The sequence below is a fragment of the Antechinus flavipes genome, chromosome 3, assembly GCF_016432865.1.
Source record: "Antechinus flavipes isolate AdamAnt ecotype Samford, QLD, Australia chromosome 3, AdamAnt_v2, whole genome shotgun sequence".
Classification (NCBI taxonomy): domain Eukaryota; kingdom Metazoa; phylum Chordata; class Mammalia; order Dasyuromorphia; family Dasyuridae; genus Antechinus; species Antechinus flavipes.
This window is the reverse complement of record NC_067400.1, coordinates 566,925,053-567,061,170: the sequence shown is the minus strand read 5'-3', so window position 1 is coordinate 567,061,170 and position 136,118 is coordinate 566,925,053. Positions and strand designations below refer to the sequence as shown.

Below are 136,118 nucleotides of genomic sequence, written 5' to 3'. Positions count from 1 at the left end.
CCATTAAGAAAGCACATGTGAAGTTATGCAAAACATTTCCATAATAGTCATGTTGTAAAAGAAAACATAGATGATCTACTTCCCCCTTAAAAACCCTCAAGAAAAATAAAGTAGGAAAAAAAAGTATGCTTCAATCGTATTCAGACACAATTTTTTCTCTGGGTATAGATGGGATTTTTCATCATAAGTGTTTCAGAGTAGTTGTGGATCATTGTATTACCGAAAATAGAAAAGTCATTCACATCTGATCATCCCAAAACATTGCTATTAAAAAAAATAGCAGTGTCCATTTCACTTTGAGTTCATGGAGGACTTTTCAGGTTTTTCTGAGAGCATCCTGCTCATTGTTTCTCACAGAATAATAATATTTCATCATAATCATAAACCATGATTTATTCAGTCATTCCCCAATTGATGGGCATGTCCTCAGTTTTCACTTTTTTGCCTTGAGAAGAGAGCTGGATTAGCATATCCCTTCTTCTAATTCTTCTGGTCTCACTGTGGATGTCTGGAGTTTATCTGAGATTTATGGGTGGTTAGCAGGACAGAAGCCTTACAGTAAGGTCTACCTGCTTGTCCTAATTTAGCACATAACCTTAGGATGCAGCTTTAGTGGATCTGTAAAACAATTTCCAGTGGCTCCTTGCTCTCTTAATTTATAGGACAGTCTTTAAATGACTTCTGGGTTTCCTTTACAGTCTTATTTCCTTTATGCCCAAAAGGCTATAAAACTTTGATACAAGAGTGTCTCTACTGGGTCTATATCCCAAAGAGATCATTTAAAAAGGGAAACATTATGCATAAATGTTTGTAGCAGCAAGAAATTGGAAATTGAGGAATAGCTGAATAAGTTATAGTATAGAAGGTATGGAATATTATTGTTCTAGAAGAAATGATGAGAGGGCAGCTAGGTGGTGCAGTGAATAGAGCACTGGCCCTGCAGTCAGGAGGACCTGAGTTCAAATCTAGCATGATATACTTAACACTTCCTAACTGTGTGACCCTGGGCAAGTCATTGAACCCCAATTGCTTTAGCAAAAGAAAAAAAGAAAAGAAATGATGAGGCTGATTTCAGAAAAGCCTGTAAAGATTTACATGAACTAATGCTGAGTGAAGTGAGCAGAACCGAGAATGTTGTACATAACAATAACAAAAAAAGATTATGTGATGATCAACTGTGATGGACTTGGCTCTTTTCAACAATGAGATGATTCGAGGCAATTTCAATAGATTTGGGATGGAAAGAGTCATTCTCATCCAGAAAGAGAAATATGGAAACTGAGTGTGAATTGAAATATAGTATTTTCACCTTGTTGTTTTGTTTGTTTTTTCTTGTGGGTTTTTTTCCCCTTTTGATCTGATTTTTCTTGTGTAGTGTGACAAATCTGGAAATATATTTAAAAGAATTGCATGTATTTAATCTATAGTAGATTGCCTGCTATCTAAGGGAGGGGAGAGAGCATGGGAGGGAAAAAAATGCTTCGCATGTTATTTGGTTTTTTCCAATTTTACTTCCTACCATTGTTACTTTATATTAGTTATAAATTTACTTACTATACTAACTAGAAGAGGAAGGAGTGTTCAGGGGGACAGGATCAAGATAGAATTTTAACTTATTCCCCAAACTTTCTGCTCACCTCCAATTCTGCATTTCCAACTGATTTCTTGAACTGGATGTCCAGAAGACAAAATGGAACTTCTCACCTTTCCTCCCTCACTCCAACCTTATGGTAGAGTTTTTATAGATCCTCCCAGTCTCCCAGGTTCACAACCTAGGAGTCATCCCTGATTGCTCACTAGCTCTCATTCCTCATATCCAATCTTTCCTCTTGATAATACCTTTGCAATATCTCATCAAATACATACCCTTTAATACACTCCCTTCTCTTCTCTGGATTTGCCACCATTCTGGTGTAGTCCTCAAAACTTTACACTTGGATGACTGCAGTAGTTGCTGGTAAGTCTGCCTGTCTTGCCTCTCCCCATTCCTGCCCATCGCCATTCAGCCACCAAAGCATATATCCAACTGTCACCTCTGCCTATTCAATAAGCTCCAGTGGCTCCCTGTCACCTTCAGATCAAACACAAAATCCTCTTTTTGGCATTCAAAGCCCTTCATAATCCAGCCCTCGCCCTTCACTTTCCAATCCTCTTATACTTATATCCTCCACATATCCTACCATCCAGGGAGGCTGGCACCCTTGCTGACTCACAAACAGGACACTCTTATTTTTTGGCTCTGGGCATTTTTTCTGGCTATCTCCCACACTTCGAATGCTTTCTTTCCTTATCTCTACCTACTGCCTTCCCTGTCTCCCTTTTAAGTACCAATTAAAATCCTCTTTTGCATAAGAAATACTTCCCAACCCTTCAGTTCTCTCACTTACTTCCTATTTGTTGTATATTGTTTGCACCCATTTGTTTGTTTCTTGTTTTTCCTTATTAGACTATATTAGACTATAAGCTCCATGAGGGCAGAAACTGTCTTTTGTCTTTCACATGGCATACTACTTACCACATAATAGGAGCTTAATAAAATTTTATTGACTGAATAACTGTGTTATTTCATCTTGAAAACCTCTGGGTAGTACTGTCTCTGTGTGTATATATGTGTCCATGGATGTGGATGTTTTTGTATGTTCATATATTTATTTTTGCTATATGTATATACATGTATGTTTGCATATCTAATTATCTCTGTGGTATATATATGTGTGTGTGTGTGTGTGTGTGTGTGTGTGTGTATGTATTTGTATACTGGCATCTGTGTAGGAAGTATAGTGTGAAAACAAACAAAAACCGTTGAATTCAGAATCAAAAGATGTGAATTCAAATGTTCCATTTCTCCATTTCTATGTGACCTTTGACAAATCCCAGTTCTGCTCTTGATGGGTCAAGTCCATACATATTGGCCCTCAGTTTCCTCAGTTGTAAAGTAAATGACTTGAACTAGATGGTTCCTAAGATCTGTTTCAGGTCTAAAGCCTCTGTGACCTTGTGCACATTGTGTGTGTGTGTGTGTGTGTGTGTGTGTGTGTGTGTGTGTGTGTGTGTGTTAACCAGAACTAAGGAGTCGAGGGGGGGGAGGGGAAGGAAGAGGAGGGCAGTCTGAGCTTCATTTGCTCGTGGAGTACCCATCTCCCACTATCCAAGGTCTGTTCTCTCTGACCCAGTGCTGTTACTATCCCCTCTCCCTCCACCTGTACACACAGACAGGACATCCCTCTTGTCTGCTTCCAGTTTGTCTCATCCCCTCTGATCTCACTACTTGCCTCCCCAGTATACATCTTTTTAAAATCTATGTTAGAAAGTAAAATGTTCATCGATCAGGAAATGGCTAAACCAAGTGTGGTACATGAATATAATGGAGTATTACTGAGCCATAAAAAATGATGAATATGAGCAACACAGAGGCAAGCTGGCATAGCCGCTAAAGAGCTGGCCTGAGGAACAGACAGACCTTGTCCTGCAAGTACCTACAAGTACCTCAACTTCTCAATGTCCCAGGTGACTCTCCAGGATTCTTCAGATGCAGGAAGGGAGGAGAAAGAGTCAAAAAGAACAAAGAAAAGAGGAGAGGCAGAGAGAGAACAGAGAGGAGAAAGAGAAAGGAGAGAAATAGATAGAGACACACACAAAAACAGAATAGAAACACATACACACAGAAAGAGACAGAGACAGAGAAACACAAAGAGACAGAAACAGAAACAGGGAGAACCACAGACAGAGAAACAGAAACATACACAGAGACAGAGAGAAACACAGAGAAAGAGACAGAGAGAGAAACAGAGACAGAAGCACACACAGACAGAAAGAGACAGTGACAGAGAAACAGAAACATACACAAAGACAGAGAGAAACACACAAACAGAGAAACACAGAGAGAGAAACAGAGACAGAAGCACACACAGACAGAGACAGTGACAGAGAAACAGAAACATACACAGAGACAGAGAGAAACACACAAACAGAAAGAGACAGAAACAGAGAAACACAGAGAAAGAGACAGAGAGAAACAGAGACAGAGACAGTGACAGAGAAACAGAAACATACACAGAGACAGAGAGAACACACAAACAGAAAGAGACAGAAACAGAGAAACACAGAGAAAGAGACAGAAACAGAGAGAGAACCACAGAGAAACAGAACATACACAGAGACAGAGAGAAACACACAAACAGAGAAACACAGAAAGAGAAACAGAGACAGAAGCACACACAGACAGAGACAGTGACAGAGAAACAGAAACATACACAGAGAGAGAGAAACACACAAACAGAAAGAGACAGAAACAGAGAAACACAGAGAAAGAGACAGAGAGAGAAACAGAGACAGAGACAGTGACAGAGAAACAGAAACATACACAGAGACAGAGAGAAACACACAAGCAGAAAGAGACAGAAACAGAAAAACACAGAGAAAGAGACAGAAACAGAGACAGAAGCACACACAGACAGAAAGAGACAGAAACAGAGAGAGAACACAGAGAAACAGAAACATACACAGAGACAGAGAGAAACAGACAAACAGAAAGAGACAGAAACAGAGAAACACAGAGAAAGAGACAGAAAGAGAAACAGAGACAGAGAGAAGCACACACAGACAGAAAGAGACAGAGACAGAGAAACAGAAACAAAGACAGAGAGAAAGAGACAGACAATACAGGCGGAGGCAGAAACACAGAAATAGACAGACACACATAAAGAAGGCATACAAGGTGGGGGGGGGAGGAGGAGGAAGGGGGCAGGAGAGAGAGATTCATCCCAGGTCAGGCTCAGAGATCTGGGTGGGAGCAGCCCTGCCGTGGAAGCCTAGGCCTGGGTCAAGTCCTGGGCAAGCAGGGAAAGGCTGGGTGTGTGTGGAGGGCAGGTCCCATGTGGAGTCCTCCATCTCCTTCCCCTCCCTCCTCCCACCTCTCCACCTCCCCCACCCTGCAGGCAAGCCTAGCCCAGGCCACTTTGAATTTAGGCTGAACCTCCCTCCTTTTCCCTCCTTTCTCCTCCACTTCCCACTGCGGCTCCTGCCTCTCTCTGGAAGGAGGTTTTTGGGGTCGAGACAAAAGATGAAATGTGCAGACTGAGCCACCAGGTGTCACTGCCGCTCCATTAACCTCTGCTCCTCCTCCCTCCCCGGGCCAGAGGACTCCTTGCATAGAGCCAAGTCTCTCCACGGCTTCCCTGACCCTTGTAGGGTAGGGACTGAGGGAATGGAAAGGGATGCTCCTAAAGGCCCCTGCCCAGACCTGCAGAGGGAAGAGGAAGCAAGGGGTTGTCCTTTGGACCCTGCGGTGGAAACAGCATCTGATCTGGGTTCGAATGCCGCCTGCTGTCTGCTTCTGTACTGCTCTGATCTTGGGCAGGTCCCCTACCCCTTAGAAGCTCTTGGCTCGCTGTTCCAATCCCACAGGCACCTGCAGGTCATGCAGCTAAATCTCCTCTTTACGGAGAATGAAAAGAGCAGGTTAGGGATTTGTAGTTGGATTGATTTATCTGAACTCTATCAAAAAAGGTGAATACAATGAAATCATTGTTATAGCTAGTGTTTATATGGCACCTACTAGGTGTCAAGCACTGCACTGTTTCACAAATGATCTTATTATTAACAATCACATAAACCGGCATGCATGCAGCTCTTTAAAGTTTGCAAAGTGTTTGACAAAGATCGGCTCTTTCAATCCTTACCCCAACTCAGACCTGTGCTGTAATTTATTCTCCTCGTTTTCCATATGGACAAACGAAGGTCAGGAGAGGTTAGGTGAGTTGGCCAGGATCACAGATGAAAGGCTAGTATGTGAAGCTGCCTTCCAAGCCAGATCTTCCTGACTGAAAAGAGCAAGATAGGCACTGAAATATGACATAAGAATATACAGCAAAAGGAGGAAAAAGGAAGGAGGAAAAGGAGAAGAAGAAGAAGAAAGAGGAGAAGAAAAAGAAAATAGATCTTCACAAAAAACCCCACCCCCACCCCCTTGAAAATCAACAGAGATTGAACAAGTGAGTAAACAAGAAAATCTCAACATAATGAAGAAATACTATAGGGTCAAAGCATGACCCACATTTCGAAACTGCCTATGTTACATCCCCTGCAATTTCCTGAATTTCTGAAGTCTTGAGAGAAGTAAAAATGCAGAGCCTGGGAGTAAATTGCCTGAGTCTTTTATCATGAACGCATTAGGGAAAGGTCACATAATGCCGTACTGTGGCAGACCATTTAAAACAAAGAGGAGACTTTTTTATAGCAGGCGTGCCAGACATACCAGAAAGACACAGCGTGGACAACAAGCCTGTTTTGTAGGGTGGGACATGGGGGGGGGGGCTCTCTGCTTTTCTGGGCATCCATAGATTAGAGATAGAAGCTTTTGAATCTCTGGAGAGCTGCAAGGATGGCAAACACACCACGAAAAGCCCAGCAAGAGAACATAGAGAACTCAAGAGCACTGTGCTAAGAAGAGATTGGGGAGGGGATTATTAGGTGTCCCCTTGAGAAGACCAATACAGCTCCTGACCTTGGTGCTGGTGCTTGTGTACTGAAGCACCAAGAGCCGGAGAATTTATTGATATGATAATCCTTGACCTTGGAGTCCCAGGACCTGAGGTCAAATCCTGATTCTGTTACAACCTCTGTAACCTTGGACAAGATATTGAAACTCTGAGCCTCAGTTTGCTTCTCTGCAAAATGAAGCAGGGGGACTAAATGATTTTTAAAGTCCCTTTAAGTGCTTCCTAGGATTCCTTTCCTCTTTCAAAGATTGAAAACAGAATTGGAAATGCTTCCCATAAAAAAAAAAAAAAACTTCATTACAGTGCACAGAAGATTCAAAGAAGAGATATTGAGATTTCAGACCTTTAGTGGAAGAGTGGATGGCCAGCTGCTCAAGCATTTTAATGTTGTCTTTTTATTTCTGTCTGTTCAGTAAATATACTATAACCTATAATAAGAGTGTATGTTCTTTTTGGATCACATGAAAGTTGGCAAAGAGAGATAAGGCTATTAATAGGATGGGGGATGAAGACATTTTGATAAAGTTATGAAATATAGTATTCTAATCTGTATGTTTTAAACCTTGGACTAAACAAGGCAAGATAGAACCTGGGTGGGTATTAGGAGGTTGGAGATTGGGTTCCAAGTCCCTGACACCCAGAGGAGGGTCCTACCCATAGATCCAGGCAGAGTCCATGTTGATTCATTTTTTTTTTATTTTTATTTAATAATTACTTTATATTGACAGAATCCATGCCAGGGTAATTTTTTTTACAACATTATCCCTTGCACTCGTTTCTGTTCCGATTTTTTTCCCCTCCCTCCCTCCCTCCACCCCCTCCCCTAGATGGCAAGCAGTCCTATATATGTTAGATATGTTGCAGTATATCCTAGATACAATATATGTTTGCAGAACCGAACAGTTCTCTTGTTGCATAGGGAGAATTGGATTCAGAAGGTATAAATAACCCGGGAAGAAAATCAAAAATGCAGATAGTTCACATTCGTTTCCCAGTGTTCTTTCTTTGGGTGTAGCTGCTTTTGTCCATCATCTATCAATTGAAACTCAGTTAGGTCTCTTTGTCAAAGAAATCTACTTCCATCAAAATATGTCCTCATACAATATCATTGTCAAAGTGTATAATGATCTCCTGATTCTGCTCATTTCACTTAGCATCAGTCCATGTAGGTCTCTCCAAGCCTCTCTGTATTCACCCTGCTGGTCATTTCTTACAGAACAATAATATTCCATAACGTTCATATACCACAATTTACCCAGCCATTCTCCAATTGATGGGCATCCATTCATTTTCCAGTTTCTAGCCACTACAAACAGGGCTGCTACAAACATTTTGGCACATACAGGTCCCTTTCCCTTCTTTAGTATTTCTTTGGGATATAAGCCCAATAGAAACACTGCTGGATCAAAGGGTATGCACAATTTGATAATTTTTTGGGCATAATTCCAGATTGCTCTCCAGAATGGTTGGATTCGTTCACAACTCCACCAACAATGCATCAGTGTCCTAGTTTTCCCGCATCCCCTCCAACATTCATCATTATTTTTTCCTGTCATCTTAGCCAATCTGACAGGTGTGTAGTGGTATCTCAGAGTTGTCTTAATTTGCATTTCTCTGATCAATAATGATTTGGAACACTCTTTCATATGAGTGGTAATAGTTTCAATTTCATCCTCTGAAAATTGTCTGTTCAGTTGATTCATTTTTAAAGGGGGAATGGAGGGGAAATGGAGCTCAGAGCAGCATCTGGTGATATGAAATAAATAAGTCACCTGCAATTGTTACTTGCTAACTGCTAAATATGCAATTTTTAAAAAATTCTCTGAAAATTTCAAGGAGTTTACATTCAATAGGGGAGGATACTTGTAAATAAATAAGGAATATATGAGATACATATAGATACAATGTAGCCATAGAGGGAAAAGCACTTGGTCTGGAAAAGGCTTCTTGCAGAAGGTAGGATTTGATATGAAAGTCAAAGGAAGCCAGAAATCCAAAGAGACAAGCAGACGTGAAGAAGGGAGAATATTTCAGGCTTGGTGGGCAACGAGTGCAAAGACAGCAAATAGATCAGTATAACTTGGCTTAGAGTATGTGGAAGGGAAAGGGAAGGAAGGGACTGATTAAGGACCCTCTGTACCTAGCATTGTGCTAAGTGCCTGACAACATCTGATTCTTACAACAATCCTAGCAGGTGGGTGCTATGGTCATCCCTGCAGAGTATAAGAAGATTGGAAAGAAAGGACTGAACCTGATGATAAATCCAACCTGTTATCAAGACTTAATTGATTTCACGTTTGCAACATCTCCAGTACACCTCCTTCTGGCCTCTGATACTGCCTTTCTGAAGGCTAGTTAAGAAATCCCTCATCTGGGAGGGATTACTATAGCCCACTCCTGGATTAGTCTTTCCCCACTCCAACTTATCCTTCATTCAGCCCCCTAATAGGGATTTTCCGAAAGCACAAGTCTGCCCATGTCATCCCCTCCACCTTCATTTAATAATAATAACAGTAAAAATAATGATGATGTAATATTTCCCCTTTTGATTGTTTCTTTGTTTTTTTTCTTTCTCATGTTTTTTTTTCCTTTTGATTTGATTTTTCTTGCACAATATGACAAAAATGGAAATATATTTAAAAGGATTGCACATATTTAACCTATGTCAGATTGCTATCTGGGGAGGAGGGAGGTAAGAGAGGAAGGGAGAAAAATTTAGGACCACAGAGTCTTACAAAAATTAATGTTAAAAACTATCTTTGCATGTATTTAGAAAAATAAAATACTATTAGGAAAAATATAAATAATTATGATTCTGATGATGATGATAGGATAGCATTTATATAGCACCTACTTTGTGTCAGTCAACTATGCTAAGCACTTTACAGATATCATCAATGATCCTCATGGGATCAGTAGGGGAACTGCTATTTATTAACTTCATTTTGCAGTTGAGGAAACTGAGTCAAACAGATATTAAGTGGCCTATTCAAGGTTCACACAGTTAGCAAGTTTTTGACATTAGATTTAAATTCAGGTTTTTCTGGCTCTATCCACTACATCACCTAGGTAACTTAACAATAATAATAGCTAGGATTTCTATAGCCCCTAGTATATAGTGCCAGATACTATGTATTCATTAATTTCAGGATCATTTCTAAAACCTTCTTTTTGGCTTTTCACAACTTTTATTTCCTGGCTTCCTACTGCTTCTCTGGGCCTCTTACACTTAAAGCTAAATAAAATAATTAAAGGATGGTTTCCATTACTACTCCTCCTTCCCTCCATCCTTCAGTACTGTTCCAGGCAGCAGTGGATAGAATTCTAGTCCTGGAGGAACAAATACCTGAGTTTAAATCCAGCCCCTACACACTTCATAGCTGTCTGATCCTGGGCAAGTCAATTAACCCTGTTTGCCTCAGTTTCCTCATCTGTCAAATGAACTAGATAAGGAACTGGCAAACCACTCCAGTATCTCTGCCAAGAAAACCTCAAACAGGGTCACAAAGAGTTGGACACAACCAAAAAACTGAACAATCCCCACAACAACAAATGAAAATTGCCAAGATCTGGGAACTCTTTGGATATAGGAGATGAGAGAGAGTAGTCAGGGGTAGCACTGAAATTGAGACTCACCAAGATTGGAAGGAGGATGGTAACCTCAATAGTAATAGGGGAATTTGAGAGAAAAGGAAAATGAGGGGGGAGGGGATAGTTAATGAGCTCTGTTTTGGACATGTTGAGTTCAGGATGCCTGTGGGAAATCCAGCTCAATATATCTAATGGGTGGTTTTCACTTAAAGATTAGCACTCAGGAGAGACTGGGGTCTGATATATAGATCTGAGAATCATGGAATAGAGATGATAAATGTACCCATGAGAGCTGATGAGATATCTCCAAGAGAGAAAACAAAGAGAAAAAAGAAGAAGAGGATCCAGGACAGAGTCTTGGAGGAGACATTCACAGTTAAATTGATAAAGCCCTGAACCTAAGATCAGGAAAACCAGAACCCGAATCCTGCTTCCCACCCTAGACAGCTAGCAAGCTGTATGGCCCTGGGCAAATCAATTAACTACTATTTGCCTCAGATGCAAAATGAGGATAATAATAAAAAATATTACTCCCAGGGTGACTGACAGTATATAATGTTATATATATATATATACATCACACATACATACATATATGTGTATATATAAATATATATGTATATATGTATATTTGTATGCTTTGTAAGGTACAGCATAAAACTTCAAGTATCATTTAAATCCTAGCTATTATTTGTGGTAGATGTGACCCAGATGAAAAACCAGCAAGGAGACTGAGAAGGGGCAAGCAGAGAAGTAAGAGGTGAGCCCAGACAGAGCTATGTTCAGAAAACCCAGAATATCCAGGGGGAAAGATGATTGCCGGTGACAAATGTCGTGGAGGCCAAGAAGGATCAGGACTCAGAAAAGACTTAAATTTGGTAATGAAGCAATCCGAAGTAAGTCTGGAGAAAGTAGTTTCAAGTGAATGCTGAGGTTAGAAGTCTGATTACAGAGGGCTTAGTGGAGAGTGAGAGCAGAGGAAATGGAGACAGATAATTCAAGGAGTTTGACCAACAACAGGAAGAGATATGGGACGATGGTTGGGGAGAAAGAAATGTGGTAGAATTACTGCATGATGTGATGCTGTTCCTGTCCCTGTCTCTTTAGGAGTGGAGGACAGAGATAGAGCTGTGGGCAGCTTCAAAGGAGCGGTACCCAGGGAGAGATTGAAAATTAGAATGAGAGAGGGGAACAGGAGAGCTGGTGTGGGAGAGCAATGGGGTTGGAATGCAAACACCGAAGCAGACAAAAGGAGACAGAACCAAAGTGTACATGAAGATTAGTTGGCCTTGATACCTCTTCATCAGTCTGTGCTCTCAGAGATTTCGCTTGAATGGCATTGTAGCCTATTCTAGCAGGCACTTCTGTAAAGGGGAAGTACCTGATCCCATGCAAAGAAAGAAAGCGAGAGGAGGGGAGGGAAAGGGTGAGAGGGAGAGAGAAAAAGGAAGGAAGGAAGGAAGAAAGGAAGGAAGGAAGGAAGGAAGGAAGGAAGGAAGGAAGGAAGGAAGGAAGAAGGAAGGAAGGAAGGAAGGAAGGAAGGAAGGAAGGAAGGAAGGAAGGAAGGAAGGAGGAAGGAAGGAAGGAAGGAAGGAAGGAAGGAAGGAAGGAAGGGAGGGAGGGAGGGAGGGAGGGAGGGAGGGAGGGAGGGAGGGAGGGAGGGAGGAAGGAATTGTCCCAAAAGAAGGGAATAATGCTGTAGTAATTACAACCCAGGAGGCAGTTTGGTGGCAAAGTGGATAAAGTTCTGGATTTGGAGACAGGAAAACTGAGCTTCAAATCTGGCTTCAGATTCTTACTGACCATGTGATCCTGGGCAAGTCATTTAATCTGTTTGCCTTAATCCACCAGAGAGGGAAATGTCAAATCACTCCAGCATTTCTGCCAAGAAAAGCTCATGGATATTATCGATGTGCTTTGGTCGATACGGTTATGAAGAATTGGACAGAACAGAACAAGAATATAGCCAAAAAGAGCCCCAGAAATAAGTTGGGAACAACTGCAAAGTGACAAAGAATCATTATGAAGCTTAATAAAAGATTTAAAGGATGATTCTAGAAACAAAATTAGAGCCCTTAAGCATCCCCAAGAGAATCAGTGACTTAGAGTAGAGTGTGGAGGACTTGTAAATTAGCAGACATTTTAAAAAAGAGAATGTCAGTGACAGAACATAACGATGCTATGCATCAGGAAATATTGGAGGGAAGTCAAAAGACAACTCAATCTGAAAACCATTTACAGTTTCCACAAACCTCTCTTTTGCTCCAACTTTGACCCTGACTCTCATCCTACACTTTTTTCAGCCTTTGTCTCCCCCCCCATTTCTGTCTCTGTTCTCATCTGTTTCTGTCCCCGTTTCCTTCTGTTCCTATCTCTTTTTCTCTATATCTTTTACTCCCTCTGCCCCTGTCTGTGTCTCTTTGACTCTACCCCACCTCTGACCCCATTACTGTCTCTTTCATTGTCTCTTACTTCCTCTCTCCCTGCGCCTCTCTCTCTCTTCTGTCCCTATTACAATCCTCATCTTTCCTTACCCAAGAGACACCATATCAGAGAGTGTATATGACTCAGGCCCTGACTATTCCCAGCACTAAAGATACATCCCCCAGGATAGGTTCTGCTAATTTAATAGACCCCACTCCACTTACCAGGATATTCCCTTGAATGACTGTCCTTGGTGCAGAGATCTCTGGCATCATGGATTTGTGGTGCAGGGACCTTATGTCTTTGGGGAAATGTTGAGGTGAGATGAAGACTTTTACCTGGTCCCATGTGGAACTCTATAATCTGTGCTTTGTAAAAATATAGTAAAAGAAGGGTTAACAGGTACAATGTTTTTCTGTCCTGTTCAAACCCCATCTGAAATGCTGTGACCAAGTCGGGGGGCATGTTTTAAAATGAAGCTGAAAAGCATCTAGGGGACAGGGACCAAGGTGACAAGATGACTGGAGACTGAGTTACAGAAGATCTGTGAGGAAACTGGTGGTATTTAACCTAAGGAAGGTGGTCCTGGAAGGTAGGTCATGGGAAAGAGACACCAGACTTAGGTCTACCCCTGAGGATAGAACCAGGAGAGAGAAGTGCAAAGTATAGAGAAACATATTTCAACTTGACATAAAGAACTTTATAAGCTAATCAAAGCTACCCCCAAGTGAATGGACTGCCTCTGGAGGTTCTGAGTTCCCTCTCAATGGAAGTATCCAAGCTGGATATTCACTGGCATCATGTGGGAAAGAGTATTCCTATTCATATAGGGGCTGGACTAGTTATCCCCTGATGTTCCTTTCAGTTTCTGTGATTTTACAGTATTGAATTGCCAAATATTACCAAGAGGTACATTGTGTTCCTCGGCGGTGACAGTGTTGCTATTATACACGAGCGAGCAAGCATGTCTCCCCAGAGAGGGGAGGGCACCCAAAGGACCCACCCTCCTTCCTGTGGCCTCCCTAAGCCAGGGAGAACCTTGGCTCCTGCCCACTCCGGGAGTTTTCCAGGCTCAGGACGTCCCCGAAAACAGGAAGTCAGACAATGGCCACCCCTTATCGGCCCCACATTCCTTTCAGGTGATGCCCAAGGGGGAGGGGCAGGTATATGTCCCTGCCTGGATCCCTTGACCATGACCAGGGTATGGGGGTGGGGCCTCCTTGGCTGGATCCTACTGGGGCCCCAGCACTCACACTGGCCATCTTCTTGACCTTCTAAGGCGAGGAACTCCCTCGCTTCCGAATTGGAAAAAACCCACTCACCTTCCACCCCTGTCAGGGCTGTCTTCCTGTTGTCTGCCATCGATTCCTCTGGCCCTCTCTTCCTTCTTCACTTGCCTGGGACAGGAACAGGGAAGCTGGAATCATAGAACAGCAGGAACTAAAGGTGACCTCAGAGGTGGCAGCAGGATTGCTCACCTATATGGTGTGTTAAAAGTTTGCAAAGCGCTTTACAAATAAAATCTCATTTTATCCTGACACAATCTCGAGTATTGTTTTTATACCCATTTTATAGATGAGGACACTAGGGGTCAGAGGCTTAATGACTTTCCAGGGTCATACAGCCAGTAAATCAAACCTTTCAGGCTTCAGAAGTACTCCCTCCACTATACCAGTGTTAGAACTAATTTTTTTTTTTTTTTTAAGGAAGGACCTTAAAAAAACAGAATATTAGATCCTAGAACATCAGGACAGGAAGCAATCTTAGAGCCCATCTGGTTGAAGCCTCCCTTTGTATGGATGAGGAAAGTGAGGTAAACAGAAGTTAAGTGACTTTCTGGGAGACTGTGTTAATCTAATGACAAAGCTGGATTGGGAGACTTGGAAAGATTTTGAGACCCAAAGATCCTCTTTCACTCAAGCAGCTACAGTTGCAGGAAATAGAACAATGGGCCTGGTGTTAGGAAGACCAGGATTCAAAGCTGAAATCAGACATTTATTGGATGTGTGATCCTGGATAAATCACTTAATGCTGTTTGCCTCAGTTTCCTCAACTGTAAAATAGGGATAATAACAACAGCTACTTCCCAGAGTTGTTGTGAAAGCAGATAATAGGAGCTTTATAAATGATTGTTTCCTTCCTCTGTGTCTAGCTCCTCACCCAGCTGAGTCTGCACTGACTGATACTGGGTATGTGATGATTCTAATAGTTCTCCAAAGGCCACGAATGAGGGGCAGCATAGAAAGCCTGGGAAAGCTGGCGTTGCCCCCACTTCCAGGAGGGCAGGGAGACATCTCTCAGCTCATCAGCCCTAAGAGATTGATCCATAGGGACAGCAGCTCAGACGTCACTGCTCATCACCCCTCCCCACCAACATTTGTGTTAACTCAGCAGATTCCTGGTGGAGTGTAGGAGGGGGACAAAGGTGAGGATCCCACCATTCCTCTCTGATCTCCCAGGCCCAGCTCCATGTCTAGCCCCCTCCTACTCCTAGATCTAATCCAGGGTCCTACACTTTTCTCCTCAGTCACAGTAGAAAGAACTCTGGGCTAGGAGCAAGGACACTTGAATTTATGGTTTAGTTCAGCCACTGACTCAAATTTTAGCAAATCACTTCACCTCTCTGGACCTAAATTTCTCCATTTGTAAAATAAGTACTTTGGATGAAAACAAGGTTCTTAATCTAGAATTGTAAATTTAAAAAAAAGTTGATTATTGTATTTCAGTATAATTATTTTTCTTTGTACCTTATTTTATACATTTTAAAACATGGTTCTGAGTAGAGGATCATTGGCTTTATCAGGCTGATTACCAAAGGGGCTATGACATAAAAAATGTTGATTCCCTGGGCTAGAGGATCTCTGAGTAACAATAGGATTCTAGAAGGTCATGGGCCTGGAGACAGGGGGAAGAAACCTGAACAGGCCAGAGGCAGGGTAGTAAAGTGGATAGATAAGATGACAAACCCCAAACTCACAAAATCCCGAAGGGCCAGCCTTGGAAAGGGGTCATCTGGTCCAGCGATATCAGCAAGCCCCAAGCAGCCCATAACATTCTTGTGTGTAGCTTTAACTGGATTAAGCCCAGATCAACTGCATCTCTGGGTCTCGGTTTTTCCATCTATAAAATTGGTTCATTAGACTAATTCAAGAGCTATTAACTTGAAATTATGAATTTGTTGTTTGTTTTAACATTTTAATAGCTGAATTCCATGAATATGAAAATATGCTTAAAAGAATTTCACATGTTTAACCTATATCAAATTGTTTACTGTCTTGGGGAAGGAGGAGTGGGGAAGAGAGGGAAAAATTTTCAAACACAATGAATCACAAAGGCGAATATTAAAAACTATCTTTGCATGTATTTAGAAGAATAAAATACTAACAACAAAATAACAAAAAATTTTGATAGATGAAATGTAATTGGAAAACAATTCTTGATATAACTGGGGAAAATATTTGGCAAAATAAAAATTCAATAGAACATGAATAATAATATATATAAATGATGTATAATTAATAATAACATTAATTTATGTGTTTTTAAGTCAAGATGGCGCACTAGATAGAGCATGGCACTTAAGTCAGAATGACTTCTCTTTCTGAGTTTAAATCTGGCCTCAGACACTTACTAGCTGTGTGACTCTGGGCAAGCCACTTAACCCCATTTGCCTCAGTTTCCTTATCTGTGAGCTGGAAAAAGAAATGGCAAGCTATACTAGGATCTTTGCCAAGAAAGTCCCAAATGGGGTCATGAAGAGTTGGACATGACTGAAAATGACTGAACAAACTAAAAGTCAATATGTAGCCTGCAGGGATTCTTCTTCCCTGGTTAAATGGGCCCCATTTCTATTGAATTTTAAGTCCCTGACCTAGTCCAACCTTTCCTAGCACAGAGACATTTCAACAGACATGCACACAGTCACACAGTGAATTAGTATCAGTGAGCATCTCTGCTTTCCTGAGTTGTGCCTCTGGACAGGTCATGACTGAAAGGAATCGGATCACCTCTGGTCATGGGATCATGAATCCAGATGTGGAAGGGCCCTAAAAGACCATCTGGCCCAAATACTTGTTCTAGGTGAAGGGTTTGAAGATCCTACAAGTAATTAAATTTGCACTCAAGCTTCCATACTCTGAAGAAATTGGTGGGACTAATGCTATGAAGTTCTCACCTCACCCTCCCAGATCAATATTTACTATTTCTTCCCTTTAAGTTTCTAGAGTTATCCTTCAGGGACTGGGGGAGGGGAAGATTTGTCTCTTTTCTAATGTTATTGAATTTTCCACACTGTTAATTGTTAGTAGTCAGTACATTTAACCATTTAAAGTTTCTTTGACTTTTCAGAACTTTACTTCTGAATACTTTCTTTGAGATTTCTTTGACTTCTCAGGAAGGGAGGTGAAAGCACTAAAAAGGAGATGATCAAGCCCTCCCTGACATCTCAGGAAGAGAGGTGAAAAGGACGAAAGGGAAATGGGGATTGCTAGCAAGTTTCTGGGCTGAAGGGTCTTATTAGAAACAGGTATGCACAAACCCATCAGCATGGGAGGTATTACACAAGCACATAGCAATAATGTATAGGCTACTTGTGATGACTCTCCCCACAGCTGGTGCAGGCTCAATGTGGTGTAACAAACATGAATTATACATGTAAGTAGTGATATAACAAACAATATAAATCAATATGGTATTGTAAAAGATTTCCAGAAGTCCTAGAAGGAGGGTATGTAAATAACAGTCACACATATGCTTTCTTCAGCAGCCAAAAGATAGTCCAAAACCAATCTGTTGTCCATTACTTTATGTGTCAGGGAATCCAATGATCCCTGGAAGTTTTTGAAGTCCTGCAAGAGTCTTTTTATATTAGGGAATCCAATGATTCCTGCCGATTTTTAAGTCTTGCAACAGTCTTTTCAATTCTCAGAAAATCCAATGATTCCTGAGAGTTTTCAAGTTCTACAGCAGTCTTATCATGTCTCAGAGAATCCAATGATTCCTGAGGGTTTTGAAGTCCAACAATTTTTGACATTCATGAGTCAAATACCATAACTGCCATGCTCATTCGGTGTTGGGCACAGTCAGTGACGGAACCACCTGATGTTTCTTGGGTCTTCTTCAATTCAAGGGTCTGCTCCGTCTCTCTCCAATGGACAAGGCAAATATGGTTCATTGGCACCCATCTGATTCCTTTTCCATCTGTGGAAATACAAGCAAATCCTCTCCCCCAAGCAGTTATCCTATCTGGTCCCTTCCATTCACCACTTTCTGGGTCTCTCCACATCACTTGGCGATTATCTAAAGATAGTGGAGCTGCTCACACTGGACACTGCCCTTCTGGTGGGTTATAAAACCTGTCTGCTGGAGCCAGTGCATCTTTGTCAAAAATCAAGAAATTAATAATATAAAGCGCTAGATTTAGAAGTTCTCTAGGGTTACCTGTGGCTCCCCCTTTTTCTTGTTTTTGGAGGAGCATCTTAATGTCTCTGTTTCTCCTCTCTACTATTGCCTGTCCTTGAGGATTGAAAGGTGTGCCAGTGGTGTATAAAATCTGATACTGTGCACAAAAGTGTGCAAAATGTTTAGAAGTATATGCACATCCAATATCTGTTTTTATTGCTTGTGGCACACCCATAATGGCAAATGCTTGTATGAGGAATTCAGTGACCACTCGGGCTGTCTCTTTTGCTGCTGGTATTGCAAAAGTGAACCCTGGAAATGTATCTACCACAACATGGATAAAAGACAGAGGACCAAAAGATTTATAATGGGTCACATCCAAAAATTTCATTGGGTCTCAAACTACGAAGGTTTTTCCCTGGAGGCAGTGTAAGAGCATGGAAAGGAAGGCAAGCTGTACATAGGCTTTTACTATGCTCCTAGTTTCCTCTCTTGTTATTCCAAATTGTAAATGTAAAGCTTGAGCAGCCTGATGATATTTAGAATGAGATTCTTGGGCTTCCTGAAATAAAGAAGTATTGGCCAACATGGTTAGAAGGCTATCTGCCTTTGAATTCCAGGTCAAAAATAGGACCTGGAAGTCCACTATAAGAGTGGACATGCAAGATATAAATCTTACCTGGGTGCTTTCTCATTTGCTCTTGAAGTTCCTTAAAGAGCTGATAGATATTAGAGGCTTCAAATTTTATTTGGGCTGTGGCAATTCTTTGTACCACACCTACTGAATAGACCGAATCAGATATTATATTTATATTTGCTGGATAATAAGTAAGAGCTAGAATGATTGCATACAATTCATTCTGCTGAGGGATTGAAAAGGAATTCTGACTACTCTCTTTATAGTTAAGCCACGAGAGTATATAGTGCAAATATTATGTTTGGATGCATCTGGTCCTTTAAGAGGAACTTTAGAAACATTTTCTTCAAGAATCCATCACCAATTATGTAATAGTCTGGTTATATTTAATGGAGACCCGAGTGTAAAATTTGGAGCCATGGCTAATAAAATTTGCCACTCTGGGATGGTTTCACAGCAGACATTAATTTGTGCATTAGTTTAAAAGGTGTATATCTTGTCAGGTCTTTTCCCAGATAACTGGACTGCTCACTTAATGGTCTTTAATAAAATTCTAGCCACAAGCACTGGGTAAGGAGTAAGGCTTTGTCCTGGTTGTGCTGGGAGGTTCACCCTCTCTATCACACTGTCTCTTTGATGAAGGACTGCTATGGGTGCCTCTTGTGTAGCAAAAACTATTATTTCCAAGGGTTTTTGAATGACTCTTTCAACCACATTGGATAAAGCCAGTTCAACTTCTCTCAAAGCCTCTTGAGCTTCTTTTGTAAGCTGGCATGGTGAGTTTAAAGCACTGTCTCCCCTTAAAATGTCATTTAATGGTTGTAATTGATAGGTAGTCAAGCCTAACACTAGATGCATCCATTGGATATCTCCTATCAATTTCTGAAAGTCATTTAAGGTGTTTAGCTTCTCTGTTCTTAAGGAAAGTTTTTGTACTGTTAGCACCTTAGGGTATATTTCATATCCTAAATATTGAAAAGGAGCATGTCTTTGAATTTTTTCTGGAGCTATGTGCAATTTGTAGTTCCTTAGTGTTTCTATGGTCTTTTGTAGACATGCTTCTAACATTTGTTCCTCAGGTGCACATCCCAATATATCATCCATGTAATGTAATAACATTACTTTTGGAAATGCTTTTCTTACTGGAGTAAGGGCAATAGCAACATACATTTGACACATAGTAGGGTTTTTTTTTTATTCCATGGCAAAACTGTCCATTCATATCTTTTATAAGGCTCAGCCAAGTTGAAAAAAGGCACTGAAAAGGCAACTCTTTTCATATACTCCTTATCTAGAGGAATAGAATAGAAACAATCCTTAATATCTATAACCCAAAGAGGCCATTCTCTAGGCAATTGAGTAGGAGATGGAAGTCCAGGCTGAAGAGTTCCCATAGTTTCCATCTGTTCATTTACCTTTCTTAAATCAGTCAACATCCTCCATTTTCCAGATTTCTTTCTTACAACAAATACTGGGGAATTCCAAGGACTTAGAAAAGGTTGTAAGTGTCCTTAGTCAAGTTGCTCCTGTACTATATCTAATAAGGCCTGAATTCTATCACTAGCTAAGAGCCACTGTTTTATCCCCACTGGTGTATCATTTTCCATTGGATAGGATCAGGTGAGAGTGTTGGCAGGCCTTCAATAGCAGCCCTGCCCAAAAAAACTGAAGTACTCATTTTTAATCCTAATTGTTATAAAATGTCTCTTCCCCACAGATTGATGGGGATTTTTTTCAGCTATAAAAGGAGTAAAAACTCCTGTTTCACCTTCAAATATCCATTTCAAAGGGGTAGCACTAACTTCAGCTGCTATTGATCCTCCTATGCCAGACATGTAGGTGTCTGCCTTAATCTTTGGCCAGTGACTGGACCAGTTGGCATCTCTAATGACTGTATGATCTGCACCAGTGTCTACCAATCCTTCTAATGGTATGCCATTTATATAGCTAGTGAGCATAGGTCGATCAGCTGTCATAGTTGCTGTCCAGTATATTCCTGGATATTGTTGCTTGGAGTCAGAATCTGGGCGACTATTGCCAGATTGCTTCTTGGAGTCTGTATCAATAAACCTGATGCTACTACTTCTCCTGGTTGATAAGTCACACATTGTCTACATATATTAATGACTGGTATATTATCTACACATTCCCCAGTTTCCCATATTAGTGTATGAATGAACACTGTTTTGTAAGTACTCTCAGCAGGTGAAATGGTCAAGCCTTACTGTGCCTGGAGGCAAGGGATCCATAGGCTAGAGAGGAACAGATTTCACCTCTCCAGGGGATATCTCAATTGCCCTAGCTGAATATAACTCTATTCTCCCCAATTGTAATCCCTTTCTCCTATCAGGTTGCTTCCTGGCTGATTGATTATGTAATCCCTTCTCTCATCATATGGCTTCCTGGCTGATTGGTCATGTCTGGGTACTGGACTTCTAGGCACTCTCTGGGTGTAGCATTGGCTGCCATCATGCCCCAAGTATTTTTTGTTTTGGACCCTGGGGCTGGGCCCCTCATCCCACTTCCCTGAATCAGCCTACATTCTGATGTCCAATGGAAGCCTCTGTTGCATTTTGGACATGGAGTATTGGGTCTTGTTCTCCCATCCTGTTTTCTCACTCTATCTCTATGCCAACATTGAGCTTTCAGATGCCCTACTTTACCATACTAAAAGCATTGACGAGTCTCTCTGGAAGTCCTTTGCCAAAAGGGACCTTGTCTTCCCATTTTCGGATCTTGGGAAGTCTGCATCATAGCCTGGGTATAAAAGGTATTTGTGCCCACTGAGGCACAGTGTCTTATGATCTCCTCTAAAGGAGCATCCTTGCGTAGTCCTAGTATAATTCTTCTACAAACCTCATTAGCATTTTCATTAGCAAGTTGCTTTATCATAAATTCTGTTACTACATTTTCACCAGTAATTCATATGACAGCTGTCTGCAAATGTCCCATAAAATTAGCAGAGGGTTAATTTGGCTCTTGTGCTATTTTTGTGAAGGCTTCTCCCTTGTCATGTTTATTGGGGAGAAAAGCCCATGCTTTGATAGCAGCAGAAACAATTTGCTCATATGCTGCTATGGGGTAATTAATCTGTACTGAAATGTCTGCATAAGAACCTACACCTTTTAGTTGGTCATAGGTGATTGGAGTGTTAACTCCACTTTGACTATTTTGTTGGGCTTGTATCCTACAGAGCTCACTATATTCAGAAAGCCACAACATGTTTTGTCCAAGTTCTGAGCATGTTGTTGCTATAGATTTCCAGTCCCTAGGGGTTAAGACTTCATAAACCAAATTCTGTAATAACATCTTAACATAAGCTGATGTAGCCCCATAAAGAGTGCATGCCTTTTTCAGGTCTTTGAGGATTTCTATATCAAAAGGAGTGCATCTTCTACTTTCTTGACCTGAAAAGTTAAACTGTTGAATCACAGGATACATTCCTATTTTCAAATCAACTAAATCCTTCCCTTCTTCTGTGGCTTTAAGTACTGCCTTTTGCAATCTAGTCACAGGAGGGGGTAATTGCTGGGGGGGAGGTGCTGATGGTGTCACTGTCCCTTCCACTACTCCTCCTCCCTCCATCTAAGAAGGTGGAGTTGATGGGGGTGTGTCAATAATCTGTTCCGGTTTAGACAGGATTGAAGCTGCCTTGAGAGATCGAGAATCACCACGCCCTCCACCACACCCTTCATCCTCACTTAAATCCTCATGCCCTCTGGTGATATTGCCATTAATCTGTTATTTCTCTTCCTCTTTTTCCTCACACTTCCTCATCTGGCTGTTCTTAAAACTTTTCTTTTTTCAGGATTCTTTCAGGATTCAGGATTTTGCAGGTTCTTTAAGGCCAATTGTATTATGTTGTATATATAGAATATTTCCTTGGAAATTGAACCAGGACCTTTATCATTATAGTATTCACATAGTTGATCTCCTACTAGTTTCCAATTATCTGTCCCTATATCATCTTCCTTTAAGAACCAAGAGGACATGCATTCTAATGTATCCAAGAGTCTAGTGATCTGCAACCAACTTACAATTAAGCCTTGTCCCTTGATCAAATAAAGTATGCTTTATACAGCACCCCCGTGGGGCAGGAGTGGAGGTGAGGCTGGGGCTGGGGGAGAATCTTTTCCCAATATCTGCCCCATTTCAGCTAGAAAAGTTTAAGTCCTTAACAAAGTAAGTTCCCTGTTTGTCTATTAAAATACTCATCCTATTTCCTGGTCACTGGGGACTTCTTCAGTGAAATTAGGGTCCTTGGTCCACACATTGGGCACTAAATGTGAAGACCGAGTTAGCACCCTGGATACTTTAAAATCAGCCAGAGTCAGCAAAAAGTCCTTGGTCTTTATTGTTGGTCTTTAGAGATAGGAATGAATTGGATGGACACAGGATCTTCATGACCTCTCCTCTTTGTCTCCTGCCAAAAAAAGTGACTCTGGCTAGTCTTACTCCACCCTCTAGTCCCTACTACAATTCTCTGTATACATTAATTAACAAGCCAGCACAGAATAGTGGGAAGGGCCATTTTCCAAGCATATGCTAATAGAGCATTTTCTAATCAGTAATTAGCCTTAAGTGCTAGGATGTCTGATTCCAGTGCATATATTCAGAGTTTCAGCCCTTTGCAGATATCCTTATACTTCTTATTCTGGTCTCAGGTCTCCATTGAGTGGGTAAGTCTGTCTGGAAGGATTCCTTTTCCTCTCTCCAACTAAATCCTCTGGGCCCAAGATTTCTGGATGTGGTGATTCCTGTCCCAAGATGCCATTATCAGGGGAGATTGGCAAGAAGAGAAACATTTCCTCTCCTTCCCTGCACACTGAAAGATTCACAAAGGAAGAGGCAACAAACAATTCCTTCTCAACACCTGGTTTCTATCTCCATGTCTGGGTCTTTCCTTGTCTACCTGAGTGATTTCTTAGAGTTTGATTGTACATTTTAAGACCACCAGGGATGTGATTGATCCTTTGATTAGCCAATGGCTAGTACTGTCCCCATAATAATAGCTAGTGAGTGCTGAGTTTAGTGAATGCTAGTGAGTTTATGGTTTACAATTTTTTTAAATTTAGCATTTTTAACAGCTATATATAAAAACAATTTTAACATTTGTCTTTAAAACTTTGAGTTCCAAATTCTTCCTCCTCCTCCTCTCCCACCTCACTCCCATTAAGAATGTAAGCAATTTGGCATAAGTTATATGTTTAAAAAACACTTTGCAAATATTACCTCATTCCATCCTCAATACAACTTGGGAGGGATTACTTTTATTATGCCCATTTTATAGTCAAGGTAACTGAAGCAGACAACAGCTTAGTGACTTATCAGGGAGCACATAGTTAATATGTCAGAGGATGAATTAGAACTCAGGACCTGGCATTCTATGTTATGTACTATCTAACAATCAAGGAATGACTAAAGTAAAATAAAAATATATATATTGTTCTTCCTTTACACAGATATATTAAAATTTGAAAGGGGCTGAAACCAATGAACTGCTCCCAACTTCACATCCTTTCTGGGCTGAGAAATGATCATTGAGGGTGTGAGCCTCTCAAGGGCTATTATAGGGAAAGTAACTATTGGGGCTGAGGGAGAAAAAATCATAATACTTCCTTGTGTCTGTTACCTCTCTCTCTCTCTCTCTCACCAATACACACACACATATTCACACTTACATATATATGCACATACATATACACACATATACACACACTTGCACACATACTCACACACACCTTCACAATACACACATACATACAACATGTACATACACACACCGTTTCCCATCCCTTTCATACACACCCCCCAGACCCATACACATCATAGTAATTTGCTACAGTCAGTTAGCCTTATTCTGTCCTCCTTGACTCTCTCAGTGATACTCATCATGAACTATACCAGGGAAGGAAGAAAGGGAGCAAATAGACACAAAAGTTGGTTGTGATTTTCTTAGTTGCCTTTTCTTTCTTTGTTATCCTTAAGATCTGAGATTTCCCCCACACTTTTGCTATCTCATCTACTATAGGAATCCTTTCCTCTTAAAACTAGCACCTTTCCATGGAGGGAGGGAAGGGAAAAGTTGGAACAGAAGTGAGTGCAAGGGATAATGTTGTAAAAAATTGCCCAGGCATATGTTCTGTCAATAAAAAGTTATAATTAAAAAAAAAGAAAAGCCAAAAACAAAACAAAACAAAACAAACAAACAAACAAAAAAAAAACCTAGCACCTTTCCTTTGTTAACTATCTCCTCTCTATCCTGTGGATAGCTTGTTTATCCATGGTTGTTTGCATGTAGTCTCCCAAATTAGATTGTAAGCTTCTTGAAGACAGGGGTTGACTGATCTTTCTTTGGTACCCCCAGTGTTAGCATAGTTTTTATTGACTAACATTTACTTTGTGAATCTATGCCTCAGCACACTCCCAACTGGGTTGCTCTTGCTCTGTGTACTATGGCCTAATTAAGTGTCATGTTCTTAGTAGCCCTTGTTAGTATTACAAGCCTACTGTGATGATTCCATTGTCCTTGATGGAGAAAAAAACTTGTATTAAAATTTTGCAGATTTTTTCCTTGTTACCTGTTGTCTTCCCTGGTTCATTCTTAATTGTCCTCAGGATGATTTGGCATATTTGGGTCTGTCATTAAATTTTCTTTCTTTCTTTCTTTCCTCCTTCCTTTCCTCCTTCCTTCCTTCCTTCCCTCCTTCCTTCCTTCCTTCCTTCCTTCCCTCCTTCCTTCCTTCCTTCCTTCCTTCCTTCCTTCCTTCCTTTTCTTCCTTTTCTTCTTCCTTCCTTCCTTCCATACTTTCTTTCTTCCATACTTTCTTTCTTTCTTTCTTCCTTCCTTTCTTTCTTTCTTTCTTTCTTTCTTTCTTTCTTTTCTTTCTTCTTCTTTCTTTCTTTCTTTCTTTCTTTCTTTCTTTCTTTCTTTCTTTCTTTCTTTCTTTCTTTCTTTCTTTCCTCCTCCTCCTTCTTTCTTCTTCTTCTTTTCTATAAGAGTTAAAGGACTTTTCCAGGGTCACATATCTAGTAAGTGTCAATGAAACCACATTTGAGCTCAGATGTTCCTGACACCTAACTGCCCCACCAAACGTTCTTTAAACTGGCTTTAACCCTCTTCCTCATCTCTGATTTGTATAATTATACTCATGACCTTTCATTACTACTATACTTTCTTTATCAACTCACTTTCCCACTCTCATCAGTGGCTCTTTCAAGCATTTTTGGAGCTTCTTTCAAACCTCTCATGCTTCTTCCTCCTCCAGCTCTCAGCTGAGAACCTTGCCTCATATTTTATAGAAAAAAATGAGGCCATTCACCATGAACTTCCTCTTTTTGTTCTCTTCTTCATTTCCTATCATTCAGGTGCTTTCTACCATTTTCTCTTCCTTCACCCCTGTCTCACATAATAAAGTGGTCTAACTCCTTATCAAGGCTGACTCCTCTACTTTTTTAAGTGATCCCATTCCATCCTGTCTCTTCCAATAGATAACCCCTCTGTCATCCCCACACTTTTGCTTATTTTCAATTTCTCTCTGTCCATTGGCTCATTTCCTACTGATTACAAACATGTCTATGTCTCCCCTCTCCTGAAAAAACCTTGTCTCAATTCTTCTATCCCTAACTTATCATCCTATATCTCTTCTACCTTTTGAGGATAACTTGTCAAAAGGTCAAACTATAATAAGTGCCTTCATTTTCTCTCCTCTCGATCTCTTCTAAACCCCTTACAATCTGGCTTCCCCTTATCATTCCACCGAAACTTCTCTCTCCAGAGTTACTAATGATCTCTCCCTTTTTCTTCTCTGTCTCTTTCTTCCCTCTCTTTTTCTCTTTCTCTCTCTCACCACATGCACAAACACATATACACACTCACATATACATGCATATACATATACACACTCACATCCAATCCATCCAATCCAATGGCCTTTTTTCCATCCTCATTCTCCTTGACTTCTCTGCAGCCTTTGACACTCTTAATCCCTTTCTCCTTTGTTACTCTCTTCTCTCTAGGATTTAGGGGCTCTATTCTCTCCAGGATCGTTTATTCATTTCACCAACCTGCATGACAGATCCTTCTCTCTCTCCTTTCCTGGATCATTATCAGGTCATGCTCTCTAACTAGAGGTATTTAGAGTTGTGGCCCTGGGACCTCCTTCTTTTCCCTTCATTTGGTGAGCTCATCATCCCTCATGAATGTAATTACCATCTCTATGCTATGATTCTCAAACCTATGAAGCTTATCCCAATTTCTCTGCTGACCTCCAGTCTTCCATCTCCAATTGCCTCTAAGAAAACTCAAACTGGATGCCCAGTAGATATCTAAAACTCAATTATGTCCAAAACTGAACTTATATATCTTTCCCCCTAAATCCTCTCCCCCTCCCCCATCTCCTTCCTTTGGACCCATATTTCCAGTCCCTAAAGCTCACAACCTCAGACTCAACCTGGATTCATCACTATTTCTCATCTCCCATTTCCAATTTCACCTTTGCAACAGCTCTCCAATATGCAACTTTCTCTCCTCTGACACCGTCACCATTTTGATGCAGATCCTCAACATCTCATACTTTGATTGCTGCAATAACCTGCTGAGGGGTCTAGCTGCCTCTCCCCATTCCAGTCCATCTTCCATTCAGCCAACAAAGTGATGTTCCTAAAATGCACGTGAGACCGTATCACCACTCAATAAACTCGAGTGGCTCCCTATTGCCTCCAGAAGCAAATCCAAAATGTTTTGTTTGTCATTCACAGCCTTTCATAATTCAGTCCCCTTCTAGTATTCTTCACTCTTATTCCTCACACATTCTTCTTCAATCCAGTGAATTGGCCTCCTATTTGTTTCATGAATGAGATATTCTATCTCTGGGATCCAGGCATTTTCTCTGCCTCTCCCCCATGCTTGGATTGTTCTACCTCTTCCACTCCATCTACTAAATGTTCTGCATCCTTTAAGTCACACCTAAAATCTCATTTCCTACAGATAGCTTTCCTCAACTCTTTTTAATAATTCCAGTACTTTTCATTTTCCGCAATTAATAGTTACCTATTAATTGAAATTATGGGTTATTTGTACCCAATTTGTGGTCAAAAGACCCTTTTGAGCTCATATTGGTCTGATCAGCCACAATCAGATGCTTTTTACATTGACACTGACATTGTGATGTCATTTTGATCCTCTTCAAGTAGGAAGGACAACAATAAATCCCAGATACAAATAGTTTTGCATTTGTTTGTTTAAATATTTGTTCCCCTATTAGGTTGGAAGCAACTTCAGGGCAGGGACAGTTTTACATCACTTTTTGTATGCCCAGGGATTAGCACAGTACCTGACACAGAGTAGGTGCTTAATAAATGTCAATCGATTGATGGAACAGCTGTTCTCTGTGAGTTTTTACAAATGAGTTTATATTATAAGTCAATAGCATTTTTGCCTACCTTATCTCTTCCCTTGGCAAATAAATCAATTGTTTGCTGAATAAGATACTTTTTAGCTGGAAAAGCATTTAAGTTTTAAATTAAATTAAAATTAAACAAATTTATTTAACTTCCTTTTTTTGACAATTGACTTAAATAAGCTAAGCTTCTATATAAAGTTCCTCTCAGAGGTATCTGGGTCTTTTATTTCATTCAGATTCCATTTACTATCATCAATTAATTAGACAATCAGTCTAAATGGGTCAGGCTGTAGCTGTCTTAAGCATATGTCATATATTTTTTCTCATTTTAATTTTCTAATAGCTTTATGTTAATTTGGATATTTGCTCAAATGAGTTGGTAGTATGACTGTATAAAGAAACAAAAAAAATGAGAAATGTCTTTTATATCAGCAAACAGTAATTTCCTGTCTATTAGAGCTTAATAGTTTTCACTTTCTGTGATATATATGATTTGTTGCTCATTGTGTACATAATGAGCAACAAATCATATATATCATAGAAAGTGAGAACTATTAAACTATTAAGCCTCTTTTCTAGAGGTGTAAGTCTGAAACTTTGGTGTAGAACTACAAGTCTATTACATTCCTTCTCCCTGGTCCATATTTTGTTATTCTCTCTTCACCTTTTCCCACTTTTGCATTAAAGTTTCTGAGTACCAAAATCTTTGATAGGGGAGAAAGGATTGTATCCCTGATTTCTCTGATCTAGAGAACCCCTAGATGAAGAAATTCCCTCTACCATTTCAAGTCATTCTCTTCTTGAATACTGGGCCTGGAGTCAGGAGAACCTAGGTCCAAATGTGGCCTCAGCTATTTGCTACTTGTGAGATCCTGAGCAAGTCACTTAATCTTGGTTTACCTCAGTTTCTATAACTGTAAAATGGGGATAGTAACAGCACCTATCTCCCAGGGTGTCTGTGAGGCTCAAATAAGAAAGTATTTGCAAAGTACTTGGCACTGTGCCAGAACATAATAGATGCTTAATAAATGCTTGTTTCCTTCCTTCTTTGCAATTTATAAATAAATGCTGGCGGAGACACTGAGAAGGTGGCTTGCCCAGGATATCACACATCCAGTTTCAGTCAGAGCTGATCACACCCAGGTCTTTCTGGTTCCAAATCTGGCTTTGTATCCATTACCCCTGTTGCCACTCGTTTCAAAGTATCTGATTTAATTTAGAGGAGTTGATGGGGTTTTTTGGAAAATTTCTGTCCCTCTTCATCTCTTAGGCTGATCTTTGGAAAACAGACTCAGTCTATTGTTGGGACTATATTCAAACTCTTTCTACCATGGTAGAAGTTGGTGCTATTATGATCCCTGTTTTACAGATGTAGAAACTGAGGCTAAGACAGAGGAACCCAAAGTCACACAACCGGTAAATATCTGAGGCAGAATTGAACTCAGACCACTTCCAAACTCCACTATGCTACCTGGCTACCTTAGAGAAGCCAGGATCATCTCAATACCAAGAACAGCAGACATCAGAGAAGAACTTTGTAGAAGCTGCTAAGTCCATCTGAGGGGGATGGAATGAACCTTAAGAATCTGTGACAGCTAGTTATCTCTGCTCTCAGCTCCCTGGACGCTGCGGGTTGTAGCTGATTTCCAAGCACAGATTCAATCAATGAATAGATCAAAACAAAAACAACAACAACAAAAAATAGGACAAAACAATTAAACACGCATTTATTAAGCACTTACTATGTACTGTGTTAGGTGCTGGGAATACAACCACAAAGAATGAGACAGTCCCTGCCCTCAAAGAGCTAACATTCTATGGGAGGAAGAAATACAAGATACACACCAAGTAAATGCAGTTGGAAGGAGGGACTAATAGCTCCAAGGCCTCCTGTAAGAAGTGAATTTGAACTACAGCCTGCACCAGATTAAAATGGCATTGGGAAATTTAAAAAATAAATAAAAATACAATAAAACATAGATAATACTTATATGTGGTTGTCTAAGTTGTTATGTGACCCAGAGAGATTATTCTCTATGGTTTAGTGGCCCCCATTTTTATTTGAGTTTAATACTGCTATTCTAAAAAGAATTTAGAATTCTAGGAAAGACGGATGTGAGAGGGCACGCAGCCCAGGTTGGGGGGACAATCTGTGTATAAGCATGGGGGCAAGAGATGGAATATATTATGTGAGAGAAACAAGCCCACCCATTCAATTGGAGTATAGTGTGTTGTGGGAGGGGTGTATGTACCTCTGTGGGGGGGAGGGAGGACAGAGACAGATTCAGAGATACAGAGAGAGAGAGAGAAAAAGTGCTTCAGAGAGACAGAAAGGGAGGGAGGGAGAGGAGAGGGAAAAGAAGAGAGAGACATACAGACAGAGACAGAAATAGAAAGACAGAGACAGAGACAGAGAGAGGGAAGGAGGGAGGGAGGGAGAGAGAATAAAACTTAATAAGCCTGGGAAGGCAGGTTGGGATGAGGTTATTAAGGGACTTAAATGTCAAAGGAATTTTTATTTGATCCTAGAGATAAGGATGGGCGGCTAGGTTGCGCCATGGCACACAGGGCACCAGGTAGGGAGTCAGAAAGATTCATCTTCTGAGTCTTAGTGGGACCACAGACTCTACCAGCTGTATGGCTTTGGGAAGTCCTTTAACCAAGTTTGCCTCAGTTTTCTCAGTTACAAAATGGGCTGCAGAAGGAAAGGGCAATCTACTCCAGTATCTGTGCCAAGAAAACCCCAGCTGGGGTCATGAAGAGCTGGCTACCACAGAAATGACTCAACAACAGTAAAGTTTCTTGGGCAGGGGAATTGCTGTGGTCAGACGCGCACTTTAGGAACAACCACTGGCAGCTGATTGGAAGATGGGCTAAAGCAGGGAGAAACCTGAAACCAATTAGAGGCTATAGCAGTAGTCCAGGTAAAGAAGATGAAAGTCTGAACTAAGGAGATGAGTGCAGAGAAGAGGAGACACAGGGAAGAGATGTTTGAAGCAGAACGCACAAGATTTGGCAACTGTTTGGATGGGGATAGGGAGAAAATGGGTTGTGACCTGGGTTGTGACTGGAAGGAGAGTGGTTCACTAAGAGGAAGAGGGAGGTTTGGAAGAGGAGTGGGTTTAGGGGATAGATCATAGCTTCATAGAGCTATAGCTGAGGGACTAACAACTTCATTTTACAGATGAGGAAACGAAGGCCCTGGGAGGTTAAAGGACTTCCTTGTGGATAAACAGTAATGTGAGTAGAAATCAGAGGCAGGTTTTGAATTTAGACCTTTAGATCCCATTGGATTTCGATGCTACCAGAATAACTTCTGTTTTGGACATGAGCTTAGATGCCTGTGGAACAGCTAGATTGAAATGTCTAAGTGAGCAGCTGGAGTTCAAGAGAGCTTAGGGCCGGAATTATAGATCTGGAAACCATAGGGGTAGAGATAAAAAACTGAAGCCAGGGGAGTCCGTGAAGAGAGAGATGGAAGCAGAGATTCAGAGACATAGAGGCAGAGATGGACAGGGAGCCAGAGAAATATAGAGACAGAGATAGAAATTCACAGAGAGTAAAACAAAGAAGAAGGGAGACAGAAATATAGAGAGGCAGAGAGAAATTCAGAGAGAGAAACAGAGAGAGAGAGAAAGGGGGAGACAGAGACAGAGACAGAGACAGAGACAGAGAGATTCAGAGAGAGAGAGTCAAAGAGATAGAGACAAAAAGACAGAGATAGAGATTCATAGAAAGCAAGAGAGTGGGAGAGATAGAGAGGAGGTACAGGAAATCTCTATCCAGGCCCTTCCATTTCTGAGCTCCTTTGATTCTTGGGGCCATGCAAGGAGCAGACAGTCTTTCTCCTGCCTCATGGTTGGAACTCCCTACTCTGCTTAATAAATAAATATTTACAGAATGGAACTGAATTGCTGTCTGACCCATCCTGTATAAGGTGGTTTTGTGGGTCCCCCCACTTCCTACCCTTCCCCTTTCCCACAACCCGCAGAGAACTCCAGCCAGAGGGCCTGCGGGCAACAGGCATGAAAAGCCCTCCAGAGAGGCAACGGGAGGCAGCCTGTGTGTGAATCGGGTTTATTTACAGTCAGTAATAAGCAAAATAAATATTCTCAAAGGCTGAAACTACGGGAAAGAGAAAAGGAGAGTGGTATCAGCCTAGGCAGTGGGTGGGGAGGACCCCAGGCCTCCGCCCCGCTCCTCTCCCACCGGGTGAAGACTAGCACGTGCCCATCATGTTTAGGGGAACCCCAGAATGCACCGAAACTCAGCAGGCTCCCCAGGGCCAAGGAACAAACAAGAGGGGAGATAGGTCTGTGTGGGAGAGGAGGCTGGGGGGGGGCTGGAATCAGATGTCTGAAGCCTCCTCTTTACATTCCTGGGAAGGGAAGTGGGAGGGGGTCCTGGGGCCTATCCGCCCTGACTTCCTTACCCCACACTCCCATTCTCCTGGGACTGCAGCATCAGCAGGCAGGGATTAGGGGCAGCTCACGCTTGGTTGAGGTTGAAAGACGGGATTTGGGGAGGGGGGCCGGGGGTAGAGAGCCCTCCGGGGGACTGCTGTTTCAGCAGATCACCTCCCCCTCCCTCTGGCCGGGGAAGGGGCAGGGATCTCGCGCTCTGCTGTCTGTGGGATCTGTAACCCAACCCAAGCAAACTTCTTAGCACCACTGGCTGTGGTTCCAGATCTGGCAGCAGGTGACGGGGTGTGGACATTGCTTGGAGGATGCCCAAGTCCTCATCCAGAAGAAGGCCCAGCAGGTCCGGGCGGGCCAGCGCCGGGGCTCAGTGATGGGGGCTCATGTCCTCCGTGCCGACCCTGCCCCACACACCCACCACGAAGCTCTCGATGTCGCACTCATTGGCCCCTCGCACAATTCGGAAGTATCCATTCTCTCCCCAGGTTGGGCCCCACGAGTTGGCTGCCGTCTGTTAGGGAAAGAGGGGAATGAAGGGAGCAGGGGAGAGGGATCCCTTCCGCTGCTGGACCAGCAGCTCCCTGACTGGGCCGTGCCTCCCCCGGCCCCCATCCAGGGGCTCTCTGGGTCTCTCCCCTCCTGCCTCCCAGGACATGTTGGGACTCACCCAGTATTTCAGCTTCTGTCCATCGGGCTGAATTTCCTCTCCCCACCTTTAAGACACGAGAGGGGAGTTAGAGCAAGTTCACAGAATATCAGAGCTGGAAAAAGTCCAGCCATTACCCAAAGGAAAACACGGAGGTCCGGAATGGGCAGGGACTGGGCCCGGGTCCCATAGCAAGGCCTCGGATTAGAAGCCGGACCTTGTGGCACCCGGGCCAGGGGCCCTGAGCTACACCACCCACTGCCCTGGCCTCCCCCCTCAGAGGTCTCCAGCCTGGCCTCCCCCTTTCCTCAATCCTCAGTTACCATGGTGACTGGACTTGTTGACTACCAGCCTGGCTTTCCTCCTGGAATGTTTCCTGCCCCGGGGGTCACCCTTCCCCCTCCCCTTCATGCCCTCAGATGTACCAGGAAGGGGGAAGGGGAACAAACCATTCCTTCCTAGTGCCAAGTGGAAGGGGGCAGAGCCCAAGAACAGCATTAGGAGTCAGAGGCCTCAGCCCTGAGTCCCAGCTTCCTCCTGTGTCCATTAGGACAGATTTTATCATCTCTGCCGGGCAGGTGTGGACAAGGCAGAGTCTGACAGGAGGAGGGGGCCCTGTCTGCCCTCCCAGCTGCACTGCTTTCATAGCAGAGTCTAGGAACTCTCTGACAGCGCCTACTCCAATGACCCATTTTACAGAGGGGAAAGACTGAGCCTCAGAGAAAGGAAGGTCTGGACCAAGCCCAGTCAACAGCGAAGCTGGCATTGGAGTCCAGGTGCTCAGATTGGAAATGTGGCCCCCCTCCCCCTTCACCAGGACACCCCTTTGGAGCCCCCAGACGGCCTGCCCAGGTTGCCCAGAAAGCCCTTCTCACCCCGTGATTTTGACAGAGTGAGTCCCATGTTGGCGGTAACGTTCAGGCTTCCCCAGACTGGCCGGCGTGTGCTTATAGATCCCACTCTTGTATAAGAAGAAATCTTCATGCACTTCCAGGAGGGCTGTGGGTACAGGGGTGTCTGATGGGCACTCGCTCAGGGCATCCATCAGCGTGTCCCTTCATACTCAAACACCAGGATCCTCCATGGCTTCTCACCCCCTCCCCACCAAGCCCCATCTCCCGTCAGGGCTAGGAGTGGGAACGAGGTTCTGCCCTAGGCTGCTACAGACGGGCTGGTGGCCCCGGGCACCCACACCACCCCATTTGTACAAGCTGGGCCCGGACATGGCCTGGGGGCTGCACTTAATGTTAAGGGGAACAGGTCTCTCAAGGGGGTGTCTGCTGAAAGCTCTGCCTGACAAGGGGCACAGAGCCTTCCCCGACAGGTGTAGATGAGGGGGAACGACCATCTCAGGACAAGGTGGGATTTCCAAGGTCTCTCCCAATTTCTGAGCATGGAACCAGGGCCAGGGAGGGAGAGAGGGGCAGAGAGCAGAGGGTGCAGGGGGGAAAGCTTTTACCTTGGACAGGCCCATTCTCCATCAGTTCCTTCATGATGTCTTTCTCCTAGGGAATGGGTTGAGACTGTCTGAGGGGTCCTTAGAAGCCAGACCCCCCTCTCTCCATACCAGTTCATGCCCTTGCCCGGGCTGCCCTGCCCCAGAGGGGCTCCCACCCCCCCTCCCCACCCCATCAGCCAGAAAGCCCAGACTCTCACATGGGAGGAGAGGCGATAGGGAGGTGTGGCCTGGTAGATGTGGTTAGCGTGGGTCCCGTTGTTGGGGCACTGGGCAGTGGCCTGGCGTTTGCCCCGGCCCATGTGGCGACTGTACATCATGCACGGGGCTGGAGGGGCTGCCCCGTTGTGATTCCCCTCAGAGAAGGGGTAGCAGTTGTTGGACACCAGCCTGTGAGGAGACAGTGGGGAGGTGGGGGTGGAGAAGAAGGTAAAAGAAACCCCTGCTCAGTGGGTCAAGCCAGCCTTTGGGGGTCCCTCTGCCCCCCACCTCCTCTTCAAGGGCCAGTGTCCTCTCTTTGGAATTATCCCAGTTCCTCCTCCTACCCTCCCATGCTCATGGACTCCCACTGGGGTCTCTTTCTGCAGCACCCAGGAGCTCCCTCCATGCCCATGTTCTCACCCACGGCGACGCAGGAACCACCAGGCCCTATCGAGCCGCCCACCCTGGCAGCCGTGCTGATTGTGGGTGTTGCAGGACAGCAGGTTCTGAGGGGACAAGGCTGGGCTCATATGACCCATGGAATGGATGGAGATCCGGTCTGAGGCCACGGCTGGAGAGAGGAAGAGGTGGCCATGGGGTCCAGATCCAGGCTCTAGGCTAGGCCATGCTGGTGGCAAATCCTTGCCCAAAACCCAGGCCCAGCCCCAACTCCTAGCCCCAGCCCCAGCCCTGTCCCAGCTCTAGGCCCTAGCCCCATCCCTAGTGTGGGCCCAGCCCCAGCCTGGCCCCAACCCCAGCCCCAGCCCCAGCTCTAGCCCCTAGCCCCAGTCCTAGTCTGGGCCCAGCCCCAGCTCTGCCCCAGCTCCAACTCCCAGCCCCAATCCCCATCCCAGCCTGGCCCCAGCCCCAGCCCCAGCCCCAGCCCTGTCCCAGCTCTAGGCCGTAGCCCCAGCCCTAGTCTGGGCCCAGCCCCAGCTCTGCCCCAGCTCCAACTCCCAGCCCCAATCCCCATCCCAGCCTGGCCCTAGCCCCAGCCCCAGTCCCAGCTCTAGCCCCTAGCCCCAGTCCTAGTCTGGGCCCAGCCCCTACCTGCTGTGGAGAATGCCCAGGAACCTGCACAGTTGCCCTGGTCCAGGGGCTCATGGATTAGGCCAGGCCATTTATTGGAGGCACTGAAGGCTGAGGGAAGAGTTTCATCTGGTGACATGACCATCTACAAGGCACAAACAAACCGTTGCCCCCTGAGCTTCCCCCACGAGTCCTGGGCCTCGGACTGACTCGACGGCCTCCCGCTTTCGGAGTGAGACCCAATAACTGGGACCAGAGTGGCAGAAGAGACGGGTGAGGGGCCTGGGCTGTGCCCAGGATGGGCGTCAGTAGTTTATACGACTATAATGGGCAGTTTGTACTGACTAAACATCCAAGCCCCTTGTCATCTCTAAATGATCTATTCTGATGACCTGCCATCTGTGATTTGGGGAGGGATCCATGCTGAGTCTTTCAGGGGAAAGGGAAAGGAATAAGCACTTATTGAGCACCTACTGTGTGGCAGGGACTGCTTAGTGCTTAACTAATATCATCTCGTTTGGTCCTCATAACAACCCTGGGAGGCAGATGTTACGAGTCTCATTTTTACAGTTTTAGAAACTGAGGCTTAAATAACGGGCTCAGAGTCCCACAGCTCGCTGGATTTGAACTGGACTTCCCCACTCCAGGACCAATGAAGCATCAGGGGGTCCCCCAGCACTTGAACAACAACAAGAAAAGGAGTTTTGATGCAAACATGTTTGTGTTAGAGGCACCTCACCAGACCCACGGCCTCCTGATGTGGAGGGAAGGAGGTTGCCATTATTTACATTGCACAGAGTGGGAAGATAAGACTCCAAAGGGGACAATTCACAGGCTCAAAGACCTTGAGCTAGAACCCTCAAATCTGACAGATGAGGAAGGACGTCCCTGTCTCTCACCAATCTCTCTCCACGTCTTTCATGGGGTCCCTCACCCCTCCTTCTCTGCCCCTTCCTTGCACATCCTCCTGTAAAGGCTGACAAGCTATTTAAGGCCACAGGGATGGAGGCTAGGAGGGAAGGGAGCGCCGCTGAGGGGGCCCCATGACCTGGCCAGCGACCAAGTGAACACAAAAGGCAGGCAAAAAATAGCTGGGCCGGGAAGCCCAGGAGACTGGGGGTCACCGGGCTAGAGGCCATTTCTCTAGCCCCAGGGGTCCCTCTAGGCTCATCTCCACCAAATCCTCTGTCCCTTGCCTAGCCCAGGACACAGATGGAAGTGTTTTTCCACTCAGAGCCTCCTCTGGACCCTTGGGCTTGGGTGGGGGGGTGGAGATAGGGCTAGGGGTGAGAGGATGAGGGGTTGGAGAGGGGACAGGCTCAGAGCCTTTTCTGGACCCTTGGGATGGGGGTGGAGGAGTGAGAGGGGAGGAGGAGGAAAGGACAGGCTCAGAGGCTCCACCTCCATATCTGAGGCCCTAGGCTTATCTCAAGCAAGCACAGCATTGTGGGGTTTCCCAGAACTGCAGGGGTGGGGGGTGGGGGGAAAGGGAGAAGGCTAGATTTGAGCCTCAGTTTCTCCATTTGCAAAACTGGTATCTATCAAATATCAAATAGTCTCCAAGTTACTTCCAGCTGAGTCTGTGAATAGCCCTTTGGCCATAAGAAAGAAGATGCTGACAATGTAAATGCATCCTGGAAGAAACTGGTCAAGAGAAAGGAATCAGAGGCAAATCAGTCTCCAGGATCCTTGGGTTTGGATCCTGGTTCAGATGGGCCAGGATCAGTCATCAAGTTTCTATTGATTAAGTTTTCTCATCTGTAAAACTGTGATAATAATAGTTTGTTGTGAGGATCAAATGAGACAATTGCATGTTCAGAGGTCTGAAAACATAAAGTGCTATATGAGTTATTATTGTCAGAACCCAGATATAAGAGGAAGCTTAGAACATGGAATGTCAGAGCTGGAGTCCTTAGAACCCGGGAGGGAGCTTAGAACCCAGGAGGTCAGAGCTGGGAGGGGACTTAGAACCCAGGATGTCAGAGTGGGGAGGGAGCTTAGAACCCAGGGTGTCAGGGCTAACAGGAAACTTGGAATCTATGAATACAGAATGTGAGGAGAGAGGAAGGAGAGAGGATTGTTGAGCGCACCTAGCGCTTAGCGGAGGGCCTTTACAAAGGGCTGTACAGCAAGTCTAGATGTCCTAACTTCTGACCGGAATCCGAAGCTGTGCGGGGCACAACTGTGTGCCCGGGGTCCCGAGCTCCTGGCGGGTAGGGCGTCTTGGACAGTAACTGGGGCATCCCAGGACCTCCTTGTTTAAAGCTTCTCCAAAGTACTCACTGCACACGGGGACCCCCTCCCCAAACTCACTTGTATCTCATTCATGTTCATGACAGAGGAGGTGGGTCGGACTGTACCCAGACGGTACCGGATCCCTTCATCGAGAGTCATCCCCCAGAAAACGCTGTGGTTCCCAGCTGTCCACCTGCGGGTACAGGAGGGGCAGAAGTCACTGGGGTTCTGGGAGGGGGCAGGGCAGAGACTCAAGGAGAAGGTGCATGTGCAGCCCAAGTGCATGTGGGGGGGGTGCTGGAGCACGTGCTGAGAGAGAGAGAGCCAGGAGGGACATGTCAGGAGCCCCGGGTATTCAGGCCTGGAGCCCAGCGGGCCCTTACCCATAGTTGCCCCGGTTAATGGCATCGATCAAGTCGGGGTTCACCAGGCAGGGCTCCTGGTCACACTCCCATTGCCCATCTTCTTTGCAGGTGCTGGTGAGGAGGAAGGAGAGGGTTAATGCAGAGCCTGGGGGGGGCCCAGTCACACCCCCGGGGAGCTCCTGCCCCTCCTTTGTTCTCTAGCCCGCTTCTAGCAATCCCCGGAGGGGGAGGCAGCAGGAAGGAAACTTCATGTCATGTCAGGAAATGGGGGGGGGTGGTCACTGCTTCTGCACCGTGTGTGTGGGGCCTTCCCAGGAATGCTTCCCCAGTGGCCCTGATTCCTGGAAAGGGCTGGGGAATAGTGGGGGGCGGGAAGGAACCTCGGCCCCTGCTGTGAAGGAGGGGGATCCCATTCTTGGAAGGGAGGCAACAGAGGCTGATTTTGAGGACTCTGCCTAAGGGATCAGGCCTTTAGTGCTCCCTTCCCACACATGGGGTCTTAGCCACTTGCCCTCTGGGAGATGCTGAGGGGCAGGAGAGCAACTGCTCCTTGGGAAGCTGGGAGTGGGCAGGATGGACACTTTGTGCTTATGGACAGTGGGAGAGGATGAAGGGAGCCCTGCACTTCCCGGGGAAAGAGGAAGGTTTCTCTGGGCACCGAAGGGTTAATGTCCAGCCCTCCAGCCTCTCCTCCCAACCCCAAGTCTGGAATTTGGGACCTGCTGCTATACCCGGTTGGCCAGGTCCCATTCCGTTTCTGTCTTGTTCAGACTTGTTCTCGGAGCTCAAGGTTGGGGAAAACTGATAGCCCCCAACTCAAAAAGAATCCTTTTAGTCTCATTTTGTCCGTCTCTAGCCCACTCGCTCCTCCCCCAGGTCTCCAGTGTAACCCCTCCCTCAGAACCTCTTTCCACCCCACCCCACCCCATCCCACCCCACCTCCAGCCTCCAGCTGGCTCAGCCTCAGCCAAAACTGGGCCTGGGCTTCCATCAGGCTCCTTAAAAGGTATTGATTGAGGCCCATGGGAGCCCCAGGGGGTGTGGAGACAGGCACAGTGGGAGAGAAACTTGTACAAAGAGAGAGAGATGGCAGGGAGGCATGGGAAAATCGTAAGGCAGAGGAAGGGGCAGGGAGGAGAACGGGCCCCCCAAGACCCCCCAACTGCCAGCTGGAGTCCCTGAAGATGCTGTCCTGGAGGTCCCGGGGCCCAGCGAGCCCACTGAGCCCTTCCATTCCAGGGGCCCCCAGCCCTTCCCCCCCACCCCAAAGGCCTCGATCACTCACCATCGGTTACAATTGTCTTGGTAGGTCCCAAAGGTTGGGTATACTCGTCCCTGATACATACACCCTGGGGATGGGGGAGGGGTCAGGGACTGGGGTCAAGATGACCAGGCTGGGCCCCTCTTCCCCACACTCAGCCACAGCAGAGACCCTCCTCCCCCTGCCCAGTGTAACCCCACACATCTTGTTTCTGGACAAATTTTTGACACCCTCCCTTGCAGAGTTCAATATCCTTCCCCTTTTCTGTAAAGATTCCCAAGCCTCTCAGTTCCCAAAACACATATTTAGGCACTTGGTAGCTTGAACTGCTCCAGAGGTTGGGATGAGAGGAGGAGAGAGATTGGCCAGAGAGGGTAACCCCCCCCCCCAAGAGCACAGAGCTCTTAAAAATAGAACCCAGGAGTCCCCAGGCATTGGAGGGAGGGAGCCAACAGGGCAAGGGATGTCATTGGTCAGAAAACCTGACGAGAGGCAGGAGCATGTAAATGAGCTGTGAGAGTCCCACCCTCGGGAACTTCAAAATGGGGAGAAAATAGGATTAGACAGATCCCAAGTAGTGACCCCTTCTAGCCATCCTTGGTGGAGACTGAGCGTGGTGCTCCCCAGAGAATGAGTGGTGGTCTAGACACCGGCTCTGGATCCACTCCATCTAAGTCAGGCTAGCTCTGAGAAAGCAGGTGGGTAACCCGCCCTCACCCTCCCAGCAAAAAACCATGGAGACCCCAAAGACCAAGCGCTGAAACTCCATTTCCACTCCCTGACAACGTGGATTATTTGCCTGTTCCCAGATCTAGTCCCAAAGGAGCCGGACCCTCCTGCAGGTGAGTCAGGGGGTGGGGCTGGGTGGGGCCACCAGGCCGGGGTTAGGGAGAAAGGGCAGAGGAAGCCAGGGTCTGGCCCAGGACTTCAGAGCAGTGGTTAGGAGAGCCTGGGCTTGGGCCCTTCAGTTAGACAGAAAGGTTTTCTCAGGGGAGGGAGTGGAGCTGAGCCCGGAGAAGGGGTTAAAGGCCACTTTTCAGGACCATCTTCCTCTTCTTCTTTCTCCTCCCTGATGCCAATTGGAGAAGTTATAATCATAGAATATTAAAGCCAGAGGAGAAGATTTCAGGGAATCAGGGAACATGGATGGCCCCAAAAAATGCATTTTAATTTTCATTTACCTCTAATTAAATTTAGCATTTCCTTCAATTTTTTGTGAATTAAAAAAAATCCAGATAGATTATTCTGAGATGGGGCCAATGGACTTCAGCTGACTGCCAAATGGACCTATGACTTCTCCGAAAGACCCCGTGCTCTAATCCCTTCATTTTACAGTTGGGGTGACTGAGACCCAGAGAAGCAGCGTGCCAAAGGTCACCCAGCTACCTAAACTTAAACATGAGTCTCCTGCCTCCAGGTCTGGGAAGGGATGGGGCGGGGAGAAGGGCCAGCCAGTCCCGCATACCTTGGATGAGAGGGAAAGGGGGTGGGACGCCCAGGCAGAAGTCCCAGAAGTCAGGGCAACAGTCGGAGACGGTCCGGTTGCAGAAGAGGTCGCAGTAGCACAGGGTGCCCAAGTAGGGCAAGGTGCAGTCGTCCTCCCGGCCCGCGCAGCAGAGGTCTCGTGCCTGGCAGTAGGAGCCGCCCGCGTCCCGGATGCCCCGGGAATGTAAGCCCGGTGCCAGCTCCCTGCGACTTCGGCCGCTCCGGGCACAGAAGGTCCCTGGGCTTGCCAGCAGCAAGACAGCCACCGAGAGGAGCTTCAGCCACATAATGCCTGGAACTGGCTGAGAGGAACAGGAAGCCCTTGGTACAAGAGCAGGGACCCTGCCTCGTTTCTAGTCCCCCGGGGTCTCTTCCTAGTCCTGACTTCCAAAGCAAAAAAAAACCCAAGTCCCTACTCAGCCTGTGGAAGTCTGGGTAAGGAGCGGGGCAAGGCTTGGGAAGTGGGACTGTTGGGCAGCCATTCCTAAACTAGGAGACCAGGACCAGTCCTAGGCTATAAGAATACTGGGGGAAGGATGCCCCTAAGAGTTGGGGAGCCCCTGAGCAGAGAAGCCACTGACTGACTCCTGTCTAGGGATCAGGGTTAGCCACAAGGAGGGGAAAGGTGAAGGCCTGACCCACACTCCCACAATTCTTTTTTTCCCACAAAGCTGAAGCCCACTGGTCATCCCAGAAAATAGCTCCTTATAGTTCAGGCTGGAAGGAGACCTGCCCCGCTCTTTCCCTCTAATAATTCCTCCCCTTCAATTGCAGACTCTCCCATCTCCAAAGCCCCACATCTATGCTTCCCGGCAAACTTCCTTCTGTCCTTTCATCCATCCGCAATTCCACCATCTCAGTTTTTGTTTCTCCATCCTTTGTCCCCCATTTGTTACCTCTTCTATTGCCCCCTCTTCTGCTCCCCCTTACCGCTCTGTCCCTATCTCACCCCTTTCCTTCTCTTCCCCCCCTGTACTGTTCTCCAGCCCATGTCTCTCTATTTTCTCTCCATCTGTCTCCTATGTTCCCTCGGTCCCCGTCTGTCCCTCTGCTTTCTCTCCCTTGTCTTTCATTCCTAACTAGGGTCTTTCTATCAACTCCTTCCTCTTCCTCCCCTTCAGCAGACAGCCAGTCCTTCCCCCTAATCCTTCTGTCCCCCATTGCTATCCCTCTGTCCTGTCCTCTCAGAATCAGAGCTAAAAAGGACCCGGTGTCACTTAGTAATGTCTGAGTTCTTGCTCACCTTTTCCTCACCTGCCCCTGCACCTCTGTTGGGCTGCTCCCATCTCTAGGGTCACCTCTGCCCATTTCTCTCTAGGTCATCCCCACCATCCCCTCTCTGTCCCAGCCCCCCTTTCCCCCAAACAAACTCCTTTGGCCCCGCGTGGACTTGAATGTGGAGAGCGCGGAAAGATCACCATCATCCGCCCGTCTGCCTGTCAAGCTCCGGAATGGGTTGAGCGCCCAGATCCGGGTGGGGAGGGCCCTACCTGAGTGAGGGCTGTTGGCTCCTGCTCAGGACTGGCACCAGGTCTGAAGTTCCTCCTCCTCCTCTTCTTCCTCTTCCTCCTCCTCTCCCTCCCCTCCCTTCTTCCTCCTTCTCTCCCCCGGTGTCCCAAGGCACCCTTTCGGACGCCCTCCTCCCTCTCTCCCCAGCAAAGTCCCTGGGCTGGGGCTGTGCAGCACAGTGTGGAACTAGAGGGAGGACCTTGGCTTTAGTAATAGCCCCGCCCAGCCCTGCCTCCAGAAGGAGGACCCGGGGAGGGGAGAGGCGGGGAGGTGAGCTCCTACCTGGATTGGCTCTTCCTCCTGGCCCAGCCTGGTGACGGGAGGCTGGGGGGGTTGGGGAGGGGGGTTGGGGGAGGAGGAGAGGGGGGGAGACCTGGGAAGGAGGGGGGAGGCAGAGGACCAGGGAATGCTTACTTCAGGCTCTTAACTTCAGCTCCCACAAGGGGACATTGCTGACATTCTCCATATCCCCACCCCAACAACCATAAGCAAACGAACCTCTGCCACAGCAGGAGGGAGTTAGGCCAGACACCAGGAGGATCTTCCACGTGGGCCATGTTCCCGGTCCTGACCCAGAGGAAGGAGTGTAGCTCCGGGGTCCCCGGGCGAGGATTGCTTCTGAACATCGCTCTGGGATAACGGAAGCGTACTGGATTGGCAGGGAGGGCGTGGAGGGACTTCAGAATACCCACCTGTGAACCAGAAATCACAAACTGCCCTAACTTTCCAGCTCAGAGGCCTCTAAAAGCTATCTGGTCTATTCCTTCGTTTTTGACCCCCTCCCACCTGCTGCTTCTAGGGAAAATCAATCCCATACACCCCTGCCAGGGCACGGAGAGACGCTCCGAGTCTCTCGCTGTGGTTCTGCTGCAGCCAGAACCGGTTTCCATCGGGAGAGATGGAACAGACTTTGGAGATCCTATAGTCTGAATGACTCATTTTACAGATGGAGAAACCGAGGTCCTGAGGGGGGAAGTTATTTATTCACGGGTGATAAATAGCAGGGCTGGATTAGGACCCGTTCACTGAGTTCAGATTTAGGACTGGGCTGGGGGAGGGGTGGGGCCAGGGCTTGGGGCTGGAGCAGCCTCAGCTCCTGGGAATGTTCGGAATCTGAAAGGGGGCGGGGAGGGGGAGGCTCAGGGCTCAGCCTCGGGATCCTGGGGGACACCTTCCAGGGGAGGATCCTGGCCCAGGGCTGGGACCGGGAGAGAGGGGCGGAAGCAACGGAACTCTGAGCACCTGGAAGGGAGGGGGGAAGATTCCACGTGGAGTTCAGGCCAGACCTAATGCCTGTGTAATTCCAGGTAAATTCTATATTCTCAGAACTGGGTGCACTGGTTGCCCTATCCCTCCAGGGCATCAACAGGGGTGGGATGGAAATGGGCTTTTTTATAGGTACCTTCTCCTCAGCCCCAACCCCGGAGGGGCCAGGCTGAGACAGACATTTGCTGGCTGGGTTTCTGCAGAGAGAGACTGAGGGTGGGCACCTGAAGGGCCGTGGGCATTGGCATTGTGCCCGGGCATTCGACCGCCCACCAGCTCCGTGCCATTTTCCAGATCTGACTGGTATTCCTTCCCCCCACTTCTTGTCAGGGAGCTGGGAGAGCCTAGAACTCCTGAGTCCTCCCAAGTTTGGGCTCCTTGCCTAAGGTCGCAGGGCCCTCACACCTGGCTTGCACGTGCCAGCTTTCTCCTTCCTCTTCCTGCTTGCAGTTCAAGCTCTTCCTGTGCCCGGTTAAGTGGTGGAGACTGAAGACAATGAGTGCTCTGTGCCCCCACCCCTAGCTGATCCAAGTCCTGTGCCCCAGGGCAGGTGGGCACTAAGCCAGACACAAGGTTGGCAGCAAGGTTTGCCCCAAGTCTCATCCAGTCCTGACATTTCAGATTCCAGTGTCCCTTAGACAGGGCCAGGGGCCGAGAGGATAGAAACCGGTAGGGCCGAGCTCAAACCCCCACTTACCACCTCTTGTCTATGGGGCACACACCCTGCCGTTACCAGCTATTTCAACCTTGTCTTCCCGGGTAGAACATAAGCTCTTTGAGGTAAGAAACAGCATTTTTGCCTTTCTTTGTCTTAGTGCAGTATGTGGCAGTAACTGTCCCGGCAGCTGGTCCCTGCCTCAAAATGGGCAAAAATGGCTCCCTCTCAGGGTGCCGGGAGATTCAAATAAGAGCGTTTGTGAATGCTTTGCATACTTTAAGGTTCTGTACAGTTTAGTTATTACTGTGTCCTGGGTTATATGGTCCCTCAAAGCTTTGATTTTCCATGTTCCAAGGTCGCTCCCAGTTCTGCCATTCTGTGTAGTCTGAAGGCCCTGAGATCTCCCTCGTCAGCATTCAGGGGCCTCCTGACCCTCTCTCAAGGTTCTGACAATGGGGTGTCTGTCTAGAGAGCTATTTTATCCCTTGGGGCTGGGAACTGTGAGTCATGGATCCTCTGAGGGGATGGAGGAAAGGGGAAATCTGCTTCAATGCGGGGCCCTGAACTTGGAGTCCTTAGATCCACATATTCCACTGACTGGCTTGCTGACCCCATTCAAGGTCTCTCCCCGCCTGAACCGAAACTCTCTGTCAAATGACAGACCTGGATCAGGTGAACTCTGAGCTCCTTTTTTAGCTCTGGCATTCTGATACTACCATCAAATCCGGTTTAGTAAGCGGCAAAGTCAAATCTTCTTCCAAGGTTCTTCCCACTACATCAATCTGCCCCCCAAACAGAAACTGTCAGTATACCTTCCTGTCTGCCTGTCTGTCTGTCTGCCTGTCTATCTGTTTGTCTGTCTGTCCGTCTGCCTGCCTGCCTGTCTGTCTGCCTGCCTGTTTGTCTGTCTGCCTGCCTGCCTGTTTGTCTGTCTGTCTGCCCGCCTGTCTGTCTGCCTGCCTGCCTGCCTGTCTGCCTGCCTGTTTGTCTGTCTGTCTGCCCGCCTGTCTGTCTCCCTGCCTGCCTGTCTGTCTGTCTGCCTGCCTGTCTGCCCGCCTGTCTGTCTGTCTGCCCGCCTGCCTGGCTGGCTGTCTGCCTGCCTGTCTGTCTGCCTGCCTGCCTGTCTGCCCGCCTGTCTGTCTGTCTGCCCACCTGTCTGTCTGCCTGTCTGCCTTCTTGTCTGTCTGTCTACCTGTCTGCCTGCTGGGTCTGTCTTCCTATGTATCTACCTGTTTGCCTGCCTGCCTGTCTGTCTGTCTGCCTGCCTGGCTGTCTGTGTGTCTGTCTGCCTGTCTGTCTGCCCGTCTGCCTGTCTGTCTGCCCACCTGTCTGTCTGTCTGCCCACCTGTCTGTCTGTCTACCTGTCTGCCTGCCCCCTATCTGTCTGCCTGCTTATCTGTCTTCCTATGTATCTACCTGCCTGTCTGCCCGCCTGTCTGTCTGCCCGCCTGTCTGTCTGTCTGTCTGCCTGTCTGCCCGTCTGCCTGTCTGCCTTCTTGTCTGTCTGTCTACCTGTCTGCCTGCCCCCTATCTGTCTGCCTGCTTATCTGTCTTCCTATGTATCTATCTGTCTGTCTGCCCGCCTGTCTGTCTGTCTGCCCGCCTGTCTGTCTGTCTGTCTGCCTGTCTGTCTGCCCATCTGCCTGTCTGTCTGCCCACCTGTCTGTCTGTCTGCCCACCTGTCTGTCTGTCTGTCTACCTGTCTGCCTGCCCCCTATCTGTCTGCCTGCTTATCTGTCTTCCTATGTATCTACCTGCCTGTCTGCCCGCCTGTCTGTCTGACTGCCCGCCTGCCTGTCTGTCGGCCTGCCTATCTGTCTGTCTGCCCTCCTGTCTGTCTGCCTGCCTGCCTGTCTGCCTGTCTGCCTGTCTGCCTGCCTATCTGCCTGCCTGTCTGCCTGCCTGCCTGTCTGTCTGTCTGCCTGGCTGCCTGCCTGGCCTCCCTGTATCTTCACTAGGGGTAGGACCAGAGAATCAGTCTCTGCTGACAAATAGTTTGGCCTCCAATTGGCCCCAGTGGAATCTGTAGTGACTCATGTGTTACTCAGGCTCTGGAGAAAAGGGCGGGGAAGACCGGAAGACCCCTCCCCTTAAACATACACATTTCCTTCTTCCATGTGACCCCTTCCCTGCTAGAGGGTCAGAATGACTCATTCTGAACTCCATCCTATCTAAAAGCCCCCCAACACATGGGAGCTGAGTAATAGGTGAGGGGATCCTCAACAGGATTTTTCAGAGAGCATTCTCCCAGCTCTCCACTCTGACCTCTCTCCCAGTCAGCTACACAGCTCACGAGGCACTGGGGTAGATGGAGATAAAAAGAGGGGGAGTACAATGGGGATGTCTGAGGCCCTTTGAAGATGATGAAGAAAATGGCTGAGAACCCTGGGCACTGCCCCTATGCTTCCTGCCTTTGTATTCTGGGCAGGGGCATGATTAACCCTTCCTGCCCCACCCCGACAGCCCTTGCCCCCAGACCCTCTCTACAGAAGGCACGGGAGAGTGTCCCAGGGTCCCTTCTGAGCCATTGGGAAAGAGCACCAAGAGCTGGGAGACCTTGAGCTTGCTCAGACTCTCACCATCTTACTAAGTGATTTCCCCGCCGAGCCTCACTTTCTGTAAAAGTGAGGTGGTTGGACTAAACTACAGTGATACACTCATTTCTGCAACTTCTGTGTGCAGAGCACTATATTATCCAGATTCCTAGAGCTCCTGCTCTACTGGAGATGAGACAACTCTCCAGATAATACATGCAATATCTCATGGTCTGAGCATCAGAAACTTGCAGAAAACTATGTAATTTCTGAGCAGGAAAGGCAGCTACTGAACCCAGGGGATCAGGGACGACTTTGAGGGACACAAAGGAGTTTCCATTTGAGCCAAGCTTTTAAAACCGGGTAGGAAAGACAAAGAGAAGGAGGACAAGTCTAGCCCATGGGGCAATGTAAGCAAAGTCGTGGAGATGGGGGATGCATGGAGGCCAGGAAAGTAGCATATTCTTGAAAATGTTACAAGGTGAGGCCGGAGAGGAAAGATAGCGCCAGGGAGGGAAGGCCTTGAATGCCAAGTCAGGAACGTTGAACATTACTGCAGGTGATAGATAGCCACTTAAGATTTGGGGCAGAAGAGGAACCTAAATGGGGCATCCAGATGTCCCAGTGGATAGGGCATCAGGCCTGGACTCAGGAAGACCTGAATTTACATCCAATCTCAGATAATGGATTAACTGGGTAAGACTGGGCAAGTCCCTTCACTCTCTCAGCCTCAGTTCCTCCATCTGTCGAATGAGTTGGAGAAGTCAGTTTTCTTACCTGTAAAATGAGCAGGTGAACTTGAAGCCCTCTAAGGGGTGATTTAGCAGGTGTTTAACAACCAGCTTTCTGGTCAGCCTTTTAAGCTGAAGCTGTATTATCCACATTTTCCCCATCTCTTAAATCTAGAAAATCAGCACCACTCAAAGCCTGATTTGTATCATTTGCTAACTTCGTAGATATAAATTCATTTGTTACTATTCAGTGGTTTCAATGTGTCTGTCTCTGGGCCCCGTGTGGGGTTTTCTTGGCAGAGATATTAGAATGGCTGGCCATTTCCTTCTCCAGGTTATTTTACACATGAGGAAACTGAGGCAGGCAGGGTTATGGGGCTTGCCCAGGGTCACACAGCTGGCAAGCCTCTGACACCTCGCTGGTGCTCTGTCCAAGGCATAAATAATCTCACCGAAAATGTGGTCAATAGCTCTTGTAAGCCAGTTCAGGCTGCCGTTGACACATCCCTGCTTTCAGCTACAAATCTATGATCCTGTGCAGTAAAATGATGATTGAATATGAGATGTGAGGGAGAGGAAAAGTAATGAACTGGGGAGACTTTGGTGAGTTAGTGACATTAAAAGGAGGGTCACGTTTGGGAATAAAGATAATGGGCTCAGTTGGGGGGACCTCATGGTCATCCGGGCAGAGATGCCCTGTAAGAAAATGGAGACCTGGGTTTGGGGCTCAGCGGAGGGGTTAGGGCTGAAGATTTGGGAATTGTTGGTATAGGAGGTGAGGAAGGACTGAGAAGGAACAGCGGCAAAAAAGGGAAGAATGTGAGGTCTGAAGCCAACAGATGAATGGGAGGCAGGAGTTAGTAGGAGTTCATGACTAAAGAGTTCCTGAGAAAAGGGCCCTGGATTGGGTCAATCAGTAGCTGAGCATGACCTTCGAGAACAAGAGACAGAAGGAGACAAATAAGGAAATGGAATGAGGATAGAGCACTTTTTCTGGAAGTTTATCAGTAAAAGAAATAAGTGTGGAAATAGTGAAAAGGGCACTAAGTGGAATCCAAGGTTCAAAGCTCAACTCATAATTACTATCTAGGTGATCTTGTCCCAGTCGTCCAACCCTGGGACTCAGTTTCCTCAGTTGTAAAATGAGAGATTGTAAATTAGTATGTAAAGTCAAGTATGTATGTATTAGTATGTAAAGTAAAATTAGATGGTCTCCCAGGTTCCTTCCAGTTCTAGGCTTTGACTTTGAGATGGTATAGAATAGTCAGAAGATTCTTTTTAGGATTAGGGAGACTTGAACATGTTTGCAAGCAAATAGGAAGGGAGAGATTGAAGGGATGGTTCTTGGAAGAAGCAGGGGTTAATGGGACCTGAGAAGTCCTATTTTCTGAGTCCAATGCTTTGACACAGGATGGAGAGTTTGGGATCACAGGAACTTTAAATACCCTCTAGAGCAAAGGGGTCAGACTGTTGGCAGGTCTGAAATTCTCCCAAATGTATCCCAAACTAGATTAAAATGTTAATAGGAAGTAACAGTTAACATTTTTATAGAGGACCTACTATATGCTGTGCTAAGGGTACTTTATAACCATTATCTCTCTCTCTCTTTCTCTCTCTCTCTCTTTCTTTTTTTTTCCCCTGAGGCAATTGGGGCTAAGTGACTTGCCCAGGATCACACAGCTAGCAAGTGCTTAAGTGTCTGAGGCCAAATTGGGACCCACCATTATAAGCACTTTATAACTCTTTATACACCTATGTATATTTATTTAGATATCTAATTTATATTTATATATTGACTTTATATATCTCTTTATAGATATAACTCATTATCTCTTTATAAATCAATAACTCTGGAAGGTAAGGAAGATTGTTATGCCCGTTTTACAGATGGGCACCAGCCCACTGTGATCCAGTTGGTTCCATCTCTGGGCCACCATATCCTTGATTGTCAAATATGCTCTACTGCTTTCCAGAGCTTCTGTGAGCAAAGTGCTTTATAAACTTTAAAGTGCTGTGGACGCCAAAGTTAATGCTTGGAGATCTGATTTGACTTAACATGGGAAATCATCCCTCCCATGACACTATCTTCCACCGTAGAAAGCATCCTCCTGCTTGCCCACTCTCTCATTCCTGGGTGGCAGGTTGGGGCAGGGAGCATCTTGTCTCTCTTACAGAGGGTGAAACTGAGGGCTGGAGAAGGGGAAATGACTCACCAAGATTACCCAGAAAATCAGTGACTGAGCCAGGTCTGGGAATGAGTTCTCCTGACTCTCGGTCATCGGGTGCTGTCAGTGGCATCACCATAGTCACGGGCTCAGCCAGGAAATCTCCATCCTCTTCCTTCACCCAGGGCACAGCTGCTGGGGACATCAGAATGAACCATTCTCTTCCTAAGCCCAGAGAGGACCCTCCGGGAGACAAAAGCTCCTTTGTATCCCAGCTCTGGGTGGGAGACCCAGTAAGCCTCCGTCCTGGGGGGTGGGGTGGGAGAAGGGCAAGGATTAAGTCTCCAAGCAACAGTCCCTGGGCTCCATGTCTCTTTGCTAGGGTGATCTGGGATTCATGGTCCCTTACTCAACTCATCTTCCTTGGTTCCAGAATGCTTCTGACCTGTGGCCGTATCTCTGTCCCCCCCAGTCTCCAAGGGTGAGAAGGAGGTTTTGGCTCAAGAAAAAAATGTTGGATCTGGAATCAGAAGTCTTAAACTAGAATTCTGAGTCTACCATTGATTTGCCATGTGATCTTGGACAGGTCAATTCCCTCTTGATTTCCTTTCTATGAAATAAAAAGTTTAGACTAAATCAGAGGTTCCTAACCTGGCATAAGCAAATGGATTTAAAAATATTTTGATCATTTTAATTTGACCAGTTTCCTTTTAAAGTCTATATGACTTGTTGAATTTAGAAACACGATTTGGGGAAGGGGTTCATAGGTTTTACCCAGCTACCACAGGGTCCTTGATACAGAAAACATTAAGAACTCCTTGGACCAGATGTCTCTAAGATTCATTCCACTGCTAAATCCTCTAATTCTGTGAGACCTATCCCGTCCAATAAGGAGAGCAGGTATGAGTATAGACCATATAAAACCATCATGCTGCCTCTGTTCCTTGGCCTCCCTCCCTGCCCTTTCCCAGAGGTCACTTAGGCTCTACAAGCCCATCATCAGTGACTTCTGAGGGAGATGCCCAAAGCTGGATGGCCACCCAATCACTTAGCAACTACAGGGAGAGAATGGACCCATCCAGAGGACTGGGGGACAGCCATTTAGCCTCAGCCAGAGCTGGTCACTGAGTATAAGGTGCGCAGGTCATCTCCCAGCTGAATCGCCATCCCCTGTCACAATTAGGAAACTCCTCGCCTCTGGGTAGGATGTGCTGAGCACACAGCATCACCAGATGACCATGGAACTGAGGCTGTGGTTCCAAGGCTTGGTCTCTGCTGCCCTCCAGCGTTGGCTGAGAGTGAGACACAGGGAACAACCTTGGAAACTAGTCTTGTTCCAGCTCCAGTTGGATAGGGGCAGGAGGACCCTTACTGATCGGTTAGCTCCAGCCCCATCCCTTCACTGAGAATGGGGAAACTAAGACCAAGAGGAGCAAGGGAACTTTTTTAAAAATAACATTTAAGATTTATTGTTAACTATTATATTAATTTGATATTATTTAAATAATAAACTTTTAAACAAGTGTGAAAAGAACTTTGGATCTGAAATCACACCTGAGTTTGAGAGCCTACTGACTCCTTCTAGAATAAGATCACACATTTCCATAGTGTTGAAGGTCTGCAAAGGGACTTCTAAACAATAAACCAGGGGAACAATATGATTATAACTTACCATGTCTAGCTGGCTCCAGGCCCCAGAGCACACTCTGAAACTACCCTGCAGTAAGTGCCAGGGGAGAAGAGAGAAGAGGGGAATAGATGAGAAGTGACGAGAGAAGAGAAAAAGAGAGGAAGGGAGGAAAAGAAAGGAAGGGGGGAAGGAAAGAAAAGGACACAGGAGGAAAAGAGAGGGGAGGAAATTAGGGAAGGAGGAATAAATCATCTCATCCTATGAATCAACTCATCATTCCTGTAACTTCCCAGCCACTTTCTTGTATATGTGGCCTCTCAGTCAACGGCATTTATTAAGTAGGTATACTCTGCACCAGGCACTATACTAAGTGTTAAGGATACAAAAAAAGTCAAAAGACAATCCTAGTTCTTAATCAAATGATATTTGAGTGTAAGCTCCTGAGGACAGAAACTGTTCTACTTTTGTATTTATATTCTCATTGATTAACTCAGTGTCTGGCAAATGGCAAATGCTTAATAAATACTTTAAAATTATACCTCTTTTACAAATTAGTAAACTGAGGTATTTACTAATGTTACATTCTGCTCTGGGATAAAAAAAATGAAACAGTTCCTGTCCTCAAGCAGCTAATTCTAATTCTAATAAGGGAAAAAGACATGTAGATTTATAAATAAAAATAAAACATATACAAAAATAAATACAAGTGGGAGTCTTCTGTAGGGGATGAAACTTGAGCTGAGCTTTGAAGAAAATTAGCAATTTCTATGAAGGAGAAGTAAGAATGGAAGGCCTTCCAGGTATAAGGAACAACCAGAGATGAGAGATGAGAAGCTATGTGTGAGAAGCAGCAAATAAAGCAGTTTGGCAAGACTATAGAGTATATGAAGAGAATAGTACATAATAAGACTGGAAAAGTCTTTTTTAAAGAATTCTATTTTATAACCATTAGCAACTATTTAAAACCATCAGCAAGCATTATATGTAATGGGGACAAACTAGAAGCATTCCCAATAAGATCAAGGGTGAAACAAGGTTGCCCACTATCACCATTACTATTCAATATTGTATTAGAAATGTTAGTTTTAGCAATAAGAAAAAGAAATTAAGAGAATTAGAGTAGGTAATGAGAAAATCAAATTATCACTCTTTGCAGATGATATGATGATATACTTAGAGAATCCTAGAGAATTAACTAAAAAACTTCTAGAAATAATTCACAACTTTAGCAAAGTTGCAGGATACAAAACAAACCTGCATAAAACATTAGCATTTCTATATATTACCAACAAAATTCAATAGCAAGAGATACAATGAGAAATTCCATTTAAAATAATTGATCATATAAAATATTTTGGAGTCAACCTGCCAACACAAAGTCAGGAACTATATGGACACAATCACAAAACACACAAATAAAGTCAAGATCTAATCAATTGGAAGACTATCAAGTGCTCATGAATAAGCCGAGCTAATATAATAAAAATTACAATTCTATCCAAATTAACCTGATTATTAAATGCCATACCAATCAAACTCCCCAAAATAATTTTACACAGATAGAAAAAAATAATAACAAAGTTTATCTGGAAAAAGAAAAGGTCAAGAATTTCAAGGGAATTAATGAAAAAAATGCATTTGAAGGTGGCCTAGCTGTACCAGATCTAAAATTGTTTTATAAAGCATCAGTCACCAAAATTATTTGGTACTGGCTAAGAAATACAGTAGTCAATCAGTGGGTTAGGTTCACAGGACAAAATATTTAATGATTATAATAATCTAGTGTTTGATAAACCCAAAGCCCCCAGTTTTTGAGATAAGAACTCACTATTTAACAAAAATTGTTGGGAAAATTGAATATTAACATGTCTGAAACTAGGCGTTGACCTAACACCCTATACCAAGATAAAGTATTCATGATTTCTAAATAAAGAATGATACTATAAACAAATGAGAAGAACAAAGGATAATCTACCTCTCAGATTTGTGGAAAAAGAGGGAATTTGTGGTCAAAGAAGAACTAGAGTACATTATGGAATGCAAAATGAATCATTTTCATCATATTAAAAAGTTTTTGCACAAACAAAACCAATTCAGACAAGATTAGAAGGGAAACAGGAAACTAGATGGATGTGGGAAAAGGTTCTGATATCGAAGGGTTCTGATTAAGGCCTCATTTCTAAAATATGCAGAAAATTGACTCAAATGTATAAGAAAATAAGCCATTCTCCAATTGATAAGTGGTCAAAGGATATGAACAATTTCCAGATGAAAAAATTAAAATTTCTAGTCATATAAAAAATGCTCTAAATCACTATTGATCAGAGAAATGCAAATTAAGACAACTCTGAGGTACTACCACATGCCTTTCAGATTGGCTAAAATGACAGAAAAAGATAATGATGAATGTTGGAGGGGTTGTGGAAAACTGGAACACATTTTTGGTGGAGTTGTGAACTGATCCAACCATTCTGTAGAGCAATGTGGAATTATGCCCAAAGAGCTATCAAATTGAGCATATTCTGATCCATCAGTATCTCTACTGGATCTGTATCCTAAAGAGGGAAAAGGACCCACATGTGCAAAAATGAGTGGATGCCCATTGGTTGGAGAATGATTGAATAAGTTATGGTATATGAATGTTATAGAATATTATTGTTCTGTAAGAAATGACCATCAGGATGATTTCAGAGAGGCCTAGAGAGATTTGCATGAATTGATGCTGAGTGAAATGAGCAGAACCAGATCATCACTATACACGGCAACAATGAGATTATACGATGATTGATTTTGATGGAATCAGAACATGAGATGATTTGACAATGAAATGATTCAGATCAGTTCCAATTATCTTGTGATGAAGAGAGCCATCTGCACCCAGAGAAGGAACTGTGGGAATTGAGTGTGGATCACAACATAGTGTTTTCACTTTTTTGTTATTTGCTTGCATTTTATTTTCTTTCTCATTTTTCCCTTTTTGATTTGATTTTTCTTGTGCAGCATGATAATTGTGGAAATATGTAGAGAAGAACTGCACATGTTTAACATATATTGGATTACTTGACATCTAGAGGAGGGGATAGGGGGAAGGGAGGGAGAAAAAATTGGAATACAAGATTTTTGCAAGATTTAATGTTGAAAATTACCTATACATATGTTTTGAAAATAAAAAGTTTAACATAAAATAAAAATAAAATTCTATTTTATTTTTTTTCTGTTCCAAATTTTCTCCCTCTAATCTCTATTACCCCCACCCACTGAAAAGAAAAAAAAACACATTACAAATATGTATAGTCATACAAAACAAATTCCAGACAGAGAGGGAAAGACAGCTACAGAGACAAAGACAAAAATAGAAAGACAGACACAGGGAAAGAGACACACAGAGAGACAGAAACAGATAGGGAGATAGAGAAACAGATAAAGAGAGAGAAAGAGAGATACAGAGAAATACACTCAGTGACAATAACAGACAGAGAGAGGGAGATAGAGAAAAAGAAAAAGAAACAGAGACAGAGAAACAGACAAAGAAAGAGATAGAAAGGGTAAGGCAGGGAAAAAAGAAAGAGAAAAATGAAGGAAGAAAAGAAATAAACAAAACAAAACATGCTTTTATTTGTTCCCTGAATTCATCCACTCTTCATATGGAGGTGGCTAGCATGTTTCATCATGACTCCTTTGGAATTATGGTCAGTCATTGAATTTATCACTTACTAAATCGTTTAGAGTTGATGGGGATTTTTGTTTTTTTGCTGAGGCAATTGAAGTCAAATGACTTGCCTAGAGTCACACAGCTAGGAAGTGCTAAGTTCTGAGGTCATATTTGAACTCAAATCCTCCTGACTTCAGGACCGGAATTCTATCTACTGTGCCATTTAGCTGCCCCTAAAGTTGATTTTTTTTTGGGGGAGGGGGTGCAAAATTGCAATTGTATAAATTGTTCTTTTAATTCTGTTCATTCCACTTTGCCTCAATTCATACAAGTCTTCCCAGGCTTCGCTGAAACCATCTCTTTCATTATTTCTTACAGCACAATAGGAATCCATAACTTTTGTACTCTATAACTTGTTCATCCACTTGATGGGCATTTTCTCAATTTCCAATTCTTTGTCCATCATAAAAAGATCTGCTTTATATATGAAAAAAGTTCCTTTTAAGCATTATCATATGATCATGGGAGGATGGTTGGGGGGAGAGGGCATTGGTCCAAACTATGATTTCTTTTGGAGACTTCCATTAATGGTGCAAATGAGCAACTCATTTCTGATTTACAGACCTAGAGTTGCCTGGGGCACTGAGAAGTTGACCCGCATGTCCAATGTCACAGAGCAGTATGTGTCAGAATTAGGGCTTCCCTCCTTCTGAGGTCCTCCTACTTCCAAGCTAACCCTTCCTTGAAGAAATGGAACTTTTTATTATAGAATGTGTATCAATTCAACAAAATAAGTGAATTTCACCTATTTTTGATGAAAAAAACAACTTAACAAAAAGTTTGATCTACAAATATAGAACTCAAGAGAAACCTAAAAAGGTAAAAAGAAATCTTGGGAACTATATTTCTGCTATAAAGATATATAAAGAATACATGTATACCTTGTTCTAGAAACTAGAGGTGGAAAGGAAATTGTACCAGAAAAAGGGTAAAGTGGGGGTACTACATCTCACGAAAAGGCAAAGAAAATCTATTATATCTGAGAGAAAGAATGGAGGGGGATGAATATAGTGTGTATCTTACTGCCATCAGAATTGGCTTAAAAAGAAAAATTTTAGACATATTTGATTTATGGTGAAATTTCTCCCACCTCGTTGAAAAGTGGGAAGGGAAAAATGAAAAGGGAAGGAATAAGCTAAGTGGAAGGGACTATAGAAATTGTGAGGAAAAGGAGTAAGATGGGGGAGGAACTCTAAGATGGGAGGAGGGATATTAAAAAGGGAGGGCTGTGAGAAGCAAGTGGTGCTCACAAGTTTAATACTGGGGAGAGGGGTAAGGGGAAAGGAAGGGAGAAAAGCATAAACAGGGGTTAACAAGACGGCAAGTAATACAGAATTGGTCATTTTATGGTTAAAATGGGGTGAATGAGGTAAATTCCCCCATAAAGAAGAAACAGTTAGCAGAATGGATTAAAAGCCAGAATCCTACAATATGTTGTTTACAGGAAACACACCTGAAGCAGGGAGATACACACAGAGTAAAAGTAAAAGGTTGGAGCAGAATCTACTATGCTTCAGGTGAAGTCAAAAAAGCAGGGATAGCCATCCTGATCTCAGATCAAGCAAAAGCAAAAATTGATCTAATTAAAAGAGATGAGGAAGGGCACTATATCTTGCTAAAGGGTAGCATAGATAATGAAGCAATATCAACATTAAAATATATGCACCAAGTGGTGTAGCATCTAAATTCTTAAAAGAGAAATTAAGAGAGCTGCAAGAAGAAATAGAAGGCAAAACTATAATAGGGCGAGATCTCAACCTTGCACTTTCAGAATTAGATAAATCAAACCACAAAATAAATAAGAAAGACATCAAAGAGGTAAATAGAATACTAGAAAAGTTAGATATGATAGATCTCTGGAGAAAACTAAATGGAGACAGAAAGGAGTATACTTTCTTCTCAGCAGTTCATGGAACCTATGCAAAAATTGACCATATATTAGGACATAAAAATCTCAAACTCAAATGCAGTAAGGCAAAAATAGTAAATGCATCATTTTCAGACCATGATTCAATGAAAATTACATTCAGTAAAAAGCCAGGGGGAAATAGGCCAAAAATAATTGGAAACTAAATAATCTCATACTAAAGAATGATTGGGTGAAACAGCAAATCATAGACATAATTAATAACTTCACCCAAAAAAATGACAATAATGAGATGTCATACCAAAATGTGTGGGATGCAGCCAAAGTGGTAATAAGGGGAAATTTCATATCTTTAAAGGCCTACTTACATAAAATAGAGAAAGAGAAGGTCAATGAATTGGGCTTGCAACTAAAAATGCTAGAAAAGGAACAAATTAAAAACTCCCCAGTCAAACACTAAACTTGAAATTCAAAAAATAAAAGAATAGATCAATAAAATTGAAAGTAAAAAAATATTGAATTAATTAATAAAACTAAGAGTTGGTTCTATGAAAAAACCAACAAAATAGACAAAGCCTTAGTAAATCTGATTTTAAAAAGAAAATCAAATTGTTAGTCTTAAAAATGAAAAGGGAGAACTCGCTACAAATGAAGAGGAAATTAGAGTAATAATCAGGAGCTCCTTTGCCCAACTTTATGCCAATAAATTCGACAACTTAAATGAAATGGAAGAATACCTTCAAAAATATAGCTTGCCCAGATTAACAGAGGAAGAAGTAAATAGAATAAATAGTCCCATTTTAGAAAAAGAAATAGAACAAGCTAACTCCCGAAGAAAAAAACCCCAGAATTGGGGTTGATGGATGTACATGTGAATTCTACCAAACATTTAAAGAACAATTAACTCCAATGCTATATAAACTATTTGAAAAAATAGGGATTGAAGGAGTCCTACCAAATTCCTTTTATGATTCTGACATGGTACTGATACCTAAACCAGACAGTTGAAAACAGAGAAAGAAAATTATAGACCAATCTCCCTAATGAACATTGATGCTAAAATCTTAAATAAAATATTAGCAAAAAGATTACAGAAAATCATCCCCAGGATAATACACTATGACAAGTAGGATTTATACCAGAAAAGCAGGGCTGATTCAATATTAGGAAAACTATTAGCATAATTGACTATATCAATAACCAAATTAATAAAAACCATATGATCATCTCAATAGATGCAGAAAACACATTTGATAAAATCCAACAGCCATTCCTAATAAAAACACTTGAAAAGATAGGAATAATTAAACAATATTTAAAAGCATCAGTAAACATCATATGCAACAGGGAAAAACTGGAACCTTTCTCAGTAAGATCAGGAGTGAAACAAGGTTGCCCACTATCACCATTATTATTCAATATCGTATTAGAAATGCTAGCCTTGGCAATAAGAGTCGAGAAAGAGATTAAAGGAATTGGAATCGGTAAAGAGGAAATCAAACTATCACTCTTTGCAGATGATATGATGGTATGCTTAGAGAACCCCAGAGATTCTACTAAAAAGTTATTAGAAATAATTCATAACTTTAGCAAAGTTGCAGGATACAAAATAAATCCCCATAAATCCTCAGCATTTTTATACATCACCAACAAAATCCAACAGCAAGAGATACAAAGAGAAATTCCATTCAAAATAACTGTCAATAAACATTTAGGAATCTATTTACCAAAGTAAAGTCAGCAACTATATGAGCAAAATTACAAAAAATTTTCCACACAAATAAAGTCAGACTTAAATAATTGGAAAACTATTAAGTGCTCTTGGATAGGCCAAGCGAATATAATAAAGATGACAATACTCCCTAAACTAATCTATTTATTTAGTGCTATACCAATCAGACTCCCAAGAAAATATTTTAATGATCTAGAAAAAATAACAACAAAATTCATATGAAAGAACAAAAGGTCGAGATTCTCAAGGGAATTAATGAAAAAAAAATCAAATGAGGGTGGCCTAGCTTTACCTGATCTAAAACTATATTATAAAGAAGCAGTCACCATACTGGTTGCATTTGTGTTTTTCTTCCTGGGTTATTTTTGCCTTCTGAATCCAATTCTTCCTATGCAACAAAAGAACTGTTCGGTTCTGCACACATATATTGTATCTAGGATATACTATAACATATTTAACATATAGGACTGCTTGCCATCTGGGAAGAGGGTGAAGGGAGGGAGGGGGAAAATAGGAACAGAAGTGAGTGCAAGGGATAATGTTGTAAAAAAATTACCCAGGCATGGGTTCTGTCAATAAAAAGTTATAATTCTAAAAAAATTAAAAATATATATAGAATGTGTATCAAGTGCCCTTCCGGGAAGAGCAATGGGGGAGGGAGGAAGTTTAGCCACTCTGGACAATTTGCAGTAGGAAGCTTCCCAGTACAACTGGACAGGGCATCACCTCAGGGCCAGGGACACACTCAGCTCATGCAGCACCATAGTACCACATCATTTCCAGGGACTGGCCAGGTTAATGAATGACTATCCCATTCATTATGAATCTAGAAGCAGTGCTCATATTGGAACACAAGCCTTGGAGTCTCAAGTTCATTCCCACTCCTACCTACTGTGAGTACCTACTGTATACTGCCTGAGAGTCAGGAGAGGGTTGGAGGCTACATGAAACCCATTCACTAGATATTCAATGAGAGGGTTTACACTGTGGAAATCAGCAAGTAACATAAATCAAGACTGGATTTAGTGTCTGTTGATTTAAGAAAACGATGAAGAAAATGCAAAAGTGATACAGCTTTAGCTTTAAAAAAAAAAGTGTGTAACATGTACATTTTTCTGGGGAAACATTTATCATCACATTCCTGATATGAGTAACTGAAAAGGGCAAAAAGAAACAGAGAGACACTATGTTCAAGAGGAATGATAAAAGAGGGTAGAGGGGAAGGACTCATAGATCAAGGCTGAAAGGCCCTTAGACCACAGAGCTGGGAGGGCCCTTAGAACCCAGGATGTAAGAGCTGGGAGAGAGCTTAGAACCCAGAATGTCAGGGCTGGGAGGGCCCTTGGAATAAAGATGTCACAGATGGGAGGGGCCTTAGAGCATAGAATTATCAGATCCAGAAGGGGACCAAAAAAATAAATAAAAAATAAACATTCCTGAACAGTAGAGCTGGGAAAGAACTTCTGGTGCAACCTCAGAAAACTGAGAAATAGAGAGAGGTCACACAGCATTTACTGGCATTAAATAAAGTCTCTCTTCCACATCCACTCCCATTCCCGGCTCAGTTCTAGTTTTGCCTTTTGGGGTCAAACAAAAGTCTAATCTCTGCACATACTAGTCCTTTGGGGATGTAAGTTCAGGACACAGGTAGGAAGCCATAGAATGTAAGGGAAAGAGCATGAACTTTAGACTCAGAAGGTTTGAACCCTGGCCCAGCCACTCACATGATCTCTCCAGATATATTTTCTACATACTGCCTAAGGCTGTTTTTTGGACCTCAGTTTCCTCATCTGTGAAATGGGCTCTCTTCCAGCTCTAAGAAACTTTGAAGCGATGTCTCCCACCCCCATCCCGGCCTTCACTGTCGGGGTGAAATATCCCCCAGGGCTTTCCCTGCTACCCCTGGAAGCCTGAGCACAGGACCACCATCTCTGATCCCTCCCTCCCTCAACCAATTAACAGAACCAAGGCCAACCACCTTCTACTGAAAACTTTAATGAAACCAATAAGTTAATGAAGTTAACAAAGTGAGGTACTTGCATGTCCGAGAACTAGGTTGGTGGGGGAACCTCGATCGCGGTGGGGAATGGGGAGGGGGGACTAGTCTGGGCTTTCATTTGGTCAGAGGGTCTCAGCCTCAGTTCCATCTCTGGGTCAAAGGAGAATTCTTGGGGTCAGTGCAGAGAAGGGCACAGAAGGGCCGGAGGTGGGCAGGCTCCTGGTGCGAAGATAGCACCACATGCAGAGGGCATGCGGAGGTGGGAGGGAGAGTGCAGCAAGGGAGGGAAGCCATGTCCCCCCCAGCCCAAGCAGGGGTGCATGCAGGGCCCCTGGGTGTGAGATGCAAAGTCCTTCCCTGGCACAGGGCAGGCACCAGGCGCTGCCCTCCTTGGGGAGGGAGGGGGACCCTGTCTCCCTTCATCCCCTCACCCTTCTGTAGGGCACATCTGTGTGATGGGGGAGATCTATGAAGTTATGTTTCCAAGAAGGCTCTGGGGCCAGAGAATGGGCACATGCCAGGGAAGCGGTAGCAGCTGGAGGGCAGATCCTGGGGGAGCTTTCTTGCATTCAGAGTGGGAGTGTGTGCGGTGAGCCACTCTCTGGGTTGGGGCTTGAGGCTGCTCCCTCTGAGCTGCCCACCCTCTTGCCGGGGTCCTTGGGCCAAGCTGCCCCGCTTTGCTCTGGGGTTAGGGGCACAGAGGATACTAGCAGAAACAGTTTCTTAAGAAAATAATATCCTGGTCAGAAAGGAGACAGCTTGTCTTCAAACCTGCCAAATGGGGACCAGCTGTAAGGGTACTGCGGATCAGGTAGGTTCCATTCAGTTTGCGCCCTCCCCGCCCCCTTAGGGGCTCAAGGAGGTACTTCCCTGGGACAGCAAACAACCACATTTTCAAATTGTCCATCACTGGGGCTCCTGGAAGAAACCGTGGATGGGAAAGGAATCAATGTGTGTTTTTGTTTTTGTTTGGGGAGGGGCTGCTCTTCCCCTGACAACTGGGGAGCTGACTGCCCTTGAAGAGGGTCCTGGAAGAGAGGTGAAGGACTGGGGCTCAGCCCATAAGGCCCCCAACCATCCTTGTGCCCCAGTGGGGAAAAGAGGCCCTGGCCATGCTAGCAAGCACCCCAGGCCCCAGCCCGGTGGGGCTGGACAGAGCTCGGGGAGGCAGCCTGAGACCAGCTTGGGCTGGGAGTGTGGCCCCCAAGGGACCCTGTCCAGCCCCAAAAGTTGCATATTTAATGTGGATTGCATATATGGTGCCCACCCGCTGGGGTGGGATCACTGTGCTTTGAGGTGGGACCTGCAGAGGACCCGGGGGAGTGGGAAAGGGTGTCAGCATTCCTGACAGTGCTGGGGCCTTCCCCAGAACTTGCCCTCCGGGGAGGGGTGTGAGAGAGAATCAATCTTGCATAGCTGTTAGAGCGATCCTGGCTCTGGGACCTAGGCGTCTGGGGAGCCTGTGGTGCCACGTGGCTGTTGGGAGGGGAAGGGGGGAAGGGCTCGCCCCTCAGCTCCCCTGCGGGCACTAGAGTCACAGGCTTTGGGATGGCCCTCCATTGTCTCAAGGGCCCCCTTGGCAAAGCTGGCAGGGCCCATCTGCCTGGCTATGGGACCGGAGGTGGGCCCGGCATCTGGAGTTGGGGAACGAAGGTTGAGGGAGGTTGCCCAGCCTGGGGCACCTGGGGCCCACGAGATGCCTGCTGTGGGGGCCTCCCCCATCCTGGCAGCTCAGTAGTTCCGTGCTAGGAGAGTCTCAGGAAGGAAGGCCTGTTCAAGTAAGATCGGATGGTGGGAGGGTAGGCAGGCAGACAGGCAGGTGAGCCTGGGGCCATTGGGCCCGTGCCAGGCCGGGTGCCAGTCCAGGTGCCATCCCTGGGTCGTGGGGAGCCTCCCTCAGTCCATGTTGGCGCTGGCCGATCGAGAGATGCTGAGCGTCTGCGCGGACACAGAGATGTCCTCGGCGTCCGCGGGGCTGTGGTAGTCCGACGTGATGTCCGGGTCGAAGAGGGGCACCTGCACGGTGCCCAGGCTGGCAGATGACGCCGCTCCCGCCCGCAGGCACCGGGAGTAGAAACCCAGCAGCAAGTCCAGCTTGTGTTCGATGGACTGCACCTGCCAGGGGACAGACTCGCTGGGGCGGGGCGCAGAGACCCCCGCAGCTGACTGGGAGTGGGGCGGGGCCAGAGACGCACGGGGTTGGGTCTTCATTGGCTGGAATTCAGTTGGGGAGATTTAAGTGGGGGAGCAGTTCAGCCACCACAAAGCGGAATCTGGTTGGAGGCGGGGTTTAACTGAGGGCGAGGCTCGATGAGCTGGGATTTAGCGAGGGGAGGGGCGCCGAGCCGCGAGTGCCCGGGAGGGTTCGCGGAGGATTAGCTGTCCCGTGGCTTCGGGAAGGCGAGTTTAAGGCTCATCTAAGAGAACACTGAGTCCTGGGGCGACCGTTGACTTACCTGAGACGGCGTCACCAACCTGGACAGGTCTCTGGGCCGGAAAGTACCTCGCTTCGAGGGCCCGGACTTTTTCCTGCTCCCCCAGCCCGAGACTGGGCCCCCCACCGCCGGGAGGGGACCCAGTGACTGGCGCCCCCTCCCTTCTCACCTGCTTCTCCACCTTAACCACGCGGCCCAGCATGCTGATCTCGTCCCCGGCTTCTCCAGAATCCGAGGGAGCCTTTTCTACCTTCTCGCGGGACTTCCGGTCTCCACGATCCCCACTGCCCCGGCCCACGATCTGGTCCACACTGCAGAGGGAGAAGTCCGTTAATGGGTGAGAGGAGGATGGAGAAGAACGAGATGCATCGGGATTCCCTTCCTAGGGACCCCCGTCTCCCAGGTGCAAACAACCAGATCAGACCCAGCCCTAACCTGAGGGAACCCCCGGAGTGAAGCAGAAGGGACAGCCCCAACCTTGGAGCCCAGATGAGAGTCGTCAGAGTTGAGTGGATTTAGGTTGGGAATAATAATATATGACGGTTCTATGGCTCCTTAAAGTCTACAAAGCACTTTTCTGCTTTGAGCCGTACTACTATCCTGCGGAACTAGAGGCTATTATTATTTCTCTCCCATAGATAAGGAAGCGGAGGGCTAAAAACGTTAAATAAAAAAAAGTGAAATAATGAAAATGAAATAAAAGGCTAAATAAAAGGTCACATTAAAAGTAAGTGTATTGGATTCAGACCTGGCTGGCTCTAAGCTAAGCACTATGTCATGTCAAGAAGGCTTCTCTGCTGCTTCAGGTGGAATGGTGCAAGGGGAGTGGGGGGTGGGGAGAGGCTTCCAGAAGGCCAAGTAGAGGGGTCAAGTAGGAGGATTCCTTAAGAGGGTAAGTGGCACCCACCGGGTCTGCAGACTCTTGATCCTGCCCAGCATGTCGAGGTGGCCGGCTGAGTACTGTTCAATAACATCCTTCACATCATAGGGCCTGAGAGTTTCCTTGAACTTCCTCTTGGCTACAAGGAATTTCAGGATCCTGTAGGGATGGACAGGAGCAAGGCCTGAGTGTCAGGGCTCCCTCCGCCTCCGGGAACGCTGGACTCAGGGGTTCAAGTGAGCAGAGGAGCCACAAAGCAGGGTGCAGAAGCAATTTCTCCAAGCTCCCCTCCTAGTCCTAGCACTCAGGCTAGCCCTCAACACTTCTTGCCTGGACTTTAGTCCTTCCATTCCTCCCAGCTCAGGCCTTCTCCTCATCCTCCCAGACCTAACTCCCAGCTCATCTCCTCCTGGAAGACTTCTCTGATTACTCCTAATCCACAGTGACTCTATTCTATAGGATCATCACAGTTAGAGTTAGATAGGATCTTTGAGGTCTGAAATGATTCCCTCCTTTTATGGATGAGTAAACTGAGGCAAAGAGAAAGTACATTTTTAAAAGGCATATAGTAAGTAAATACAAAGACAGGATTTGAAACTAGATCTCCTGTCTCCAAATCCAGAATTCTTTTTATTTTCTAATAACTTTCTCCAAGTTTCTCCTCCTTCACTTCATTCCCCTTTCCCCATGGTGGCTTTGCACAAAGTCCCACATATAGAAGGAGTCAGCATATATAATGTTATCTAGGGGTCGGTATGACTTGTATATTAATTATGAGAGAAGGAGGAGGAGGAAAAGGAAGAGGAGGAGGAGGAGGAGGAGGAGGAAAAGGAAGAGGAGGAGGAGGAGGAGGAGGAAGAAAAAGAAGGAAGAAGAAAGAAGAAGAAGAAGGAAAAAGAAGAAGAAGAAGAAAAGACAAAAACATGGCTGTGGAGGGGGAAAGACAGAGAGAGAAGTAAGATGATTTGTGATTTGAGATAAAGATGAGACTGGGCTAACAGTGCAACCATGACAGAAAATTGGTTGCATCCCTAATTCATCATAAATTCACCACTCTTGGTTTCAAGAGTCAGATGGTAGCATCCCCTTCCACTGTCCAGAAGTTCCTGAATCACTGAGCCTAACTCCAAAGGCTGCTGTGAGCCCAAATGCAGCCTCACTCCCCAGCAGGTACCCCCAAGGCCAGCAAGCAGGCAGTACTGGAATACTGCTAGTATTGGAGCTAGCAGAGCCCAGACCTCTTAGAACAGGCATGCTGTAGGGTGACACTCACCGGACAGACCGGATCACCGTCTTGATGGCAGGTATGACATCGTCCACGGTGAGCTCACACTGGTAACCCTTCTCCTCCGTCACATCTTCAGAGGGGCCCTCTGTTGAGACATCAGTGACCTGTCAAGTCCTCCTCCCTTGGAGGCTTCCACAGCCTAATAGCAGGCTGTTCTCATCCAGGAACTGCCCAGGAGTTTCCCTATCCCTGCCACTCTGCCTCATTTTAGAGAGAAGGAAAAAGGGATTGGGTTAGGCATTCAGTGCCGCTGTTCTATGGCACCATCACAATTTAATGAAGCCATCAGAAAGAAAGGAGCTTCCCCCACCCCACTTCTTTGTAGATGTGGGTGTTTAGAGCTTGGAAATCTGCAGACCTTCTGTGGATGCGCTGGCTAGTTTCAATAGGCCCCCCTCTCTTGTTTATTATTATAAGAGATGATTATCTGAAAAAAGGAGGGAAGGATTTATTGAGGAAAGCAGGTAAGAAAAACAAAAATTATTAAACAAATTTAAAGAAGATTAATGCATTCACCCTTCACTCTTACGCTCTACTATGAGCATTCCTTCCTTGTTCTTTATGGAAAGTTTGAAACAGATAGCAGGAAACCTGATGGAGAGGAGACTGGTGCCATTTGTGAATCTGAGAGGTGATGCCGTCCCTCATTCCCAGCAAAGAATGAAGAACAAGTTCATTGCACCAGGACAGAACAGGCCAACAAGTGGATGCCCAGTTGTTTTACATTTTCTCTCACTTCAGTAAAGAGCCCTCAAGGCCACAAAATATCGTGAACTTCTAGAAGGAGGGACTTCACACACTCAGAACAAAAATACTTTCTATAGGCAAAATGGCTTTTTTTTAAAATAAGGCTTTTTTTTTTTTAAACCAACCAGTGTTATCTACCAAGCATGCAGATAATAGAGAATTGAGTAGATGAATCAAAAAATCACACCGTCCTAGCCTGTGTGACCCTGGGCAAGTCACTTAACCCCAATTGTCTCAGCCAAAAAAAGAAAAAAAAAAATCACAGACAATCTGAACTGGAATGCCCTTAGAGATAATCTCCTGCAACCCCTCCTTTTTCAGAAAAGGCAATCAAGCCACATAGCCAGATATTGCTAGAAGATCCCTCCCAATTCTTTCTTCTCTTGCTCTGAGGAGATTTGGGTTCCAGAAGTCACAGGCTGGAAGGCAAGTTAAATCATTGGTATTGAGACCTCTGAGCCAGTGAGATCTCCAGTGAGGGCACTGGCTGGCTATTTGAACTCACCCTCTGCCGATGCCCGGGTCTTGAGCCTCAGCGATGCCCGGAAACGGGTCCGGTCATTGAAGCTCCAGCTCTTCTGGACCTTTGTGGGGCTGGTGGGCTCTCCCACACTCACATTCTCACTCTCACTTCCCGGGGAGGTTCGGGATGGGGGGGCCAGGTGCTGCTTAGTTCTTCCACACTGGCGCTGAGCACTGTTCATTCGGATACGGTCCTTGATGCCCATCTTAGTGCTGGGACACAGGGATCAAGGAAGGAAGGAGGGAGGAAAAACAAAGATCAGAAAGAGAGAAAAGAACAGGTCACCTCCCTTGCCTGTCACAGAGGGGAATGTAGGGATTTGGTCAGGGCACAGAGGTAGCCTCTTAAGGCCAGGGTAGACAAAACTGATCCATGCTCTTAGGAAGGGTAGAAATAGGAATCTCAAGAGGACATTAGTGGGATGGTGGGAATGGGGGAGATTGGCAAGGAATTAAAGAACCTGGTGGTGGGACTTAGGAAGATTTAAGGTAGAAATGGGATATTGTAGACTACAGGTGGAGATGGTGGTGGAAAGACTAGAAGAGTTTGGAAACACGAATTAGGGAGACTGAAGGTGAGAATGAGGGCAACTACAGGTGTAACTGGAGGTGGGGAATATGAGGAACTAATTAGAAGTAAAAACTGGGGAGACTAAAAGTGAGATTTGAGGTAGGGACTGGGGAAAATGGGAATGAGAATTGGGGGGTTGAAATTGGGAATGAGGGAGATTAGAGGTGAGAACTGAGCGTTCTCAAGAATGAAGTTTTGTGGCAGAAATTTGGGGATTGTAGAAGGGGGAATTAAGGATATTGGGGAGGTGGACCTGGAAGAAACTAAATCAAGACTCCGTTTCACTTGATTACCCCACACACACCTTTGCCCAGACAGACAAGAGTGAAAAATGTGGAAAGAGACAGGTGGGCACAGTGGAGAGCGATTTGGTGGAGACCCAGGCAAGAAAGACAGAGAGGTAGATGTACACTCCAAAGACAGAATTAGGAGAAGGTCAGCAGGAATGTGCTCAGACCTCAAGACAACTAGGGGAGAACTAATCCCAGTCTGGTCCCACTTTGACCATCAGGAAGAATGACTAGAGATAGACCCGTGAACCAGGCTTCCATCCGCTATTGGAGAAGGGGATTGGGGGAAGTCTTTGACTATCTGGGAAATGGGAGAAAGGAGCATGAGTGTTTGGAGTTCTCTCCCTACTAAAAAAAAGAAAACCTATAGTGATTCCTCCTCAAAGTCTCTGGTATACATACAAATGTTTGTGTTCACCTGTGTGAGTATGTATGGTGCTTATGAGTATGTACATGCACATATACACACATACGGGTATGTATATACAGCCATCTTGGTACACCTGGGTATTCAGATAGCTGTTAATAGTATAGGTGAGTGTCTGTGTTTAAATTATGAGAGCGTGTGTTTTTTTTGTGTGTGATATATAGTTTGTGCTTCAGGATCTTCATTCTGTCTTTTATCAAACAGCTATCTCCACAAGAGAATGGAGATCAAAGATTGTGCATGGCCCCAGAGGGCATGTAAAAAGACAGATGTAAAAGACAGAAAGGAAGATTTAGGGGAAACTTCTTAACAGACAGAGGTGTCCCAAAGTAGCCCTCACTGCTTCCATCACCAGTGAGTCCCACCCCCATCACGGGAGGAACTCAAGTAAAGGATGGATGATCACTTGTCTAGACAGCCACTAAGGTCCCTTCCAGCTCAGAGATTCTGTGATTCTGACCCCGTGAAAAATTCTACAACATTCAGGCTATTCCCTCGACCTGGATGGGTGGAGACAAACCTTGCCAAGAGGAACTGGGAGACCAAGAGGAGAGCTGTCAGTCTCCCAGTCCCCCATCCTGGAGGAAGGCCTGGAGAATGGAGCACAGACACAAGCCACGGGGGAAGGTCGTACAAGGAGGGTGTTGAGAACATGCGTTCTAGATTCTCCTAATCTCATTTTAGACTGTAAGCTCTGGGAAGGCAGGAACCATTTCATTTGGTCCCTGCATCCCCAGCACTTAACAATGCCTGGCATATAGTAGGCACAAAATAAATGCTTGTTGACCAATTGACACATAGGTGTGGCTTATTCTTAAGATAGATTTTCCTTCTTTGCTTCATGAGGCATTACATTAAGCAAATAAGAATAAGATTAAATTCTAATATATATTTTAGTGGTTCAAAGGTGGGCATTGGAAGGGATCCATCTTGGTAAATTGGGGGCAACATTTTCTCTGAACACCCCTGAATAGAAGGGGTTTGGAGCTTTCCAAAAAAAGGTATTTGTCCTGAGTTGGGCAGAATCTATTTCCAGGAAACCAAGTGCACAAGGAAGAATGAGCACCTTCAAATTCTTCTGGCTCCAGAGATAAGCAGTATCCCCAGAGTGTTTGTTGTCAGGAAGAGGGAACAAAAATATTGGGACTGTCCTTGATGGGCTTTCTATGCCTCCCAAAGGAGTGAGAGGTTGTCAACCATCTTGTCTGGGACACCTGGAGTAGAACCCACTGCATAAATCCTATTTTCCGGGCATTGGTTATTCCATGGCTTGTTGGAATGAAAAAGTGAGTGTCCAAAAAACCAGCTGCTCTGGCCACCATCTGACTGTTTTTGTAGGCTTGGTCTTCATAAGCACACTCCAGCTCCCATCACAAGCTTGTTCCTCCTCCGCCCAGAGAGCAGCTTATGGTCTAGGATGCTAGAAGTCCGGCCAAAAAGCTAGAGCTGAAAGGGACTTTTGAGGTCATCTAGTACAATCTTTCCATTTTACAACTGAGGAAACTGAGGGTCAGGGGAGGGGATTTACCCAAGTTCACACAGACAGTGAGTGGTAGAGTATAGCACTGGACACTTCCTAGCCCAGCCCCAGAGATGCCCCTCCACACAAGGCCAGGGCGTCTTGCACCAAGTGTACTGTGAGAACTGGACTGAGGTCACGCCGAAGTCAAGGTCAGTCAGAGAATTAGAAGCAAAGAGCAGAACTTTGAGAAGTGGGCCTGAGAGGAGGACAGCTGAGGAGGCCCCTCTAGGATGCTCCTGGGTTTGTGGGAGGGCAGGGACAGGCACTGGTTTCAGGGGCAGGGGTCTGGGGAAGAAAGAGGTTCCCCCATCTTCTAAATCCCAGCCATAATTTGAGGGCCAGATGGGGTGTGAGAGGCAAAGACTGAAACCAGGGGCGCCTTCGAGAAGGCAGCCGGGATGAGCTGGGACATCCCTGGAGCCAGGAGCGGGTGGGGGTCCCTGGACCTGTGGTTCTTTTAGGAGGGACTCCAGAGGATAGGAAGGGGAGAGAGGCAGAGGGAAGGAGACGAATGGGGGGCATCTAACTCATCTCAACTAGCATGCTCAGCCAGGTTTCCCAAGGTACTTCAGAACATCCCTTGAGGCAGGGGTGGGGGAAAGTTTGGAAGCTAGTGCATGCCTCAAACTTTGCTCAGTTCTGTTCATTTTACAAGATTTCTCACATGCTGACAAGCAGCCCCCTCTCCTCCTGCCCAAGCACCTGTGCAATCCTTCTGTCTGTTAACCAGAAGACAGAGGGGACTCACTTCTTCTCTTGAGCTGGAGGACACAGAGGATGCTGGAGTTTAGCTTCTCCCAGAGCTGGGAGGTGAGGTTCTAAGATGAGATTAAGAGAGTCTAGAACCCAAGTTCTCAAAAATCTCAAAACTTAGAAACCCATCATGGGTCATGCTGATATTAGGAGAACCCGGATCTCAAAGTCCCAAAGTCTAGAACTCTTTAGGTAATGTTGAAAGAGATAGGAAGAATCCAGTACCCATTACAACAGAGTCCAAGAACCTAGAACTTTGTGAATCATGCTGAAATGAAGATAATTTAGAAACAGGGATCTCAAAATTCCAGAACCTAGGGTCCCATAATTCATGCTGAGACCAGTACCTAGAAACCCAGGATCTTCAGTCCCAGAACCTTGCTTGACATGCTTCATGGGTTGCTATTTCTGATTGATCCGAAGGTGCCTGCCTTGCCCACCATCCTTGGAGAAGTGCAGGGTATGGAACAAAGGCCTAATTCAGGGGGACTCCACCCTCAAAGCATTCAGTGTAGGTGCCTCTGACTTTTCCAGAAAACATTCAGTTTATATATTTAAAATAGAGGAAAAAGAGAAATTCCCTGAGGGAAAATGAGTAGTCCACCTAAATAACTTAGGGCTAAACCCTAAATTCTTCCTGTGTAACCTTGTTATTGGAAAGCCTCAATATCCCAGTTTGGAACAATTTCAAAAGTTATTTCCAGCTCTGAGTCCTTGCCTCATTTCCTCTTAGATTTTAGCTCCAAAAAGCATCATGGGAAAGATGGACCTCCTTCAGCTAGAGAATGTTCTTGTTCCCTGGGGTTTGTTTCACTGGGATTACTGTAAAGGGCACTAGAGTCTCAACAAATGGTGGGGGAGAGATTGGGAGAGCAACAGTAGCAGAAAGGAGTATTTGCTCAAGAGAGGTCATTCTCCTGGCACACTGAAAGTTTTTGCCTTTCTGGCACATGATAATGTTGGGAGATGGGGCAGTAGCCTCTCTAGACTGGTCCAAAATGAAGACTTGGCCCATTAGGATCAAGGAAAATAAAGCAAGGGAGAGGTTCCCTTTCCTTTGTATCATTCCAGGTGATCTAGAGTGAAGTCTCTGAAGAAGACATCCCACTCTGAGCTGCACGAAGCACTCTCTCCCCAGTCACTGAAACCGCCCCATTTACAATGGGGCAGTGGGCAAAGGGTGGGAACAAACCCGGGAATCCTAGGCTCCTAGACCGAGAACAACTGAGCCCGAAGGACCCTTAGAGATCAGCCCCTTCAAACCTCATTTTGCAGACAGTGAGTCCCAGAATGGGGAGGGACCTGCTCAAAGTCACCCAGTAGGTCTGGAGCAGAACTGGCCTTGAACCCAGCCCTCTGGGCTTCCCATTCAGGGCTTTTCCCCATTGAATATCATCAAAGTGTAAGACTTGGAAGTGGTGCCCTTGGAGACTATCTTCCAGATGAGGAGATGGGCTGAGATATAAAGTAACTTGTTCAGAGTTACAATGACTCAGTTGTAGTCCCGTCTTGGATCTAGGTCTAATGCTGTGCTTCCCACTAGGTCATAATACCTGGAGAGACCCTACAGGGCTGGCAGAAGGCTTGGGGTGGGGTCCCTGAGCACTCCTGTTCCTAAAGCTATGGAATATCCAGATGGGCGTCCCAATGCAGGGCAGAACCGCGCCCCTGCCCCTGCTCCAAGAGCAGCAACACAGGCTATTCCTCTGGTGCCATCAGGCATGCCGGGCCAGGGAAGGGGGGCAGGCAGCATGCACCCCATGCCCTGTTCAGGGGCTCCCCGGCTCCCATGCTCCCGTCTGGGCAGGAGGCCGGGGACAGGAGGCAGGCCAGGCGCCGGTACCTCGGTCTCCAGCTGGCGTGGATCCGAAAGAAACTCCGTTTATTACTAAACATTTGGCTGGAAAGTTGAGAATGAGACACGAGTAGAGGTTAGTGGGGCGGGAAAGCAAGGGTTATGTATAGGCACGGCCCCAGCCTGGGGTTGGTGCTCCCTGAAAGAGGAGCCTGAGCGTCCGGAGCATAAGTGTCCGCCGCTCTGGCCAGAGAAGGAACGGACCCAGGGGCTGCCGGGTGCAGGGAAGATGCACATCTGCAACCTCACCAGGCAGAGTGAGCCCAGCTCCTGGCAGATCAGCCCGTGGGAAGCAGGAAGATGTTCCAGGCTCTCCTCTCCTGGGCCAAACCCCGTGATCCATGCTGAAGAAGCCAGAAACTCTTCTTTGCAAGGGCCCTGGTTTCCACTCCCCCGGGGGGTATGTGGAAGGCGGGCACCCTGCGAGCAGGTACTTTTGGTCCCATGTCCCACATCTAGCCTGGACCCTGGCACACAATGCATGCTGATGTATTGACTAAATGTCAGGACCTCAGAGCCAGGTCCCAAGGTCAGCTTCTGTTCCTATGGTAAGGGAGTAGTTGGATGAGTCTTTCTCCCTGAACTCTCACACCAGTGACCATCAAATAATAATAATCGTCACCATTTACATAGCACCTACTATGTGCCAGGCGTGTGCCAAGGGCTTTCCAATGCCCATGAGAGCTGGGCTGCCCTGGATTGTTCTCACCTGGCCCCCTTACTGCGCCGTGCCTCCTTCTCAACTCTGGGAGGGTGGACAGACACACATGGAGACAGACATACAAATGGGCATAGGGTCTTATGGGAACGACATCCAAAGCCACCTCTGAGGTCTTTGAGCTTGAGGTGGACACTGGGGCTTAATTACCCTTTCTGCCAGTGGGGGGTTGTTTCTAAGTGACTTTGGACTCCAGCTTGGGGCCAAGCTCCCTTGGGATGGCCAAGAGGACGCGGGTGCCTCCATGCCTTTCTCCATGGCACTCCATCTGGGCAATGCTACCTACATGGTCCCCGGCTCCCCAGGCAGAGCTGGCTCTGATGTGGCCATTCTTAAGCTGTGGGAAAGACACAGTTGGGGAGACAGGAATTGAGGGAGAGGCGCCTGTGGTCTCCTCTGCTGGGAGGTCCTAGGAACCATTTCTTGAATCTCCCATTGACCCTAGCAACCCTTCCTGTTTGCTATTCTGCTTCGCTTGAACAGTTCCCATCCCTGCATCCCCTTCAAAGGTTTCTGGCTATGTCCAGCTCAGCCTGAGAACAACCTTTGACTCTGAAGCAGATGAGTGAGAAGCTCCCTGATAGTTCCCCGGGGGCCCGGGCTTTAGAGCCTTTCTTTTTTTTGGGGGGGGGGCTTGAGGTTGAGGTCTAATTCTCAGGCAAACGGGGCTAGGGAGAGAGGAGGGAGGTGGGATTCTGCTGGGCGTGTGTCAGCCCCAATGTGCCCACATGGCAGTGAGGGGACAGATGGGCAGAAACTAGACCAGAGTTGACATGGCTTCTTTCCCACTGCAGCTACTGTTCCCAACCTCCATGCCCCATGGCCCAGTTCTCTCTGAGCAGAAGTTGGAGTATGGCCAAGAGGTGGGGGATACCCCACAATTCTCCCCCAGATGCCCTAAATTTGCTGATCCTGGCCCTTCCATCTCCTCATCTTGGGGCTGTCATGGGACCCAAACCCCGGGTTCCCCCCATATTCTGTCCCAATAACCACATCCTAGGTCTGCCTGAATCCCCTGCCTCTTGATTCCTTCAAATCCCTGATCTTAGGCCCCTTCCCCACTCCTCATCCATGGTGCCCGTACTCTTATTTTAGTGTCACCCATATGCCATCCCGGGTTCCCCTAAGTCCCCCTCACCCCCATCAAAGGGAGCTTCTTAGGTAAGAAGAGGGAAGGGTTAAGTACTCCTGGTGATTCCCGGGGGACTAGCTGAGTTCCCGGTGCCCTACATAGGAGCAGAAAACCAAGCCTGGAATAATCCATTTTATCCACTCAATAGGGGTGATTCCCACCATTCCCTCCTTCGCCCCCACTGGTGCCTACCCGGGCAAGGAACAGCAGAAGTACCCCTTGCCTCGCTCTCCCTGTCTCCAGCCCCCAACGTGTCCCACCCCTCACGATTCTGCTATTCCTTCTGGGAGGCAAAGGCCCAGGGAGGTTAGGCAGTTTTTTCAAGACACACAGCTGATGGAAAAAGACTACAGGGAGTACTACCCTCTGTCCCCTATCAGGTTTACAAACAAGAAACTCTGGGCCTCTGGGAGGCAGATCCTGATAGACATTTGCAAGGAGGTTTGAGGGAATGAGAATGAGTGTTAAGAGGAAACAATCAAATGGAGACAAAATGGGGATGGAGGAAAGAGTGAAAGTAATGGAAGAGATTATATTTGATTTCATGGAGGCTGTGACTAGGAGGAATAGAAGAAAGGTTCCCTTCCCCCCAAGCCTTCCTCCCATCTGCCTGGAAATCAACCATTAATTCTCTTTAGCTCAAGTTTTGCTTCTTTGAAGATGCACACACAAAAAGGGTCCAAGGGAAGATGACCATTCCTCTGGCTCAGGGCTCCAAAGATATACTGAGGGATGGGGAAGGAAGGAGGGATCACTCCTCCTCCCACCCCCGCCAGAAACCTCTGGCTCAGAAGGAAAACTGGGGAGATGGTACCCCTGGAGCCAAAGGCAGGAGGGGAGACAGGGAGCAGTGTAAGCTCCAAGTCGAGCTTTCCGTGGGATTACACACAAAAGCAGAAGAGTCGCAGTTCTGAGTCGCAGAGTCCGCTCTCAGGGAGGCAAAGGCCGGTCCACATCCATACAAACTCATACTCACCCTCAAGGAGACATCTTAGGGGGTCAAGGTCACAAGTGCTCTATGGGGAGAGGCTGGGGGGTGACAGGAGTGGGGAAGAGGGCCACTGTCCCAAGCCTCCACATATCTCCCATCAAAGATTAGGAATCTAAGCTTTGGGAGCGAGTCGGAGAGCCACAGTTCCAGGAGAACTTAGCAAATCAGGAGTTCAATTCTCCCATTTAACAGAAAGCTGTGGCTCAGAGGGGTCAGTGGGTCAGAGACAGAACAAGGGCCAAATAAAACTAAGCCTCCTGACCCCCAGCCGCGGCTCTATCTACTGCACTGTCTGCCCTTCGTTTTTCAGAAGACACTGAAATTCAGAGAGGAAAAAGGACGGTAGGGCCCTGCATCTAGAGCTGGGAGGGACCTCAGAAGTCATTTAGTCCAACCTCTTCATTTTACAGAAGAAGCAACTGAGGAAGGGGAGTTAAATTGCTTGTCCAGGGTCACACAGTTAAAAAACCACCACCGAGGGGCAGTAGGTGGTGCAGTGGCTAGAGCACCAGTCTTGAAATCAGGAGGATCCGAGTTCAAATCTGACCTCAGACACTTAACACTTCCTGGCTGTGTGACCCTGGGCAAGTCACTTAACCCCAATTGTCTCAGCAAAAACAAAAACAAAACAAAACAAACAAACAAAAACCCACCACCACAGGTGGGATTTGCACCAGGTCCTCTGCTCTAGCATCCAGTGCTCTTTCTCCTGTACCATTTTTCTTTTCTTTTTTGAGGTAATTTTGGCAAAGTGACTTGCACAGGGTCCCACCGCTAGCTCGTGTCTGAGGCCAGATTTGAACTCAGATTCTCCTGACTTCACTTACCAACTAGCTGCCCCCTCCTGTACCACTTTTCAAAACTCAAACCTCATTCTCCAGATCACTAGTGCGGGGTTCATTTCCCCCCACAGCACCCTGGGTAGAGCCGTGTCCCCCTTCCTCCCCACACACGCCCCAGAGGGTCGGGGCTTGCGGGCGTCACAAGCAACGCCGTCCCCCCTTCTGCCAACTGAAGATTACCTGAGCCGTAAGCACTTGTGGCCAGCGGCCTCCTCCTCTCTCCAACTTCCCAGGAGGAATGGGAGGGGGAGATTCCGGGGGGAAGGAGGGAGGGAAGGGGTTGGAGGTGGAGAGAAAGAGAGACACAGATGACAATGGCATGAGTGGTGAGGTGGGTGGTGGAAAAGTTACGGGGAATGAGGAGACAATGGAGGGGTTTTCTCCAGGAGGTGCCCAAGTGAACCCAGGAGCCCTTCTCGGTCAGTAAGCACCCCCACCCGGGACAAGTCCTGGTGGCCAGAGGGGTCTTGGGGACCCCTAATCATACAGCTGCCTGTATAGAGGGGAAATGGCCAGAGAAGGGGAGATGCCATTGCCAGGAAGTAGGGCTGGATCCCCGGGCTCCCCATCACTGGAGGAAACCCCACGTTCCACACAGAACAAAGTGAGGCTAGTGGATGATTTGCCTAAGACCCAGTTATTGTGTAGCTGACCAGGATTCAGAGCCAGAGACCTTTCCTCATCCTGACTCCAGCCACCCCGGGTACCCAGTGCTTTACAAACCTCCTAACATTGTGTAAATGTCCATAACTATCATTATTTCAGCGAGACCTGCTGCTGGAGTTGGGCCAGAGGAAGAGCCTCCCAATATGCAAACGGGCTCGAGCTGGGGCCGGGAGTCCCCTGACTCCAACTCTCGCGCTTGTGCCAGGGCATCCTGGGCAGAGCCCCCGCCCCCTCCCACTCCAATCCTGGGCCCCCGGCTCCTCCTGCACCAAGACTGGATCCTGTTTCCAGGATGTTCTCCTTTATCGCCGGGCACACTGCCGGAGGTGCCAGGACCTGAACCCTGTGCCACCCCCTCCGATGCCCATCCGCCTTACCTGGCAGGGAGGCTGGCACATGCCTGTTGGAGAAGGCACTAGGGGAGCATGGCCAGAGAGGACCTATGCCCAGCAAGGAGAGAGCAAGCCAGAGTGAGAGAGGACGAGGAGGAGAGGAGGAAGAGGAGGGAGCCGGCCCTGTCGCGGGGCCCCTACCTTTCGCCAGGGCAATAGGAGGCGCTGCCCGGCCGGTGGCAGGTGGCGAAAGTCTGATATCGGGTGGGCGCTCCAGTGGGTGCGGGCGGCCTCCGCACCTCCACGGGCCACAGGCCCCCGTTACGGGCCCGCCGCACGTGCTCAAATAATATTACCAGTTCTCTGTGGGGCAGGTGGGATGCAGATACAAAATGGGAGCAGTTACTGGAGTGGGGAGGAGGGGGAGGCAAGTTCCGGCCATCTCTCTCTGCAGGGGCAGGGGCCAAGAAGGTCATTTCCCCCTCCTCCCCTGGGTGTGCCCTGAGCACCAGCAGGGTCTCTGGGAGGCCCGTTTGCCCACTCTCCTGACAAGCTCCAGGAGCCTGAGCCCCACAGGAAACTAGAGCAAAGGAGTTCTCAGGCCCTGCCCACCCCTGAAGTCCTCTCTGTCCAGGGAAGCCCTCGCTCTTATACTTGTACCCCCAGCACCCAGCGTACTTCCTGACACGTAGCAGGCTCCTAATAAATGCTGGGTAATAAGTGAATTAAGATTATATCTGAGGGCAATCCCTGAAGGAATTGAGGGGTGATCACTGCAGGGGTTAAGAAGTGTTCCCTCCAGGAATTACGGGATGATTCCTCCAGAATTAGGGAGTTTCCCCTAGAAACTAAAGGATTATCATTATCCAGAAGCTAAAGGGGTTCATTAGCTCCTCAGATAGGAGGAGTCACCTGTTCAGGTAGGAGCTAAAGGGTTATTCTGTCCCTGCTGAGCCACTGCCCTGCCCATCCCACCCCCTACCCCAACCCACCTCCAGGCAAGCTAAGGGATCAGCTATCAGGAGGAACTCAGGACTCATGTAAAGTGACTTGATCAAGGTCACACCGTGACAAGGTCACACAAATTAAGGTCATAGTTTTTTCTTACTACCCCACCCTGTAGTGACCAGTGACCCCAGACTCCCCCATATGCTGATTTCCCTTAAAGCACCAGCCCCTCCAAGGGGAAGTGTCCCTCATTGGCCCCAAAAGACCCCTTCAGGGGCAGGCTGTGGATAAAAGGGGTCTCCTGGCCAGCCTCTCAAGAGGGAGGGGAGGAACATTGCAGCAGACACGGAGACAGCCCCCTCCAGTCTTTCTTCTCTCCTCTTATCTTTTCTCTTGCTTCCTTTCAGAGTGGCCCCACCAGGGAGGCTTCAGGGAAGCAGGGAAGGGAGGGGGGAAACCAGGTGTGGAGGAGGCGGGACTCAGCAGCTGGTCTTCCACCAAGGAGCTGAGGAGCTAAGTAGGCGGAAAAGCGGTGAGCAGGATGGAGGGGGAGAAGGGGGGGATCGCTGAGCTCAGCATCCTCCCCCTAATAGCTCTGCACCCGTGGGACTGAGTGATGCCCCGGGGGCACAGGCTCCATCCCGGGGCCCCAGGGACCGGGCAGCTCCCCCAACCCTGGGGCACTTCCTGCACCTTGACTGTGCTATTAATAGCCACCCCCTCCAAACCCTCCTCCCGAGTGGACACAGGTTAACCCCTCAGCAGCTGGAGGCACCCCTTCCCCCCAATGCTGCCCACCAAATGTAAGCGTGGACTGGTGGCAGGGAACAGAGCAACCTCTGAACCCGTCTCAGCTGGGGCACAGAATTGGGCGAGCTGGCAGAGAACCCCATCCTTTGCCCCAAACATCTATTTACATGCAAGTTTCCTGCTCTCCAGTCTCCTGGAACAAGCTGAAGCTAGCGCATGCCCCCCCCCCCCCCGTTACTCCCCTCATGACTGGGATAAAGAGATCCTCCAGCACTGGTCCACTGTCCCTTTCACTTGCCATGGAAGGTGACAGCTGCTTGGCTTAAGGGACAGATACAGACTTGCTGGCCCCCCAGAGCTGGACATAAAGCATTTCTGCCTCTGCCCACATGGGCAACACTCAGGCAGAGGGCTCTGGATCCACCTAGCCCAGTGCCAGTGGTCTCTCCTTCCCCTAAGGTGTGCCCCTGACCCAGAAGACATCCAGGTATGGTCAAGGAGACACCTGGGACTGGGGGAATCTAGATTCCCAGAAGACCCTGCTGAATAATGCTCATATTAATCATTTTAACAACAATAATAAATTTCTCTTCTAAGATTTATAAAGGTATAAGGTTTATAAAACCTGAACTGTCCTTGTAACAAAACTGTGAAGTGAGAGTATAAAGACTATTAGTTTCATCTTAGGGATGAGGAAACTGAGGCTCATATCTCATGATCAACCACTTGATAGCCTGACCCATCAGCCAATGTGTGTTTTTCCCCACTCCCTAGAAGATCTAGTTACTGACTGCTCCTATCCCACCCCCATTCTCAGATCTCTGGTCCCTGCCCCAATCACCTCCTCCATCCCAGACTAAGACCCAAGCATCCTTAAGGCAGCCGGTGCTCAGAATCTGGTAGATTCTATCTCCCACCAACCCAACCTCCTCCTCCCCCCAGGGTGGGCCCCAGAGGCGCCTACCTGAAGGATGGGAGGATGCTGTCGTAGTAGTACCAGGTGGCTGTCAGGTAGGCTCGGCTTGTGTCAGTGGAGTAGAGGCGCCATGCAGCCTAATGGGAACAAGGCATTCATCACACCTTACCCATCCCTCAATTCAGGGGACAGAGGTTCAAGCACTGGACCTGGAGTCAGGAGATGTAGACTTGAGTCCCAGCTCCAGTACCTAGCCAGGGGTCCTCAAACATTTAAAATAGGGGACCAGTTCACTGTCCCTCAGACTGTTGGAGGGCCGGACTATAGTAAAAACAAAAACTTTGTTTTGTGGGCCTTTAAATAAAGAAACTTCATAGCCCTGGGTAAGGGGATAAATGTCCTCAGCTGCTGCATCTGGCCCGGGGCCATAGTTTGAGGACCCCTGAGCCCTAGACAAAGAAACTTAGGGGAAATAATTTCCTTTTTCTGGACCTCAGCTTCCTCCTCTGTAAAATCATAGGGCTTGAATAAAGGAAGCAAAACAATGTAGTGGAAAAAATGTTCAGTCTGGACCTTAGTTCAGATCCTGACTCTTATCATTTACTTCCTGGGCAACCCTGAAAAATTCACTTAATCTTTCTGGGACTGAAGATTCTTGTTCTGAAAAAGGCGGGGGATGGACTGAATGACCTCCAAAACCTCTTTCAACTCCAAATCTACTATCTTCTAATCTAAATTTTTGCTCTAAATCCATCCAAACCTAGCCAGAGCATCACACTCTTCTTGCAGTGATCACGAATCACGAATTACCACCAGAGGGTGCTAGACCAAAGGTCCCAAATTGAAAGGAGATCCAGAACTAGCTGGGGAAAAATGGAAGCAGTCAGCATCCCTTCCTGGGGAGAGGGTTAGAGATGGCATGAGGTTGGGGGGCCGGAGGAACTGGGGAAGGGGAGGTTGGGGAGGTCCGAGGAGAAGGAAGATGAGATTTAGGAGTCACGTAGTCCAGTGCCTTTGTTTCACGGAGAAGCCAGTATAGCCCCCACATGCAGCATGTTCCAGAGCATACAAGGGGTAGGCAGCAAAGCCAGGTTTCTGGGCCAGACCCCCAGGGGAGCCCCCGTGGATGCAACGTGCTTTGTGGAATACACAGACACACAGACACGTCTGCTACCATTATTATTTCCACTACACCATGCTGGGGCTTACATTAAAGGGAGAATCTGTGAAAATGGTGGAGGAAACCAAAGTGGAGGAATGAGAAAGGAGGGACACTGGAGGATGGCGGACAGGGGACTGGGCACCCCAGAAGCCTCCCTTCACAGCTGCTCTCCCTTGTCCTTGAGAGCTCACCCACCTCGTCTGAGCCTGCCTCCCAGGATGGGTTTATTTCTATGGCGGGCAGAGGCCTTTGGAAGCCACTCATTAATTATGGGGGAACCACAATGCCAGCTGTCTCAGCCAGAGCTTAGACCAGCAGCCTGAATCAATGTCCCCACAGGGATGGGGACAGGGATGAGGAGGCCATTGTGTGCAGGAGGAAGGGGGGAGACTCTGAGGAAGGGAGATAAGAGGTGCTAAATGGAGGGGGGGTGGTCAGCCAAAGGCCTTGCCAAGGATGTCCGGGCCATTTGCTCTGGGGTGAAGGATGGTGGTAACAGGGAATCAGGTGGAGGAGGCAGTCACCCCAGTGGCTCCTTCTGGGCATGGAGCCCAAGCTGGCAGAGGAGGGGGCTCAGAGAGGAGAGAAGGACCGCCCCAAAGCTGAGCTTAGGGTGGCCCGGCATCCAACTCCATGGAATTCAGAGCCAAAAAGGGACCTCAGAGATCATATAATCCAGTCTCCTTGTTATACAGATGGGGAATTTGAGGTCCTGAGAGGGGAAAGAACTTTGCAAGGACACCCAAATTAGCAAGTGCAAGAATCGATTCAAATCCAAGATCTCTAACTGCAAATCTAGGTAGCTTTTTACTCCATCACATAGCTCTCCTCCTACTGCATTCCCATAAACACAGTATCCCTCCCCAGCAGCTGTCTCTACCAGTGCCTCGCCTAGAGACAGGGGGTTGGCTGACATGGTGTTCCAGTTTTCCTCTCTTCCCCCAGGCCCTGGTCTTCAGGAGGCCCTTGGACTGAAACACGGCTCTTGTTCTTTTTCTCCTCTCGTTTTTTAATTCCTTATTACAAGGGATGGCTTGATTGGGAGGAGCGGGAGGAGAGATATATTTGGAAATGAAGATGAAATAAAAACAAAAGATAGCAATAAAAAATGTTTAATACAGTTCCTCTCTACTTATCCTCAGTTTGTGCCCCTGGGCCTGGAGCTTCTCAAACAGGTCACTTGGAATGGGCACCAGATGGGCACTGAATAGGTGGTACCAAATGCACCAGAAAGCCAGCACTGCTCCCTACCCACTACCTCCATCACTAGTCCTCAGTCCTTTGACTGCAGCATTCAGTGCTGGTGATCACCTTCCTTCCCAAACGTTCTCCTGCCTGGATTTTTGTGCTGTCTCCTGGTTCTCCTCCTACCTATCTGACATCCCCTTCTCAGCTTCTTCTGCATTTCCCACTTCCTCCATGTGGACATACACCACACTTTCTCCATATTCCTCCTCTCAGCAATCTCATCCACTTCCATGAATACTCTTAGCATCTCCACACAGACCAGTCCCAAATTTGCATTTCCAACATGCGTCCTTCATCATCGCCTCCCGCATGTCGCTCCCTAGAGGTCCCACAGGCATCTCAAGCTCACCATATCTATAGCAGAACTCATTAACTTCCTGCTAAAGTCACCCTGTCTCTCTCAGCTCTCCGATATCTGTCCAAGGCACCATCATTTTCCTGTCAAGGTTCACAGTCCAGGAGCCACCTCTGAGTATCTACCCCATTACTGCCCCACTCCATCTGTTCAGCTTCTTCACCATTTCCTGCACTCATCTCCTTTCTCCCCCCACCTTAGTTGGAGACTTCATTGCCTTTGTTGCAATAGCAACCTAATTTATCTCCCTGATGCCAGACTCTCTCCACTCCAATTCATTAAAATTAATATTCCTCAAACTCATTTTTGACTGGTTTTTTCCCCTTTACTCAAGAAGCTTTGATGGCTCCCTTTTGCCTCTAAAATAAAATATAAAACTTCCTTGTTTGGCATTTAAAGCACTTCACAATCTGTCTCTCATCCATCTTTATAGGCTAATTAAAGTTATACGCTCCGTTTCCATCAAATTGTTCTAATTACTGTTCTCTGAACATGACATTTTACTTCATAGGATTATAGATTTAGAGTTGAAAGGGCCCTTTGAGGCCATCAAGTCTAATCCCTTCATTGTATTGATGAAGATACAGAGGTCCAGAGAGGTAAAATAATTTGGATAACAACACACAATTAGTAGGTGTCCAAGACTGAATTTGAACTCAGGCTTTCCTGACTCCAAGTCTAGAACTCAATCAACTGACCCCACTGGCATGCTACCTCTATGACCACATGGGCTGTACCCCAAGTCTGACCCACTCTTGGAATGCTCTCCCTCTTCCCCTTCTCTTACCACAAACTCTGGCTCCCTTCAATTGCCACCTTCTAGAGGAGACTATTCCTAAGTCCCCCAGGTGTCATTGTTTCTCTTCCTAGATCAGGCTATATTTAGTCAATATATTTTGGATTTATCTCTGGGTCTATGCTACATCCCCTTAAGAAACACAAATTCTTTGAAAGCAAGGACTTTTTTCTTCTTTCTCTCCCTCCTTCTTTCCCTTCCTTTTCCTTCCTTTCTTCTTTTCCTTCTTCCTTCTTTCCTTCCTTCCTTTCTTTCTTTTTCTTTCTTTCTTTCTTCCTTTCTTGCCTTCCCCTTCCTTCCTTTTTCTTTTCTTCCTTCCCTTTTCCTTTCCTTCCTTTCTTTCCTTTCCTTCCTTTCTTTCCTTTCCTTCCTTTCTTCTTCTTCTTCTTTCTTCCTTTCTTGCCTTCCCCTTCCTTCCTTTTTCTTTTCTTCCTTCCCTTTTCCTTTCCTTCCTTTCTTTCCTTTCCTTCCTCCCTCCTTCCTTTTTCCTTCCTTCCTTCCCTTCTTTGTTTCCTCCCTTCCCTTCCTCCCTCCTCCCTTTTTCTCTCCTTCCATCCTTTCTTTCTCTCCTTCCTTCTCCTTCTTCCCTTTCCTTCCTATTTCTTTGTCTTTATTTTTCATTCTTCTTTCCTTCTTCTGTCCTTCCTATTTCTTTCTTCTTTCTCTCTTCCTCCTTTTTTTTCTTCCTTTCCCTCCTCCTTTTCTCTTCCTTTCCTTCTTTCTTTCCTTATTTTTTAATATCCTCAACACCTGAGTGTCTGCTGTTTATCAGGTGTTTAATCAATGAACTTACCTGGATGAGGTTGGCTGCTGGCATCCTGCGCTTCTCAAAGTGCTTCTGGCGATGCTGTTCCTGAACCTTTAGAGCAAAGCCGGAGCCCAAGATGCCCTGTTAGGGGTGAGAGCAGCATGTCAGGGTCAAGGTGGGCAGGTGAGGTCAGGCCAGGTCACTCTGATTCCTAGTAGCCTTGAAAAGTCTTCAGAAACCAAGGCTCCAGCTATTTTCATTCCAAAGGAGGCGACCTTCTTGGGTTGTCCCAGGAATCAGAGGAAGGACATTTGTGTCTAGTTTCCATGCACTGACACCTAGTACCACCCAGTACAGGACATCTTGAGATTGGCCCTGTTCTCCTGGCTGCTTCCCTCTTCCTTCCCACCCTACTCGGAGCTGGCGATGCTCAGAGACACTCACAGCAGGCAGGGCGAAGAAGGAGATACCCAGTAAGGCAAAGCCGGCTGCCAGGACCCGGCCTAACCACGTATGAGGGGTCTTGTCCCCATAGCCGATGGTAGTCAGTGTGATCTGTGGGGAGAGAGGGCAGGAGGGCTCAGGGGCTGGATCACTTGGGATCAGTTTGGGCATCTATCTCTTCAGGATCACTTGAGGGAATGGCCACATGGGACATATGGTCACTTGGAGGCGTAGGGGATCTATTCGGTTAAGGTCATGGAGGCCCCGGGGCGCAGGGAGCTAGAAGGGCCAGGGCTGGGGTGGGAATAGGACATACCGTGCCCCACCATAGTGAATCAGCATAGGAGGAGAAGTCAGAGTTGGCATCCTTCTCCGCCAGATAGACAAGGAAGGAGGCGAAGATGAGGACCAGGAAACCAATGTACCAGGCAGTGATCAGCTCCTGGCGTAGAAGGATCGGGATGGTTAGTTTACAGAGAAGACTGCTCCAGAAGGCGGGGAGAGGGTCCTGGCCAGGGAGGTCCCCATCCCTCTTCCCCCCCGTAACCGCTCCCCTGGGGCCAGGTAGTACTCCCACTGAAGAGCTCTGAGCTACCCCCTCTTTTTCTTTTCTTGGAGCTCAGTGGAAGGACCAAGTTTCACCTTCCCCATTGTGGAGAAAGAAATACTAAGTCCTCAAAATCAAATCTGCTGACTCTTGGGTGAGTTTTAGATTCATAGAGTTGGAAGGAAGCTCAAAAACCAACTAGTCCCACTGCCATCATTTTATAGATGTGGAACCTGAAGTCTAAGTGTCCACAGAGGTGAAAGTATCTGTGAACGATTCCACAGCAAGGTTAATGGAGAGGATGCCTGATGGGGTTGGTGGATATGGATTCAAATTCAGACTGTGCTACTTAAATCTATGGTCTGGGAAGGGAAGGGAAGAAAAGGGAAAAGGAAAAGGAAGAGGAGGGAAGGGAAGAGGAAAGAAGGGAAAGTAAGGGAAGGGAAAGGGAAAGGGAAGAGAAGGGAAATGGAAAGGGAAGTAAAGGGAAGGGAAGTAAAGGGAAAGGAAAGGGAAGGGAAGGGAAGGGAAAGGAAGGGAAGGGAAGGAAAGGGAAGGGAAGGGAAGGGAAGGGAAGGGAAGGAAAAGGAAGGGAAGGGAAGGAAGGGAAAGGAAGGGAAGGGAAGGGAAGGGAAGGGAAAGGGAAGGGACATGGAAAGGGAAATGGAAAGGGAAGGGAAGTAAAGGGAAGGGAAATAGAAAGGGAAGGAAAAGGGAAGGGAAGTAAAGGGAAGGGAAGTGGAAAGGGAAGGGAAAGGGAAGGGAAGCAAAGGGAAGGGAAAGGGAAGGGAAGGAAAGGGAAGGAAAGGGAAGGGAAGAGAAGGGAAATGGAAAGGGAAGGGAAGGGAAGGGAAGTAAAGGGAAGGGAAATGGAAAGGGAAGGGAAAGGGAAGGGAAGTAAAGGGAAGGGAAGGGAAGGGAAGGGAAAGGAAGGACCTAATTTCCCACCAAAGCTCTTCCCATTCTTTGCTTGTCTTTGACCCTCTCCCCCAAGGCCTGATGGGTGGATCCCCTGAGCACCTTGCTATGGGCATAGACCACGGAGCCCAGCAGCTTCCAGGTGCCTCCACGGCGGTCCATGCGCACCATGCGCAGAATCTGCAGGAAGCGCATGCTCCGCAGGGCAGACGTGGCAAAGATGTTCCCCTGGGTACCAGCCGCGATGACGGCCAACGAGGCCACAAACACGATGAAGTCTGAGGTGAAGGGAAGGTGAGGGGGGGTCACCAGGGCCCTGGGCACAGAGCACCCCCTTGTAGGGGCCTCTAAACATAACCCCCAAAGTCCTCGGTCCCATGTTTGGGGTCAGAAGTCATTCACCACAAATGAGGATGAAGCTGGCAGGGAAAGAGAGGGAGGAGGCTAATAATTAAAACTAGACCCATACCAGGGTATGGTCCTGCTAGTCAGCATTAGTGGGCTGAGGATCAGGGAAAAGGTTGGGGGCAAAAGTAAGGATTGTCTGGCACTGCAGCTAGGGGTCAGAGTCATGGTTAAGGTCGAGAGTCGAGACTCGGGTCAGGGTCGGAGAGCAGAGCCTCCCATTACCGATGACACAGAATGGTTTCCGGGCGAATCGGAAGCGCCCCTGCCAGCCTCTGTAGCGGCAGCAGCAGCCGGCAGACCAGACGCGAATGATGTACTCCATACCGAATACCACAATCATCACAAACTCCTGTGGGGAGGAAAGACTAGTTGGAGGGGGTAACCTGACCTCTGATCTCTGACCTTGGTGCCAAAGGCTTGAGGAGGTGGCCCTCTGGCCTAGGTCACATAAAGACTGGGGCCTCCCTAGGAGATGCAGGGGTTACGTCTCCACTTCTCCCTAGGGATGCTCCGAGGGCAGGTCCGTGGCTCCCCGCCTCTCCCTCAGGGATCCCCTAATCTTTCCCACGTTCCAGAAGCTCCTGAGGACAGATTTCCCCCTCAGCTCCGGGGCTCCCAGAAGAGGCTGGTCACTCTCCCTGACTTCCTCAGCTTGGGAGGGTTCCCTAATACTCCTCATAGTCTGGGAGCCCCTTGGGGGCAGGGCTGTCTCTCCAACCAGGAGAAGCCCCCACCTCCCCAACCTGGAAGAGTGGTGGCCCGTGGAAACAGAGCGGTATCTTCCTCTCAGTCCGAAGGCTCTACGTCTAGAAATTTGAGGAAGTCTCCAATTATAGAGTAAAAAGCAGGTCACCCCAAATGACCATCTCCCACCTGAGAGACTGCATCCAGACCGCCTCCAACTGACTCTCTCTCCCACTCCCGGTCCTCTTCTGACCGCATCAGCTTTCCATTTCATTATTTCCCTTCCTAGTCCCTCCCTCACTGCTCAACAGCTTCTGCCCTGCAGGGACCCAGCTGCAAGATCAAAATTCTCCATCACCAGAAAAAATGAATCTCTTCCATCGGCCTTCTCTCTTTTTGTCCCCGGACCTCTGTCTGCCTTAGCTTCTTTGCTATAAAATGGGAATAATAAAAGCATCTATCTCCCAGAGTTACCGGGTGAGAATCCAATTAGTTGTAAAGTGCTATATAAATGCTAAGCCATAATTATTATAGAAATAAGGAAACTGAGACCCAAAGCAGTTATATGGTTTGTCCAAAATGACACAGCCAGTAAGTCATGATAGAAACTCAGTTTCTCTGAGTTTTCCTTTGCACTACGGTCCCTCCTTCCTCCTCCCCATCCTCCTCCAATACACACAGAACTTCTCTATAGCCAGAGCTCCCTGTGGAGAACTGTCCTGCAGGTAGGAGGACATCATGGACCAGAGACCCTTTCCCTTTTCCTAGTTCCTAAAGAGACAAGCCAAGGTCTGCAGTGGGCCTGGGATTGTTAGCAAACCGGAGCAAACCAAGCTCCCTTCAGAGGAGGCTGTAGTATCTAGAACTAGAAGGGGTCTTTGGAGACCATCTAACTCAATTCTCTCCTTTTCCAGATGAGCAAACGGAGGCCCAGAGGCATTAAGCTCAGCTGAAACCTCAGATCTCGTGAATCTGAATTCCACCACCGTGCCGTGTCTCCCACGTCCCAATGTGAAGTCAGGGAAGGAGAGAGGGACAGAGCACCTCCTAACAGGCCCTGGCAAGCTCCCGGAGAGTGAGTGCCAATGACAGCCACCCTACTCCGGCTACATTTATCGCCACTCACACCCCAGGCTGCAGCCTCGGCCAGGTTGGGAGGAATTTTCCACAGAGCCTGAAGCCCAGGGACAAAGCCCTGACCCACCACCAGCTGAGGCTCCCGGACGTCCCCTTGAGCCATGGTCCTGCCCCTTCCTGTCGGGCCCCCAGTTACTTACCAAAATGAGTAGACATTCATTGGCAAGCTCCTGGTGCTCCTGAATGGTGGACAGCACTGACAATACCAGGCAGCTAAAGACCAGCAAGAATCTGAAAGAAGAGCAGGAGAGTCCACTACATGGCCAAAGGGCTCTCGGGAGCTGACCGAGGAGAGGGAAGGAGCTGGGGAGGGGAGGAGCAGCAAATGAGGCTAAGAAAGCGGGGGCAGCCCAGACCCTGTCAGCCATGGGGAGCCCCCAGGAGATCTTCAGGATGGAACATGGAGGAGCAGAAGCCCTGACTCCCCACCCCACTGCCCCCTAACAGCCTCTCTGGGAGCAGGAAGGTCTGGTTCAAGGTCTGACACAGATTTTCTGCAGTTCAGCTCCCTTGGATTCAGGGGTTATAAAGCACTTAGGTAGAAGGAGCAAAGTTGGGCAATAAAGGGGAAACAGGCCCTGCTCTCAAGGAGCTTCCATCCTACTGGGAGGGGTAGAGAAGCATGTGATGAGGGCACGTATAATATACACAAAGCTATACGCAGTGTGATTTTCAGAGAGACAGGGCTCCAACCACTGGGGTAGGAAGAAGAGATGAGGAAAGACCTTCCATAGGAGAGACCCTGAACTGTCTTCCAATGAAACTAAGAGGGAGGGGAGAAGGGCAAGAGATGGACCATCATCCATAGGGATTAGCTAGTGGCTGTTTGGCTGCATGGAAGGCATGTGAAAATAACTTACTGAAATAAGACAAAATGGTGCCCTTTAGGTGTTAGGGCTTTAAAAGCCACATGGATTCTTTCTGATCATCTTGTATTTTCTCAAACCATGGACACTAATGGTATCACTACTAGTTTATGGGTCTCTGAAAACTATTCTGACCTTAGAAAGGGTCCTCACACTCAGCAAGATTGGGAATCACTGAGTGGTCCTCTCCATAGCCCCTTAAAGTTGGAACTCTAAACCTACAAACCCCACAGCAAACAACTACTGCTACCGCTCCAGGCCTAAAGACCAGACCCCTGACTCTGGGGATGGCTGGCTTGTCTGACAGGGTCTCCCTTTTGCAGAATCTAGACCTTTCTTCCTGTAGCTGGTGGGAAAAATGGCAGCAAGGGAGAAAGACATGGCTTTAAAACTGGAAAGGACTTCAGAGGCCTTCTAATCACTGAGGTCCAGGAAGGAGAAGCATCTTCCTCAAGATCTTGCATCAGCTGAGTAGCAAAGGGATGGGGAAACTAAGAAAATCTCCAATCTCACCTTTCCTTCAGTTTTAGAGGCAGATAGCCTTTCTCAGTGCTAAGGCCAGCCCCAATACCCATACTCTTAATTCCATCTCCTTCTGTGTTCTCTGAAATTTCTCCCCCCTTCAATCATTTACCTTCCTTTTTCTTATTTCTTTTCTATGAAATATTTATTTCCTCAGAAACTAGCTTTAAAATCTTAAGACCAAGAAAAGAGTGAATGAAAAATATTTAAGTGCTTACCATATGCCAAAGGACAAACTACAATGGATAGAATGCCAGTCAGGAAGACTCATCTTAATTAGCCTCAGACACTAACTGTGGGACCCTGGGCAAGTCATTTATCCCTGTTTGCCTCTGTTTCCTCATCTGTAAAATGAGTTGGAGAAGGAAATGGCAAACTATTCCTTCATCTTTGCCAAGGAAACCCCAAATAGAGGTCATTAAGAGTCAAAAACAACTGAACAATGACTCAATAACTAAGTTCTGTTCTAAACACTGGGGAGACTATATCAAAGAGAGACCGACCCTGAAGCTTACATTCAATAGGACTGCAACAACAATCACAAAAAAGAATGAACTCCTACCTTAATATTTTAAATCATGGTCAACCTACAAAAAAGCATTTTGGAATGAACCAATAAAATCAAATAGTAGGAGTATTTCTTCTGCATAGATATTTACCCCAAATGAAGTTATAGTTTATGTCAATGAATGCATTCAGTAGCATGATCTGAAGGGTCCCCAAACTCAAGACATGAAAGGATAAAGACAAAAATGAGATTTTGCTAGGAAAATCTGGGTAGAGCAACCCAGGGTGTCAAAGAACTCCCTCCCCTTTATCTTTAACCCCTCATTATCCATCAGGTCCTTCCTTTCAATCTACCAACATGCCCAGATCTTCCCCTTCCCAGACCAGTCCATTCCTTCACACTATCACCTTTTTTTCCCCCCTGAGGCAATTGGGATTAAGTGACTTGCCCAGGACCACACAGCTAGGAAGTGCTAAGTGTCTAAGTCCAGATTTGAACTCAGGTCCTCCTGACTTCAGGGCTGGTGCTCTAAACACTGCCCCACCTAGCTGCCCCCTGACACTATCACTCTTAACTGAATTTCCTATTTTCAGCCAATCTCTTTAAAAAAAAAAAAAAAGACATCTACACTCACTGCTCCCACTTTCTCACTTCCCAGAGCTTCCCAGTTCTCACTTGTTCCCTTGTTCCCATTTGACTGATTAGTCCCTCCTCTTGCACTCTCTGACCCTGCTCCTTCTGCTTTTCCTACATATCTAACACTACCCAGTGTCCTTTGCAGTTTCACCCTACATATGGATGAGTCCTGGGCTGTCTTCTCTTCTCTTCCCTCTTTACATTTTCTTCTATGGATTCTCTAAGCTCCATCTCTCCCCTGAGTTCCCAACCTCCCTGCTGGAAATGCCCTTCCTCCTAAAGTCCCCACTTCTCTCTGAGATCCTTTGGGTTTGCAACTTTGGAGTCATCCTCCAGTCCTCCCCCTCCCCACGCTCCTCCGTCCAATCAGCTTCCGAGTCTCGATGACCCATCTCTCATCTTTTAATGACAGGCCATGATTCCAGAGGATCACTGAGGGCTCATGCTACCCCTCCTGACAGGTGAGAGATGATGCATTCAGAGTGCAGAGAGAAGCGGGAGTTTGGGACCTGACTTACTCAGGAATTTGTTTTGTTTGACTATGCATATTTGCATAGTCAAATTTGTTACGAGTTGTTTTTTCTTTTTTGCCTCCAGTGGGAATGGCAGCCGGGAAGTTGGAGGAGAGAAAATAGATTTTTATTTACTGAAAAAAAAAGTCTCTCACATTTTCTTTCTCCTGTTCATTCACATGGTAATTGCTTAGATTGGACCCTCATCACCTCTTAGCTATTGCCGTTAGCCCTCTAATAGGACTCCCCTCGGCCATCTTCCACACAGCTGCCAAATTGATATTTCTCAAGTAGATGTGTGACCATGACACTCTGCTGCTCAAGGAACTGCAGAGGCTCCCTGTTGCCTATAAGATCAAATACAAATTCCTTTCTGCCTCTTAGAACCCCCAGCCACCTTCAAACCTCACTTCAGATGTCCCTGCTTATACAAAGTCTTTCCTAAGTACCAGCAGACCTTTCTATCTTCCAGGAAGATGAAATCTTCTACATATATTGTCTCCTCTACTTAGAATATGAGCTCCCAGAAAGTAGGGACTGTGACATATAAAAAGTTTAAGAGATATAATTTCTGGGTAATCAATCATTTTGTTAATTATGGCTAGCGAGTAATTAATAAAAGAATGGTCATTTGGCTGTCTCTTGTGAACCAAAGATGGATCATGGTAGCCTATTAATGCTCATTTGCTCTTGGAAGAGTGATTGTTCACAACAGATAGCAATCAACTCTGATTGCTCAACAGTTAATGAGAAAAATGATAATTAATAAAAGGGTTAATTACCCCAAATGTATGTCTTTTAAACTTTTCATACTTCATAGGACTGTCTGTCTGCTTTTGTATTTGTAGTCCCAGTGTCTGGCACATAGAACTTAATAAGTGTCCATTCAATGCCCTTTCCCCAATTATTATATTGTATATATATATATATAAAACTTCTCAAAAGTTATATATAATATGTGTATATACACATATATAAACATACATATACATACATACACAGCTATATGAACACATGTATATTTATACATGTGTGTGTTTACAAATGATAAATAATTATCTGTGTACATATTGTGTCCTTGCCCACTTCTCAGGAGAAAGAAAACATCTAGAGAACAAGATCCATTCCTTTCTGTCTTTGTATCCCCAATGCCTAACAGTCAAATCCAGGAACCTCCTATGTACCAGGCACTGTGTGAATTAGTGGGGATACAAAGAAAGGCAAAAAAAAAAATTCCTGCTCTCAAGGAGTTCACTGTTCAGTGTGAGAGAAGCACAATACCTTAGCACACAGTAGATGCTTAATTTATACTTGCTGAATAGAAAGCAGGTTGAGATCCCATATCTCCGAGTCAACTATAGCTCTTCTCCTCCAAGAGATTTCATAAATCTAGAGGTGGAAAAGGCCATTTAAGTCAACCCCTCCATTTTGCAGATAAAGAAACTGAGGCTGGGGAAAGTAAAGTGGAATTTGAACCCAAGTCCTTTGAATTAGAAGCAGTCTGCTGTCCATTGTCCCATGTTGCATCCCCTTGGAAGACAACAAGACCCCAAAAAGAATCTCTCAGTATGTGTGAAGAATGACTTTAGCCCTGAGGATCACCAAAGGAGGCTGTTACTGTGGGAAAGTCATTTGGGTTCCGAAAGCCCCCTATATTTTGTGTATCTCCTACCTGAGTAAAGCCCCCTCCAACACCACCTCCAGAAAGTCTATCCTGATCATCCCTCCTCTGATGTCAGAGAACTTTGTCTATTCATAGGCTTCAGATCTGAAAGTGACGCAGAATCCTTCGCTTCGAGCTGGCAAAGCTCCCCAGGCTGTCTGGTCCTCCCTGTACCTGATCCGGAATTTTCTCTGTGACAGTCCTCCAAAAGGGGCATCCAGAGGAAGGAGAATCTCACTCCTCCAGAGGCAGCTTATCCCACTTTGAAATAACTCTGTGTTAAGGAGTCTCTCTCTACAGCTGAACAAAGGATATCAGAGCTAGGAGCACCTTAGAGCTAACGGGGAGCTAAAAAGGACCTGGAAACATAGAATGTCAAAGATGAGAGGGACCTTGGGACACAGAAAGTCAGAGCTGAAATAATAGTAATGACTGACATTTCTAGGAGGAAATTTAGGTCCGGTGGGAAGTGACTGCTTAGGGTCACACAGCTAGTAAGTCAGGGGAATGGGATGATTAGGATGCAAGGGGCTCAGTCTTATTTCCCCCTGCACCTTCAAGTCTGGAAGAGACTGATGGTCACCCAGTCATTTTATTATGAATGAATGAATGAATAAATAAATGAATGAATGCATGAGGCTGGGTCCCCTCCCCCCCACCCAGAGTTCCTCCTAGCCTGCCCTCACCAGTGCTGACACAGAGAAAACTGGAGCAGGAGCAGGAGCCGGCTCAGCTAAGCTGGTCCTTCAATAATTAACCAGCTGTCCTGCGGCTCCACTCAGCTTGTTCCCAGGACAGAAAAGGAAGAGACTGGGCACACGTGGGAATACAAGAACTCCGAGCTGTAAGGACCACCCCCTGTGGAATCCAGAGAGCTAACCCTAAATGCAAAGCTGCCTCCAGATGCATTCCTGGAAGGACTGGGACAAAAAGAGTTGGCAGGGACCTTAGATGTTACTCATTTAACAAAGAAGGAAACTGAGTTTCAGAGAGGGATAGGGGTTTAGCCAAGGTCACACAGTGAGTCAGTGGAGAACCTGGGACCCAGACCAAGGTCTCTTGCCTCTTACTCCATTGCTTCCTACCATCTCTTTATCCAGAGCCCCAGATTCCCAGTCTAGAATTTATCTCATCCCCTGACCCTCCTATCACTTTACAACTGGGCCTGGTCATCCCCTAACCTCCCCCCCCTACCCCAGACTCATTCACATTGTTCCACAACTCTAGCTGCATCTTCTTTGGACATTTATTTAAGCAAATGCCTTCTTGGTCTCAGCCCAGAGTGGGAAGAGAGGCAAGGGGAGACATTCCACTTTCTTTCTAGAAGACAGTGTAGGATCTGGTGCTGGAGGACCCGATAAGTCCCCCTGTGAGCTTGAGCAAATTCCTCCTTGTCCTTATCGGGCAAATGAGGAGGTTAGAGGAGATGGACTCTAAGATCCTTCCAATTATTGCTCTATATGCATGCAAGACATGGGCCAGATTTGGAGCTGAAGGATATAAGATGAAATCAGGACTCTGCTTCCTATTATATGTGTGAAGTCATTTCTCCTAATCAGGTCTTAATTTCCTCATCCATAAAAATAAGAGAGTTTCAGTGATGAAGTGGATAGAGCACTGGTTTTGGAATCAGTAAGACTCACCTTTCTGAATCCAAATGCAATCCCAGACACTTCCTAGTTGTGTTACATAACTCTGTTTGCCTCAGTTTCCTCATCTGTCAAATGAGCTGGAGAAGGAAATAGTGAACTACTCCAGTATCTCTATCAAGAAAACTCCAAATGAGTCATAAAGAGCAGGACATAAAGGAAATGACTCAAAGCCTGTGACACATGACCCTAAGAATATATTCATCAGTAACCACTATGGAAATTATAAAATAAATAAATGAAAGTAGTAATAATGAGGTATTTGGATCAGATGGGGGGGGTCCCAAAAATCTTGGACGACAGTAGCCTGCACTCAGACTTTTGGGACATTTTTATAGTAGTCTGCAAAAAGCTCTACACACATTTTCTCACTTGAGTCCCATTTCTTGAAGAGCCAGTTATTAAATTTTCAGTGCAAACATGTATATCTTGGAGGTCAGCAAATGCTACAAAATGTTTTTCTTCTTTTTGTTATTGTTAATTATCTAGATTTAAGAAAGTAATAGAGAAAGTGTTGATAATAATATCGAGTAAACTTAAAAGTGTGTCCTGCCACTGGTTTTAAGCATTATTAGCACACCTTGCATATAAGGTACATACTGTAGGAATTATCTTCATTTAACAAATGAGGAAATTGGGGCACAGAGAAACAGAGTCAACAGAGACCTAGGTTTAAGTCCCACTTCTGATGCTTATTGGCTCTGTGCCTAAATTCATTTCTCTATCCACTATAGGGTGGATCCTCTATCCACTATACTGTGTCACTATAGGACACAGTAGTCCTTAGTTAAAATTGATGGTATAGAGACACAGTCATGACTCTGTTCTAGCCTCTGCTTCCCTCATAGGCTGCTGGCTCTGACCATGTGATCTCAGTTAAATGCTTCCGTTTTAAAAAAAAAAAAAATTTTTTTTCCCCAATTAAATTTTCCCCAATTAAAATGTCTTCATTTTATTGGGCCTCAGCTTCCCCATCTTTATAGTGGTCCAGGGTCCCTTCCAATTTCAATATTCTATTTTAACATAATTTTCAAAGGTTCTAATTCTAGGCTGCCTTCCTAATATTTATTTGATTTTAGGTCAGTCATTAACCTCACCTCTCTACCTTCTTATCCATAAAATGAGTGGTCTTCTTTCACGTCACTTCAGTCACTGGTTCTCAGTCAGCCTGCCACCCCAGCAGGCACCATGCGTGGAGGATGCTTGCTCCCTGCAGCTATTTGGTGGTTGCTGGGGGCAACCGCACTCCTGCACCTGGGCAGCTAGCCAGCAGCAGGGACTGGCTGAAATAACAGGTCAGGGGCATGGGAGGGAGCAGAGGATGGTCCTCTGGGGAAGCTCAGTTGGCCCTAACCTAGAGTTAGGGTTGAGATATCTCCTCTGTTCAGCAAAGGAAGGTGAAAGGGTTGAGATAGAGTTCCCATAGGAAAGCATCATCCATCCCTAGGAGGGTGGCAGAAATCCTATTGCTCTCCCCTCCCAACTTTCTCCTTAAGTCACTGTTCAGTCAAGAAAGGGGAATCTCAGAGATTAGGCAGTCTAACTTACATAGGAGGACTAGGAGTGGAGGAAGGGGAACCAAGTTCTAGGATAACCCATGCCTTTCATTCTACAACCATCGGAGGACCTGGATTCAAATCTTGTCTCAGGAGTTCATCCTTTGTGGAACAGCATCTCCTCTCACTCTGTACTCATCATCTCCCAACTGAACTATACTGCACTAGCTGAGTTAAAATTAAAAAAACAAACAAACAAAAAAAAAAAAAAAACAAGCACCACCTCACATCTATTAGATTGGCTAAGATGACAGAAAAAGAAAATAATAAATGTTGGAAGGGATGTGGAAGAAGTGGAACACTAATGCAATGTTGGTGGAGTTGTAAACTGATCCAACCACTCTAGAGAGCAATTTGGAACTGCACCCAAAAGGCTATGAAAGTGTGTATATCCTTTGATCCAGCAATAACACTATTATCTGCATCTCAAAAAGATCATTAAAAAGGGGACTCACAAATATATATATATATATATATATATATATATATATATATATATATATATATATATATATCAGCTCTTTTTGTGGTAGCAAAGAATTGGAAATTGAGGGGATGCCATCAGTTGGGGAATGGTTAATAAGTTATAGTATATATATGTAATGGAATACTATTGTTCTATAAGGAATGGTGAGCAGGCAGATTTCAGAAAAGCCTGGAAAGAATTACATGAACTGATGCTGAATGAAGTGAGCAGAACCAGGAGATCATTATACACAGTAACAACAACATTATGTGATGATCAACTATGATAGATTTAGCACTTCTCAGCAATGCAGTATCCAAGACAATTCCAAGAGACTTATGTTGGAAAATGTCATCAAAATCCAGGGAAAGAACTATGGAGTCTGAATGCAGATTGAAGAACAGTATTTTCACTTTTTGTTGTTGCTTTTTCTTTCTTTTGCTTTTTCCCTTTTGTTTTGATTCTTCTTTCACAACATGACTAATGAGGAAATATGTTTAAAATGATTGTGCATGTAGAACCTTTATCAGAATCCTTGCTGCCTGGGGAAGGAGAGAGGAAAAAAAGGAGGGAGAAAAACTTAGAACTCAAAATCTTACAGAAATGAATGTTGAAAATGATCTTTACATGTAATTGGGAAAAATTAAAACACTATAAGTACGAAAAAATAAGTAAAATATACAGCACTAGCTGCTGGAGGACCTATCTACCATAAGTCTCCTCCCACTCTGGTCCAACCCCCACTCAGCACCCAAAGTGATCTTCTTAAAGCACAGATCTGAATGTGGCACTCTCTTACTCAAAAAAATTGCAGATACTCCCCCAATCACTTCCAGGATCAAAAACAAAATCCTTTATTTGGTATTCAAAGCTCTTCTGATCCATCCCTGCCTCCCAAGTATCCAGTCTTCTAATCTAATCTAATATTCTAATCTTATTATCTAATTAATAATAATCTAATACCCCCTCTCCTTATTCTCTGATCCAACCCAGCCTCTTGACTGTTCCTTGAACAAGACCCTTCATCTCCCACCTCTGGACATTTTCTCTGACTGCTGCCCCCTTTCCCCCCCACCTTGAAATGCTCTCCCTTCCTATATTTGCCTCCTAACTGCTTTGACTTCCTTCAAATCTCATCAAAATCTCACCTTCTACAAGCCTTTCCCATCCCTCTTCTAGTGACTTCACTCTATTGATTATCTTCTATTTATCCTTTCTATAGCTTATTTATATACTTGTTCTCCTGTGGCTCCCCCATTGGACTGTAAGCTCCTTGAGACCAGGGACTGGGTTTCGTTTTTGTTTTTTGATATCTCCAGTGCTTGGCCCAGTGCCTGGCAAATACTAGGCACTTAATAAATGCTGATTGACTAACTGACCTTGGACAAAACATTCAGTCTTCCTGGATCTCAGTTTGCTCTTCTGAATAAGGAAAGAGTTGGATTATATAGCCTCCGAGGTCTCCTCCAACTCCAGAGCTATGGTTCTAGGATCTTTCATACCACAGACTGGTTTAATTTATTTAACTCTATTTATTGGGTCAGATGACAATACTTAAAATAACAACTCCTGTTTCTATGGTGTTTTTTGGTTCACAGAGCACTTTCCTTTCACGAGTCCTAGGAGTTAAGGAGAGCAAACACCGCCATCATTCCCATTTCACAAATGGATAAACTGATCTAGTGAGAGGAATTGGAAGCTACGGGTGCAGTGAGTGGCGGAGCTACTGCCTCCTTAGGCTCCAGGATCTCTCCTCTCTCTAAGCTGGTCGCCTCTGAGTGTATGCAGGCTCTGCCCCTTCTCCCACTATTCGCTTTGATTTGTGCGTCTATAAGCAGTTGCTCCGCCATTGAGTGGGGGTCTGTTTCAGAAGGGAGCACTCGGGCCGGACACAGGGCGGGCTGGGGGGTAACTCAGGCCCCAGGAAGCACCATCTCCCCCTTCAGGCATCTTTCCTTGTCTCTCCCTGTATCTTCTCCTCTTCTCTGACTGTGCGTGTCTGTGTGCGTCTCTCTCCAAGAATCCTGGCTGCCGGGCCGGGAGGAGACGTTTCCCCTGATCCAGCGATTCTAAATATGGCAAACGGAGCTGCAGCACGTGACCAACCTTCTCCCTTCCTCCCCCCCACCCCTTGCTGGGCATCTGTCAGCGTCACTGACTGACACTGCAGAGCCTGGCCCCTGGGGGGCTCCTTCCTGAAAGAGGGAAAGCGGAAGAGCCTCCAGGGTATCACTGGGTAGTGTAGTCCCCCATCCTGCCTCCCAGCTCCCCAGAACAAGAGACCCTGGCTGGGTGTAGCCGTAGGATCCAACCTCTGAGTCACTCCAGTCACTAAATCCCAATATCTCCCTCTCCCAACCTCATCCAGTCCCTCACAGTCTCTCCTCTGGGCTCCTTTTTCAACTTCCCAAGTAGTGGAAATTATACCTCTTCCATCCATTCTAGCCCCAGTAATGAGCCCTAAGGCACAGCTCTGACAATGTCACTCATTGCTCAGAAACCTCCCGTGGCTCCCTATTACCCACAACTCAAAGTTCACTCTCCTTAACTTGGCAATTGAGGTCTTCTTCAGTCCTGTCCTTACCCTCCCCCACCCCAACACTTCCATAGGAAGCAATGTTGCTACCTCTCTGTGCCTTCATCCAGCTGGGAGGTACTTAGTGAGAAAGAGCATCTATCCCTGTCTCCCTTCCTCTTCCTTCCCCCATAATACATTAATAACAAGAATAAGATGATTCAAACTGAAGATGATTCAAGGGGAACATAGTTACTGCCTTCTACTATCTGATGAGTTGTCACAGGGGAAAGACATCATAAGTGCTCTGCTTTGCCTCAGACAGCAGAACTTTGGGCAAAGTTCCTCCCTTCCCTTGTCCTCATTTTTTTTTCCTCTGTAAAATGAGGAGCTGGAATCTGATTCAATTTCCACAGACATATTTTAAGCACATAGTACTTGCCAATCATTGTTCTTGGAGCTGAGGATCCAAAGACAAAATATCAGTCCCTGCCCTCGATGAGCTTACAATCTCCTGCATATGAGTGAGTAAGCTGAGATAAAATCATTTCAAGAGGAAGAGAGTTAGGAAGAAGGTGGAAGTGGGGGGAGGGATTGTGGAGGATCAGCAAAGGCCTAAAGTTTGGGATGGAATCCGAAATTGTGCTTTGAAAGAAGCCAGTCTTGTCTTCTCAATGAGGGGAGTGGGCCAGGGGGAAGGGAGAGAATCTGGAACTCAGTATTTCAAAAAATGAATATTAAACATTGTCTTTACATGTAATTAGGAAAAATTAAAGAATGAAAAATAATTCAAAAAAGAAGAAAAAGGAAAAAAGTCAGTGATTTTACTAGACAGAAGAGAGGAGAGTCTCTATTCTTAGCTCTAACATTCTAAGAACCAATCATCCTATGAACTAAGACCAATGAGGGTAGAGTCAGGGAGGAGGTGGAGGATATTTCAGCTCCCATATAAGAAAAAAAAGAGTTATCTTACATTGGAATAGACTACCTCTGGAGGTAGTGAACTCTCATTGGGAGAAGTGTTCAAATGAAGGAAAAAAGGAGGCTATAGCAGAAATTGCCACACTGGATAGAAGGCTGGACTAGATACCCTTTGAGGTCCCTTCCAGCTCTGAGACTATGATTATAAAAATCCCATGACTTTAGCACTTTCTAGGAGATACCTGGTACAATAAGGAATATTCTAGGCAAGTTATCTGTAACTTTAATTTGGCCCAAGAGATTTGGACAGGGAAAGAGTGGTGGCCATTTACTGTGACAGGGACTGTCAGTAAGTTCTTTAAGGAGCTAGATGGCCTCATGGAGCCAAGACCTCAAAGAACGTACCAATAAAAAGTCTGTAGAGTGTATCAAGCAGTGAGACTGACAATTTTGTACAGCTCTGTCTCACTTAAATCTAATCCAAGTCAAGACATCATCCTGTGATGTCATTGACCCAGGAAGAAAAACACCACATGGTTCCTAGGCCCATAGGAAAAAAGATTTAGAGCTAAAAAGGACTTTAAAGACGATTCAGACCAGTTCCAATGACCTTGTGATGAAGAAAGCCATCTACATCCAGAGAGAAAACTGTGGGAACTAAGTGTGGATCACAGAATAGCATTTTCACTCTTCTTGTTTGCTTGTATTTTATTTTCTTTCTCATTTTTTTTTCTTTTTGATCTGATTTTTCTTGTGCAGCAAGAGAATTGTATAAATATGTATGCATATATTGACTTAACATATATTTTCACCATCTTTAAAATACATTGGATTACTTGCTATCTAGGTGAGGGAATGAAAGGGGGGGGATGGGAACACAGGGTTTTGCAAGGCTTAATATTGAAAAATTATCCATGCATATCTTTTGAAAAATTAAAAATCTTTAATAAAAAATAAAATTAAAATAATAAAAGGTACCTCAGAAGCCATGAATTACACCAGCTCACATTTAAAGATGAAAAAACTGAGACTCAGGGACAGCTAGATAGTATGGTGGATAGAGTAATGGTTGAGGAATCAGGAGGACCTAAGTTCTATTATGGTTTCAGATTTCCTCACAAAAGAAAGAAAGAAAGAGGAGAGAGAGAGAGACAGAGACAGACAGATAGACAAACAGACAGAGACAGGAGAGAGAGAGAGAGAGAGAGAGAGAGAGAGAGAGAGAGAGAGAGAGAGAGAAGCTGAGAACGAGAGAAGTTAAGGAATTTGCCAAATTTTAAGTATGACATTGACAAGCTGAGCAGATGGAGAGAACAGCCAGAATCATAATAGGTAGGAATGGAGATCAAACTACATGAGAGTATTGGAATGAACTAGAGCTATTTAGCCTGGAGAAGAGAAAAGGGGCATTTTCACTGTCTTTGAGAAAGACTGGTGGGAAAAGGGATGGTTTTGGTTTTGCTCTAGAAGACAGAGTTTTGACAATGAGTAGAAGGTGTAGGGAGCCAGATTTAGGGTCAGTGAAAAGGAAAATTTCCTAATATGATTTGTTGTTTTTCAGTTATGTCCAACTCTTTGTCATCTGGGGTTTTCTTGGCAGAGATAGTGACGTGGTTTGCCATTTCCTTCTCCTGCTCATTTTACAAATGAATAACTGAAGCAAATAGGGTTAAGTGACCAGCCCAAAGTCACACAGTTACTCAATGCCAGAGGTCAGATCTGAACTCAGGAGATGAGTTTTCTTGACTTCAGGCAGTACTGAAGTCAGAAGCAGCATTGCTCAGAATAGAGCAGTAATACTCTATTCACTGTGCTACCTTCCTAATAAGGTGTGCAATAACTTGACTTTTATGAAAATGTTTTGCAAAACATAACTTCACATGTGATTTATTCATTGTGGGTGGGGATAAGGGACAGAATCTAAAACTCAAAAATTTTAAAAACAAATGTAAATTTTTAAAATGTAACTGGGAAAAACCATTAAATAAACAAATAACACCCCCCCCAAAAAAAAAAAAAAGAGCTGTGTAAAAGTGAAATGGACTGTCTTGGGAAGTAGTGACTTGTCCAAAATTTCAGTTCTTTAAGTGAAGGCTAAATGACATTTTGAGGATGCTATTGAAGCACTTTCTCCTCAGTGAAGGATTGAACTAAGTGCCAGCAGAAATCCCTTCCACTTCTGGAACTGATGGTCTAGGATGAAAAGGCAGAAAAGCTTGCTAGACAGCGCAAAAGCAGTGACAGGAAGTGGGCTAAAGCCACAGGTGAAGACTTTTTGGAGCTCAAAGGGAAAAGCATCTTCCTATTGTGGTAATAAACCCCAAAAATAGAGAGAATGATCTGGTACAGTTTGGATGCTCAAGGGCATGCTTATTGTTGTCTGAGCGGGTCTGAGAACTTTGAGTGAACAGTGGTTTGGAGTCTGGGACTTTCTGGGGACGAAGGAAGGCCTATTCAAAATTAGAAACCTAGACACCAACTGAAGAAGGTGATGGAGAAACACTAACATTTTGGAATCCCAGAGAGATCTCCAACAAACAACTGCAACCAATCAGCAAACATCTAGAAACTAAGCTCAACAAAACCCCAGAACCGAACCTAATGACAATCTGGAACCAAATCTCAGCAAACATCTATAATCAAGACCCAACAATCAAGCAAAACTTGATCCTTACTTAGCAAAGACTTATAATTTAAAATTAACTAAAGATCTAGATTCTAAAATGTTGGTATAACTCCAGAATCCAAGGACAGCAAAATCCCTAAAACCTTCAAAGACCTAGAATTAAAACTCCAACAAAGATCCTAAAACTCAAATTCATGCATAGACTGATTAGGTGCATAAACTATTCATGCAAAGATTTTGTTAGAAGCCCAATAAAGATCTTGAACCCAAGACTAACACAGATGCAGAATACAAACCCAACAAAAACCTGGAACCAAATATAGGGAAGACCCAGAATCCAAACCCATCAAACACCTAAAACCAAAACCCAGGAAAGACCTAGAACCCAAACCCAGAGTCCTATTGCTAATACCATGAAGAATCAATGTTCCAAGTGGAAGGAGAGTTAGGAACTCTATTACACTAGAAGTACACATAAGCAAAACTCGGTCTATATTGGAAGCCTCACGACTCAATGTAATGCCTGGGATTCTGATATCTCTGCACTTTCTGATGTCCCATATAAGGGGATCTCGGTAAGTTTTCACCCTGTAGGATTGCTTGAAGAATTTCTGTTTAGACTCTACCTTGGAGAAACTGAAGGTCATAGTGTCATATCTGGACTCCCAGGTTAGTGAACTGCACTGGAGAAGAGAAAGAAGGCATTTCCACTGTCTTCAAGTTTTTGAAAGGCTGTCATAGGAAAGCCAAATATGTGAATGGGCTAGGCACTTTCCTTCTCTTCTCTGTATACTTAATTTCTCTTCATTCCAGGTAGTAGTTCAAGTGCCACTTCCTATGGGAAGTCCTCTCAGATTTGCCTCATGCTCCCTTTCTCCAACCTTATTTTCTTCACCTCACACTTGACCCTGAGAATTCCCTGGAAGCCCTCAGTTCTGCCCCTATATATCCTCCAAGTTGGGAGTATGGATGGCTCTTTTCCATCTCTAAAATCATAATAATGATCATGATCACACTATGATGCTCACATGACAGAGAGAAGAAAGGAATCATTCTCCCCACTTCACCTTTAAGGAAACTGAATCTCAGAGCTACTTCTCTAAGGTCCCACAGCATGTCAGAACTGCAGCTCAAACTCAGAGCACCTGACACCTTTCCTCTCCAAAGAACTTTATCCAGTGCCAGTGCTTACGGTCCCCCTGCCCTCCATCCAACTCACTGATAGTCAGCTCTATTCTGATACTTTTGCTACTCCAAACTCTCACCTTTTGCTGGCCCTGCCTTTGACTTTTCCTTGTCATGGTGGGCATGACCTTGGCACTGCCTGAAAACTGCTGGGAAATTCAGCTTCCCCTACTTTGATTCCCGTAGTGGTTTTGACAGAAGAACTCCAAATTGTCCCAGAGAAAAGCAAAAAGTCCCTGGAGTGCATACAGCCCGTGGAATAGTTCAAGCTGGAAGGGCCCTTAAATGTAACTCAATCTAACCCCATCACTGTAGAGAGCAGGAAACTTAGATCCAGAGAGAAGCAGCTTCTTCGTAAAACCAGATCTCTTTACCTCCTGGACTGAGACTTTACTCGTTTCCTCATTCGAGGAAGACCCCGGGACCTAGATTCCCAGAATCCATTCTTCGATTTGCCCCTCTTGCCTCCCTGTATCTGAGAGAGTGGCTTCTAGTCTCTGGATCTCGGGTTCTGGGTGAGAGATCTGCCTCCCTTCCTCCCCCACCACTTCCTCTGGATTCCACCTTGAGGCCCAGCAGAGGTTGAGGTCACCTCCAAGGAACTAGATGCTTCCCGTCAGCAGAACTTGAGCCCATAGATTCTGAGACTGGATAGGGGGGACCTGAGGGGACAGATTGTGAAACCACCCCAAATATGGGACATTTCAGCCCTGTTCTGTCTCCCTCAGGGATCGGAAAGAACAGCGGCTGGTGCTGACAGGCAGGAAAGTGATCAGGGATGCTGAGGCTGAGAAGGAGCTGATGTTGGGCAGGGAGACAGTGTGCGTGTGTGTGTGTGTGTGTGTGTGTGTGTGTGTGCTGAGGAGCAATAGAGGACAGGGACAGGCCAAGAATAGGAAGCAGGGAGCAAGGCTCCTAGGAAGGTAGATCACTTTGGGGCAGGTAGAGGTGGTACCAGGAAGTGATGGAAAGCACATCATCTGTGGAATCAGAAACTCACCATATGACCTTGTATAAGCCCCTTCCCTTGGGGATCTGTTTTCTTCTATGTAAAATGTTGACAATAATACCTAAAATATCTACTATTTTGCACTGTTGGGAGAAATGCACCTTTTTTTTTTTTTAAACTTAAAGCATATTGGAGATGGAAGCTATTGTTATTTGGCATCAATATGTAGATTCGCATGAAAATAACATGCAAAACCTTTTGGAAGACAGTTGGGGAGTATTCCCTATTGGGGGTGGGGATGATGGGCTAAGAGATGGGGATCTATGCATCTGGCCCCCGTGGGAGCCTGGTAATGGAGTGTCTGCACTCTCGTTCTATAGATGGCATGCTGTGTGGCTGTGAGGGATAATAATTACAATAATAATAATAATAGCAGCATTTTAATGTAATGCCTATTGTGTACCAGATATTATGCTAAACACTGTACAAATATCTCATTTGATCTACCCATCTGAGAAGTGGATGCTATTATTATCCCTACTTTACAGTTGAAGAAACTGAGGCAGACTGGGTTAACTTTCTTGCCCATGGTCACACAGCTAGTAAGTATCATTGCCTAGATTTGAATTCAGGTCTTCCTGACTCTAGGACTGGCACTCTATTTCAATGCACCACCTACCTGTGCCTGGCCCACTTTACCTGTGATTGCCAATTTGGAAAAAGGCAAGGATCAATAGCCCTATTATGCAGGAAAGGAAAATCCTGTCAGTCTTCAGAATTCTGGTCCAAGGCTTACTCCCTGACACCAATGGAGATCCCAGCTCCCATTCATCTGATCCTGTCCCCAGCCCCTGGCCACCTGGTGTGGGGGTGGGTGGGGGTAGGGAGAGGATGGGTATAGGGTAGGGCTGGTCTGGAAGGGGTTAATGGACTAAGTGTTGATCAGGGAAAGCTTGGGGCTCAATTAATAATTCATGCAGGAGAGAGTCTTTGCAACAGCAGTGTTTGGGGGCAAGACAGAGGTTGAACAGGGGATGCTGGGAGCCTCTGGGGGCTGGGCAAGGAAATAGGAGGCAGCTCCATGCAGGGAAGAGAGCCTGAGGCTGAAGCAGAAAATCGAGTTTTTGGTCCTATGTCTATGACTACCATACTGTATGACTTTAGACAAATCACTTTTCCTCTCTGGGGTTCAGTTTCCCTATAATAAAATGAGGGAGTTGGGGTAAATGATCTATTCTAGCTCAGAAATCTATATTGGGGTCCTTTAAGTTCTAATTTCTATGTTCTAGGGTCCCTTCCAACTCTGACATTCTACATTCTGAGGAGTTTTCCAGCTCAGGCATTATGTTCTAAGGACCCTCCCAGCTTTGACATTCTGTATTCTAAGATCTCTTCCAACTTCCAAGATCCCTTCCATCTCTGATAGTCTATATTCTAAGCCCCTTCCAGATCTGATATTCTCTATTCTAAGACCCTTTCCAACTCTGACATGCTCCAGTCCAAGGTCCCTTCCAGATCTGACAGTCTATATATTCTAAGGTCCTTTCCAGATCTGATCTTCTCTCTTCTAAGACCCTTTCCAAATCTGACATTCTCAGTCCTAAGGTCCTTTCCAGCTCTGACATTCTATGCTATAAGAAATTTTCCAGTTCTGACAGTATTCTAAGGTCTCTCTCAGCTCTGATATTCTGTGTTTTAAGGTCCCTCTTGGCTCTGACATTCTGTGTTCTAAGGTCCCTCTTAGCTCTGTGTTTTAAGGCCCTTCCTAGCTCCAACATTCTAACATCCCTCCTTGCTCTAACAGTCTGTGAGCATAAGATCTGTCTACAATTTGTCCAGGCATCTTCTTGCTTCTAGAGATCTGCACCAACAGGTCTAGCTGGACCTCTGGAGAATATGGAATCATGCTTCCTCGAGTAGTCCACAGATTGAACAGTGGCCTGACAATGACACATCTGGCCTTAGTTCTGGGAGGCCCTAAGTGGAGAGGGACGAGGTTACATGTAAGACTGGTGCAAAGTGGACAGGGCACTGCCAGCTCCTGAATCTCTAGTTACCTGGGCTTAGCCTGGAGTCTAAAAACAGTCTGAAGGTCCAGGCTGGCTTGTCTCATGAGGACTCTTCTCTGAGGGGCAAGGGAAGACTTTTAGGAGGAGGTTGACCCCTTCTAGGAAAGAACCATCTGGGTTTCTGCTTACCAGTTCTCTGGCAAAAACATAGGAAGGAAATGGAGGTGAGTTAGAGAAAACTTTGTGAAGAGGAATGTGATTGAAGATAGGAGGAGAGAATGAAGGAGGCATCCGCACTCCCTGAGGATCACACACCCTGCTTAGGCTCCAGGAGTCCTGAATTATGAAGCAAAGGAAATACTACTGCCACTGATTCTGTGTAACTTTGGACAAGCCCCCTTTCTCTGTCCGGGTCTTAGAGTCTTCCTTTGAAAAATGGGGATATAGTTCCAACCTTGTGTGGCTAAAGATTTCAGAGACTGCTTCAGTAGGCTAAGGAAAGATACGCCTGCTGCCCCATGAAAAGATAGGGAGCACGATAGAGTGACTGCTGGAGGCCTTGACCCCAGTTTATGTCTCGAAAGTCACCTGGCAGCAGGGCAGGAGAAAGACTTGACTCTCTTCAGTGCCAGAACATAAGATCATAGAATTATAGAATTTAGAGTTGGAAGGGTCATTGGAAATCAGCTGATCCATCCCCCTCATTTTACAAATGAGGAAATAATCCCAGAGAAGGTTTAAAAGTGAGATGACTTGGGAGCTACTTAAGTTTACACTGATCAGAGATAGAGTTGAGTTTTGAACCCAGGTCCTGTCTCCAAAATTCATGTTCTGTAGGGAAACACGTCAAGGACTCTTCCTGAACCCAATCCTGTAGGTGTTGGCCCCATATTTAGGAGGAAAGAGTAGACAGTGAGACTGAGTCAAGATGTGACTCAGGTCAGAAGGACTCTCTTCCCTGCCCCACTTTTTTCCCTTTCACTGCCAACTACATTACCTACCCTTGGTCCTAGCCTTTGAGAAATCATCTCTTTAGTGAACAGACAACTAGATGAGTAACCCATACCCCCTATTCCCACCCCTTGCATTTGCAGGCCCAGAGAGGTCCAATTAAGGAGCCTATTGGCTCCAGGGAAGCAGATGGGGGCAGGAGGCAGGGAGAAAGCTAGCAAGGAGACCTAGCAGACCTTGTCGGTACGATGCCCTCTATCTCAGCTGTCTGCCCCAAAACAGACTCTTGAAAGAAGAAGGGGATGTTATCACTGAAGGGGTTCTGGCAAAGAAAAAGGAAAGAAAGGGGCCGTGGAGAGAAAATCACAGGATTTGGAGATAGAAGCCTCAGGTTTGAATCCCAACTGTTTCCACCTTTGTGACTTTGAACATGTGTGCTTTCCCCTCTCTGAGCCTCAGTTTCTCATGCTGTAAAACTAAGAGGGCAGATATGATGATCTCTTGGGAGCCTTCCTGCTTTCAGTCTCTGGCCCACCAAGCCAGCTCTGGGCAGGGATAGAGTGGGTCAGGCAGTGTCCTTGATGATCAGGGAGGGGGGGTCTGGCACAGACACCCAGTTCCCCTGGCAGGGCTAGGGGGGTAGGGCATAGGGGCTCCAGTTACCTCCCCTCGGGCTCTTTTTCCGTTTCCAAATTAACAATTGAAAAAGGACTAGTGTGGGGCCAGGTGGAAAGTGTGAAGATCAGGGATCAAGTCTCAGACCTGGAGGGGCTGAGCTCAGGGTTGGCAGGTCCCCCTACACAGCTGCTCCCCTGTTGCATCTTCCTCCAACTTAGCTGGGAGGAACCCAGCTTGTGAGTGGCACCGGATGTCCATGAATCCCAGCTTACTCATCTTCACCTTACAAGCTGTGTGACGTTGGCCAGGTCACTTTCCTCTACGGACCTGTTTCCTCATCTGTAAAATGCAGGCGTTAGACTAGAGCACTTCTAAAGCCATCCTTCTGGCCCCAAGTTCTATGATGTCACGTCATCTACTGACCTCCAGGGAGAAGGGAGAGAGGGGTCAAGCACCCGGTTTACTTTATCTACCAAGTTTATCCAGTACGCACTTATCTCCCGGGGTTGTTGTGAGGATCAAATGAGAGAATAATTGTGCAGTGGTTAGCACATAACACATGGTAAATGCTACATGAACATTAGCTAGACCTGGGTTTAAGTCACTGATCTGACATATTGACTGCATAAACCTCAACTGAGTTAATTCTCTCTTCAGAGCCTTAATTCCTTCATCTGTAAAATGGAGACATTCGAATCATCCTCCTTATAAGGAATATTACAGAAAACAGTCATTAATACCCCAACCTCTGTCTCCCACCTCCATGTTTCTGCACTAACTATCCCCTCTGCCTAGAAAGTAGTCCTTCTGGACAGCTTAGGTGTGCAGTGGATAGAGCCCCAGCCCTGAAGTCAGGAGGGCCTGCGTTCAAATCTCGTCTCAGACACTTAACATGTCCTGGCTGTGTGTCGCTGGGCAAGTCACTTAACCCCAATTGCCTAAGGAAAAACAAAGAAAAAGAAAGTAGTCCTTCCTCACTCCGCCTCTTAGAATCCCTAGCTTTCTACAGGATCTACTCAGGAGGCTCCCCAGAGCTACTAAGTATCTACTTGCGGCCTCCGGCAATGACTTTGTATTTTTATGTATACATTTTCTCTTTACTTAAGTGTTGAGCTATTGTATTTCCGCTCTCCCTTCCCCCAACCCTGGGGACTATAAGTTCCCTGAGGGTAAATACTGTTTCAAGTTCGCCGGGTAGCGGCAGTTTAGGAAAGTGCTCGGAGCTCAGATACTTGCTCTGAGAAAGTATCGGGTCCCCAGGGTCTGGAAGGAGGAGCACACTTCGCTTCACCAGGTTGGGATGGGACCTCAGAGTCAGAAGGAGCCCCCGGCTTGGGAGGGTAGGAGTAGGGGGATCCTGGATTCTAGGCCCCCGCTGTTGGGACCCGGGGGTCAGTGACATCCATGCTGTGGGCCACCTCCAGGCCCCACAGCAGAGGGTGGGAATGTGCCAGGGGGTTAGGGTTCAGGCTGGTCCTCGGGGCTAATGATCCCGCTGTTCTCAAGACCCCTGAGCCCAGGACTGCCTTGCTAGAGCAGATGCAACCCAAAGAGCCAGGGCTAATAGGCAACTCAAGGAGCTGCCTTGCGAGATGGGGACTGAGCTCTCTAGTCCTGGGGGCTCTCCAAGGAGAGGCTACATCACCTCCTGTCAGGGAGAATGGCCAAGGACTTCCTGCACCGGTTAGAGGCTGATCTTTAGAGACTTCCCACGTTCTTTCCAGCTTGGAGACTAGATGAAGGGAGAGGAAGAGAAGGTGAGATGAGGTGAGGGTCAGGAGGACAGGAGGGAAGACAAGGAGAAGGAGGAGGAGGAGAAGGCAGGGGCTGGGGTATAAATAACCACAAGGAGCAGCAGGCCCTGTTTGGGCCAGTCTCCATGGTGAGGGCCTTGTGTACCAACGAGCCGCCAAGCACAGGGGAGGTCACCAGCACATTTGCCTGCCTGACTTGTAGCCAAATTTTTCCAGGAAGGGAGGCCCTGAGCCCAGCCCCTATTACCCCCAAACATATTTCAAATCTCGTTGCCTTGTCCCCCAATCCCTAAACGTCCCAAGCATGGCCCTTCATCAAAACACTGCAGTCTAAGGCTTCTTACTCCCTCCCCCAAACATCCAGGGCCTAATTCCTCCCCACCCCCACCCCCATACATCCCAAACACACTGGTCCTGGTCCTCATCACTCCTATACACAACATGTTTTCAGCCTCTTCGTTGTACCTAAATATCTCCCAAATACATCTTGAGCACAGCCCCCAGCTGTCCTCAGCCCAGTCGCCGTGACCCCCAGACCCAACTTAGATACATCATTAGCCTGGGAAAACAGTCATAATGGATGCGGGCCCAGAGCCAGGCCATGTGAGACTGGGGGTCCTGGACTCTAGCCCTGGGCCCCCAACTTGAGCTGGGAACAAGGAAGGAGGCTCCTCTCTAAAGGATTAGAAGGAATCAAATCCCTAACCCAGCGTAGCACCATCATGTGGCCCGAATTAGGGTCAAAGAACATTAATGTCTCTCATCAGTGAGGAGGTCAGAGAACATTAATGTCCTCATCAGTGAGAAGGTCAGAGGGAAGCAGAGAAGAACCAAAATGTATTAGGGGCATTTCCCCAAGTTTATCACTTCAAGACTCCCCAAAGATTCTGTACCCTGAATTGAGCCCCTAATTTCCCACTGAATCCCTCTCCTCTTCACTGAGCCCTATCCTACCACTGATTCCCCTCTCTCTTACTAAACTTGTACTTCTGAGCCACCATTCCCTTCACTGGGCACCCATCACTGAGCTCTCCTGACTCCCCCATCCTCTTCATTAAGCTCCTCCTTTCTCTTCCTCATGGAGACCCCCTTCCTCTAAGCTAAGTCCTATATTCCCCTCCCTAAGTTGAAGCAGTGGGGAGGAACAATCCCTGACTATGACCTTTGAAGACTTTGCTTATAGGAAAAGTGGTTATGCAAATCCAGGAGATGAGCGGCTAAGTGTCTTGGACTGGGAGTGGTAAGAGAACTCAGGACTCATGTCTGCCCCTATCTTCCTGCAAAGAATCAGACTAGGAAAAGGAAGCACCCAAACCTGAGTATTGACTGGGGAGGGGAGGCAGTGAAGAGAAGGGACCTTGGAGATCTTCAAGTTTAGCCCCCTCCTTTTACAGATGAGGAAACTGAGGTATAGAAAGGTCATACAGATAGTTCTGGTATGAAATTTGAAACTAAGTCTTTCTGATTTCAATCCCATGACACCCAAATGCTCTGTTCTAGTCATGATCTCAAAGGAGAAACACACATACACATACACACACACACAAATCACCCCTTCATCCAAACCCTCTGAACCATACACAGAGTTTGAATGACTGCTCAAAATTCTATAGCTTTTTATGGCTTGAATTATTTCCTTTCATCTTTGGTAGGAGGAGAAAGACTCATTTTTCTCATTTGCCAGAAGATGAAAGTGAAGTTCACAGAGGGAAATGATGTATGTGTGGGGGTCTCATATTTTTAAATGACCAAGTTCAGTTTCTTGACATTAGAAAGAGTCCAGGGTTCTTTCCACTGTACGGTAATGGCCCTCTCTCCTACACCCACACACACATGGTGTGGGAAGCCAAAGTATTACAGTGGGAGGATCCCGGATTTGGAATCACAAGTTGTTGTTTAGTTGTTTTCAGTCATGTCCAACTCTCTATCATCCCATTTGGGGTTTTCTTGACAGAGATACTGGAATGATTTGCCATTTCCTTCTCCAACTCATTTTACAGATGAGGAAACTGAGGCAAACATAATTAAGTGATTTCCCATGGTCATCCAGCTAGTAAGCATCTGAGACCAAATCTGAACTCGTCTTGTTCAATGTTCTATGCAGAGCACCATCTTGCTGCCCTAGACTCACAATATAGGAGTTCAAATATGTTCTCCAACCAATTAGTCAATAAATAAGCATTTATTATGTTCTTACTATGTGTCAATCACTGTACTAAGTACTGGGGAAACAAAGACAAATAAAAACTTCAACCTCAAGGAGTTCATAAATAAATTCTGCCATTTTCAACTTCCTTTCTCTCTTTGGACCTCAGTTTCCTCCTCTGTAAAATGAGGAGTGGGGACTAAAATATGATCACTCACAACCTATGAAAGCTACAGATATAGAGCTAGATCCATCATCAGATTTTCTCTACTCCTCAGGCCCCAGGCCATGAAATTTTATTCAGCCTCATTTCTCAAATGTTTGATTTGTGAGTGGTCTATGCCAGGGAGAATTTTGGGAAAAGGAAGTAGATAGATATGAAAGGATAAAGACTAACAGGGTCACTCCCTGCCCTAAGGGACCCCATGGCTTAGAAGAGTATCAAACAGTCTCTAGAAGATGCCAGGACAAGTTAGTGTCAGTGCATGTGGCAGCTTGTAAATCTCAGGGACACAGGGAGTTGGGATAGTTTAGTGCAGCCCATATCCATTACTAGAGACACAGCCCAAAGGCAGATCCTGGCCACAGGTAGGGAAGAAGGCTGTTGTTTTGTACCTAGATAATTAGACATAGGAGGAACTCCATCAATAACTAAGTATTAATTAAATACCTACTGTGCTATGTGGCAGATCCTAGGCTAAATTCTAGGGATACAAAGACAGAAGTGGCTGTTTACAAGAGGTTAGTGGTCAGGGAAGACAGAAGTAGAAATGGGATCATAGGGAATAAATGCTCTAAATCACTATTGATTAGAGAAATGCAAATTAAGAAAACTCTGAAAACACTTCACACTTCTCAGATTGGCTTACATGACTTACAGGAACTGATACTGAGTGAAGTGATCAGAGCTAAGAGAACATTGTTCACAGCAACAAAATTATGTGATGATCAACTGAAATGGATTTGGCTCTTTTCAACAATGAGGTGATTCAAGGCAATTCCAATATACTTGAGATGGAAAATGCCATCCACATCCAGAGTGAGAACTCTAAATCATGGATCAAAGCATAGTATTGCAACTTTTTGTTGTTGTTATTTGCTTGTGTGTTTTTTTTTTCTCATGGTTTTTCCCTTTTTATCCGATTTTTCTTGCACAGTATGATGAATATGGAAATATGTTTAAAAGAATTGTACATGTTTAAACTACTTGTTGACAGTAGAGAAAGGAGAAAGAAAAATTTGAGACTCAAGGTTTTACAAAAGTTAATATTGAAAACTACCTTTGGAAAAATAATTAATTAATTAATTAATTAGAAATTAATATAATTAATTTAAAATAGAGATGGGAATAGGATAGAGAGGGATTGGAACAGAGAATAGGACTGGAATAGGGATGGAGACTGGGATAAGGACTAAGTATTATTTCATTGGCATAGGGAATTTCTAGGTAAGGAAGCTCATTAGCCATGTGGATTACTATTGTCTCTACAATTCTTAGTCTTAAAGAATTAGTTGCCAGGGGGATTTCCAAGGGTCAGGAAGAACTTCTTCAATGAGGAAAGAGAAAGGAAGGAAACAGTGATGTCTTCTGTCTGCCTCAAGGTTGGACCTGATGATTTCAAGCCCCATTTTTCTGATTTCTGACATCCTTCAGTGATAATTTCAAGGATTAGGGGAAGAATCTGGGCCACAAGAGATACTGACAGGAACAAGGAACTTCCTTGGGTCTGGAGGCATTTGGAGGTTTCTCTTCTCCATTCCTCCTCCTGGAGATAAGTCCTTGGCATGGAACTGGGGAGAGAAAAATGTGAGACATGTCCTACTAGTGGGGAGCCCTTAGAGATAGAAACCAGCTATCGATCATGGACAGTGGTGTCTGTGAGAGGATGTCATGCAATGCAATAGAAATCACCTCAGCCAAGGGGCAAATGATTGCTGGAATCCTGACTTTGCCACCATCTGGCTGTGAAACTCTAAGATTCTTCTCTTCTTTGAATTTTAATCTCCTCTTCCATAACATAAAAGAGCTAGATTGATGATATTTAAAGTCCTGATCCCAAGTCTACCCCTAACACATGGCTTAGTTTCCCTATCTGTAAAATTATAAACCTCAGAGTTGAAAAGTACTTCAGATATTATCTGGTCCTGCTTATCCTGAAGAAAAACACTGCACACTAAACTGTCTAGACCTTTTGACCCAGCAATTCTCCTACTGGGCATAAACTTCAAGGAAGGTCAAAGTCAGAGAGAAAAGATCAATATGTGTCACTTATTTAGCATCACTTTTTATGTTAGAGTAGAAAACTGAAAATAAAGTAGGTGGTATCCACCAAGGAATGGGTGAACAAATTTTGATACATAAGTGCAATGCCATATTATTGCATTTAAAGGAATGAAGGAAATGAGAAATTCCAAGAAATATGAAGAGATCTATATAATATAAAGTGAAGGCAGAGGAATCAGGAAAACTTCGAGTAAACTGACTCCTATGATAGACGAGGAAAGAACCTTAAAAGGTAGCAAAACAGATTAAATGCAAAGAGAAAGCTCAGTCCCAGAGAACCAACATTGCCATATATTTCTCTTCTCTCATCAGGGTGTGGGGAGGGTATTTCAGGTTCAGAATGTTGTATTTGCCATAAGAAACAGGTACTTTTGCATAAATGTTTTTCTTTGTTATAAGAGAGGGTTAAGTGGTGTGGGAGATGTAGGAAAAGGAAATATTGGAGGAAAGTCTAGGTACAAAACAAGGAGCAGGAGACCTAAGAAAAAAGACACCAGATTTGGACCCAGGTTTGAAACAGTCTCTATAATTTATCAGCTATGTGGCCTTCTGCAAGTGACTTCATCTCTCTAGGGCTTCCTTCCTTTCTTCCTTTCTTTCTGCCTGTCTTCCTTCCTTTCCATTCTTTCTTCTTTCCTCCCTCTCTCCCTTTTTTCCTTCCTTCATTCCTCTCTTCTTTCCTTCCTTACTCCTTCTTTCCTTCCATTTCTTTCTTCTTCTCTTTTTTTTCCTCTCTGTTTTCTCATCTGAAAAATGAAAGGGTTAGAATAGACATTCCAGCCCTAGGTTTAAAATCCCATGACTTGGATTATAATCACAACAGCTTTCTCAAAGCTGCCTCATGTGGTAGAGAATGCAGGTATTATCCTCATCACAAAAACATGATCATTCCCATGATTTGACAAAGAACTAGGTCAGTGACCTTGACTTAAGTTTGTGCCAAAATTCTAGACATATTATTAAAAAGATGGTTAAGAATGTCTAGAAAAGGAAGCAGTGATCATAAAGAACCACCATGACTTCATCAAGAATAGGTTGCCTTAGTTTTTTTGTTTTGTTTTGTTTTTGAGAGAGTTGGTGGACTAAGGCAGCAAAGGAATGCTAGGAATATAGTTTACCTACATTTTAGTAAAGCATTTGTCAAAGTCTCTTAACACTAACTTTGTGGAAACAATGGAGAGAGATGGGGGAAGAACAATTAGTTGGATTCAAAACTGGATGAATGGTTCTATCTGAAGAATGGTCATTTTATGGCTTGATAACAAATTAGATAATTCTGGACAACACTAAAGATCTACACTGTTCAATATTATTTTATCAGGGACTTAAAGTCAAAGATGGAGTAAGCATCCAGTTTGTGGATAGTACAATACTAGGATGGATGTTTGCATACTTTCATGAATGTTTGCCTCAAGATCCAAAAAAAAATCTTCACAATCTAGAACTTGGGATGAATCTAAGAACCTAGAATTGAATATGAATAAATACAAAGTCTTTTGTGGGGTTCACAAAGTTTAATTTCACAAGTCTAAGTTGGACTTAGTGGGCTTAGTTGGACTAAGCTAGACAATAGCCCCTTATCAGAATGCAAGCTCAGTGATTCAAAACAGTGTGATATGGCAATCAACATTGAGATCTTAGCAGGAATAAAAAGTTAATGGGTCTACCATACTCTGTGAGTCTAGACAATTCTTTATACCTTTTAAACAAGCTGGGAATGGACTTTTGGGATTCTTAGCTCAATTCAAAACTCAGTTCCAATGCAGTTCCAATTCTAGTCAAATTCATTTCCAATTTACCCAATTTTTACTATTTTCTCCATCTCTCCAACCCACCATGAAATTACTTTATTATGTTTTTGTATTTATTTATTGGAAATATGTTGCTTCTTTCCTACTACCAATGGAACACAAGCTGTCTGAGGGCAGGGAGAATTTGTTTTTCTCCCTTTTGTATCCCCAAAAGCTGGCAGTGCCTGGCTTGGAAGCAGATGCTGTTTTGTCCTCTCTATCATGAGGGAGTAGGATTAGAAAATTGCTTATTAGTCACTTTTTGCTCTAAATTTCTGACCTATGATCATAAGTTCAATGAGTCAACAGTGTGATATGGTAGCCAAAATAGTTAATGTGATTGTAGTCTGCATTAAGAGAAATAAGAGAAACAGGCAATAGTCCTGCTGCTCTCTACCCTTATCAGACATCTAAAAGATATCATTCAGCTCTGAGCATCACATTTTAGGAAAGATATTGACAAGCTGGAGTGGAGGAGATTGATCGAGATGATTGATTGGGGGACTGGAGACCATGCCATCTGAGAATTACTTGAAGGAGTTGGAAAAACAGAAGCTTAGTGGGGACATGATAGCTCTCTCTCTAGATATTTAAAGATCTTTCACTGGGAAGAGGGATTGAACTTCTGCTTAGCCTCAGAGAACAAAAATTTAAATAATAGAGAGAAGTTAAAAGAGGCAGGTGGTATGAGAAAAAAACTAACAAAGCTGTTCATGGGCTGTTATGAAAGTTGGTACATTGGATAGCTTTGGAGGGTAGAGATAAGATGGCAAGAAAAGACAGCAACTGGCCTGAGCTCTCCCCTACACCTTTCTGAATACCTTTACACAATCCCATAAAACAATTCCTGGAGTGGCAGAACTCATAAAAGGACAGGATGAAATTATTTTCCAGCCAGAGATGACTTAGAAGATCAAGAAAAGTCTGTTGCACCTGAGTGAGAGTGTTGGGAGTCCCAGGGTAAAGAGGAGCATGAACACATCAGAGCTTGGGGCTGCAGTGGAGTGAGGGCCCTATGCAGGTCAGAAAGTTACTCACCTTCTGGTCACTCACAAACCAGAGTGCAGGCCAAGAAAGTAGTAAATACACCTCTTCTTCGTATCATCTTAGAAGAACTGAAAACTTACAGGTCCCTAGAAGTATCTGAAAACAGGTACACAAAACTCCCAAAGCTTGGGACAGTATATCCTCCACCATGGAGGCACTCTTAACAGAGTTAAAAATAAAGAAATAGGCTAGAGAAAAAATGAGCAATTTACAGGAAAAAAAAATTCTGATCATAGAAAGCTACTATGGTGATAAAGAAGATCAAAGTACACACACAAAAGAAAACAATAAAGTCAAAGCTCTAACATCCAAAGCCTCCAAGAAAAATATGAATTTGTTTCAGGCCATAGAAGAGTGCAAAAAGAACTTTGAAAATTAAGTAAGAGAGGAAAGGAGAAAATGGGGAAGAGAAATGAGAGTGAGGCAAGAAAATCATGAAAAAAGAGTCAACATCTTGGTAAAGGAAACACAGAAAAACTATTGATGAAAATATGAACTTAAAAAACAGAATGGGCCAAATGGTAAAAGAAGCACAAAAAGCCTATAAGGAGAAGAATGCCTTAAAAAGCAGTTAACCAAATGAAAAGAGAGGTACAAAAGGTCACCAAAGAAAATTATAATTAAACAAATTTAAGCTAATGATTTTATGAGAAATCAAGAAACAATAAAATACAATCAAAGAAATGAAAAAATAGAAGACAACAGAAAACGACCATTGGAAAAAAATAGATCCAGGAGAAATAATTTTAAAATTAATAGATTACCCAAAAACCATGATCAAAAAAAAAAAGCCTAGATGTCATTTTTCAAGAAATTATGAAGAAAAACTGTTCTGATATTCTAGAATCAGAGGACAAAATAGAAATTGAAAGAATCTACCAATCATCTACTGCAATAGATTCCAAAATGAAAACCCCACAAATATTACAATTAAATTTTATAGCTTATACCTTTCAGATGAAGAAAATATTGCAAGCAGCCAGAAAAAAAAAGAATTCAAATATTATGGGGCCACAGCCAAAATAACACAAAATTTAGCAGTTTCTGCATTAAAGATTCAGAGGGTTTGGAATGTGATATTCCATATGGCAAAGAAGATAGTATTACAACCTAGCAATCACCCAGCAAAACTAAGTATAATCAGGGAGGGGAAAAAAAGGAAATTCAAGAAATAAAGGACTTTCAAATATTCTTATTGAAAAAATCAGAATTGAATAAGAAGTTTGACTTTCAAATACAAGACTCAAAAGAAGCATTAAAAGGCAAACAGGAGAAAGGAAAATATAAGGAACTTAATAAAGTTAAACTTTTTAAATTCCTACATGGGAAGATGATTCTTGTAACTCATAAGAACTTTCTCATTATTAGGGCCGTTAGAAGGAATCTAGATAGATAAGTTATAGACAGGTGCAAGTTGAATTTAAAGAGATGATATCTAAAAAAAAAAAAATATTAAGAAGTGAGAAAGAGAAATGCCCTGGGAGAAAGGGAAAAGAAAAAGTGGAATGGGGTAAATCATCTCTTACTTCATAAAGCAAGAAAAAGTGTTTATAGTGGAGGAGAAGATGGAGGAAGTCAGGGGAGTGAGTGAACGTTACACTCATTAGAATTACTTCAAAGATGTAATAGTACACTATTTGGATATAAAAATCTATCTTACCCTAAAGAAGGGAGGGCAGATTGGGGGGAAGTGGTAGTCAGAAGGAAAACACATTTGAGGAAAGACAGGGTGAAAAGAGAGAAAGAAGAGAACAAACAGGGTGGGGAAAACAGTATGGAGGGAAATACAGTTAGCAACTTTAACTGTGCAAAAAAAACTTGAAGTAAGTTTCTCTGAAAAAGAACTTATTTCTCAATGAGAACTGAGACAAATTTTTAAATATAAGAGCAATCCCCCAATTAATAAATGACCCAAAAATATGAATAGTTTCGAAATGAAGTAATCAAAGCAATCTATAACTATGGAAATGCTCTAAATTACTATTTATTGGAGAAATGCAAATTAAAATCATTTTGAGTCTCATACCTATGAGATTAGGACATTAAAAAATCCTCTTGTTGGAGGGGATATGGGGAAAATGGGATATTAATGTATGATTGGTGGAGTTATGGTCTGATTCAACCATTCTTTAGAGCAATTTGGAACTATGGCCAAAGGGATATGAAACTATGCACTCTTTAGACCTGGTAATACCACTATTAGGTCTGTATCCAAAAAGAGATAAAAACAAAAGGAAAAATTACCTATATGTTAACCAGTATCTATAGCAGCTCTTTTCTGATGGCAAAGAATTGGAAATTGAAGGGATAGCCATCAATTGGGGAATGGCTGAAATGTGCTATGTGATTGTGATTAAATACCATCATGCTATAAGAAATGATGAGCAGGATGCTCTCAGAAAAACCTGGAAAGACTTCCATGAGCAGACACAAAGTGAAATGTATTGTGTACAAAGTAGCAACAATATTGTAACATGATTAGCCATGAATGACTTAGCTATTCTTGGCAATACAATGATCCAAGACAACTCTGAAGAACTTATGATGAAAAATGTTATCCATTCCCAGAGAAGAATGTTACAAATTGAAACATACTTTTCAAACTTTCGTCATTTTTTTTTAGATTTTTGGGGGTCTGTTTTCTTTTGTAACATGACTAATATGGAAATATGTTTTGCATGATTACCCATGTATAACCTATATGGAATTGCTTGCTTTCTCAAAGGGGTCAGGGGATAGAAGGATGAAAAGGAGAGCATTTGAAATTCAAAGTTTTGAAAATGAATGTTTAAAAAATTTTACATATAATTGGGTAAAAATAAAATGCTAATTTTTAAAATAAAAGACAAAAGTTGACACATTGTCCCTCCTAGCAGATCTTCAAGTGGAGGGTGAATGAACCTTTGTTAAGAATATGGCAGAGGGGATTCTGGTTTGGCTGACTATGAGATTAGATGCTTTCTAAACACCCCTTCTAATTCTGAGATTCTGGGATTCTTAAGTGACCTGAATTCGAAGAAGGTCAAAGTTGGAAGGAACCCTGAAGTTTGTCAAGTCCAAACATTTTTTTTTTACAGATGAGGATACTGAAGCTTTGAAATAGGGAAGCACTTGTGGCCAAGGCCAGAACTGGCATTTGAAACTTAGTTTGAAGGACTGTGTATTGTTGTGAAGGTGATGTGATAAATTATCCTCGTGGGTAGGAGTTTTCACTATTCCCTCTGTCATGTTTGGATGGCATAGCATCTAGTCAGCTATAGGTTATCTAGTCTTTTAGATGACAAAGAACTGGACTTAATCTCAGGAAGACTCAGGTACCATTCTCTTCTTTTGACATTTATTAGATAGGGGACCTTAGATAAGATATTTAACTTTTCTTTGCCTCTGACAGCAATATGGTTTAAGTGGAGTGAGCTCCCACATGAGGAACGCAGGTATTTCTCTCATGAAAATGGGAAAGTACTAAGACCCATCAAAGTGGCTGAAAGTCTGGGGTTAGAGTTCATACCAATAAGCTTGGTCCAAAGAACTCCAGAGGACTTGGCTGTTTTCAACAACAGAGTAGTTCAAGGCAATTCCAATAGACTTGTGAAAAGGGCCATCTGCATCCAGTGAGACGATTATGGATCCTCAATGTAGATTAAAGCATAGAATGTTCACTTTTTGTTGTTTTGTTTGCTTTTGCTTTTTCTTTCTCATTTTTCCTCTTTTGATTTTTCTTGTGCAGCATGATAAATTTGGAAATATGTTTAGAAGAATTGCACATGTTTAACCTAAATTGGATTACTTGCTGTCTAGAGGAAGAGAGAGAGGGAGAGAGAGATTTTGTAAGGGTGAATAATGAAAACTATCTTTGCATGTATTTTGAAAAATAAAAAAGCTATTTTTTTAAATAAGAACTCCAGAGAGTTAATCTTAATAGAATATTTTGTCTAAGAGTGTGCTGTTGAGCATGCACAGAATCACAAAACAGAGTTGAAAAATTCTCAGAGGTTATTCCAGTCTAACTGCCTCATTTTACAGATGAAGAAATTGAGGCCCAGGAAGTTCAAGTGCCCAAAGCTACAGATAATGTGATATAGACGTGGCACTTGAATCCAGTTGGCACTTGACTTTACAGATAATACTCTTACCACTGTAATAGAAAGGCTTTCATAATACTTCCTATAGCCTGGACCACACCCTGGACCAAGCTCCTTGAAGAACTTAGGAAAGAAATGAAACAGCCTTTAGTCTGGGACTGAACTAATTTCTTTCTTTCTTTTTTTTCTTTTGGTAAAGATTTATTATTTTACTGGGTAGTTTTATATTTTCTTAAATTTATTTATTCATTTATTTTTATTAAGGCTTTTTTATTTTCAAAACACATGCATGGATAATCCTCAACATTCACCCCTGTACAATCCTTTGTTCCAAATTTCTTCCCTCTCTCCACGTCCTCCCCTAAATGGCAAGCATGAATTTTTTTTTCATCCTTCCTCTAGTGTGATATTTCTGCATTTGAATATTTCTTGTATTTGTTTGTTTGTTTTACTGAGGCATATGGGGCATATGTGCCCAGGGTCACACAGCTAGGACGTGTTAAGTGTCTGAGGCCAGATTTGAACTCAAGTTCTCCTGATTTCAGGGCGGTTGAATATTTCTTTAGAAGTGGACATTTATGTCTAGGTGCATATGAGGACATGGACAGAGGAAACAGAGGCCAATTTTGAACATCCAGTGATACTGCTGGTGAAAGACAGCTAGAATTTTTGATTTAGCGTTAAAAGGGTCAATAACCTCATTGTATAAAGAGACAATAAGTCCCGACCACATGGATAAGAAGGAGGGAAGTTTGGAATTGAACCCAATCCACTAATTCCCAATTCAGTCTTCTTTTCACAATACCACATTGGTCACAAAGGTTGCATCCTCGGCAAAATGGTCCCATAAATAACAGGTTTAGTCCCAGAGTAAGGAAGGGAACATCCAGAGAGAACTCAAATCCCAAGGCACAGGGATGGCAAACAAACCCATGACTTGGGACAGAAAAGTTGAGTTCTCAAGAAACAAAAGTATACACATTGACAGAGACAGAGATACTCAAAGAAAGATGCTATGGAAAGGGGCTGTGTGGACTGGAAGTCAAGAGCTCCAAAAATTACTAGCTATGTGACCTAAGACCTTATTATTATTACTGCTGCTGCTGCTGCTGCTACTACTACTACATCTACTTGTTCTTCTTCTACTGCAACTACTATTACTACTTTTCATTGCTACCACTACTACTTTATTTCTTTTTTTTTCTACTGATGCTACAACTACTATTTTTTTTCTTCATCTACTACTGCTGCTACTTTTTCTTTTTCTATTACTACTACTACTACTACTTCTTTTTCTTCTGTTGCTACTATTATACTTTTTTTCTGCTGTTACTATTACTTCTCCTTTTTCTTTCTACTGCCGCTACTACTACTACTTCGTTTTCTCCTTCTGCTATTACTACTACTTCTTCTTTTTCTTCTACTGCTGCTGCTGCTGCTGCTGCTACTACTACTACTACTTTTCCTTCAATTGCTACTACTATTTATTCTTCTCCTTCTTATTCTTATTCTTCACTTCAAATGTTCACACAAACTCTTTGTGCCCGACCCATGGTAGAGCCCTCTAAGCTTGTATTGGTCTGCCCAATACTAGTTGTTCACATTGTACCTTGACTCCAGCATGGTAATATCCTTTGGGTCCTCTTTGAGAACAAGGGACAACCATCACCATTACTACTATTACTAAACAGCATTTACATAGTGCTTTAAAGTTTGCAAAATACTTTCTAAATCTTGTCTCATTTTATACTTACAACAGCCCTGGGAGATGCTATTATTATTCCCTTTTTCCAGATAAGGAAACAAGGGCAGACAGAGGTTAAGTGAGTTGAACAGAGTCTCACAGCTATTGCATTTCTGAGGTCATATTTGGACTCAGGTCTTCCTGATACCAGGTCCAGTTCTTGTTCATCACCCAGCTACCAAGCTAGTCAAATCCCTTACCCTCTCTGGGTCTTGGTTTCCTTCTCTGCAAAATGAGGTTGATAATTTCTGTGGCACTATAGAATGATAGATTTAGACTTAGAAAGGCCTTCAGAGGCCATCTAATCTGGCTCCCTCATTTCACAAATGAGGAAACTAAGGCTGAGAAAGTTAATTTGCCCAAGAATTCAAACCCTGCTTCTCTGACTCCAAAGCAATACACTTTCCAGTGTACCCCACTGCCTGGAGCTTCTGTAAGGACAAATGATGTGTGTAAAGCAGTTGGCAAACCTGAATATACCATGGAGATGATACTGCTTGCTATGATGATCAGTAATGAGGTAATTAAAGGGGTATGGGGCACCAAGATCTCTGAGTGCAGACAGCCAAGCTCAGGGGCCAAGAAGAATCAGACAAGTCATGAAGAAGAGCCTCATGAGGTCAGCACTGCAGGCACCATTATTCCCACTTTATGGGGATAGAGCCTCAGAGCTACCTGCCAGAAATCTCACAGCCAGTCACTATTTGTAGCTGAGATTCAAAGCCTCATCTTTCATCTCTAAATTCAATATCATTCCATCTCGCTAAGGGGTAGAAGGCAAAGGCCCTTGGGAAGCTCTAAAGACAAGCCGGAAGCCCAAAAAGCTGAAAGAACTGAGGATGGAGGACAAAGGTCTCACACTGGGGCATGGTGTTATTGGCAGAACTGGGGCTCCAGCCCAGTACTCTGGGTTCCCAGTATAGGCCAGGTCTTTTCCTCTACCCTTAGGAAGATTCTGGGGCTGAGAGAGACAGTCCCAGAAACATATTGGGGGGAGCAAAGGACTGCCCTTCAGGGAAGGGGGCTGGATCAAAAGCCCAGCTTTGCTCATACCTGCTCAGTGGCAGGCTAAGTGAGGCTGGCCTGGCCAGAGCCAGCATCCTCTATCCTGGGTTTGCTCTGGGCTCTCACAGGGCTAGGTTAGAGTCTCAAGCCGGCAGGAAGAGGAGGGCTCATTGTGCTGACTTAGCTTTTTGGGCTTGCCTTCCCTGGGGGAGCCCAGCAAAAGCTGAAACCAGAGACTGAAAACGTGTTGTATAGCCATCGAAGGGGGTGAGAGAGAGAAAGGATGGAATGCAGTCTTCCCACTGCCCTTCCCCACCGTTCCTCAACCCCAGCATTGCTCAGATGGATGGAGTGGATGGGTGGATGGGTGGAGACAATAAAGAATTCTTTCAGAGTCCAAAGTAGCAAGGTTAGCAGAAGTCATCTCATCCATTCCCCTGCCTCCCAGCTTCATGAGCTCTCCCTCATTTTGGCAGATTTTACCAAGAAAATGCCTCCCTAAAAAAAAAAAAGAAAAAAGAAAAAGAAAATAGTCCCTCTTCCCCAAGTATCTACCAGGAGTTTCTTCCTTGTGACTGACCTCACTCCCTCTCACTATAGTCAGAACACACCAGGTCATAGAATTTAAAGGTGAAAGGAACCTGAAAGATCATCTCACCAACTTTCCTTTCAGATGAGGTAATTGAAGCTGAGAAAGGAAAGTGACTTGCTCAAGATCACCCAGACATTATATAAAAGAGCTAGGATTCAAACTCAGATCTTTTTGGATTCTAGATGCAGTATTTTCTACCTCACTATGCATTCTCCATGCCCCATGCTCTTCCTGCCCCCAAGGCCTTCACCCAAGCCAGTTGGGAATTCACTCCCAATTCCATTTGAAATCCCTGAGTTTAAAAGTAAGGGAATCTCTACCCTTTTATTCATCAATGGATCAAGAAAAGGTCAGTCCCTGAGCTACAAAGCCCCTTGTTTGCCATGCCCAGTTTTCCCTTAAGAAAAGGAGTTTTTCTTCCTCTTCCCCTCCCAGAGTTGCCACCCACAGATTTCCAGCCCAATTAATACAATGCCTGGGGCCAGTTTTCCTTTTTACCCAAGGCCCTGAGCCAGCCCCCCAGGGGAGGGGGGCAGCCCAGGGGGGGCCCCCAGTAGGTGAGGAGACAGGACAAGTAGGACTCTGAAGAACTGCCCCCACAGAAGGGGAGAAAGAACATCAATCAGGACTTTTTTCACCCCTTACATAGCTCCTTTCCTTCTTCTAGCTGAGAATGTGGACTCTTGGGTCCCTTCTTGTATTCTTTATTTCTATTTTCCTCTGTCTCTGTCTCTTTCTTTCACTTTGTATTTCTGTCTTCCTCTCAATCCATCCCCTTAGGCAAAGAAATACAAATGTGGAGAGTAAAGCTCTGGGGTTCTCACACACACACACATAGTACCTTCTACCTGCCCCTCTGACACTTTAGCTCCCAAAGAAGTCACCTCCCCAGTCCTAAGATTGGGAAAGCTTGAAGTGATGTGAGAAGTTATCCATAGATCTGCAATATGCTTTTGGGCTCCCCAGACTCCTGGGGAACTAAACAACATTCTTGCTATAGAGAGAGGAACCAAAACCCTAGGAGATAAATGTCCCTTCTGACACCCCAAATCACTTACAAAAACTCTCCCACATGAAGAGACAGAGACACATGAAAGAAAGAGAGAGAGAGAGAAAGAGAGAGAGAGAGAGAGAGAGGAGAGAGAGAGAAAGAGAGAGAGAGAGAGAGAGAGAGAGAGAGAGAGAGAGAGAGAAAGAGAGAGAGAGAGAGAGAGAGAGAGAGAGAGAGAGAGAGAGAGAGAGAGAGAGAGAGAGAGAGATCTCCAGAAGGAGCTAAAAATGTAGTTGAATCTTTGATCTGCTGTCGAGCAGATCTTTCTGCTCCAACATTTCTTTCTACCCCGCAGCCCTGAATCGACCCCTCATCTCCCAATCAGATCCCTGACAACCTTATCATCTTTTTTAGATAAGATTATGTTTTATCATAGACAGATACAAACCCACACATACCCCAGAATTCCAGAATGGAAGGGTCATTAAGGTCTTCTAACCCATTCCTGACAAAAAGTTCCCTCTAACACCTCCCCAATATCTATTTGATGAGGATCACTCTTTTGGAGATGGGGAAGTGAACTGGAGACAACTCATTCTACTTCTGGACAGCTCAAATTATTAAGTAGTGGTCCCTGACATCAACCTAAAGCCGCTTTTTTGCAACACAAAGAAGCATTCTCTCACAGGATGACTCTTTAGAGTCTAGAAAAGTGAGAAACGACTAAAAGTTCCCAAGCCTCCCAGCAGAGCTAATATCCATCTAAGGGACCTGAAGAAGAACTGGAAGAGCCCAGAAGTCTCCCCTCCTCCACCCCCACCTCCTGCTGGAGGGGACTGTGCTGAGCTAGCTTTTTCCCTCCTTCCCTACCCCACCCCACCCCTCTCCACATTTCATAATGAGTCAGGCTCGGCTCCCTCCCCCTCCCCAGGGAGGCAGCACCACAGCGGGGATATTGTAGGAAACAGGAGTTGGTAGGGGAGCTCTGTGGTCAGGAGGGGTAGAGCAGGCAGAATCCAGTCTGTCAGCTCCCCCACCTACCCACTCTGGTCCTGGAGCTTCAAGCATAGGAGTTCCCCAAGATTTGAATTAGAAAAACTAGGATTGTGAACCCTTCCGACTTCCCCCTTCCATCCCCACTCCAAATCCTAGACACCAATCCTGGGGTCAGTTTGCCAGTTTTGTAAGACCCGGGACTGCACAATTAGCCCACAAGAATCTATCCGAAATAATTTTTTTTAAAAGAGAAGAAGAATCTGTTCAGAATATCCCTAAGGGGGACAGCATGGGGCTGACTCTCAGAGAGCCTTCAGGACAGCAACACTCAGATACGAGAATCCAAGAACGCCCCAAATCAGGGATGGGCAGTAAGGGATGCCCTGCTCAGGCCAAGGGCAGCCGGACTTCCGGCCCAAAATTAGTTTCTAAGGGAGGAACAGCTGGTCACTTTGCAACACTGTTGCCTATGTTGCAACATTGTTGCAAATCACAGCCCTCTTCATTTTCCAGGTTCAAGGTCTTTGGCAGCAGTAGTGGGTGATAATTATTCTGTAGTAGTGACTAGTCTGGAATTCAAGTAGCGGAGCAATAAAAAACATGCTGGTCATTAAGAAAACAGAGGCCCAAGTTCAAGTCTAGCTTCTGACTATTTACTAGATGTGTTACTCGGGGTAAATCACAATTCCTTGAGTTTCATTTTCCTCAGTTATAAAATGAGGATTATAATAAGAGGAGAAATGAAATGAAATGAAATAATGATGTAAGGTATTTCTCAGAGAGCAAAGTAAGCAGAAGCAGCGGAACAATAGACACAAATAGACGCAATGACTACAACAATGTAAATAGAAAGAACAACCATCACAAAACAATTGGAACTGAACTGAACATAAAGAACAAGCTTGGTCCCAAAGAAAAGTCACGGGGAGCCTCTTGCCCCTCTCCTCTGCAGACATGGGGAGTCCACGGGAGTGGAATATCTACCTTCAGATGGTTCCAATGTGTTAGTAGATTTTGCTGCTTTTTCTCTTTTCCTTTTTAAAAATGCCCCTTGGTATATGGGATGACCTCTGGGGGCCAGAGAAAGAGGGATACAGGGAAAATCTTGGTGATATCAAAACAAAAGATATTAATTAAAATTAAATTTTAAATGATTAAATGTTTGCATATCTAAAAATGCTACATCAGTGTTAGTTAAGCTTTTCTGTTTGCCCCTGATATAGCATTCTCACTAAGGAAAAACGTTAGAGGTCATCTTGAAGATGGATAAACTGAGGGCAAGGGGAAGGGATTTGACCTAGTATATATAGCCCAGTGGACAAAATGGAAAGATGGGAGCTAGATGGTAGCACAATAAAAGTAAATGAACCAACAAATTGATTCCACCTGGAAGGAGGACTCCAGTGGAACTCATCATGGATCTGTCCGTGGTGCTGGGCTTTTCAACATTTTTATTGATGGTTTGAAGACATAAATGCTCTAATTATCTAGTGATAGTGACAAGGAGTTGGCCAAGATAGCTAATGCACAGAATAGCAAGAATGGAATCCTAACAGGCAGAATCTAAGAAGACCCATTTAATGCAGGCAAGTTTGAATTCATGAAAGCATAAAACCTCATCCATCAGAAAGCTTGCTCCTACTTGGGCTCAAAAGATTAAGTATATAAGTGTATGATGGGGGAGATTCATATGAAGACCTGGGAATCTAAGACAGTATCAAAAGCTAATGTGATCCTAGCTTGTGTTAACAGAAGCAGTTTCCAGAACAAGAGTGGTGACAATCCTGTTGTTCTAGGCCCTGGTGAGCTCATATTTAGGAGATTTGGGGTACCTGGGCACCATGATCAGAAAAGACTATTGATGAACTAGAGCAGTACAAGGTAGACACATTTGGTGGACAGCTAGGTGGCTCAATGGATAGTGTGCCTGCCTGGAGTCAGGGAAAGTCATTTTTTTTAAATTTCAGATTCACCCTCAGACACTAGCTGTATGACCTTTGGCAAGTCACATAATCCTGTTTGCCTCAGTTCCTCATCTATAGAATGAGCTGGAAAAGGAAATAGCAAACCACTTCACTATCTTGGCAAGAAAACCCCAAATGGGGTCATGAAGAGTCAGACATGACTAAAAATGACTGAACAACAACACAGCATTACTGTGGAGGGCAAACAGATTAGAAAAGAGGCTGGAGACCAAACCACATGAGAAAACATTATAGGAACTGGAGGCAGCCGTGTTAAAAAGAAAAGATTTGGGAAAGCATGGCTGCTACTGCCTTCCTATCATGAGGAAGAGAAATTGGGCTTATGCTGCTTGATCCTAAAAGGCATATAGAAAAGTAACTGGGGGAAGGAAGTAAGAAATCTCAGAAAGGAAGATTTTCTCTCTATCTTTATAAAAGGAAAAACTCTCTTTGCTGTCCAAAGATATTTTGAGAGACAGCCACTGGAGGTCTTTTAGCAGACTGAATGGTCACTCCTCAAGGACGTCAAAGAGGGGATTCCTGGTCATGTATCCTAACCTAGATGTTCTCTGAAGTCATCTTCAGCCCTCAGAATTGATCCCAATCAAGTCTGGAGTACAGTCAGCCAGCCCAGACCACAACCACCCTATGGGGGCAGGCAGGGCAGGCTTTATTACTGTCTCCTCCATTTCATAGATGGGGAAACAGACCCACAGAGAAAAGCTGACATGGCCAGGATTATGCAGAGTTGAGGCTAGAAGCCAGGGTGTATGACTACCAACCCCAGCTTCTTTTAGCTATGCTATACTGTCTTTCACAAGTTCACAGGGATGCCAGCCCAGGTTCAGATCAGAGTGCAGTGAAAAGGAATATATCGGAGGGGTGAATGGGTGGTCTGTGCATAACTGGGAGATCTGAGTCAAGGGCTGAAAAAGCTCTTATTCCACTCCAATGTGGAGGGGTGAGTTAGGGAAGGAAGGGAAGCTGCGAGGATTTTTCCAAGGAATCTGGGAAGAGACTCTCCCTCACTCCCAAGAGGTGACGGGACTGATGAAATAAAGATAACTTACCTGAATAAAGGTGGCTTAGAGGTAAAAGATGGCTGGGGAGGCACACTTAACAGAAGGCAACATGGAAGGGGAGAAGAAGATAAGAAATGAGATTGGAGTGAAGAGCTCTCTACTACTTTCTCTAAGGTTATCTGCACTCTTGAGAAGGAGTAGGGTTTGGCCCAATGCTTCCTCTCACTCTGGGCTTCTAGATAAATGCTGCATTCCCAGCCTTAGCTGCCCAGCTCCCAGGGGGAGTCTTAAATACATCCCCCGCTCAATACACAAGAGAGCAGGGCAAGAATAATCAAGTCTGAGCGTACTCAATAGCCAGCCAGCTTGAGGAAATGGCTGATTTCCACAACAGCAGGAGGGATGGGGACTAGATACCCAGAAGTAGCACAGAACTGTTAAAAAAAAAAAAAGAAAAGAAAAGAAAAGAAAAGAAAAAGAGAAAACTCGAGTTCAAGTCACAGCTCTGTTACTTAATGCTCAAGTAACTGAATCTATCCCAGCCTTGGTTTCCTCATCTGTAAAATGATGGAGTTGACTATTAAGGTCCCTTTATGAGTCTAAATCTTGGCAATTAAGGTCTTTCCTCAGAAAGAGATGGGTGTCCACATGCACCTTTCTGTGTGTGACCCAAGGAGATCTCTAACCTTGGAAGTCTCAAAGTATCTCACTTCACTTAGAGGTGAATGAAAGGGGCAATAAGATCCTATAAGCAGGGACCCAGAGAAATTGATTTACAATAGTCCAACTCCTATTTGGTTAAGAGGGCTGGAGAATGGTCTCCTGAATTCTAATCCATAGGATTCCTGACCTGGCTTTGGGGAAGTTCTACCATATCGCTCTAAAGCATGGCCTAGAGAGGTCACAGAGGTGATCCAAGACAGCCCAAATTCAATTTTGGAAGGAGACCAGAGGCAAAAGAGAGGATGGGAGTCAAGTGAACATGCTGAAGTGGCTTAGAGAAGGGGGAAAGTAATGAGCAATGGAATGAAGAGCTATGGAATTCAATGCTTCCCTCAGGACAGGAGTTAAAATGGAAGCTAAAGAATTTAGATTAGACTCCCAAGTGCTTTTCCATGGCGAGGAGGTAGAAAGGGTAGAGTTTGGGGAGAATAGGATTTCCTTGTCCCAAGCTGCCGGAAGTCCTGAGCTAGCTATGGCTCTGCCAAAGAAACTGCTAAATGGACCGCACAGACCCGCCACAGGGGCCCTGAGGCTTCACATGTGTCTCCAAAGAGAAGCCGCCAGCCGCCAGGGCATCCCAGGGAACAAGTCCAGCCCTAGTGCCCAGGATCTTCCTACTTACTCCCATTGCCTGTGTGCACTTGATTCCAAGGGCTAGCTGGGAGTTTAGGTTTGAGAAGAGGGAAGGGAGAAAACAAGAGGACTATGGATCAGGGTTACTGTTCAGTTTGAGTGAACTGGGGGAGGGAAGGAATGCTATTGGCCATTCATATTTGTATTTATCAGTTTTTGTGATCATACAGAAGTACTTGTGAGTACAAAAACACAGCCTTTCTAAGGAAAGGCTGAGAGAGGAAGCTGGGGGAAGAAGCTGGGGGGGTGGGAAGAATGGGGAGCAGCAGATCACCTATACTTGGCAAAAATCAGAAGAAACCAAAGAATTTTAATGGGAAGGCCTAGCTTTATGGGGAAAAAACCTCACCGTCATCTGAGAATCAGGGCTCTGCTTATATCACTGATTTGCTGTGTGACCTACCAAAGGCTCCTTTCCTTTGTAAAACAAAAGAGCTAGGTCTGGATGATCTCAAACACTTCTCCTGGCCTTGACATTCCGTGTTCAAAGGGCTCCCCAGCTCTGACGTTCCCAGCACTCCTCCTTCTACAACCTCTCAGCTCTGACGTTCTGTGTTCTATGCTCTAAGACCCTGCATTGCCTCTGACAATCAATGATTCGGGAAAATTCTGTCTCTCGATTTAATAACCCACCATGGTACTGGAAGTTCTTGGGTAAGATCTGCAGGCTCTTTATAGGTCTTCTCCATAGGTGGTCTGGACCACCTGAGTCCCTGTAGATCCCATTGCCTCCTTTCTCTGGTCCTACTTCCTGCTGTCCTGACTGTCAGGATGAAGATATTCTCTAAGAGGGTCTCCTGGGGGGCAGAAGGGGAAGGAGGAGGAAGCAGCTTGAACCTTCACACAGAGCAAATTCTTTGTGGGAACAGGGAACTTGCCTTGAAGCAGAGAGAGGAAGGGGAAGGACTTGGCATCCACTGGCTTGGAAAAGGAATGATCCATAGGTCTTTGCAATGGGCGTGGTTAGTGCAGGGGGAGGATGTGATCACTCTATGGGGGCTCCAAACTATGGGTGCCCTGGAAACAGGTCCAAACGCCAACTAGCTTAGGATGGGGCTTAGGAAGCCCTTAGCCAGACCAGAGACAGGGGAACATGGGAGCTAAATAGAGTTCTCCTAGAACCCCCTGGCCCTGGGAAGTGGGCTGAGCACTTCATTGGGCAGCATCATTCTGACTCCCACCGTGCCACGGAAACAGTTAGGAACTTCCCCAAGCTCTGGGAGCTTCAGACGCTCCTACTTCTGAGCATGGCTGGGCAGTGCCGCTGCCTGGCTAGTGTGGAGCTCAGGAGAGGGGGAGGATGGAGAGAAGGGGATGTTTGGCTCTAGGGAGGAAGGGTATAACAGATTGCTTGAGAGGAAGCCCTAAGAATGAACGAGGTTCATGTCTCCAATGGGGGTTGATTCATTCTTCCCTAATGTCTCTTGTCCACATGCCTCAGCTCTATTCTCACCACCTAGGACTGAGGAAAAAAGGTTGAGGTCCAGAAAGGCAAGAGCCCAGCAGACTGAAGACTGGAGGCTCTCCATTTCTGCGCCGTTCCATCACGGAACATTCAAAAGATCAGAAGACAGAGAAAAATTCAACAGAGGATTAGAATAAGATTGAAAACAGGACAGATGAGGTCAGTTGTCAGGAGGTGTGAGATACCGAAAGGGGCAACTAAGGGATGTCTGTAAGCCCCCTCCCTGCATCTGGTTTGGAGGGAAGGCAGGGTGGGCCCAGTTTCCAGAGCAGCCCCGCAGGCCTTGGAGAGTAAGGGGATTTCCCCAGACCAGGCACCTGTTCATCTTTCCAAGACATGCCTGGCATCTCCTGGGAGAGCGGATGTGGAGCAAAGTTATCCGATGATCTAGCCCGGAAGGAGGGAGCCGAGGCCTTTCCGGAGGCGGGAGTGAGGGTCAGGAAGGACATGGTGGGTCCTTCACCTGCAGCGACCAGCAGTCCAGACAGAGGCTCAGGGGACCCCCCGCCAGGGAAGTCACAGCTCGTCGGAAAAGGAGCCTAGCACCCCAAAAGCACCCACAAGGAGCCCTGCCCTTTCTCATCTGGGAGACAGGTCCAGAGAAGTGAAAGCAGCAGCTTCTTCAAGGTCACACAGACAGCAAGTGGCAGAAGTAGGGTCTGAACCGAGATTCCCTGGGGTCCCGAGCTGGGAGAGTTCTGCATTAGGGACCCTTCTAGTACCCAATGTAGCACCCGTCGGAGCCCACCAGCTGACTTCAAGTATTAGTGGGCACCTGCTCCCTGATTAATGACTCCCTCCTAAGAACCAAGACCAGGAGTACAAGTATCAGGCGGGAAGTGGGAGGAGGGAAGGAATACGGGGGACTGCGCCTCGTTAAGCCGGTCCCCAATTAGTGGGCTGTCATGGCCCCCTCAGCCAAGCCTTCCCCACAGCCCTTCCTAAGTTGTTGTGCCAGGGGAGCAGCAGAGAGCCTCCATACAGCACAGCCCTCGGACCCCCAGCCCCACTAATGATTCACGCAGCCCTTGCCTTGGACAGCCCTAGATGACCTGTCCTGACCCCTGACCTTGGCTCTGACTTAAGCCTTCACAAAAGCTGCCCTGACCAGCCTGAGTTCCCACTCAGTCAGACCCACAGAACAGCCTGGAGCGTGCATGGGAAGGGCCTTTGCCCATTGCCCACCACTAAGACTTCTGCCTCCTTCCCTGCCCCCTGGGGGTCCCTACATCTTGGGGCCCCTCTCTTCTCTTTCCCAGCAGCATTCAGCCAGCCCAGGTTCGAGAATGGAAGGAAGGCCCCCCTCCAAGGGCATGGCTCTCTCAAGCCTGGGGGCTGAGCTTAGACAGCTCACTGCGGGGGAGGGGGTATTAATAGATGCACATTTTCCAGGGAGCCGGAGGCCGAGCGGGCACCTCCAGCCGCCCCAGTGCCAGGCCGAACCCTTCAACTGATACCCGCGGGGCCTCTCAGGTTCCTTCCTGGGCCTGTTCCATCCCCTCAGACTTCGTGCTCACAAGGTTGCGAGCTGCCAAAATTCATTCTTTACCTCGAAGAAGCCGGTTTGTTGTTTTTGAAAGTTGTAGAAGCCAGAGAGGGGGGCCGAGGGAGGGGGAGGGCATAGCGTCAGTGTTTCCAAATGAGTGCCTCCTCTTTCTCTTTTTCCCTCTGCTGGGAGCCAGGCCTGGCGAGGGCCAGGGAACCAGAGAGGGCCCGGCCCTGGAGGCTGCAGCAAACCGTCCCACACGGGGCATGGGCCACAACAAGATGGTGACAAGGCCCCGGCGCTGGCTGGCCAGCCCGGGCGTTAAAGGAGAAAGATTCTGGTGGGGGAAGGGCACAGGCAGGAGGCGAGAAGCTAGTAGAGGTCAATGGGGCCAGGATGGGGATCTCCACTGAGGGCAGGGCAGGCCAGAGGAGAGATTATCAACCAGTTGTGTCTCTGAGGGGGGCCGGGAGGGATTGAGGAAGGCAGGCAGGGTGGAGCCTCCAGAGCAGGGTCTCAGTCGTAGAAAAGTTAGAATATAAACGAATGTATGTGTGTGAAAGAGACAGAGAAAGAGAGAGAGAGGAAAAAGAGAGAGGCACACAGAGAGAGGAGACAGACAGACAAAGAAACAGAAACAGACATACAGGAGAGAGAGACAGAGAGAGACACAGAAAGACAGAGAGAAAGAAAAAGAAAGAGAAACAGAGAGAGAGAGAGAGAGAGAGAGAGAGAGAGAGAGAGAGAGAGAGAGAGAGAGAGAAGAGAGAAACAGAGAGAGAGAGAGAGAGAGAGAGAGAGAGAGAGAGAGAGAGAAGAGAGAAACAGAGAGAGAGAGAGAGAGAGAGAGAGAGAGAGAGAGAGAGAGAGAGAGAGAGAAGAGAGAAACAGAGAGAGAGAGAGAGAGAGAGAGAGAGAGAGAGAGAGAGAGAGAGAGAGAGAGAGAGAGAGAGAGAGAGCTCACAACTGGGGACCAGCTGGGGCTAAGGTTGGAAACAGGGGGCAGGAAAGGGTGGTGATCTAAGATCCAAGGTGGAGTGTGAGTGTGTGTGTGTGTGTGAGTGTTGCAGGGAGGTGCAGACATCCTGTGCTCAGGAGCCCAGGGCATCTGGGACTGGAGGAATACTTGTGGGGACTGGACACAGAAAGGGCTGGAGAAGATCTGGGCATGAAGGAGCAGGAATGGGGGTGGGGGGACAGGTGTACTCCCTAAGAGGGAGCCAGCTGGGGGTGGAGGAGGGTGGTGAGAGGACAAGGAGACAAGGACACAGAGCAGCTAGAGAAGTGGACAGGAATAGGGCCAGGGGTTGGACTGAGAATCTGTATGGGGGCACTGAGTCTGTACAGAGCCAGGGAGAAGGACTGTAAGGGAGTTAAGCTGAACCCAAAAAGAGGACAAGGGGTCTAGCTGAGAGTCGGGAAGGGGACAGGTAGGGGCCCATGGCTCAGTTCGCTGAGAGGTCAGAAAGCGAAGTAGAAAGGGGAGCAGTCAAGGCTAAGTACTGCGCCCCGAAGCGGGATAGGGGCTAGGCTGAGTTTGGAAGCTGGGTGGAGGGTGAGACGGGACAGGACGAGCTAGGAGCGGGGGAAGGGGTGAGGAGACCCGCAGGACCCAGAGGCTGGGGGCGTGGAGCAAATGTCCGAGGCGGGGCGCCCAAGCCGGGGGTCCCGGGGGCGTGACTCACATGAAGACGTGGTAGGTGAAGGCCCAGCCACGGGGTCGCTCGAGCACGTTGTAGACCCAGTTCTGCAGACGGCGATAGCGCTTTTGGGCAGCGGTGGAGCGCTGGCCGCAGCCCGAGGCGGAGCCGGAGCCGGAGCCGGGCCCCGGCTGCGGAGGCAGGGGGCTGCCCAGGAGCCCCAGGCGGCGCGGGGAGCCCGCCCCCGCCTCGCCCCGCTCACTCTGCACTGCCGTGAGCGCCACCAGCTCGGGCTGGGGGGCATCCCCGGGCCCGGGGCCGGGTGGCGGGGCCAGGCTCAGGCGGAGCTGGGGGGCCTCGCCCCGGGCCATGGGCGGGGGCCAGCCCGGGTTGGGCTCCCGGGCAAACGGCAGGCGCGCTCAGCCCGGCTTAGCCGGGCATGGCACCGGCCCCCGCCCCGCCCCGCCCCACCGGGCTGCCCCGGCCCGGCTCGGGCTCGGCTCCGGCTCCGGCTCTTCTCCGAGTCCCGGGAGCGCCGGCCCGGCGGGGACAGGCTGACAGCGGAGAAGAAGCGCGGACCGAGAGGGACGGCTGGCCCGAGGGAGGGCGGGTGGGCGCCCCGCGGGCAGGCGCCTAAGGAGAGCCGAGCCGAGCCGAGGAGGGGGCGCTAAGGGCCAGGCTGGGGCCGGGGCCGGGACCGGGGCCGGGGCCGGGG

The 136,118-nt window shown here is 45.7% G+C and overlaps 2 protein-coding genes across 2 annotated transcripts; both read right to left on the bottom strand.

The window, feature by feature from the left end:
* Positions 1 to 29,658: 29,658 nt before the first annotated feature.
* On the bottom strand, positions 29,659 to 41,378 carry TINAGL1 (tubulointerstitial nephritis antigen like 1). Its single transcript, XM_051987781.1, has 11 exons — positions 41,033 to 41,378; positions 39,592 to 39,655; positions 38,325 to 38,417; positions 38,020 to 38,134; positions 35,728 to 35,851; positions 35,098 to 35,248; positions 34,677 to 34,866; positions 34,480 to 34,525; positions 33,896 to 34,019; positions 33,042 to 33,087; positions 29,659 to 32,885 (listed from the first exon to the last, which is right to left on the bottom strand). The coding sequence occupies exons 1-11, from the start codon at positions 41,337 to 41,339 to the stop codon at positions 32,742 to 32,744; spliced, it is 1,404 nt and encodes a 467-aa protein (XP_051843741.1). The 5' UTR covers positions 41,340 to 41,378; the 3' UTR covers positions 29,659 to 32,741.
* Positions 41,379 to 60,831: 19,453 nt separating this feature from the next.
* KCNQ4 (potassium voltage-gated channel subfamily Q member 4) lies at positions 60,832 to 135,774 on the bottom strand. Its single transcript, XM_051987780.1, has 14 exons — positions 135,449 to 135,774; positions 88,028 to 88,118; positions 86,289 to 86,415; positions 85,761 to 85,936; positions 84,510 to 84,635; positions 84,194 to 84,304; positions 83,795 to 83,890; positions 79,489 to 79,577; positions 77,028 to 77,189; positions 66,711 to 66,940; positions 65,444 to 65,543; positions 64,198 to 64,329; positions 63,460 to 63,601; positions 60,832 to 62,970 (listed from the first exon to the last, which is right to left on the bottom strand). The coding sequence occupies exons 1-14, from the start codon at positions 135,772 to 135,774 to the stop codon at positions 62,752 to 62,754; spliced, it is 2,127 nt and encodes a 708-aa protein (XP_051843740.1). The 3' UTR covers positions 60,832 to 62,751.
* Positions 135,775 to 136,118: the final 344 nt, after the last annotated feature.

What these genes read in the sequence shown, in the direction of transcription:
- TINAGL1 (XM_051987781.1), bottom strand. Translation starts at nt 41,339, where the DNA reads ATGTGGCTGAAGCTCCTCTCGGTGGCTGTCTTGCTGCTGGCAAGCCCA. An exon ending in TGAACATGAATGAGATACAA is followed by an intron (nt 35,852 to 38,019) that starts GTGAGTTTGGGG and finishes TGTGCCTTGTAG; the next exon opens with ATGGTCATGTCACCAGATGA. An exon ending in CACTCTGTCAAAATCACGGG is followed by an intron (nt 33,088 to 33,895) that starts GTGAGAAGGGCT and finishes CGTGTCTTAAAG; the next exon opens with GTGGGGAGAGGAAATTCAGC.
- KCNQ4 (XM_051987780.1), bottom strand. Translation starts at nt 135,774, where the DNA reads ATGGCCCGGGGCGAGGCCCCCCAGCTCCGCCTGAGCCTGGCCCCGCCA. An exon ending in TTCACCTACCACGTCTTCAT is followed by an intron (nt 88,119 to 135,448) that starts GTGAGTCACGCC and finishes CTCTTCTTTCAG; the next exon opens with ATTCTTGCTGGTCTTTAGCT. An exon ending in ATTCACTATGGTGGGGCACG is followed by an intron (nt 84,305 to 84,509) that starts GTATGTCCTATT and finishes CTCTCCCCACAG; the next exon opens with ATCACACTGACTACCATCGG.